General features: G+C 35.1%; 4 protein-coding genes, 1 long non-coding RNA gene and 2 pseudogenes across 6 annotated transcripts; 3 read left to right on the top strand and 4 right to left on the bottom strand.

The window, feature by feature from the left end:
* Positions 1-36,592: 36,592 nt before the first annotated feature.
* LOC140038556 (uncharacterized) lies at positions 36,593-41,338 on the bottom strand (annotated as a pseudogene).
* Positions 41,339-66,352: 25,014 nt separating this feature from the next.
* On the bottom strand, positions 66,353-74,337 carry LOC113737078 (actin-related protein 2-like). Of its 2 annotated transcripts, none has more exons than XM_027264328.2 (2): positions 74,254-74,337; positions 66,353-67,972 (listed from the first exon to the last, which is right to left on the bottom strand). In XM_027264328.2, exon 2 carries the CDS (start codon positions 67,823-67,825, stop codon positions 66,656-66,658), a length of 1,170 nt encoding a protein of 389 aa, XP_027120129.1. In that variant the 5' UTR covers positions 67,826-67,972; positions 74,254-74,337; the 3' UTR covers positions 66,353-66,655. The 2 variants fall into 2 exon arrangements, with proteins under 2 accessions (XP_027120129.1, XP_071939629.1); XM_072083528.1 differs by having other exon boundaries at positions 74,268-74,324.
* On the top strand, positions 71,462-72,988 carry LOC113737079 (xyloglucan endotransglucosylase/hydrolase protein 22-like). The gene is made up of 3 exons (XM_072083939.1): positions 71,462-71,695; positions 71,826-71,965; positions 72,700-72,988. Exons 1-3 carry the CDS (start codon positions 71,462-71,464, stop codon positions 72,986-72,988), a joined length of 663 nt encoding a protein of 220 aa, XP_071940040.1.
* Positions 74,338-77,118: 2,781 nt separating the features above from the next.
* LOC113737683 (17.6 kDa class I heat shock protein 3-like) lies at positions 77,119-81,291 on the top strand (annotated as a pseudogene).
* A 7,546-nt stretch (positions 81,292-88,837) lies between these two features.
* Positions 88,838-95,942, bottom strand: LOC113736887 (stearoyl-[acyl-carrier-protein] 9-desaturase, chloroplastic). Its single transcript, XM_027264083.2, has 3 exons — positions 95,630-95,942; positions 90,359-90,863; positions 88,838-89,711 (listed from the first exon to the last, which is right to left on the bottom strand). The coding sequence occupies exons 1-3, from the start codon at positions 95,752-95,754 to the stop codon at positions 89,151-89,153; spliced, it is 1,191 nt and encodes a 396-aa protein (XP_027119884.1). The 5' UTR covers positions 95,755-95,942; the 3' UTR covers positions 88,838-89,150.
* A 13,405-nt stretch (positions 95,943-109,347) lies between these two features.
* Positions 109,348-110,705, bottom strand: LOC140038742 (uncharacterized). The gene is made up of 2 exons (XR_011842316.1): positions 110,420-110,705; positions 109,348-109,582 (listed from the first exon to the last, which is right to left on the bottom strand). It is a non-coding gene; the product is annotated as an uncharacterized lncRNA (long non-coding RNA).
* A 26,295-nt stretch (positions 110,706-137,000) lies between these two features.
* Positions 137,001-137,997, top strand: LOC113737178 (hevamine-A-like). The gene has a single exon (XM_027264441.2). The coding sequence runs from the start codon at positions 137,012-137,014 to the stop codon at positions 137,909-137,911; it is 900 nt and encodes a 299-aa protein (XP_027120242.2). The 5' UTR covers positions 137,001-137,011; the 3' UTR covers positions 137,912-137,997.
* The last annotated feature ends 6,182 nt before the right edge of the window (positions 137,998-144,179 follow it).

The raw sequence follows: 144,179 nt of genomic DNA, 5'->3' as shown, positions 1-144,179 counted from the left end.
AAAGATTACTCTATCTATGAGGGTTACCAGGATCACATTGAAGATGAAGCATTGAAGCGAGCCACAAGATTTTATCCTCCATGAACAAGCATAGCATGTCTAGCCAAAAACATTAAAGAAAGGCGCTTTTTGGGAGGCAACCCGAATATTGATTTTATTGGTTTTAGTTGTTTATTTCTTTCGTTTTGTCGTTTCTCCATTGGGTAGTATCAAGGCTAATATCTCCTCCACTGTGACTAGGAAGTGAAATCTTGGCGTGCCCGCGCGGTGTTTGTGTTTTCTGAGACCAGAGGACGAAGACCAATCTTGGCGTGCCTGAGCGGTGTTTGACGACCCAAAAATGAATTCAAAAAAAAAAAATTTTTAAAATTTTATTATTACAAAAAAAAAAAAAATTAATTTCAGCAATTTCCAATTGGGACGATTTACATTAAGCGTAAGTTTTATTAAAAAAAAAAAAAAAAAACAATTTCCCTTTTCTCTTTTCTTTTTTCTTCTTTTTCCTCTTTTCTTTTTCTTTTTCTTTTCTTTCTTTCCTTTCTTTCCCTTTTCTTCTTCTTCTTCCCCGCTGCCTGGTTTTTTTTTCTTTTTCCTTCTTTTCTTCTTCAGCCGATGCTCCTCCATCGCGCGTCGCCGCCTCCCTCGCTCACCTCCAAATCGCCGCGCCTCTCTCTTCCCACCGCGACAGCCGCACGCCACCAGCTCCACCTCACTCACCCTCGCCCGCCTCCAGCGTCATCCGCAACCAGAGCCGCCGCTGGCCCCAAGCTCCACGACCACCACCACCTCGCGAGCTGCAGCCACGCAGCCGCCTGCCATCGCCTCCTCCTAAGCCGCGCCCATCCACCAGTCGCAACCCTTTGAGATCAGCCCACGACGCGCGCCCGCAGCACAGCAGCTCCACCTGGGCGACCTTCTCTCTCGCCCATCCTCAGCTCAGCCCACGCAGCCCGCGCGCCGCCGCTCCACCAGCAGCTCGCGGCCAAGGCGCGCCGCTCGTCAACCCCGCCTTCCAGACCAACAACCCCAGCGCACGCCCTCGCGCGATACCAGCTGCAAGACGCCGCCGGCCCACGCTGCCGCTCCGTCGCACGTGGCCTTCTCCCTGAAGATCTCTACTTCCTCCTGAGCTCGTGCGCTACCACCAACCCTGCAGCCCTCCATCCGACGCCACTAGCCGCCGCTAGCCCTCTCTGTTCCATTGCCGACTTCCACTGGCCGCCGCCCGTGAGCCCAGCCCAAGCTGCTCACGAGCTCGGCCCTCGCTGCGCGCGGTCCCTCTCTGCCAAGCTCCACTTCGACCAGCAGTCCGGCCAAGCCGCGCCTCTCTTCACTTTCACCCTGTGCGCCGCTGCTTGTCGCGAGCTCATCACCAGCCCTCCATCAGGTCGCACGCCACCAGGAACCTAACAGTCCCCACGCCGTCACCACCTGTCGGTTTCTGACAGGTGGAGGTATCGTGACTTCTTCCCCTAATTAGTCTCCATCTCTGAAATTTGTGGTTGGATTTCTTGTTAGATACAGGAGGGTGGAACTTGGGCATTTTCTAGGATAAATTTTGGACAGATTTGGGGGTAATGGCTGCCATATGTGGGAAAATTCTCTGATATTTATTGAATTGCTGGCCATTTGCTTTAATTTTTTTTTCCCTGTGACTCACCAGTGGTACTGGTTGAGCACTTTAGCCTATCATTGTTGCTGTTTTTGGAGACACTTGCTTATTTTCAAGTTTCAGTTCTGGTGGATTGAGTTGCTACCGTTGAATTTAATTCTTTCCTGTCTGTGCACCAGTGGTACTGGTGGGAGTGTTTTGATTACATTCGTTGATTTTTTTATGGTCGCCTGACTGTTTGCGAGCTACTAACCTTGTACTTCAGTTGTGGTCGCACTTTGACCTGTGGTTGCTGATATTGCCAATTGCTTGGCTAAATTGCAAATTTGGTTAATTGTATTGGGTAATTGACTGTCCAGTTGGAAGCAGTTGTTACTACTTTGGGGTCCAAGTGTGTCTCATTTGCTGAAATTTGTGTCCAATTGTGGGTGAATTGCTGCTATTGCTTATTGGGGGCGCCCGTGACGCTTCTTTTTGCTTATTGATATTGGTTGCATGTTCTAAGCGGTTCTCGTGACTGATTGCTTGTTTTTGGACGGCTACTGTGCTCCTCCTTTGTTTATTGCTTATTGGTTGTGTCTTATTGACTTGCTTGGGGTCTTTGGAGCAGTTGTTGCACTTTGGACGGCCTTAATTCTGAATTTGACTACATGGGGTCCATGAGTACTTATTGATTGCATTTGCTATAAGTGTTGGGGTCTGGTTTAATCTATAGGAGGTTGAATTGTGCATTTTGCTCATTGGGATGGCTTTAAAAATTGTTATTGCTTTGAATTTGACTACATGGTGAAGCCACGAATGGCACCAGCTCCAGATGCGAGTTGAGAGACTAGAGACTCGGATGACCCACATTGACGTCACCATGCAAGTCTTGATCCCCAATTTCCACCTGAACTGCCCCTGTTTTGATGACTTCAGGGAAGTACCGTTGCCCCTCTCCTTCCTTCTACTTTTACATTATCACATTGAGGGCAATGTGTGAATTAGGTGTGGGGGGGAATCATTGTGGTGCTAGAAATTTTGTTTTTAGTTTCTAGAGTTTTTTGTTTTTCTTTATTTTTTTTTGTTTGTTTTTGTCCATCTTTCGTTTATTTTCTTTTCTTTTCTTTTTTCTAGTGGTCAGTCTTCATATGAATACCAAGTTTTGATGTTGGATTGTTGTCTCTGATTCTGATGTTGTCAAGTTTATTAATAAAAGGTATCGAGTTGATGTGGTTGAGTTCAGGAACATCTTTTTGGTGAATATCAATAATTGCTTGACTTTTCTAATTTTTAGTTAACTTTTCTAGGCATAGGGAATGATTGTTGGCATTTTTCTCGTGAATTGGTCCAATTATTAATTTTAGTTCTCCATGTTTGGAAATTTGAGGCTGGCTGCTGTTATTTTTGTGTTATTTTTAGTTATTGTGCTATATGGTTATAAATAAGAGCTGACTGTACTCCGCTAGTGATTACTACTGAGTAACCGGGAATCTTCACCTAAAGTGTTGATTTTCGCGTCAAAAGGTAGTAGTTGCTATGAGTGCGCGGTCCCGTAGCAATTAGAGCTGAGTAACCGGGCTCTTCCATCTGTCAAATGTTGGAGTTCGCGTCAAAAAGCTCTAAGGGCTATAGACTAAGTCTTTTGTTATTGGTAAAAAATAAAAAAAAATAAAAAAATAAAAAAAGATTGTGTTAGTATGTGAACAAGTCAGCTTGCCGGTTTGTGATCTTAGTGTCGAGATTTTGGTTAATAGCTGGACCATTTACTGATAAATGTGAGCAACCATTCCTTTTTCTTAGATTAGTTTGCTTTAAATTAGAAAAGTTGGTGGTTGGGAAGCTAACTGGGGGGATGCTTCTTGGATTTTAATTACTAATGCCCGATATATGGTTCTCTCTTGAATATCTTGGCAATTTGGTAGATAGAGCAATGACCATTATCAAATTTTGGTGTCTGTATACTTTCCCCATGCTTGAGGGCAAGCATGATTCAGGTGTGGGGGGAATTGATAGAGTATAATTTGTTAGTAAATTTATTATTGATTTCCCCTTCTATCCCTGACAAATATTGTGTTAATTGCTGATATTTACTCATATTTGGTATTTGGAATCAATTTCAGGAGTGAAGCAGAAAATTACCAAAAAGGAGGGACTTGTATGGAAAAATGCAGACTTCTAAGGGCTTCAACCTTTAGGTCCTTGAATTGGTGGGGACCACAAGCTAGTGCAAGGCATTTAGTCATTTGGGCTTTTCAAAGAAAGCAACGTAGAGAGACTTGGAACAACAAGTACTTTGGAGGCTTTGTCCACATGTGCGGGGACCACGGATAAGAAGCATGAGTCATTTGGACTCTAGGAAAAGAAACGTACAAGACTTTGAATTTGGTGTGGGGACCACTAGAGATAGCATTAGACTTCCTTTTGGCTTTAAAAAGGGAGAAACGTACGGGAGATCAATGAATCAATAGTTTTAGTTTAGGCTTTTAGCATAGTTTTAGTTTTCTTTTCTTAGCTCTTTCGCATGGTTGTTCTCCATTAATGGAGGACTAACCTCTTAATTCTAGTCAAGGGGACAACTGAAGACTTGGTTCAACAATTACTGTGAGATCGAATTTATTTTAATTATTTCCTCCATTTATTGGTATTCATATGTTTCCTGCTTTTAACTGTTATAGCTCTTGTGTATGATTGATTAGTGTGCAATAATTAATTATTCATATAGACTATTTTGCTAAATAGGAGTAATTGAATCCGTAATTGTTCGTTATCTCTACCTCAGTAGCAACTGGCGTAATTGGGATTATGTCAGGGGAGCATATGATCTAGCTTAAACAAACCCTCGTAGCGTGTTTGTTGGTTAGGATTGGGCATTTCTAATTATTAATGCAATCTAGAAATTAAATTCCACGGTCGTACCTGGGGTTATTTTTGGGTTAGAGAAATAGCTAACGGTCGTACCTTAGCTATCGAGAAATTAAGGAAGGGTTGGTTGTTTATCGCGTGCATGACAACTATAACTAATCTATTACTAAATGTTGGAATTATCTGCGAATCAATGATCAGTGCCTGAACCATTTCTGAAGTATGCCCTTGGCTAGAGCTATCTTAATTATTTCTTTTACTTAATTATTTTCTGCAGTTAATTTATTTAGTTAGCATTTAATCCAAAACCCCCCATATCTTGAACTCTAGAAGAAACGAATTATCCCCAGTCCCTGTGGATTCGACCCTACTCACCGCTATATACAAAATCTGTATTTTTCTCGAGTAGGTTTTTATTATTGTACAGGTTCGGCACCTGTCAATTTTTGGCGCCGTTGCCGGGGACTGGTGTCAGATTAATTTGTTTCTTTTTGAGTTCATCTTGTTTTTTTTTTTCTTTTTATTTTTCTCATATTTTTTTTTATATAGTTTATGGCTTCTAACAATCCATATTTTGGTGATAGTCTGGATTTTGTTTCCGGGGAAGACGATGAGACTAGTTTTTTTGCTAAGTTTGCATATTCAGAGGCACTAAACTCTATTAGAGAAAGAATGGCTGCTGCAACCTGTAAAATTTGTTATGCCAGGGATCATTCAACCGGTATGTGCCCCGAATATCAAGATAATCTGAGTGTCCCCCTCAATAATTATGGAGATTTTTCACCCTGGTCTCAAACGTGGTATAACCCTAATCCAAACGGGTATGATCAAGAATGGTGGGATAACTCCGATTATAATTATACAACGGGGCCAATGAATTTTCAGCAGTATGAGTCTCAAGAATCGTCATCTATGTCAGGTATGTCTCTTGAAGAAATAGTTGAATCAATAGCTATTAATACATATCAATTCCAACAGGAGACACAAAGGAGAAATGAGATGATGAAGGAGGCAATGAGTAATCTGGAAGATCAAATGTGTCTATTGACATCCAGAATAAATCGACTGGCTTCTCAATTTGAAGAATTGCCCTCGAAAACCATTGTTGAAAATGAGAGTGCAATTTGCCTGACTAGTGATGAGGAACTGCAAGATTTTCAAGAAGAGAGATGTACAGATGCAGTTGAAAAAGAACCCGAAAAGGAAGAAATTGAACCCCAACTGCAACCCATTCAAGTGAAAGAATCCAGTGAAGAAAATCAGCAAATGTGGTGACACCACCTCCATTCCCTAACCTGCATTTTCTTAACTCTTACTCTATGATTTCTGTTAATGAGATTGATTTTGTTATACCGGAAGTTCTTGAGTCTCATGGCAGGAATGAATTAAGAGTAGCTATGGTCAAATATCTTGAACCGTTGAATGCTCTTGACGGAGGAGTGGATGAAGAATTGCGATCAATGCTTGATTATTTGGCGCCCTCAACTAGTCCATGGAAGACCGTAACTCGTGTGCTCAAAGATTACTCTATCTATGAGGGTTACCAGGATCACATTGAAGATGAAGCATTGAAGCGAGCCACAAGATTTTATCCTCCATGAACAAGCATAGCATGTCTAGCCAAAAACATTAAAGAAAGGCGCTTTTTGGGAGGCAACCCGAATATTGATTTTATTGGTTTTAGTTGTTTATTTCTTTCGTTTTGTCGTTTCTCCATTGGGTAGTATCAAGGCTAATATCTCCTCCACTGTGACTAGGAAGTGAAATCTTGGCGTGCCCGCGCGGTGTTTGTGTTTTCTGAGACCAGAGGACGAAGACCAATCTTGGCGTGCCTGAGCGGTGTTTGACGACCCAAAAATGAATTCAAAAAAAAAAAATTTTTAAAATTTTATTATTACAAAAAAAAAAAAAATTAATTTCAGCAATTTCCAATTGGGACGATTTACATTAAGCGTAAGTTTTATTAAAAAAAAAAAAAAAAAACAATTTCCCTTTTCTCTTTTCTTTTTTCTTCTTTTTCCTCTTTTCTTTTTCTTTTTCTTTTCTTTCTTTCCTTTCTTTCCCTTTTCTTCTTCTTCTTCCCCGCTGCCTGGTTTTTTTTTCTTTTTCCTTCTTTTCTTCTTCAGCCGATGCTCCTCCATCGCGCGTCGCCGCCTCCCTCGCTCACCTCCAAATCGCCGCGCCTCTCTCTTCCCACCGCGACAGCCGCACGCCACCAGCTCCACCTCACTCACCCTCGCCCGCCTCCAGCGTCATCCGCAACCAGAGCCGCCGCTGGCCCCAAGCTCCACGACCACCACCACCTCGCGAGCTGCAGCCACGCAGCCGCCTGCCATCGCCTCCTCCTAAGCCGCGCCCATCCACCAGTCGCAACCCTTTGAGATCAGCCCACGACGCGCGCCCGCAGCACAGCAGCTCCACCTGGGCGACCTTCTCTCTCGCCCATCCTCAGCTCAGCCCACGCAGCCCGCGCGCCGCCGCTCCACCAGCAGCTCGCGGCCAAGGCGCGCCGCTCGTCAACCCCGCCTTCCAGACCAACAACCCCAGCGCACGCCCTCGCGCGATACCAGCTGCAAGACGCCGCCGGCCCACGCTGCCGCTCCGTCGCACGTGGCCTTCTCCCTGAAGATCTCTACTTCCTCCTGAGCTCGTGCGCTACCACCAACCCTGCAGCCCTCCATCCGACGCCACTAGCCGCCGCTAGCCCTCTCTGTTCCATTGCCGACTTCCACTGGCCGCCGCCCGTGAGCCCAGCCCAAGCTGCTCACGAGCTCGGCCCTCGCTGCGCGCGGTCCCTCTCTGCCAAGCTCCACTTCGACCAGCAGTCCGGCCAAGCCGCGCCTCTCTTCACTTTCACCCTGTGCGCCGCTGCTTGTCGCGAGCTCATCACCAGCCCTCCATCAGGTCGCACGCCACCAGGAACCTAACAGTCCCCACGCCGTCACCACCTGTCGGTTTCTGACAGGTGGAGGTATCGTGACTTCTTCCCCTAATTAGTCTCCATCTCTGAAATTTGTGGTTGGATTTCTTGTTAGATACAGGAGGGTGGAACTTGGGCATTTTCTAGGATAAATTTTGGACAGATTTGGGGGTAATGGCTGCCATATGTGGGAAAATTCTCTGATATTTATTGAATTGCTGGCCATTTGCTTTAATTTTTTTTCCCTGTGACTCACCAGTGGTACTGGTTGAGCACTTTAGCCTATCATTGTTGCTGTTTTTGGAGACACTTGCTTATTTTCAAGTTTCAGTTCTGGTGGATTGAGTTGCTACCGTTGAATTTAATTCTTTCCTGTCTGTGCACCAGTGGTACTGGTGGGAGTGTTTTGATTACATTCGTTGATTTTTTTATGGTCGCCTGACTGTTTGCGAGCTACTAACCTTGTACTTCAGTTGTGGTCGCACTTTGACCTGTGGTTGCTGATATTGCCAATTGCTTGGCTAAATTGCAAATTTGGTTAATTGTATTGGGTAATTGACTGTCCAGTTGGAAGCAGTTGTTACTACTTTGGGGTCCAAGTGTGTCTCATTTGCTGAAATTTGTGTCCAATTGTGGGTGAATTGCTGCTATTGCTTATTGGGGGCGCCCGTGACGCTTCTTTTTGCTTATTGATATTGGTTGCATGTTCTAAGCGGTTCTCGTGACTGATTGCTTGTTTTTGGACGGCTACTGTGCTCCTCCTTTGTTTATTGCTTATTGGTTGTGTCTTATTGACTTGCTTGGGGTCTTTGGAGCAGTTGTTGCACTTTGGACGGCCTTAATTCTGAATTTGACTACATGGGGTCCATGAGTACTTATTGATTGCATTTGCTATAAGTGTTGGGGTCTGGTTTAATCTATAGGAGGTTGAATTGTGCATTTTGCTCATTGGGATGGCTTTAAAAATTGTTATTGCTTTGAATTTGACTACATGGTGAAGCCACGAATGGCACCAGCTCCAGATGCGAGTTGAGAGACTAGAGACTCGGATGACCCACATTGACGTCACCATGCAAGTCTTGATCCCCAATTTCCACCTGAACTGCCCCTGTTTTGATGACTTCAGGGAAGTACCGTTGCCCCTCTCCTTCCTTCTACTTTTACATTATCACATTGAGGGCAATGTGTGAATTAGGTGTGGGGGGGAATCATTGTGGTGCTAGAAATTTTGTTTTTAGTTTCTAGAGCTTTTTGTTTTTCTTTATTTTTTTTTGTTTGTTTTTGTCCATCTTTCGTTTATTTTCTTTTCTTTTCTTTTTTCTAGTGGTCAGTCTTCATATGAATACCAAGTTTTGATGTTGGATTGTTGTCTCTGATTCTGATGTTGTCAAGTTTATTAATAAAAGGTATCGAGTTGATGTGGTTGAGTTCAGGAACATCTTTTTGGTGAATATCAATAATTGCTTGACTTTTCTAATTTTTAGTTAACTTTTCTAGGCATAGGGAATGATTGTTGGCATTTTTCTCGTGAATTGGTCCAATTATTAATTTTAGTTCTCCATGTTTGGAAATTTGAGGCTGGCTGCTGTTATTTTTGTGTTATTTTTAGTTATTGTGCTATATGGTTATAAATAAGAGCTGACTGTACTCCGCTAGTGATTACTACTGAGTAACCGGGAATCTTCACCTAAAGTGTTGATTTTCGCGTCAAAAGGTAGTAGTTGCTATGAGTGCGCGGTCCCGTAGCAATTAGAGCTGAGTAACCGGGCTCTTCCATCTGTCAAATGTTGGAGTTCGCGTCAAAAAGCTCTAAGGGCTATAGACTAAGTCTTTTGTTATTGGTAAAAAATAAAAAAAAATAAAAAAATAAAAAAAGATTGTGTTAGTATGTGAACAAGTCAGCTTGCCGGTTTGTGATCTTAGTGTCGAGATTTTGGTTAATAGCTGGACCATTTACTGATAAATGTGAGCAACCATTCCTTTTTCTTAGATTAGTTTGCTTTAAATTAGAAAAGTTGGTGGTTGGGAAGCTAACTGGGGGGATGCTTCTTGGATTTTAATTACTAATGCCCGATATATGGTTCTCTCTTGAATATCTTGGCAATTTGGTAGATAGAGCAATGACCATTATCAAATTTTGGTGTCTGTATACTTTCCCCATGCTTGAGGGCAAGCATGATTCAGGTGTGGGGGGAATTGATAGAGTATAATTTGTTAGTAAATTTATTATTGATTTCCCCTTCTATCCCTGACAAATATTGTGTTAATTGCTGATATTTACTCATATTTGGTATTTGGAATCAATTTCAGGAGTGAAGCAGAAAATTACCAAAAAGGAGGGACTTGTATGGAAAAATGCAGACTTCTAAGGGCTTCAACCTTTAGGTCCTTGAATTGGTGGGGACCACAAGCTAGTGCAAGGCATTTAGTCATTTGGGCTTTTCAAAGAAAGCAACGTAGAGAGACTTGGAACAACAAGTACTTTGGAGGCTTTGTCCACATGTGCGGGGACCACGGATAAGAAGCATGAGTCATTTGGACTCTAGGAAAAGAAACGTACAAGACTTTGAATTTGGTGTGGGGACCACTAGAGATAGCATTAGACTTCCTTTTGGCTTTAAAAAGGGAGAAACGTACGGGAGATCAATGAATCAATAGTTTTAGTTTAGGCTTTTAGCATAGTTTTAGTTTTCTTTTCTTAGCTCTTTCGCATGGTTGTTCTCCATTAATGGAGGACTAACCTCTTAATTCTAGTCAAGGGGACAACTGAAGACTTGGTTCAACAATTACTGTGAGATCGAATTTATTTTAATTATTTCCTCCATTTATTGGTATTCATATGTTTCCTGCTTTTAACTGTTATAGCTCTTGTGTATGATTGATTAGTGTGCAATAATTAATTATTCATATAGACTATTTTGCTAAATAGGAGTAATTGAATCCGTAATTGTTCGTTATCTCTACCTCAGTAGCAACTGGCGTAATTGGGATTATGTCAGGGGAGCATATGATCTAGCTTAAACAAACCCTCGTAGCGTGTTTGTTGGTTAGGATTGGGCATTTCTAATTATTAATGCAATCTAGAAATTAAATTCCACGGTCGTACCTGGGGTTATTTTTGGGTTAGAGAAATAGCTAACGGTCGTACCTTAGCTATCGAGAAATTAAGGAATGGTTGGTTGTTTATCGCGTGCATGACAACTATAACTAATCTATTACTAAATGTTGGAATTATCTGCGAATCAATGATCAGTGCCTGAACCATTTCTGAAGTATGCCCTTGGCTAGAGCTATCTTAATTATTTCTTTTACTTAATTATTTTCTGCAGTTAATTTATTTAGTTAGCATTTAATCCAAAACCCCCCATATCTTGAACTCTAGAAGAAACGAATTATCCCCAGTCCCTGTGGATTCGACCCTACTCACCGCTATATACAAAATCTGTATTTTTCTCGAGTAGGTTTTTATTATTGTACAGGTTCGGCACCTGTCAGTAACCGGAAAATCCTATGGTCCTTTTAGATAACCATTCCCTTAATTTTTACTATTTCTTAGTGATAATAGTGGTTCGAATTCTAAACAATTTAAGTTAATCCAAAACACTTATTTCACTGCCTAACTGTGAATTTAATTTGAGGGTATGATACCATAATCTCCTGTAATAATATTAGTATAAGTTTACAACGTATGATAGATTTTTGAGATAACTAAATGTCTATAATGTACTACCACCACTTTATTCAGTACTAAAATAATTTAGAAAAGAATTGTCTACAACTTGTTTTTATTTGCAATAATTATCAAGTCATTTAATGGTATAAAATTACACAATAATTAAAACTATGCATAAAAATTGTATAAAAGTGCATAATAATTGAATTAATTATTGAGTACTAGATGTATATTTTCATATACACAATAGGCAGATAATGTTATACATAGTCAAGCTATCAAATAAATGTTTGGATTGCTTGTAATTCACATGGTTTGACATAGAAGAAAAGTGTAATGTTGAGTGAATAAAATTTGTTAAAAAGAAAATAAAAATAGCACCATATAATATATTTTATTTTAATGTTGCATTGTAGAAATGATGGTGATAACCGTAAAAAAAAATTTAAAACTTTTGGGAGACAATTGTAGAGTTAGAGGGAATATTATCAAATTTTAAGTGGACCAAAAGTAAGGCAACAATGGAAAAACTAAACTTTTCATAGGCTATTCTACAAATTTTAAAAAAAATTAAGGAGGTGCACGTATGGAGAAGGTATGATGTAATACTTACCGACCGGACAAGTTTGCAAATGCGCGTCTGGATATTAACACCTTTGAGCACCCCAAAATTTATGCCCAGACACTGAAGCATGCTCAACTTGTAATGCTTCATCAGCTGTTGCTGTTTGAGTAGTAAACTTTCACTACTTTCAATTGGGTAATTTTGGGCTGTGCCGAATGCATAAATAAACCAATTGTATTGGGATATAAAGCATTAGAAATTAAAATGGAGGAGCAAAAAGAAAGAATAGGAGAAGGGTTAAATATCTAAACCATGTGCAACCCTGATGAACAAAATTTTATTCAAATCCAACAATTATTATGCTAAAGGTAAAATCATTTGCAGTTTAAAATTATTTGCAATTGACATTGAACACCGGGATTCCACTCTTTTCTTTTTTCTGTATTTCACCTTTTTTTATGAGCTAGTTTCCTAGGTAATTTACAATGGTGAAAAGCTAAAAATATAAACCCTACAATATTGGAAATTTATATCATAATTCAATTAGAAATTATTTATGCTAGTCTTGTGGAATTTTCTTGACACACCGGCCACCTAGAAAAGGGAGATTCCTGCCTAGCAAATCTAGTAAATCCCTGGATTCCTCGGAAATCTCGGGTGCCAGCAAAAAAAAAGTCAAATCTCCTAAAACTGCATTTATCTTTTTCATTCTAGGCATAGTGATTCTACCTTGCTGTCTAGTTAGATTTTCAATTAAACATACTGATTCAAACTAATTCTTCTATGATTAACTTAAATAGGGTGCTACAAGAGTGATTCCTAAGACTCTTATATTGCTTAATGACCAAAAAAAAAAAAGGAAATAAAGGGTTGAAAGTATAGCTCTACTGGACAAGAAAGACCAAGAATATGAGCAATGAGCCTACTTTGCTAGTTGGGAGCTGCCTATTACAAAAGTAATCTTTAATGGGTTGGGCCAATTGGAAACAAAGAAAACAATAATAATAATCCTTCACCATTTTTTTTATATCGGATCATCAGTTTTAAGGGATTGTATCACACAAACAGCATCACCTTCAATAAGAATTTGAGAAAAGTTGCTACAGTAATGGGCTAATTGTAGCATAGCCATTTTTCTTGCAACAAATGGATCGGTAGATAAAAAACTTAGAATAATTTAGAAAAAAGCACCCGTACGTTTTCCATCAAGATTCCACATTAACTAGTTAATTTTTGGGGAAATGCAATTTACCTATGGTGTGCAGCTATTCTAGCTAAAGCAAAGTCTTAATCAACAAATAAGAATGCGTTTTCTCCTAAGCCCTAGTTAAATCATGTTTAGTTGAAAGATGTAATGGCTTTAGCTCGTAGCAATATAAGGCGCATGTTCTAGCTACATCTTGTATATTGAAATCCCCTAATTTGGGAAAACAATATATATGTTTTTTCAAATAATAGGGTATCCAAACACCCTCATCTCTTAAGTTTTACTCTCACATTATAAGAGTTCGATTGAAATCTTATCTGTTGGTTTATTCTTAATATGTTCTAGCCAAAGCTTTTAGGTCATTTACAGTTCTAGCAGGTTTGCGGCACATGATATTATAGTTTTTGTGCTTTAGCGGAAAATCTTATATTAAATGACATACGATTTAATCGATAGAAATGAATTAATGGATAATTCACCTCCTTGATTTTAGAAATTTTGATACTTATGTCTATCGTTTAGTAATATCGTGATTTGCAGCTACTTTTTTAGATGAATTCATTATAAATAGGAAATCAAACCAATCAATCTTCATGTTTGCTTATATTGGATTGAAAAAGTTGATGGACTGACTCTGTCTAGGGTCTCGAACAAGTCATTTCTTTGAATTTAAGGGCACTAATTACTAGTAGGGTTATAAACAAATCAAACGCAATCCAGCTATTCATGAGGTTGCACGCTTAAAATTTGAATTTGCATTTGTGTTGAACGAACTCAAGTATAGTGTTAGCAACTCAAATAAATTGACAAGTTCCAGCTCAAGCAAGTGTGTGTAAGATTCGAAACCTTAACACTTACCTACCTCATTTTTGCCATTTCACTTTTTTTTTGCTTTTCGAATTAATTTACCGACTATCAACAAGCCACCTGGAGCCATTTACTTTCTAAAACCGAGACATCTAATAACATCTTTTTCACATTCACTATTTTTGTCTTCTTCTTCTTTTTTTTTTTAATTAAAATCAATTGGAAGCTAGTGTTGAATTACATTAAATAAGTCTAGGCATCTAAAAAAACTTGTAAAGAGGAGTCTCTGTTATAGTTTTGGTGTTACTTGAAAAGTGTATTTTAAGATTGGAGCTTTAGAGCTTGAATATACTTACTTGCAAATTCGGCTAATTTCTCAGAATATACGAGAAAAAAAATAATCCGTGAAATGTAATTTTGATTGGGAGTGTTTCTCAAACTATACCTGCTGTGCTGATTCAATACGACAGCAACATAAATTTCAACTCCGGCATTTAATTGGCAAAAGACGACTGCAAAAATTTGAGTGCTCTGAAAAGTGTCAGCCGCTTCGTGCACAGTCAGCACCGCAGCGGCTGACTTTGCATCAGCGGCTGGCTTTTGGCAACTTCGTGCAATTGGCAACTTCTTTTGTTAGCAATTTCACGCTTTCATTGTCCCTTTTTTTTTTTTTTTTTTTTTTTTTCATTGTCCCTTCGACCTCTTCAGCAGCTTCCTCTGTTCTCCTCCACTATTGGTATGACAAAACCCCTTTCCCAAACCCGAGGTACTTGAAAAGTAGTTTCCTTTCTATTCTTTCGTTTATGTTTAAGCTGTTTGGCTTGTTTGCTTTGTACATATTCATTTGTATCTGTGGGTGTTTTTCTTTTCTTTTTTTTTTGGTTTATCAATCATGTTAGATTACTTATGAGACTTAATGTTACGTTCTAATGGGAATAAAATGCTAAGATATTCATGGGAATAAAATGTTACGTTTTAATAATTTAACTCTTAAAACATGCTTAGTAATGTAACTATATTTAACACTAAAGGTTTAATAATTAATATGCAATTAATTTCTCATTTCGCACCAATGATATTAACTTTAAATGTTTCATAAGCGTTAGGGTTGATTACCATTTCATCAAATATAAAACAAATGTGATAATCCAACAAATTAGGAGATTTTTTGAGTGGAAAAATCTTCAGAACCTATGGTGGGTTAAAAAAATCATTTTTTTAATGTAAGCAACTATAGTTTACGAACTACTATCAACTTGATCTTTTATAAAATTTCTTTTAACAAATTAATCCATAGCATGCTATAGACAAATATCATAATAACTGTGATATAGTTATATACGGGGGTTGTATCAGAACTATGCACAGTGGACCTTTTTTTTGTTATATTCTAAGAAACTAACCCCTAAGTCAGAGTCTTTTCAAAAATATATACATTGATTAGTTTAAATATACACAAAAGAAAAGAAAGGAAAAAAAAAGGAGTAATTTGATAATGGTTTACTAATTTACAGATAAAACTAGATCAAAATTAGTGTTGGCTTTCTTGTTAATTTGAAATACTAAATAATTAGTCATTTCTTGGTGTAAACTTGCAAAATGAATTTCGTATGCCTTGAAAGAAAGATACAAAATCATGCGGTCCAAAAGTCAGCCGCTGATGGAAAGAGTAAGCAATAGGCTACAAAGGTAATTTTTCCATGGAGCACTTTATGTTGTCAAAACAAACCTGAGCTGGACTAAGTCCACTCCAAGGCTGTTGCATAGTCACAAGCTCCCATAAGATGACTCCAAAACTGTAGACGTCAGGCTTCTCATTTGAGGGCTCTCCTCGAAGAAATTCAGGGGCATCCACTCAGGCTGAAAGGAAAAGCAAGAGAGTTACATGCTGATTGATGCAGGGCGAAATAACTGCTCAACCTGCAAGATGTTAATTTGCATAGCTGACTTTCTGTTGAGCAAGAAAAGGAGACCACTTGTCCAAATAGTCAGAAAGTCAGCCGCTGCCGTGCTGACTATGCACGGCAGCAGCGTGCTGACTCACGGAAAACTTTTGCAGGACATTAAAATTAATTTTTGCAGTCGTCTTTTGCCAGAGGGAAAATTTATTTTGCTGCCGTGCTGAATCAACACGGCAGGTATAGTGTGAGAAACACCTCCAGTTAGAGCTATATTTGACGGATTTTTTTTTCCACGTATATTCTGAGAAATTAGCCTGCAAATTCAGTATGCATAGATACTTTTTTTAAATAAAGAAATTAAAGCTAAAAACTTAAATAGTCTTCCCTAAGATTTATTGTCTTTCTTTTATTTTGTTCCAGAAAAAATCTCATTTCCAACTTAGTTATTATTGTAAGAGTAAATCTTATGTACACTGACAGTGTATACATTATCACCGTTGGATTCATAACATGTGTATAAAAATTGAATTTCAAATTTAAATTTTACATAATTGCCATTCATCTAATGCTGATAGTGTATATACTGTCAGTATAGAAAAGATTAATCATTGTAGTAAAGAGTAAATCTTATATACACTGACAGTGTATACATTATCACCGTTGGATTCATGACATGTGTGTAAAAATTAAATTTCTAATTTAAATATAATTGTACCACCAACAACATTTTAAATCGCCAATTAATCAAGCATGCCAACTCTGGCCACTAAAGGTGCAGCACTGCAGCAAGGACTACTATGATGCTTGCTGTTGAAACCTTTTTGATGTCGAACTTTTCATCAAGCAATTAAACCCTCGGGAATTGTTGCGTACAGTTTTTTACGATAAAAGTCTATTATGTGAGATGACCTCTGAGAACCTATGTTTTCAGAATCGGACCGGATATCGACTCGATCGAGCTCAGGGGTTAGGGGTCAATGGGTTCAACCGGATTCGATAGAGGTTGAACCGGATGACGTCATAAATAAAATTTATTTAAAAATTAAAATATTATATATAAAATACTTAATAACATGTTAATATTAATAAAGGTATATTCATATATATTTGATGTTTCAAATATATTTAATAAGAAAATACAAATAAATTAGAGCAATCAAGTAGCAATTTATATTATTTAATAAGCATTAATAAGTTTAGAATTAAAATTATGGACTTAATTGAAAAATAACACCAAACTTTAAGACAACATTTATAAAGTATGAAATATTTGAGGTATGTTAATAATTTTTAACAACTTAAGGATCAAAACATCATTTAAAAATATTCTGACCTTTCAAAAAAAGTATAAAAAAAAAAGAAAAAAAAGAGACCGGGTTCATTTTTTCGATCAAATCGGGTTTTGACCTGGTTTGACCGAGTTTTTGATTTTCCAGTTTTTAGGATTAACTCAGACCGGCCAACTGGCCGGTTTCTAGTTCGACTGGTCGAACCGGCCGGTCCGGTCCGAGTTTAAAAATAGAGCTGAGAACTACTTCATGAGTCATTAACAAATGAATTTATGTGCATTAATGACTTTTTCTTCTTTGGTCAAATCGAGAACATTACAGTGATTGAATAATAACGCTTTTAACTCAGCTGGATATGTGCGTTTTTAGTGATGGGTTTGATCCACGTTTCTAAGAATGTGGCTGGCATTTGATGCTGCATGTCACCGAGTCCACTATAAAAGAAAATGAGTAAATTGTACCATTAGTTTAAGTGCTACTTTCTCCCCATTGTACCTAATCTAATCAGCTAGATCTATTAATAGTGGCCCTGTCAAAAGAACTACTTTGCCAAGAGCATTACACTCCCGTTAACCAGAATACCTTGGAAGAAAACACCCCCTGAAATGTTGTATCAGGTACGAATATTACTCAAAATTTTGGGACGAAACATCTTTCCAATTGGTCTTCTGTGGTCTGCCGCCCCTCCTCCTCCTCCTCCTCCAAAAAGTCCTTTTCTTTTATTTTTTATGTTTGTAATAAAGTGTCTCCTAAGATTTTTTAGTAAGAGTTTCTTTTTTCCTAAAAACTCCTAGAAAGAATTTTTTCCTGTTCTAGGAATTTTTAGTAAGAGTCCCAGTATTTTTGTAGTTTTTCTATTTCTTGTATTATATCGGAATTTTTTTTAGATTTGGTTGTCTAATCTAAAACTTAGATCTTTCTCCTATGATCTCACCTTAATATTTGGACTTGGATCAGTTCATTAGCATATTTGAGAGGAAGCAAGAGGTATGGCAAAACAAGCATAGGTGATCTTGTGGCTATGAGTATTTATTTTTAATATTTTTAGAGACTCATAATGTAATATTCTATTGATTTTTCAAATCTACAGTATCTAGTATTTGTCCTTTAGGTCTGTTTATATCTATATATGGTTGACGTAATTTCTGCCATTAGTGTAGATTTAATTAAATGATGATGTTTTTATGAAAAAAAAATCAGATTTAGCATTAAGAAAACAACTAAATTGCATGTGAAAAAGTTAAAGCTAATAAATGAAAATGCAATGTTTTGTCAAAGGAAGAAGCTCATTTCATGTTGTATTCTGGGCTTATTCTTAATTGATTATATTAACTAATTAGATTTTCTAATTTTGGATAATTAGTTTTTTTGCGGTATTTTCAATTGTTTTTATATTCTGATTATAGATTTTTGATAGAACGGTTATTTGGCGTATTTTGCACTGTTATTTTGTCCTAATTTTGGCTATTCACGGTACTAAGAATTGGAATTTCACTCATATTCGATATTTGTGTGAATTGTAGGTGGTAGGCATGAAAAATGATCTCGCGGGGTAAATTTCCAGAAGACTTTTCGTCTCAGGGCGTGGCCACGTCTTAGAAGGTGGACGAAACCGAAAGCCGGACTGCGGTCCACGTGAACCGCGAGAAACATGGGATAAAAACTCCAAAAGGCTAGCTTTTGTTGGGAGGAATTGGGCTAGACGTCTGGAGAGCTCCTGCGGCGGCTATAAAGAAAGGAAAAAGCAAGATTCAAGAGACTACTTTTAGCATTAGTTTTACCTTTTTGCAAGATTGGTCAGACGCTTTTGTTTTTCTTTTGTTTTCTTCTGCGGCTTTGGGTCAGACATTGGAGACTTTCTCCTTTTCTGTAGCTTTTGCTTTTATGCGACTCTGACTCCCGAATTCGCTCTTTTCGCCTTTGACAATTCTCCGTTGGCTTTTGCTTTGTAATTGCGGCTCCAATACAAGACAGAGCCAGGTTTTTCATTGATTGTTTCTTCGATTAATTCATCCTCCCCAATTTCTGGGCAATTGATTCTTGAGAAATTAATTGAATGAATTCAATTAAATCACGCGGGATTGACACGATGAGGAGCGGCTAATTTTCTCCTCTACCCAAAGGTCGACGCGAGGGCGCGGTCCATAATATCTGTGAGATCTAACCGAATCTTCATTATTTCCTCCAATTAATTGCTATTCGTGCGTTTCCTGAATTAATTGTTCATGGGTATTTTATTAATTGAATATCAACGGCCGGGTATTTGATTTAATTTAATAGCCTACTGCCACGTTAATTAAATAGAATCCGTAATTGTTCATTTAGTTAACACCCCGTGGCAACCACCATAATTGGCTTTATGATGGGAAAACGCAAGATCTAGCTTAAATAAACCCTCTTAGCGTATTTATTGGTTAGGGTTGGGTTCTTCTAGCTCTAATGCAATTGGATAATTAAATTCCTACGGTCGTATCTAGGGTTGTTATCTGGTTAGGGGAGCAGTTAATGGTCGTACCTTGACTGTCGAAAAGGTAAGGAAGAATTGGTTATCAGAGCTTGTTGATAATTATAACCAACCTAGTGACAAATGGATGAAATATCTTTGCATCGATGATCAGTTGAATGGACCGTATCTGAAAAGTTGTACCTTTGGTTAGAGTCGTATTGGTTATTGATTACTTTCTATTTATTTCTATTAGTTGCTTTATTAGTTAGTTAATTAGTTATTTCATATTCTCCAGAAACCCCCCATACTTCGGACTCTAAAAGAAATAAGTTATCCCCAATCCCTGTGGATTCGACCCTACTCACCGCTATATACAAAATCTGTATTTTTCTCGAGTAGGTAATTATTATTGCACAGGTTCGGCACCTGTCAATTTTTGGCGCCGTTGCCGGGGACTGGTGCCTGATTAATTTGTTTCTTTTTGAGTTCATTTTTTTTTTATTTTTCTCTTTTTTTTTGTATATATTTTATGGCTGCTAACATTCCGTATTTTGGTGATAGACTGGATTTTAATTTTACAAGGGGTTATGAGACTCATACTTTTTCTAATGATCAATGGGCTGTTGCAAATTGTGGAGCTTATTTTGCTTCGAATTTTTCACCCGACATATGCCCTGCATTTCAAGATGGTCGAAGTACTCCAATCGATACTTTTGGGGATTTTCCACCTCAATATCAAACGTGGCATGACCCTTATTCAAACGGGTATGAGCAAGGATGGTGGGATGATTCCACTTTTAATTATGAACAAAGGCCAATAGATTTTCAACAGCTAGAGTCTCAAGGACCGTCATCCATGTCAGGTATGTCTCTTGAAGAAATAGTTGAATTAATAGCTACTAACACATATCAAATTCAACAGGAGACATATCAAATTCAATAGGAGACACATCAAATTCAACAGAAGACATATCAAATTCAACAGGAGACACGTCAATTTCAACAGGAGACACAAAGGTTGATTAAAGAGATGGAAGATGGAAGGCGTGAATTGGCATCTACAATGAGCAAATTGATTTCTCCATTTTGTGAAGAATTGCCCTCAGTGACTATTATCGACCATGAAGAAGATGAGGGTATAATTATCCTGACAAATGACATGAAACTGCAAGAGTCTCATGAAGAAGGATCTATAGATGCAGTTGAAAAGAAAGTTGAAGTGCAAGACATGAGACCCCAATATCAAATTGTTCAAATGAATGAATCTAGTGAACAATCTCCAAATGCGGTGACATCTCCTCCATTCCTTAATCAATATTTTTCTAACTCTTATTCTTCAATTCCTGTTGGTGAAATTGATTTTATTATACCAGAAGATTTTAAATTTCATGACAGGAATAAGTTAAGGGTTGCGATGGCAAAATATCTCGAACCAATAAGTGCTCGTGATGGAGGAGTGACTGAAGATTTAGTGTCATCACTTGTTTGTTTGCCGCCATCTACTAATCCATGGAAGACCGTAGCTCGTGGACTCAAGAATTACTCTATTTACGAGGGGTATCAGGATTACATAGAAGATGAACCACTGAAACGAGCTACACGATTTTATCCTCCGTGAATAAACATGACGATGTCTAGCCAAAGACATTAAAGAAAGGCGCTGCTTGGGAGGCAACCCAAGGATTCTTTTGCTTTAGTTTTCTTATATTTTTGGAATTTTTATTAAGTGTTAGTGTCATTTAGTGGATTGTTGTTTTGTGGCAGGAAACTGGCAGTTGGACATGCCCACACTAGGTGGTCACGCCTAAGCAGTGAAGTTTTGGAATTGACGGTCAGAAGACTATAGCTTCCAAGGCGTGCCCACGCCTTCCAGCCTTTGCGCCAACGAAAGTCAAAGATTGACCAGGACCCTCTCTAATCCCACTTTCTACTTTTCTCTTTTCTTGTCTTGTATGGTCTTGTCAATTTCCATTGTCTCAGCTTCTACTTTTCAATCTTCTTTGTTTTGTTTTAGTCCTAGGATTCCCCCTTGTCCACCGCCGCTAGAGACTCTCTCTCTCATCAGACAGTTTTCTTTGCTCACATTGGATTCCAGCCATCTCACCCTCCTTCGTTTTAGTGTCTCGCTGCACCTTCTCGGTGGTCAGGGAAGTTTCTCTCCTTTTCTCCTTATACTTCATTCATCTTTTCTACATTGAGGGCAATGTAGGTATTAGGTGTGGGGGGATGGCTTCCATTATTATCTCCTTTTGCTTTGCTTTAAAAAAAAAAAAAAAAAGAGAAACACAAAAAAAAAAAGAAGGAAAATGAAAAAAAAAAGAAAGAAAAAAGAAAAGAAAAAAAAGTGTAGTTAGTTGACTTCTCTAGTCCTACATTTGTTAACTGTTAGAGCATGTTGCTATAATGGATTGCACAATCAAGGTGCACGGGTATGTGGTTATATATACTAGCTATGCATTTTGTTTCTCCTTGACAATAGTGTTGAATGTTGAATATGCTGGACTTGACCCATTCTTGAAACTTTTGGGAGCTTTTGAGCCTTATTTGAGCATATTATTATTGTTTGCTCTATTTTTGTTTGATTGAGTGGGTATCGCACATGGTATTGACATTCTAGAACTTGCTATTTTATACATGTCAAGACCACATTTTGTTGAATTGGATGCATTTGAAATGATAAGGGCATTTAGGATTTGACCTTCTTTAACTTTCTACAAACCATGCCTTCATCTTATTTCCCAATAGTGAACCAACTTGAGCTTTTGTCCTTTACTTTTGCTTGTTAGCCGTGTTTGATAACCCATGACCTTTTTAGACTTTCTTGTTCAACCTTGTGTCATTAAGAGATGTCTGAAATTCATTACTTGTGCAAGGCAAATAAATCTATGGGCGCAAGTGTTGTCAAAAAGATGTTGTATGGTGCTGTTTCTGTACATCTGATATCGAAAGAAAAGCCAAGAAAAAAAAAAGAGGGGAGAAATCGGCAAAAAGCTAGTGGGCAGAAGACTCTGTCTTCCAGGGCGTGCCCACGCCTTGCTAGACGTCCTCTCCAAAAAAAAAAAAAAAAAAAAAAGAGGAACGATTTTCGACACTTGCACAATGAAAACAGCAAATGAAAACGCCATACTTGAGAAATTGCCCCGGTAAAGCATTGTGGTTATGTAGTGGATATTGGACATTCTCTTGACACATTACACCCTATTTTTACCTTCTTATCCCGTCTTTTACCTAAACCCCATTACAACCCAATTAAAGTCCCTTTGATTTGTGTATTTAGTTCACTTTTGAGTGGTGGAGATGTGATAAATGTGCAAGCCTATGGTAATGCCATTCTGTGATGTTGATTTGAGCGTTCCTAGTATTCATGTATTTTCTTTGAGTTACAACATGTCCGGTGTGTCTAATTTTGGTGATATTGTCAGGGATCTGAAATGCTTGTGTTAGTATAGACTACTACATGACCTCTGCTCTCTTGGTTGTACTTCTGAGCTCCGAAATGCTTGAGGGCAAGCATTGTCTAGGTGTGGGGGGATTTGATAGAACGGTTATTTGGCGTATTTTGCACTGTTATTTTGTCCTAATTTTGGCTATTCACGGTACTAAGAATTGGAATTTCACTCAAATTCGATATTTGTGTGAATTGTAGGTGGTAGGCATGAAAAATGATCTCGCGGGGTAAATTTCCAGAAGACTTTTCGTCTCAGGGCGTGGCCACGTCTTAGAAGGTGGACGAAACCGAAAGCCGGACTGCGGTCCACGTGAACCGCGAGAAACATGGGATAAAACTCCAAAAGGCTAGCTTTTGTTGGGAGGAATTGGGCCAGACGTCTGGAGAGCTCCTGCGGCGGCTATAAAGAAAGGAAAAAGCAAGATTCAAGAGACTACTTTTAGCCTTAGTTTTACCTTTTTGCAAGATTGGTCAGACGCTTTTGTTTTTCTTTTGTTTTCTTCTGCGGCTTTGGGTCAGACATTGGAGACTTTCTCCTTTTCTGTAGCTTTTGCTTTTATGCGACTCTGACTCCCGAATTCGCTCTTTTCGCCTTTGACAATTCTCCGTTGGCTTTTGCTTTGTAATTGCGGCTCCAATACAAGACAGAGCCAGGTTTTTCATTGATTGTTTCTTCGATTAATTCATCCTCCCCAATTTCTGGGCAATTGATTCTTGGGAAATTAATTGAATGAATTCAATTAAATCATGCGGGATTGACACGATGAGGAGCGGCTAATTTTCTCCTCTACCCAAAGGTCGACGCGAGGGCGCGGTCCATAATATCTGTGAGATCTAACCGAATCTTCATTATTTCCTCCAATTAATTGCTATTCGTGCGTTTCCTGAATTAATTGTTCATGGGTATTTTATTAATTGAATATCAACGGCCGGGTATTTGATTTAATTTAATAGCCTACTGCCACGTTAATTAAATAGAATCCGTAATTGTTCATTTAGTTAACACCCCGTGGCAACCACCATAATTGGCTTTATGATGGGGAAACGCAAGATCTAGCTTAAATAAACCCTCTTAGCGTATTTATTGGTTAGGGTTGGGTTCTTCTAGCTCTAATGCAATTGGATAATTAAATTCCTACGGTCGTACCTAGGGTTGTTATCTGGTTAGGGGAGCAGTTAATGGTCGTACCTTGACTGTCGAAAAGGTAAGGAAGAATTGGTTATCAGAGCTTGTTGATAATTATAACCAACCTAGTGACAAATGGATGAAATATCTTTGCATCGATGATCAGTTGAATGGACCGTATCTGAAAAGTTGTACCTTTGGTTAGAGTCGTATTGGTTATTGATTACTTTCTATTTATTTCTATTAGTTGCTTTATTAGTTAGTTAATTAGTTATTTCATATTCTCCAGAAACCCCCCATACTTCGGACTCTAAAAGAAATAAGTTATCCCCAGTCCCTGTGGATTCGACCCTACTCACCGCTATATACAAAATCTGTATTTTTCTCGAGTAGGTAATTATTATTGCACAGGTTCGACACCTGTCAATTTTTTAATAACAAAAAAACTAAAATCTATAATCATTTAAAAAGTAGTTTTGTTGATCCTAATTATTCTCTATAATCCATTTCTATAATCAAATTTTGTAAAATCTAAAACAATTGAGAATAAGGCCTATATCTCACTTCCTATAGCACTCTCTCTCCCACTTTTTATTATATTATATTTGTCTGTAGAAAAAGTTCTATTTTAATTCTTTTTTTTGGTTCCTTCAAGTTCCAATAGCTAAAAACAATATACAACAACACTAAATAATAGAAACCAAAAAATACAATAGAAAATTCATGAAAATTAGTTCCATTTTTCTATGATATTCTGTACTTTTAGTTTGTTGTAATTTGCTTCTTACCACGTTATTAGTTATGAAACTTAAGGAAAAAAAGAATTAACATAGGATGTTTGTATAGGACAAACAGCAAAACTATAAAGGATAAGATAGAGAGTGGCATAAGGAGCGAAAAAAAAATCGTTAGGCTTAAATATCCCCAAAAGAAGAGGGGGAAAAGAAAGTGAATAGAGATAAGAAAACTTGCGAGGACCACTTTATAGGTGTATTCAGGTGGAGTGATGGGACAAAAATGCCCCTGCAACAAATAAATTATTTTGACACGTGGCCTACTTTCAACTGACCAAACATAGTGCGAAATGGACTTCGGGTTTCTACAATTGTTAGTGGAAACTACACCATGTAATGTAGACAGTAGTATGACAAATGTAAATACTAAATCAATAAATATAGATACTAACATAATTATATCTAAAAGCACAATAAATTGTTGGACAATAATATTAAGGAGAGAGAAAATTTGTTGTATTTTTTAATGATGTTGTTTTAGTGTCTACATTTATTGATTTAGTGTTTACACTTATTATACTACTGGCTACACTGTATGATATTATTTCCATTGATAATTTTAGAAGCCCTTGATCCCTATAGAGTATACAATATGGAGAAAGAAATAACTAGTTTGACTAGTTTGAGACAAAAAAATGGTTTAGTGAAAACAATGAGACACACGTGAAAGTTCGATAAATAATGGTGCACTTTGCTCGAAAAAAAATTCGGCCTAGAGGTTGTTTTGTGAAACATGGTGTTTGAACACAATATCAGCATTTAACTCCCATCATGAAATAACGATATTTAGCGAGTGAATAAACTAATTAGAAAGCATTTGGATCCCAAATTAAATCAAATACATCAAGTTTTCTTTTTCTATGTTTTAATGTACTCATCTTAATCTTTCAAGTTTGTATGCATCTGATCAATATCTTGGTCACTTTTGTCCAATTTGCTGAATCTCATATTTTTGTGAATTATATCTTGTCTACCGTAAAATGTGGGCTGAATGTGACCCTAGAAGGCTAAGGCAACATTATGAAGCCTAGCGTAAAATGTGGGCTGAATTTGTTCAAATAAATAGAAAAACTAGTCAAGTCCAAGCAACTAAAAACTCGAAACATGATAGCTTTCAAAAAACTGTTTTAAAACTTTAATTTTTTTTTTGGGATTAATAATGAGTGATATGTAATGACTATTTGAAAAACAACCATGGGAAAAACTGACGCAAGTCCCATTTCATCCCATAAATACTGCCTCAAGTGGGCAAATATTTCACCACAGAGACTAAAAACATAGCCAAGCTTGCCTTCACAAGTGTTCTCCTGCTAATCGTAACTCCATAAATACTGCCTCAAGTGGGCAAATATTTCACCACAGAGACTAAAAACATAGCCAAGCTTGCCTTCACAAGTGTTCTCCTGCTAATCACAACTACTTTGCACATAAAACGATCTCTTCTCTTTTTTTTTCTGCATATAACTTTTTGTTTGTTATCATACATGTATGACGCATCAAATTGCTGTATTTTCGGATTTGATATATGTCATGAAGAACTTTTGATTCTTTGAAAACTGACTAATTAATATGAATTTTTATTGCAGTTGAACTCATGGCACTAGCTAGTAGATACTGGAAGCTGAGGCAGCCACCCCACCAAGAAAGCTGCTGGAATACGACCACCAAGAAATGGAGATGGCCATAAATTTGCCCACAATTGAAGCAATGAGCTCCAAGATTGGAGTTCCATATGGAGGAATATGTTCAATTGCTGCATTTTGCAACTCTGGTTGTTTTTGTTATATGGTAGGCATTGTCGTTGGCATTTGTAAGGGTAACTGCAAGTGAAATTACGGAGTATTGTGCTAAGAAAACAAACCTTCAGGTACTGAATGGTTTGCCTTGTATTGTGTTTCTGTTTGTTGTGGTTTTCTGGTCGATGGCATGGGGCTACTATATATATATTCCCTATTTGGGAAGAAAATTCTGGGCATCGATCATATGATTAAATAGTATATCTCTTGCTGAAAGCAGTCTATGCCTATTAGTATGCTTGTGTAATAATAAGTGTAATACTATCATCTATTTATGAAAGCCTTTCGTTCTTAATTGTATTACTATGAAAACAAATACATGGCAAGTGGTACAAAAAAAAACACATGGCAAGTGATGACTAAATTTCTGCCAAGACGTTTATATACCGGATTCGGGGCAAGGACGGTCATCAGGTTGACCATCCCTGAGCAGTCCTCTCACAAAAGGAAATGAGAGGACTGCAACAAGCCACGTATAATGGAGGCAGCAACAAAGAAAAATGACATCGTTTCATTAAGTGGGCAGAATAAAAAAGTAAAAAATGTATTGCAATCCTAACGGTGTTCGTTTGGGACAAACGGACTGATTCAAAATTCAAATATCAAATGCAAAATTTTGAATCAACCGCATAAAATGAGAAGAAAAAGTCGAGAAAGCATGGATTTATTCTTTTGTACACCAAAATAAGTCTTGCTATCTCTACAGATATTTGTCAAAAATAATTGAGAGATAAAAATGCAAACATTGAAGTGGGAGGAGAAATTTAGGGCATGTTTATGTGAAGAAAAAAGGAGGCCAAATCTATTAAGAGGAAGCCAAGCTCGTGAGGCACTTTGAGTGAAGATGGAAGGACCAATTTATTTTTGTAGACATCTCTGGGAGGAAATGCAACAATTGAATGAGGTTAAAAATTGTTAGGACAATTTCTCTGCATCCTTTCCAGCACAGGCAGCAAAGTAGAAGGGAATAGAGGAAATACATTTACAACAATCTCCAGTTTTGTCGAACAACTAAGTAACAGCAACTGTGCCATCCGACGTTGGTGAAACATAATCCCCCAATTCGACAAAGGTAATGTCACTAAACCATGTCCTAAACTACATCTAATGATTTGTCACCTAAGGTAAGAGCCAACTTGGGGGAGGTATGCACAAGGAACTTATGCGTGCCAAGTGTTTGTAAATTTGACTTAGTAGACGAATTAAATGACTTGGGAAGTTTATCAGCATATAAAATAATAAGAAGAGCTTGAAGGTAATCATTACTTGCTTTTTTCATTCTTGTTGTAGGATAGTAGTGATACCATACAGTTTAGAATGTATTATTGACTGTGAATGGGCGTTCACATCATAGTAAACTGACACATACAAAGATAAAACATAAGTAAAGTGAGCCATTGTAAATTACACGAATGAAATAAGGAGTACAACAAAATTCTACCAGGATTACAAGGTATCTAAGTGATTGTGGCTAGTTATACTTTTTAATAGCATTTTGTTTAGATAAATTACTAATAGTTGAGAAATACTTTCATGTATCTCTGAAGAAGGACTCTTCCAAAATTATGAGATATTTGAGCGATTATGGCTAACTATACTTCTTGATATCAAATATATTTTAAGATAAACTGCTGATAGTTGAGGATGCAGGGTCTGGACGGTTGCCAGTAACAACTGTTCGGAATGATGTAATATTTTTTGAACAATGTGTAACTTTATATGAACTAATTGTAAAATTTAACAACAGAGATGAATTATTATATATGAGATCCACATGAACAATAACACAATATCACACCTCTATTGTAAGAATGTGCAAGAAATTTACATAGAACTACAAAATATTCAAAAGAAGTTACATTGTTTAAGAACAATTAAACTGACAACCGTCCTTGTCCCGTATCCAATAGTTAATAAATACTCCCATGTATCTCTAATTAAGTGGGTTCTAATATGGTTTGACATCTATATACATAGAGAATCACATTTGAGTGGAAAATAATTAAAAAAAAAAGAATAGTGGGTACAAGGGGGAGGGAACTGCACACTTTATTAATTAAACATTGCTGGTTGCTACTTCATGTTAGAAATTTGGTACCTATTCGTGCAATAGTAGTGAATTAATTAAAGAGAATTTTCTTTAAACTTGGTTAGTATAAGTGCAGATTGTACGATATATGTGTTACACTATGCACATATTATTTTGCTAAACTTACCTAGTAAAAGAAATTGGTTGCGATTCAGTGTGTCTTGACATCATGTTAGAGAAGTATTATTTTATGTGAATAAATAGTAACAATAGATTCAGATTGTGATAGTGTTGTAAAATGGTTTCAGATAAGAGGTTTTTGGAAGAAGTGTTGCAGAAATATAGTGTCATCAGTCAATGTACTGAGGGAACACAAGAAATAACTGCTGCGGGACAAGAATTTTTCATAAAGGCTACAAAATGGTGAAAGTTGGTGAGATCTGAAGCAGAAATACACTCAATCAAATTGGACTAAATCACATAGGTAAGAATATTGCAAACTTGTGAGAACCCTGAAAATACATATATAAATATTAGTGCATATTTCATTTGCATTTATAATTCTTTAATAAATTTTAGCATTAAATCTATTTGTTTTTAAATAAGTGCGTAGAAATAAATTTTATGTGCATTTTAGATTTTTAATAAACTTTATTATTAATTGATCTTAAATAAGTGTGCAAAAAATAATTTATTATAGATTACAAATAATTCAATTGTGCAAAACATTAGATTATTTGAATTCCTGCCAAGCTAAATTAATAATTCTTGACGTTGAGTGTGCCATTGTTTTATTTAATTCCTTGAGTTTCAATAAGTTAATTTTAAGTATTAATAACGATAGGTGTTAAGGGAAAACTAGAATTAAGATGAATCGTTTAAGTTAAAGCTCTTTATAATAATAATTATTTTTTTTTTTGCGACGTTGTATTTCGATAACTTAATTTTTGCAAGATTAGTATACTAGTAAGTAGTCAAATTTCATTTGGGGTAAATTGTGGAATTAGATCAAGAATGATGACTTAAGGGGAAATTCGGATAAAATGTGAAATGACTAAATTAGCCCTTCACCATCTCGGATTTACCATGCAATCATCCGAGCTCAATTGGCCACTCTACAAATCAGAACATTTCCACTCTCTGCCGGACTGCATTCCCTTTTATCCTCTCAAACACTCTACCTCCCTCATCCGCCACTCATTTCCATTCCACTACCTCAGCTCACAACAACATTTCCCTGCCTTGGTATCATCGACGAGAGGAACCAGAGAGAGAGCCATGCGAGTTGTGAGCTGCAACTTCCCTGTTCTGTCCGAGAGTGCGTGAGAGAGGAGATAACCGTGCAAGCTTCATCATTTACTTCATCACTCGAAAGCTGCGGTGTCATTCTTCACCTTCAACCATCTGTGATCAATATAACCACAATCACCACAGCTGCAACTACTGCACTCAGACCAACCATCTTCGCATGCGTGAGCCAAGCCGAAAGGAGAGAAAATTTTCAATCTTCTGGTTGCGTGAGTAAGCTTCATTTGAGGTAATTTCCGGACTTAGTCTAGATGTTTATAAGTTGAGGAAGTTGTTTAAGGGTATGCATGTGGGATTGCGTGGTTGGATGACAAAATTTAGTTGCAAGAGATCTGATTGGTGAAGAGAATGGGTTGGCCGAGGGGTTTAATTGGATAATGCAGCTGAAATCTGTTCGATTGTGATAATCTGGGCTTAGAAATGTAATTAGTTAACTGAAAACAAGATGATTAAGCTGTGCATGAAGTTAATTAGTCTGGACTACGCTAGAAAATAAAAATGAAGCAGAATCTGCTGCACGCAAGCTCATCCGAGTATAGCTGCACAAAATTCTGGAATTTGTGAATGATAGTAGTGTTGTCCGAACTTGATTTAAACCAGAGCTGATAGTAATTCCACTACTTAGTCATGCATGTTGGTTTTGAGTACCTAATACAAGGTTTTAGCTGAAGAAAATCCAGATTTGTGTCTAACTTAGCTGCTGGAAATTTTCTGGAATAGCCGAGAGACTTCATGTTTGTTTGCATTTGTAATTGCTGTCAAATGGAAAATTTTGTTATGAATTGCATATAGATTGTTAGCTTTAAGTATTAAGTGAAGCTTAATGGAAGAAAATCTGAGGAAAAGTTGAATTGTGGATTGAAACCGAGGGAAATTTCTGCTGCAAAATATTCCAGCTTGGTCGAGAGAAGGAAGTGAGCATTTAATTAGTTTTGTTTTCGAATTTCAATTCAGATTTTCGTATTGGATGTTTAAGATTTGCTTGAGGCTTGCTAATTACCTTTTTCATGTTGAGCTGAGGTAAGAATTGAAGAAAACTAGGAACAAAAGCTATATAAATAAACTATCAATTGCTGGAAAATTTTATCTTAGCTAATGACAGATTTATGGGGACTTTTGGTGGAATAATTTATTGGAATTAAGCGTTATTTGCTTTGGTATATGCTGGTATGAATGTCATACTTAAATATATGATGGTTTGAATAAGAGTCTTATGGTTTTAAAAGAGAAAAAGGAGTTTTTCACAAGTGAAAAGTGAGTTTCCAGATTTTCGGATTTCTCTGACCAGTCTCTGTAAAATGCTTATATCTTGGTGTAGGAAAATCCGATTGAGGTTCCGTCAGTGGCATTTGAAACTAGAGTCATGGGCCTTTGTTTTGTAGAAATTTCATATTTTTCCTCCATGTGTACTGCTGTCCGTGATTCCTCAAAGTAGGCTGTCCTGTTTGAATGTCCTGTTTCCTCAGGAAACTGAATTCTTGACTTGGATCGAATATTTGGCCTATTTGTGATTTGAATCTCTGAAAAGTGTCTTCTGGGATGCGATAGTATTAAAAATCTATTCTACAACAGTATAATTTTCATAATTGTTTGATTTGTGGGACATGAACTAAAGCAATTTTTGAAGGAAAATATTTTCCAGCATGACCAAACTGGTTGGGACTTTTGGTGAGTTTATTTGCTGGATTTGTGTATTATTTACTTTAGCTTGGTTTGGACAGATTATAATCTATATGTATAGTGATTCTAGCAAGTAAAAGTGGAAAGTTTAATGGATATTTTAGATTCTTGGAATCATTTGGATCTCAAGTTGGTTGTAGTTTTTGTTCTTGCTTTGAATGAATTGGTATTTGAAAGTGTGTATTGGTTGTCAAGAGCTAATGATTGATGAAGCTCTTGACCATTGGAGTAGTTTTGTAATAATTTAATTTTTGGTGAAGTTGTTCAAGAGGTTGGTTGAAATGCATTTGGAAGGTCCACGATTTGTAATTTGGAATTGTTTTAATACTTTGGACTTCCTTTGGTTGATTTCGATTAGAATTGAATCTGTTGAGACCTAGGGCTAATGATTGATAAAGCCCTAGTGAAATTGATGTTCGAATTGTGTTTTTTGCTATATTGGCGACTTAGAATATAATGTGCAAATGAATTGGAATCGTGAAGTCCGTTCTAGTCTTTTGAATTCAAGTCTCTTTAAATCAAATCTTGTGGGAATACTTTGCCTTAATATCAAGTTATATACATTGAGTATAGTACGTTAATATTAAAATCTAGATATCGGGACTTTTAAAACCTTGCTGATTTGTTAATTCTTTTCTTTATTTAAACTAGTGTTTCACCTTTAATAAATAATTGCATTAACTTTCAAACTTTAAGTTTTTCACAAAATTATCCTTGACCAATTGTTTTAAAGGAAAATTGTTAAAAACATTAGATTTGAATAATTTCAAATAAAAGACAAAAGGAACTTGTTCGACAAGAAAACTTGTTTGAATTAATTTGATTCTAGTTTGCCCTCTAGAAGGGAAATACCTTTAAAGAAACCCTACAAGATATTTTATTTCTTTACTAGCCTTAATTCCAAGGGAATGATTGATTTGTTTCGAGAAATTAAATTAGTTTTATACAAGATAACCTTTTATATACAAAACAAGAGTTTGTTTAGTAAAATTTATAGTTTTAAAACTTGGATTTCTAGGGTGTAGCGAGGACGTGGACTTCGATTCCCAGCTTGACTTTTGAGCTTCACTTTTGGTGAGTGTCCCTGCCTGTTCTATGCTTACCTGCTTAAAGCACCTTCTTGACTTGATATGTGATAAGTTGAAAAGTTGGTTTCTGATCCATTGAAGTGAGCTGTGTGTACTTTATCGCACTAGCCGTTCGAGTGGTGACTTGTGAAAAACAATTTTTTTTAGTGAATTCAAGTGCTGGACGTAAAGTCGTTGGGTGGATCCCTCGACCAGTCTATAATAATGAATCAAGTGCTGGACGTAAAGTTGTTGGGTGAATCCCTCGACCAGTCTATAATAATAAATCAAGTGCTGGACGTAAAGTCGTTGGGTGGATCCCTCGACCAGTCTATAATAATGAATCAAGTGCTGGACGTAAAGTCGTTGGGTGGATCCCTCGACCAGTCTATAATAATGAATCAAGTGCTGGACGTAAAGTTGTTGGGTGAATCCCTCGACCAGTCTATAATAATGAATCAAGTGCTGGACGTAAAGTCGTTGGGTGAATCCCTCGATCAGTCTATAACAATCAAGTGCTGGACGTAAAGTCGTTGGGTGAATCCCTCGATCAGTCTACCTCGATCAGTCTATAACAATCAAGTGCTGGACGTAAAGTCGGTGGGTGAATCCCTCGATCAGTCTATAACAATCAAGTGCTGGACGTAAAGTCGTTGGGTGAATCCCTCGACCAGTCTATAAATATAAGTGTTGGACGTAATGTCGTTGGGTGAATCCCTCGACCAGTCTAAGGTATACTTGAATATTATTGCTTCCCTATTTATTTACTTTAGTCGAATCAATACGTGTTAATTGTTTCGAGTGATTGCATGATTTTGGGGCACCACTGAGCTTTAGCTCACCCCACGTTTATTTGTTTTCCTTGACAGGTCTTGAGGTTTGAGAAATCTGAGCTGCTTATATCTTCTTAAGAATGTATCTACTTCGTTTTGTGACTTGTAATGTATTTGAATTAAACGATATAGTTTTGTTTTGGGATTGAAGCTGGAGATGTGTAAACCCTGATTATAATATTTGGCTTGTATGTGTATATATACTCGGGCTGTATGAAATTTCATGTTTTGGAAACTGTAAGACCTTACTTCTTGAATGTAACGCGTGAGGTGTTTAGGAGCCGCCGATTGGCTAACTTCGGTTGCTGTTATCTTTGAAGTTAATGTGTTTTAGTATTCAAGCCGCTTAAAAGTTGGCATGATCGGATGGCGGATTGTGTTTTGGTTTAAGTTATACGTGGATATTTGGTCGGTTTGCTCGAGTGAGTCCTGGCGAGAGCTAGGCAGGCGACCCGCCAACCCTCTGGTTCGCCTTAGGGGGAAGTGGGGTCGTCACAAAACTCATCACAATATTTGGCTTGTTTTGTGACTGAAGAAGAATAAACTTACTTGCATGGTTTTGTTTGTACAACTTGTTTAAGATGGTGTGACATGAATAATGAAATTGAAATTCTGACGAAACTCCTAAATGAGGAAACTGTGGATAACACAAGTTAGATACACTAAGAGCCAACTTGAGGGAGGTATGCACAGGAAACTTATGCACGTCAAGTGTTTGTAAATTTAACTCAGCAGACGAATTAAATGACTTAAGATATTTATAAACATATAAAATAATAGGGAGAATATGAAGGTAATTGTTGCTTTTTTTTTTTATTCTTGTTGCAAGATAGTAGTGACACCGTACAATTTAGACTGCATTACCAACTGTGTATGGGTACTCACATCACAGTAGACTGACACATACAAAGATAAAGATAGCCAAATTGAGTCATTGTAAATTACATAAATGAAATAGGGAGTACAATAAAGAGGGATTCTTTCAAGATTACAAGGTATCTGAGTGATTGTGGCTAGCTGTACTTCTTGATCATAGTAGATTAACACATACAAAGATAAAGATAGCCAAATTGAGTCATTGTAAATTACACGAATGAAATAGGGAATACAACAAAGAGGGATTCCTTCAAGATTACAAGATATCTGAGTGATTGTTGCTAGCTGTACTTCTTGATCACAAATATTTTTTGAGATAAACTACTTATGATTGGAAATACACTCATGGAACTCTAAAGAGGGATTCTTCTAGGATTATGAGATATCTGAGTAATTGTGGCTAACTATACTTCTTGATAGTAAATATTTTTTGAGATAAACTACTAGTAGTTAAGAAATACTCTTATGTATCTCTAATTAAGTGGGTTCTAACATAATTTGGCATCTATAAACGTAAACAATTACATTGGAACTAGAAATGAAAAAAGAAATAATGAACACAAAAGGGGAGGAAACTGCACACTTTATTAATTAAACATTGTCAGTTGCTACCTTATGTTAGAAATTTGGTACCTATTCATGCAATAGCAATGAATTAATTAAAGAGGATTTCTTTTAACTTTGATATGAGTGCAGATTGTAGATAAATGTGTTACGCTATGTACATATTGTTTAGCTGGACTTACCTAATGAAAGAAATTGGTTACAATTCAATGTTCCTTAACATCATGTTGGAGAAATATTATTATATCTGAATCAATAGTGACCATGAAGTAAAACTGGTATGGTATTGTAAATTAGTATTTCACTAATGTAATGATATTAAATTAGTTCATCAACTGACTTAGTTTCGGTTAGTATAAAATGGGCATGGTTTTAACTTTTATTTGGATGTTTCTAACAACACAATTAATTATGATGATGTTACATTGTGTGATGATTTTGTTAAGGCTGACATCCCTCCTGATATACCTTTTTTGTCTATCTTATACAATTATTTGGCCCAGACAAAACTCGTAGATGCATTCAATGAGCCAGTCAGTAAATGGCTCTCCAAACGCTGTTGCTCTCGAAATCAAGGAAAGTCCAATGGTATGCATACATTTAGTAGATAAAATAAAGTCATTTTTTCGTATCGTAGAGCTACTTTTTCTTTAATTGTAATGGTGTGCACCCGAATGTTGTCGAAGCATGCATATTTTGTAGTTAACATTTAATGCTTTAATGGCATATTATTTTGTATTATCCGAAAGTCCACCGATTGGCTAATCAGGGACCTCATTGAAGTGTCCCTACAGAATAGATGCACCTCAAATTTTTTATATTTTTTAAGTATAACTCCGTCAGAGATATCTTAATGATCTGAAATATCATTTTTGTTATAACGTCCAGTCCAATTTAGCTTTGTAACTGAGCAGTATAGGCATTGCTAATGTGTTGTTGATAGTTGAATAGTTATATTATACAATGTAGGCAGAGCGTGCGGCAATTTCAACACACTGTGATAAGGATGCATGTCATGTATTTTCACCATCATCCTAGGTGATAAATTTTTATCATTACATCACATATTTATAGTATCTTGTTAATTGGATACTTCGACAGCATATATCATTAACCGTATGTTCCATTAACTGTATTGACTGATTTGCCATCGTTACGCGTTTCAGGAAAGAAATAACACCTAGGGATTGCGACTAACTGTTGACGTCAACTCCCCTCAGTTGCAGGTTGATGAATGATATGTACCTACAATTTTTATGAATACAAAACAATTGGTTGTTCCAAATATCCGTTTCCCAAGTTCACCTCATTTACTGATGTTTGTACTTGTCCAGAGAAGATATTACTCAGTTTCGATCGGTTCCGTATTGTAAGCTTGTTTTAATATACAATGATGTGAGACGCGGAAGCAAAGATTGGACCTTAGAGTACACGTTGCGAATTGATGGAGTTGAACCCAACTTGGACCACTCAAGAACGAATTCAACGGTGGAGGACGCCACAATCAAGTGTGATCGCTTGATTGATAAGTCAATAAACAACCTAGGAGCCACGCTAGGATGTTCAACTTAGCTTTCACAAGCTAAAGGAATTTGCCTTAATGCAAGACGAAATTCTGAAATTTATTAATAATATCGCAAAAACTGCATGTAAAACATGACTTAAGGCTATTTATAGCCTTGACTAAACCCTAATAAAGCTTGGAAAATACAAAAGAAATTCGGCCAGCGCACATCCTTCACTTGGCCGAATATTAGCCCAACAACCTATGGCCCGTAACTGCGGCCGTACAGCTCAGCGTAGCCACTTAACTGCGGCCCAATCCGCCGTTCGAACCTTGACCACTTGCATTTTCAACCGTAAGCAATACTTTAGTAGTCTCGCCAGGATCTTCTAACTCAATCCCTTCAATGGGCGGTTTCTCTTGGGCTTGGACGACATAAACCAAGGCTTGAAGCGACTCCTTGAATCTCTTGGATCGTGCTCGTGTCACTGGGTCTTGGGGCACCTTTACAGAGTCTACTTGAATACCATGGGTCTCGTCCGCATCATTCCCCTCCTCTTGAAAAGGATTTGCCCTCAAATCGTGGTCGTCCCCTGCAAGAAACGGACTTAAATCAGCGACATTGAATGTAGCACTAACATTATACTCACCAGGCAAATCTAAGCAGTAGGCATTGTCATTGATGCGCTCAAGGACTTGAAAAGGCCCATCTCCTCTTGGTGATAGCTTGCTTTGTCGTTGCTTTGGGAATCTCTCCTTGCGCAAGTGTAACCAGACCCAATCGCCAGGTTCAAAGATAAGCTGGCGCCTGTGCTTGTTTGCTTGTTGTACATATTGGGCCGTCCTCCTCTCGATGTTGGCACGAACCTTGTCGTGCAATGACCTAACGAACTCGGCCTTCTTCTTGCCATCTAGGTTTACATGCTCAGAAGAAGGTAATGGCAACAAATCCAAGGGGGTTAAGGGGTTAAAACCATACACAATCTCAAAAGGTGAGAATTGTGTAGCACTATGCACAGCCCTATTGTATGCAAATTCTACATGAGGTAGACACTCCTCCCATGACTTGAGATTTTTCTTTATAATTGCACGTAGGAGCGTGGATAATGTCCTATTCACTACCTCAGTTTGTCCATCCGTTTGAGGATGACTAGAAGAAGAGAACAACAGTTTGGTTCCCAACCTACCCCATAGAGACTTCCAGAAATAGCTCAAAAACTTGACATCTCTATCAGACACGATAGTCCTAGGTATGCCATGCAAACGAACAACTTGTTTAAAGAATAAGTCAGCAATGTGCAAAGCATCATCCGTTTTATGACATGCAATAAAGTGAGCCATTTTGGAAAACCTGTCTACCACAACAAATATGGAATCATGACCACGTTTAGATCGAGGTAGACCAAGTACGAAATCCATGAAAATGTCAATCCAAGGTTGGTGAGGTATAGGTAAAAGAGTATACAAACCGTTTGGGTTGACCCGAGACTTAGCTTTGTGGCACACACCACACCTTTCAACAATCCTCTCCACATCCCGGCGCAAGCGTGGCCAGTAGAAGTGATCCTGCAACATAGCTAAAGTCTTGGTGACACCAAAGTGTCCCATTAGTCCACCACTGTGTGACTCATGGACAAGTAAGTCACGAATAGAATCTTGGGGAATGCATAACTTAGTAAGATAGAATAAGAAACCATCATGCACATAGAATTTTTCAAAGTTAGCCCTCCCACAATTCCCATAGGCATTTGAAAAGTCAGGGTCACTTGTATACAAGTCTTTCATAAGCTCAAACCCTAGGAGTTTTGCATCTAAAGCAGTGAGCAAGATGTGTCTACGAGATAAAGCGTCAGCCACTACATTAGACTTACCTGTCTTGTACTTGATGATGTATGGGAATGACTCGATGAAGGCTACCCATCGGGCATGCCTTTTGCTTAATTTTTGTTGTCCCTTGAGGTACTTGAGGGACTCATGGTCAGTTTGGATGACAAATTTCCTGGCGCGGAGGTAGTGTTGCCAGGTTTCTAAGGCACGTACAAGGGCGAGCAACTCCTTGTCATAGGTAGAGTAGTTGAGAGCCGCACCACTTAGCTTCTCACTGAAATAGGCGATTGGCTTGCCACCTTGCATTAGTACGGCTCCTAGTCCAACACCTGATGCATCACATTCCACTTCAAAAGTAAGATCAAAGTTAGGTAGTGCAAGAAGTGGTGCATGTGTGAGTTTGTGTTTTAATAATTGGAAGGCCTTATCTTGTGCTTCCCCCCAAAAGAACTTCTCATATTTTTTCATGACCGTGGTAAGAGGTGCAGTAATGGTGCTAAAATCCTTCACGAAGCAGCGATAGAAGCTTGCTAGGCCATGGAAGCTGCGCACTTCACTTACAGAGGTAGGCGTTGGCCACTCTTGGATGGCCTTGACCTTTTCTGCATCCACATGAATGCCATGCGCACTTACCACATATCCAAGAAACACAACACGATCAGTGCAAAATGTGCACTTCTTAAGGTTGGCATATAGCCTTTCCTTTCGAAGTACATCAAAAACAGCTTTGAGGTGCTCAAGGTGCTCCTCTAAGCTCCTGCTATAGATCAAGATATCGTCAAAGTAAACCACTACAAATTTCCAAAGAAAAGGTCTCAAAACATGGTTCATCAGACGCATGAAAGTACTAGGGGCATTAGTTAAGCCAAAAGGCATCACTAGCCACTCTTATAGACCATGTTTAGTTTTGAAAGCAGTTTTTCACTCATCACCTTCTTCCATTCTTATTTGGTGGTAACCACTTTTCAAATCAATTTTAGTAAAGATAATGGCACCATGCAGTTCATCTAACATATCATCTAACCTAGGAATAGGGTGACGATACTTTACCGTGATCGCGTTGACTGCTCTACAGTCGGTGCACATTCTCCAAGTTCCATCCTTCTTAGGCACGAGAATCACAGGTACAGCACACGGACTTAGATTTTCTCGAGCCCAACCTTTCCTTAGTAACTCCTCCACTTGCCTTTGCAATTCCTTAGTTTCCTCAGGGCCCATGCGATAGGCCGGTTTGTTAGGTAATGGAGCTCCAGGAATGAGGTCAATCTGGTGCTCGATTTCCCTTAAGGGTGGTAGTCCATCGGGCACATCCTCAGGAAAAATGTCCTCAAATTCCTGTAAAAGAGACAAGATACAAGGAGGTAAAGAGTCAGTAGGTATGGATGAGATGACTAACTCTTCTTTGCACACAAGTACAAGTAAGAGTTGGTTAGAAGACAAAGCTCGCTTTACATCTTTGACTTTTGCTAGCAAGCTTGGTTTCCCCTTACTTTCTCCTCTCATGGCCGACTCACTTGTAGCCTTTTTCCTCCCTAAGGGTTCGGCCATACTCTCAATTTTTTTGTCCTCACTTTTTTCTTGCTTTTTTTTCTCAAGTTCTAGCTTATACTCCCTTTGGAGTTTCATTTGATCTTCATACACTTGTTTTGGTGTGAGGGGTACAAGAGTCACTTTTCGATTACAATGAGTAAAGACGTATTTGTTGGTTTTCCCTTTGAACTTCACATCTCGGTCGTATTGCCAGGGTCGCCCAAGAATGAGATGGCTTGCTTGCATTGGCACTACGTCGCAAGTGACTTCATCTTCATACTTGCCAATTCGAAATGGCACTTTCACTTGTCGAAATACACGGACCTCCCCTTCATTGTTCAACCATTGAAGGCGATAAGGTCTAGGATGTCTGATGACTGGGAGCCCTAGCTTCTCTACCATGAGTAGACTAGCTACATTGGCACAACTGCCACTATCAATAACAACACTACAAATCTTATCCTTGATATGACATCTCGTGTAGAAAAGGTTATCCCGTTGTATCTCTATTTCCTCTTCCTTGGCGCGGGTGATGAGGACCTTTCGAACCACCAAGCATCCAATCTCCTCATGTGTGGGTATCTCCTCACTTGAATCATCCCCTTCACCCTCTAGAGGTGTCATCCCTTCGTATTCCTCCTCTTTATCGGACACAATCTCGCCATTTGGCAATAGTAGCATAGCCCTTTGGTTGGCACATTGAGATGCAATATGACCATAGCCTTGACACTTAAAGCACTTAGTGTCTCAGCCACGCGGCTTAGAAGCTCCATTATTAGTCTTAAATTCAAGTTTGGCCGTTGCCTTGGGTGGAAAGGCATTCGGCCTTGGTGGTTGAGACGGAGCCGTGGCCTTCTCCTCCCTCTTTGGTTGAGGGGTATGCCAATTTCCAGCTTGGTACGTGGTGCTAGACCGTGTACTTCCCCTCCTCTTGAGGCGTCATTCAACTGTAACCGCCTTCTCCAACATTTCATTCATGTCGAGGTAGTGTTGGAGTTCCACTACTTCGGCAATCTCGGGCCTCAAACCATGCAAAAATCGAGCCATAGTGGCTTCTCCATCCTCACGCAAGTCTGCCTTCATAATGGCCATCTCCATCTCTTTATAATAATCCTCGACTGACAAGGAACCTTGGGTGAGAGATTGTAACCGTCAGTGTAAGTCACGGCTATAGTAGCTCGGCACGAACCTTTTCCTCATGAGACTCCTCATCTCATCCCAAGTCTCCACGGCCCTTTCACGATTTCTTCTTCGGCTTAGTCGTAATTGGTCCCACCAAATGGAGGCATAGTCAGTGAACTCCACGGCTGCAAGTTTTACTTTTTGTTCCTCCGAGTAGGTGTGGCACTCATAGACCAATTCGATTTTCCGTTCCCATTCCAAGTAGGCTTTGGGATCGGACTTGCCTTGGAAGGAAAGAATTTTGAGTTTGACCCCCTTAATGGTGTTGTCTCCTCGCCTTTGTGCACGGTGATCAGCTTGGTACCTCCCCTCAAATGGATCCTCTTCATCATTGGAGTACACCGATTCCTTGCCTTTACTCGAGCTATGTAGATTCCTCGAGTTTTCCATCTGATCAATCCGGTCATGCAATGGTTCAATGGAGGTTTTAAGCAATTGCTTGAACTCCCCCATCATGGCATTTAGGCATAGTTGAAGGTCCATTGCTTGGTCACCAACTCCACTAGACATGCTTAGGTACACCTGTAAAAGAAAACAAAACAAAACGACTTCTTCTCTTCTTTTTTTTTTTTTTTTTTTACAATGTAGAGGTCACTCACACTCGTGTGTCACTCAAGTGTATCACTCTCTAAGAATCTCACCAACAATTCCTTGACTTGCTAGTTGCTCGGGTTGAACAAACTAGGCGTCACCGCAAGGTACGTTCTTGACTAATCAACAAGTGACACAAGAGGGTAGCTATGAATGGAGGTGAATGAGGATCTAGACGCAATCTAAAACTCAGAATAGGACGAACAATAACTAAGACTCGGAAGAGAAAGCAAAACAAATGAACTCAAAGCTGAAATATTGAAAATCCTAGAAAACTCTTCTCGTGACCCAAATTTCTGGAATTTTGTGAGCTGCTGGTTCGTGGTCCGTTGGTCAGTGTTTGGAGGTAGTTTGGTGCTGGTTTGAGGTAGAGGTCACCCCTCAAATTGCAACCCAATCGGCTCACCAAGTGGTGCTCAACCGGATCAAAATTGTGGGCTGATGAGGGCTTGGCAAAGGTGTAGCGGTTGGTTTTTTTTTTTTTTTGGAAACAAGGCTTGAGGAAAGTGGTTGGGCTGATGTGGACAGATCAAGGAGTTTTAGGAAGGTTTGGATTTGGTTTGTTGATTTTCTTGGCTGCTATCAATCCCAACGAAATTAGGATGAGTTGGAGTCAAGGTGGGACTTGGTGTACAATTAGGAAACTAGAGCCAATATCTTTCTTTCCTTTTTTTTTTTGGCTCAAAGATTCTTTCAATCACGAAGTTCCAGTCCCAAAAGTCGGATCTCCAATCAAGGCTTGCCAAGGCAATATGGCCGAATGTCTCAAGGGCAAGAAATCGTAAAATCTGAAACAAGGCTTCAAGAATTTCCAAGAGCAGCCTTTGGATGTCCAAGAACTTCAAGAAATTTGTTCAAGAAGCTCAAGAGCTACCCCAAGTATGTTTTGGTATCCAAGATTTGCAAGGAACAACACAAGATCGCAAGGAACCAAGGCAAATAGATTCGACAACCACCCAAGAAGACAAATTCCAGAAATATGTTTCAAGAACAAGATATGCGACACCTTTTTTTTTTTTATTTCTGCTGGGTTGTTTACACGACCCACAGACGCAAGACTCCAAACAGAATTAGACCAAGAACTAGACAAAAACTAGCAACAGGTAATGACGGACAAATCTGGACAGATTACTATGACGACAAACCCAACTCAAGATGCGACAAGGATGGAAACCCTAGCCGCCGCTCTTGTTGTCTTCTTTTGTTTTATGGACAAGACACAGATGATAATTCTGGGCAGAAACAAGACAGGCACGCAACAACGAAGACAAACAAAACAGTTTTGGATTTGACAAGAAGGACAACAACGATTCACAAAACCCTAATACGTAGCTACGACTATGGAAGATAAAAGACAGATTCAAAGGCAATAAAAGGGATATACGTGATACCTCTATCCTTGCTCTGATACCAGATGATGTGAGACGCGGAAGCAAAGATTGGACCTTAGAGTACACGTTGCGAATTGATGGAGTTGAACCCAACTTGGACCACTCAAGAACGAATTCAATGGTGGAGGATGCCACAATCAAGTGTGATCGCTTGATTGATAAGTCAATAAACAACCTAGGAGCCACGCTAGGATGTTTAACTTAGCTTTCACAAGCTAAAGGAATTTGCCTTAATGCAAGACGAAATTCTGAAATTTATTAATAATATCGCAAAAACTGTATGTAAAACATGACTTAAGGCTATTTATAGCCTTGACTAAACCCTAATAAAGCTTGAAAAATACAAAAGAAATTCGGCCAGCGCACATCCTTCACTTGGCCGAATATTAGCCCAACAACCTATGCCCCGTAACTACGGTCGTACAGCTCAGCGTAGCCACTTAACTGCGGCCCAATCCGCCGTTCGAACCTTGACCACTTGCATTTTCAACCGTAAGCAATACTTTAGTAGTCTCGCCAGGATCTTCTAACTCAATCCCTTCAATGGGCGGTTTCTCTTGGGCTTGGACGACATAAACCAAGGCTTAAAGCGACTCCTTGAATCTCTTGGATCGTGCTCGTGTCACTGGGTCTTGGGGCACCTTTACAGGGTCTACTTGAACACCATGGGTCTCGTCCGCATCATACAATCTCTCAATGAATTAGTGCTTGTTGACAGTAACTCTAAAATTACTTCAGACATTAAGTGTCTAGCACCAGATTTGCGGTGTCTAGTACCAGATTTTTTAGACATTAGATGTCTAGCATCAGATTTTTCAGACATGAAGATGTCTAATACCAGATTTACGGTGTTTGTGGATGAACATTTACTAAATGCAGTCATGTTGTCCCTACCAGGGAATGCCGCATATATATGATACAAGAAGTTCATAAGTTGTTACAACTTATTAATGTGCTTGTACAGACACCTTGTCATGTTCGTTTATGTTAAAACTTAGCTATGTGATTTACAATTGTATTAACGATGAGTATTACAGATAGAATTATAAGAACTTCAATAGGTATCACTCCTTTAGTACGAAAAGAAAGTTACAATTGGCATCTGGGATTGGTTCCACACGACCACATGCCAAGTAACAGTTTCACAGAAGAACATGATACTTCGTTGGGACAACTAATTTGAAAGTGGGATAACTAATATTTAAAATGCAACAAATAGTCATAACGAGATGTACAGATTGAGTTACAACCAGTTAGGTGTATGTTACAATTCATTACAACTAATTAATTTGCAATCGGCAGCTTTTCATCTTCTCTAATTAAAACTAGTGATATTATAACTAGTGATTTTACAACTAGTGATATTCCTCGATGTTACAACTAGTGATACTACAACTAGTTAACATCCGATGAACCTTTCCTTTTCTCTTACTTGTGCAATTGCCCTTGGCACAAACAATAATTCCTCCCTTCGACACATTAAATTTCTTAGGCACTTTATGAAGTGTCTAATGAGAATACAGAGATGATCGTTTCGAACTCCAAAATATTTGATGTAGCGAGACCTTCTTAAGTATCTCATTAAAATAGCGAGATCTTCCCAAACATCAAGCAAACCTGGATGCTTTTAATTGGCTCACAAGAGCTTGATTTAAAACTGAACACTGTATTGATGAGACTGTAATCCCTGTTATAGGGAGGTTGAAGATAAAAAAAATGAATCGAGTACACGGGTCCATTGCCGCTTTAATATAAAGAGAAATTGGAAGTGTGAAGTTGAATAACAATGCAGGCGAAAATGAAAGGGAGAAGAACAAACTGGAGTCTGTGTAAGGGATATACGCCTACAAGGGAGGCCTTTTATAGTCCGTAATACCCTTTAATATGGTAAAATATCAGACCCCAATGCATATAAGGCCAATTAGTACATCACGGAAGTGGAAGCTATAGAGTCACATGCAGCGCCTGAATCATGTCGGATTAGAATACTTATGTACAAAGCGTGAAATTTGTAGTGCCAAGAGTCTTGTTTCGTGTTACATCGTGTTGCAAATCAGTTACAAACTTTAGCACAATTTTTGGGGAGACATGTATGAACCCATACTGTGATGTGTTCGTCGTCCAAATTTAACAACAGGTACACTTATGTACATATGAAAACTGTTAATTTAAACGTTCCATTAACATACAACAAGGTTAACGTAGTCCTTCTCATCGGACCTGATTCTAGACTACACCAATTCAAAAGTTACAAGGTACACATAACAATGTACAAATGGGAGAAGATTCAATTTTGTCAAACTACAGTCACATCTTACTTAATGAAATTCAAGCATTACCAACATCCTACCATACCCGTCTTGCTTCTTTCAAGTTTGAAAAGCTGTCCAAAAGCTTAGAGTTCTTTGCTGAGGTACACAATCAAGTTGGGTACAACACTCAATACTTGCCAACATTTTCCTATCCAATTTAAACATAATAGTAATTTTTCATGTCCATGGTAACAACTATTTTCCACAATTCCAGATGTAAATTAGGAAAAAAATATAAGCAAATTATAATACCTCTGTAAGCCAAACAGCTAATCTTCTGCTCCAATACTCTAGGAATGTCATGATGAAAATACCACTATCACAACTGTTCATGTTGACCTTACATTAGAGAGGTTGGAGTTTATATGTTGTAATAAAATATTTGCAGCTGTAACAATTAAACATGTGAGAAATAAAACTATTTACACTTTATTTGGTGAGTGATGAGAGACATCGACAAGTGCAAACGAGAAACTGGAGAAGTCAATAGCGAGGCCAAACTTTGTCGCCACGATCAACCCCAAGGCACGTTTCTATAGCACCAAAGATTATGTCAAGCAGATTAGAAACACTACAATATAGTCCTCTTCTCTTGTAATGCATTTAGGTGACAGTACAACATATCAGTCGATTAAGTACACTTATGTCTTTACTCTTTGCTTGATCGCTATTAGGATCTAGCAGGTACATTTGTCTCTGTGAGACATCAAAACTGTAAACAAATCAATACCCCTCTGTGCATACCGGAACAAGTATCTGAAACGAATGAGGTATAAAAAAAATAACACAGAAAAGGAATGTAACCTGATTCTACATTTTTGGATATTCAACATCTAATAAAAAAGTCTTGAGTTAAAGGTGCTAATTGCATACCCACTCACAATTCGCGGGATCAACCCCTGTATTGTTATTGCGAATCTTGAATAGCTTTTTCAGCTTAGCAGATAAGCTGGTATCAGACTGCTTGTCGAATTTTTTCATTTTTAAAATTTTTTCCTACAACCAATAACATAGGCGAGTAGAAGACATCAGTAATAGTGTACTGGCTCGTCATACCAATTTAGATATGATGCTGAAAAAATTTAACACATTACAAGATGCAGTCCAAATTTCATACTCACAACTGGGGTTCAACGATGTAGCGTTCAAGTAACTAACACCTAACATATATACATAGTCAAGTAACGATGGGTTCAACGATCTAATCTCTCTTTTACATATCAAGTAACTAACACCTAATATGATGTACATTTTTGTAAACTGATTGTACCTCATAAATCATCCTGTGTAAGATACTCACAGACAAACAAAGACTGCTCATACAAGTAAAATTACACATCTACTATAGGGAGATGCATAAATTGATCAAAGGGCTAAATAACTGTTCCAAATTTATGTGTACAATTATACTACCTTTTATAGATATACGCAATTAAGTAACTAATATCTAACATAATGTATATTTTTATAAACTAATTGTACCTCATACATCACTCCGTGTAAGATGCTTATAGATAAATTAGTATTATTCATATAGATAAAATTATAAACCCACTGCAGCCTACAAGGAGATGCACAAGTGGGCCAAAACATCAATAATCATTCCAAATGTATGCATGCCATTGCACCATGCATATTGCAAACTATGCATATTGCTGTGATGACTAATTGCAATATGCATGTGAGTAAATAACCGCATGTTTAACAATTTCTATGCATCGTATTGATGAATAACATATTGTTCATTCTGATAATATATGGTGTACATCACACACCTTATCTAGGTCAATAATCATTTCAAAGTTATACATACCATTGCAGTACCTTTTACAGATATACACAGTCAAGTAACTAATACCTAACATGATGTATATTTTTATAAACTGATTGTACCTCATAGATCACCCCGTATAAGGTGCTTTTAGGCAAATTAGTATTACTCGTACAAGTAATATTACACATCTACTGCAGCTTGTAAGGAGATGCCCAAGTTGGTCAAGGCACCAATAACCTTTTCAAAGGTATGCATACCATTACACTATCTTTTATAGATATGCACATTCAAGTAACTAATACCTAAAATGACGTACATTTTAGTAAACTAATTGTATTTATACATCACACTGTATAAGGTATTTACAGACAAGTCAGTACTACTCATACAAGTAAAAAACATTTACTAAAAATCAGTACAAGTTGTGACTATAATAGCTAATTGCAATATGCATGTGGACAACTAACTGCATATTCAATAATTTGTACACATTGTATTTGGTCGGTTACACGGTGTACATTATTTCAATCAGATTATACATTCACTAAGTATGTATGTACTTGTCATTCATTGAAATAAACTATCTATCTAATTTAATGCACTCTCGTTAGAACTAATGGTCAATTTCATAGACGATTGTAACAAATAACCATCTAGTAAAAGCATCTGATATAAATGTTATTAATGACTAACATGCTATACATTCCAATAAATACGGTGTACATCACATACCTTGTCTAGACAAAATCTTACAAGTTATTCAAAGTTACGACATACTTTAAAAGCAATTACAAGTAGTAAAATTTATATCTTGCAACAAGTTACACCATACTTTAAAAGCAATTACGAGTAGGTAAATATCATTATAATCATGTTATGGAATACCTTTCAATAAGTGTACCTTCTTGATGTTGTCAAGCCATCCTAATCCTTGTTTAGGTAGACTTTTCGGATGCTAAAACCTATGACAAAATCATATATGTGAGTAATGGTCGTATAGTGTCACAGTTGTGCACAATAGGTTTCCGATAATATACATGTTGTTAGATGACAGTTACGGTTTATAGTCATAAATGTACGCATTGTGAGTCAGACATTACAGTGTTGTACTCTATATTTCATTCGTGGAATTTACAATAACTCACTTTGCTTATCTTTTATCTTTGTATGTGTCAATCTACTGTGATGTAAGTGCCCATACATAGTCGGTAATACAGTTTAAACTATATGGTGTCACTGCTATCCTGCAACAAGGAAAAAAAAAAGCAAGGAACAATTACCTTCACACTCTCCCTGTTATTTTATATATCTATAAACATCCTAAGTCATTTAATTCGTCTATTGAGTCAAATTTACAAACACTTGGCATGCATAAGTTCCCTGTGCATACGTTTTTTAAGTTGGCTTTCAATGTATCTAATTTGTGCTACCCATATGATTTTCTTGCTTAGGAGTTTTCACCGGAGTTCCAATTTCATTACTCATGTCACACTGTCTTAAACAAGTTGTATGAACAAAATCATGCAAGTAAATTCATCCCCCTTCTGTCGCAAAACAAGCCAAATAGTGCAATGAGTTTGCAATATTCTTACCTTTGGGGTTTAGTCCAATTCGATTGAGTCTATTTCTGTTTCAGATCTCACCAACTTCTGTCTTTTTGCAGCCTTTATGAAAAATTTTTGTCCCGCAATAGTTACTTCTTGTGTTCCCTCAGTATACTGATTGATGATACTATATTTCTGCAACACTTTCTCCAAAAATCTCTCATTTGAAATTTTTCAATTTGGGGTAGGGATATTATTTTGCTGATACTCTGGAATTGTGAATGAATGTTTACAAGATATGTTTTTGGAGGGAGACCAAAATTTTATTTCATTTGAAGATTTCAGATGAAGAGTCGTGCCTCATTAATTTGAGCGGGAATTTTTGGAACGGACAGTTGAGGTATATTAACGGAGTCCGTTAGCCTCTCAAATGTTTTTTTTTTATTTTTTCTCTACTCACTTACTAAAACAGCGTCGTTTCCTTTGTTGCTGCCTCCATTATACGTGGCTTGTTGCAGTCCTCTCATTTCCTTTTGTGAGAGGACTGCTCAGGGACGGTCGACCTGATGACCGTCCCTGCCCCAAATCCTTATATACCCAAAGCTTTCTTGGGTATTTGGCAAAGAATTTTGTTCTCTACCGATGTAGTGCCTTTCTTTTAAAGTTGCTGCTCGTTATTTTGAACAAATGTGTGAAATTTATCAAAATGAGCCAACAAAAAGTGTAATTTTTCTTCATCTGTGTAATTTTTCTTCATCTGTTATTTGCTTGTGCTCTTTTCTCTAGTGATTTTGTTCAAGAGATTTAGAGGTGGCAATTTGTCCCAAATCCCAATGGGTTACCCATACCCATAGGGACTTTGGGCGGGATGAGTATTAAAATTTGATATTGGGTTTAAAATGGGACAAATCCCAATTGTACCCATTAATTGATGGGAAATTTTGAAAAATACTTGAGTACCCATTGGGCTCAAATAGCAAGGGCTCCGTCTGGATTAATTATTTTTGGGGGGTGTTTTTGAAATATTTTATTGTAGTAGTGTATGAAAAATTTTTACTATAAATTTTTTTTGAAATATTTGATATACTAATATGGATGGGATGTTTTTTTGAGTTATTGTATATTACTGTAACATTCTATTTGAAAATTTTATTTTTTGAAAAAATAGTCAATCCAAACGGAGTCTTAGATTCAAAAATTATCTTTAACAATTTTTATAGTCACACCAGCAAATATAATCTAGTAGTATTCCTAGTCATTATCCACAAGAATTTCCAGCATTTCAGTCAGTTTAGACCTGCCATTCTTGGAAAATGATGAGGATAAATATTCAACACCCTAAGTATCTTGGCCATCTTGATATATGTTGGAATATGGCTGTATATCTATTTTTTTCTTTATTTGTTAATCCAATTTTTGGCGGGAATCCTGAGTATAAAGCACTTGCATGTTTATTTAATAAAACTAAAAGAAATTTAATAAGTCAAAAATATTAAAATTATATAAAAAATAAAAAATGAATTAAAGGAAAAAAATATGTAGAAAATAGATTTGGGTATTGGGCGGGATCAATCTAAACCCATCCCAAAGTGATCCCGCCCAAATTAGTCCCAAAACACATATGGGTAAGGTTGGGCCCAAACCCATATGACTCGGTTCCATTTCAAACCCAAGCAAATCCCGCCCATCCCACCCATTTTGCCACCTCTAAAGAGATTGCACCGGTCGATGTCGGATGAATTTTTTGTTTGTCCGGCCTGCACTTGCTATTTCAGCGCAAGATTTCATGGTTACTAGCGTTACTACCCTCGGAGAAATGGAAACAAGCCTCCTTTTGTATCAATTTCATACAAACGGTGCCAATTTATGAAGGTCGATAATTCAAAGTCTAGCTGTGACACAAAACTTGCATAGAATAAGGAAACAAAGGAGGAAATTGGGTCGAACACGAGCCACTCCAATGCTTAATCAGTGCGCTGTCTCTTAGAGAGAGAGTTTGGAAGGAGTGAGTTACATTTTTGTACGTTGGTAAGGGGTATTTATAGATGCACGAACGCGACATGTGCCTTATTTATTATTAGTGGCAGGGGGGAGGGGGTAACAACCTTTTGAAATATTACAATTTTATCTATAATATTTCATAGAAATTTGGATAAATTATGCATAGCCCCTCTATGATTTTGCATAATGACCTTCCTAAGGTTTCAAAATAGTCACACAAGCCTCTTGTGATTTTACGTAAAGTGAAAATGGACGGAATGTAAAATTAGTTATGGCGATTAGACCACACACGCTCTAAAAGTACATGTAGACAATGGAATTTTAATTAAATTCTAAAAATTACCATTGGTCTATAAAATATTTTTTATCCAATCGGATATTGTCATATGGCACGTACACTTGGAAAAATTGGTTATTAAATGATCAATTATATTTTGCCACGTGTCAAGGAGAGTTGTTCCAGATCAATTCAAATTGCAGGGATATCTCCACCAACCAAATCATATCATATCACATGTTTATTGGATAAATATCTAAATATTTATTTCTTATTAAAGGGATAATATTTAGAGTTGTTTAAATCCAAATATATTTCTTATGTACTGCAATAGCCTGGCCAGTCAAACGGCGCCACGTCACGTGTCCCCACGAGTTTGGCCAATCGAGAAATTATTTATCTCTTTATTAATAAATATAAAATGAAGAGATAATATTTGACTAGCACAGTCCTAATATGACTGCATGTCTTGCAAGACAAGTAAAGTGGTACACAGGTCTTCAACCTCTACCTCTTACCACAGTTATAAATAGGGGTCTCTCAACCAAATCAAAGACACACAGACACACAGAGATACCAAGAGGCATCTCATACGTTCAAAGCATTGAAACTCCAAGCTACAAAGGTCCGGCTCTTCAAGCTCTCCAAGTCTCCTATATATCAAGACTTGAGTCTTCAAATATCTTCTAAAGTTTTTCAAATCTTCTATATCAAGATTTGAAGGAATCGGTGGTGGATCCAAGAACAAACTGCGAAGCCCTTGGATTAGCATTCGAGGAGGAGAATCGAGGGAAACTCTCTACAAGTTCGAGAAAACCTCAGAGATTGTACTCACATATTTTCTTAAATTTATATTACACATTTGTCGTGTATATTTCTTATTTTGTTTGCAGACTTGAAATTTTACCTCGTACAAATTTTTGGCACGCCCAGTGGGACCATCTCTGTCTTCCATCTATTCTCTTCGAATATTCAACTACATACATCATCAATGGCACCAAAGAGCAACAAAATCATGATTGCACGTTCCAAGGCTACTGATGCTAAGCCTGTTCAGGAAGTTGCACATGTTACCACCAATACCCGCGCTATTGGTCCTGTGACAAGGAGTATGACGAGAGCCTCCACCCAAAGTAGCATGGAAGCTCCATCGGCGCCAACTCCCGTCTTCGGTTCAACATCACCAATGAGTTATTCTTCCACGATGGGGATCCAAGACGTTCCTGCCTCGATTGAGAGGGCACTTGCTATGCTCGAATTTGGATCCGAATCCAAGTTTTCTAAGCATGACGATGATTCATCAAGCACTGGATCAGCCTCTTCACATGAAACGCTTCATTCAAGATTTTCTATTGAAGATTCTGCTGCTTCTTCTGCTGCAATGCCTGCCATGATGACAAATGCTTTAAATCTCGAAGAACAAGTTTCGAACATGTCCAAGATGATGGAAATCATGATGAAACACATCAAGGACCAAGATGCTTTCATTGCTCAATTGCTCACCCAAAAAGATCACGCTCTTGAAGGAAGCCATGCAAACCAAGAGCGTGAAATTCCCTCATCTAAAGGCAAAGACAAGGTAAAGGAAGTATATGTGACCGCTGATGGAACTATCACTGTGGAACAACTGAAGGAACTTGTTGAAGGCGTGATCAAAGATAAAAAGGGGGGTGGTTCAAAGTCAAGCTTTACCTACTGCAAGCCTTACAGTGCTAGAATCGACAACCTCGCAATGCCTGCTGGATATCAACCGCCTAAATTTCAACAGTTCTATGGGAAGGGTAGTCCAAAATAACATGTGGTCCATTTTGTCGAAACCTGTAATAACGCTGGAACCTATGGTGACCTGCTAGTCAAACAGTTCGTCCGATCCTTGAAGGGCAACGCGTTTGATTGGTACACTGATCTCACTCCGGGGTCCATCGACAGTTGGGAACAGTTGGAACAAGAGTTCTTGAATCGCTTCTACAGCATTAGAAAAATCGTCAGTATGCTGGAGTTGACTAACACTCATCAATGGAAGGATGAACATGTGGTCAACTACATTGATAGGTGGAGAAGTCTGAGTCTCAACTGCAAGGACAGACTGTCTGAACCCTCTGCCATAGAAATGTGCATTCGAGAAATGCATTGGAGCCTAAACTACATTCTACAGGGTATACGTCCAAACACATTTGAATAATTAGCTACTCGTGATCATGATATGGAGTTAAGCATCACGGCCAATGCAACTGATGGGTTTCCTATTCAAGCTCTGCGAGTGCAGCCGTCTCGTCAAAACAATGAAAGACAAGAAAATAAAAAATGGGGCAAACCATCTTCAAGACTCAGTAATAAGGAGTCCATGGCAATAAATACAGCTCCCATGAAAATTGCTACCAAAGTGAGCCGAAAGATCACTGAGAAGTTGGATCCATCCCAAAATAGGTCAGTAAGAAGACCCACGTTAAAAGAGATGCAAGAAAAAGAATACCCATTTCTTGAATCTGATTTACAAGGGATGTTTGATGATCTTTTCAAGGAGAAACTTCTTGAACTTCCCGAAATGAAGCGCCCAGAGGAAGCTGGTAAAGTCAATGATCCAAACTATTGCTGTTATCATCGCTTGATTGGCCACTCTCTCACCAAATGCTTTGTCTTTAAAGACAAAATTATGGAATTGGCTCGTCAAGAAAAAATCCTTCTCGAGGAAGATAAAGTATCGGCAAACCAAACGACAATAATGTTTGGGTCTATGTGTTGTCCGATAGAAATTTTATCTCAATCGAGTAGTACTTTGTCTAAGGAGTTTGAAAAATCCTCAATTGAAGATGTTACTGAAGATGATAACGAAGGATGGACTTTAGTCACTCGAAAGAGGACTTGCAAGCCAAAAATAAAGAAGTTCATCTTTTCGAAAAGCGTTCGTTCGACAAAACCTAAAGTGACAATGAAACGATGAAATGCAACAAAGAAACAAAAGGGAGTGGCCGGAAAACCAATTCCTTCAGATTTTCAGCTCCTTCAAGAGGTTCGACAGCCCGTGACACTGAGAGAATTTATACCCAAGGGGTATTTAAGTGACGATGCTGATGATGCCACTTCTTGTAATGTCGTCAAATCTGAAAATCCTCAAATCACACTAATTGGCACTAAATTTGAGAAAAAATTTAAAATCGATGATAAACCACCAGTGGATTGTGCAACGACTATTATTTTTGATGATGACGATTTAACTGTTGAGTTCAAAACCCACAATCAACCTTTGTTAGTGCGTATGTCCGAGAACAGAAGATGAATCGGATACTCATTGATGGAGGATCTGCTGTCAATATTATGTCCGTACGTGCTATGAAAGAACTAGAAATCTCAAGCGATGAACTCTCCTAAATCCGCCTCATGATCCAAGGATTTAACCAAGGGGGCAAAGAGCAATTGGTCTCATAAGGCTTGAATTGCTCATTGGTGAGTTATCTTCAAGTGCGTTATTTCATATCATTGAAGCCAAAACCTCTTATAATATGCTCTTGGGATGACCCTGGATTCACGATAATGAAATTATACCGTCAACTCTGCATCAATGTTTCAAATATTGTCGAGACGGTATAGTTAAGAAGGTTGTTGTCGATGATAAACCTTTCACTGAGACCGAGGCTCACTTTGCCGATGCCAAATTTTACCTTCAAAAAGAAGCATAAAGAAAAGAATCAGTGAAGGAAAAAAGTCAAGATTTCAAAGTACCCATTTTGCGGTATATTCCAATATCAAAGAAAGAAGAAGGTCAGTCTTCTTTTATCAGGAATGATACATTAAATGTTTCGCTCACCAAAATGGAGCCTGTTAAAAGTGAGAAAGCGAGCTTGCAAGGATTTGTTCGTCCCAAAGAAGAACCGGCAGTAGAACATTACTCACTACCAACTAATCGGACTCAAGAAGGTTTTGATCCAAACGCATACAGACTTCTTGTTAAAGCCGGTTATAACCCAAATGAGAAGCATGCATTGGGAAAACTCCCTCCTGAGGTGACTGGCGAGAAGACTCATGGATCAACACCTATGCAGAAAATGTTGAAAGAAAAAGACTATAATGTTGAAAGTTTATCGATGGGTCTCGGTTATCAACCACCTTCTCCAGTGCGTATAATGATCAAAAGGGCAAGTTGTAATTACGTAAACGAGGAAATGGAGGTCACAAGCCAAAGGAGATCTGTGTTCGACAGGTTGAAAAAAAAGTCAAAGCGTACTTTTGTGTTTGACAGACTTGACCCGAAGCCGAAATATTTGAAACCGCCCGTCTATGAAAGATTAGGCAATAAAAAGCAAGAGTACCAAGTTGCCAAGAAAGAAAATCTTACTCTAATAAAGAAAGCGAGTCTCCAATTTCTTCATGCACTATGGAGACTTATTCAATGTAAGAATTGAAACTATTTTTGAAGAACAGGGTCAAGAAAGTACGGCTTCCTGTCATTATATTACGATCAGTGATCCTGAAGAAGAAGAAAAAGATGCAGATGACGCTCCCGCTGAATTTGAGCAGGGAGTAAAATATATAGTCGATGCCCTAAAAGAAATTAATCTTGGCACAAGTGACGGCCCTCGTCCAATTTATATAAGTTCTTGTATGACTCCTGAAGAAGAGAAAGAGTATGTTGATTTGCTGCTCGAGTTCAAAGATGTCTTTGCCTGGAATTACTCAGAAATGCCCGGTTTGGATCCTAGAGTCGCTGTTCATAATTTATCTGTCAAGCGAGGAACAAAACCTGTCAAGCAAACTCAAAGGCGCTTTCGGCCTGAATTGATTCCTCTGATAGAAAATGAGATAAATAGACTAATTGAATCGGGGTTCATACGAGAAGTGAAATATCCAACATGGATTTCAAGCATTGTCCCTGTGAGAAAGAAGAATGGGCAAATTTGAATTTGTGTTGATTTTCGAGATTTAAATGAGTCTTGTCCCAAAGATGATTTTCCGCTCTCCATCACAGAATTGACGGTAGATGCTACGACCGGGCATGAAACACTATCTTTTCTGACCGGATCGTTTGGTTACAATCAAATACGTATGGCGCCTGAGGATGAGGAGCTCACTGCCTTCCGCACCCCCAAGGAAATTTATTGCTATAAAGTAATGTCATTTGGCTTGAAAAATGGTGGAGCGACATATCAAAGGGCAATGCAAAGAATATTTGATGATATGCTCCATAGAAATGTGGAGTGCTATTTTGATGACCTTGTGGTGAAATCAAAGAAGCGAGAGGATCATATCCAAGACCTTCGAAGAGTTTTCCAACGTCTTCGAAGATACCAACTGAAGATGAATCCTATGAAGTGCACATTCGGAATCACTTCTGGCAAGTTTCTTGGTTTCATCGTTCATCAACGGGGAATAGAGGTCGATCGATCTAAAATTGATGCCATTGTGAACATGCTTGAACCGCGAAATATTCATGAATTGAAGAGCCTTCAAGGGAAGTTGGCATATATCCGGAGGTTTATCTCTAATTTGTCCGGACGATGCCAACCCTTTAGTAGACTGATGAAGAAAGGGGTACCCTTCGAGTGGGATGAATCGTGCAGGAATGCTTTTACAAGCATCAAAGCGTACCTCATGAATCCCCCAGTGCTGGTTGCGTCCATTCCAGAAAAACCACTGATTCTCTATATTTTCGCTCAAGAACGGTCGGTTGGGGCCTTACTTGCTCAAGAAAACGATGAAGGTAAGGAGAATGCGCTGTATTACTTGAGCCAGATGATGACATCTAATGAGTTGAACTACTCACCCATCGAGAAGTTGTGTTTGGCACTTATATTTGTCATTCAGAAGTTGAAACATTATTTTCATACACATACTATTCGACTCATATCTAAGTCTAATCCCATTAAATATATCATGACAAAACCTGTACTATCTGATCGGCTCGCGAGATGGTACCTTCAGTTTCAACAATTCGAAATCATTTATGTACCTGCGAAGGCTGTCAAAGGACAAATATTGACAGATTTTTAGCCGATCATCCCGTACCTGCCCAGTGGGAGTTGACTGATGAACTTTCCGATGAAGAAGTGTTTATGATCGAATCGCCGTGGTCAATGTATTTTGATGGAGCTGCTCACCATGATGGAGCTGGTGCGGGAGTTGTCTTTTATACTCCTGAAACAGATATATTGCCATACTCTTTCACTTTAACACGCCGGTGTTCAAACAATGTGGCCGAATATCAGACGTTGATTCTCGGTCTTGAAACGGCTGTAGACATGAAACAATTGGTGGTAAATCAACTTCTTGGTGTTTATGATGTCAAGAAACCTGAATTGATCCCATATTACAAGTATGCAAGGCAACTCATGGGATATTTAGATAATGTCACTATAGAACATATCCCTAGAAATTTCAACCAACAAGCTGACTCTTTGGCAAGGGTGGCGTCCATGATCACTCTACCTTCTCATCGAAATCAAATTTCAATATGTCAAAATTGGGTCATACCTCCGATGTTTGATGAAGATGATGATGGTGAGGAATAAAATATTTATCATATTTTTGTCCATGAGATCGAAAATGAGGATTGGCGTCATCTCATCGTGGATTACCTTAATCATGGGAAGTTACCAGAAGATCCCAAGAAAAGGGTCGATATACGTCGTCGAGCGTCACGTTTCATTTACTACAAAGGGACGCTTGACGCTTTACCGAAAATCATTCGATGGGGTGTTTCTACGATGTCTTGGAGAAGATGAAGTCATGCAAGCAATGGAGGAGGCTCACTCTGGGATATGCGGTGCTTACCAATCTAGCCCAAAATTACACTTTCGCATTAAGAGAATGGGATACTACTGGCCAACGATGGTAAAGGACTGTATCGATTTTGCTAGAAGATGTCAAGCTTGTCAATTTCATGGCAATTTCATCCGCCAACCTCCTGAACCATTGCATCCAACTATGGCTTCTTGGCCGTTCGATACTTGGGGTTTGGATATAGTTGGACCGCTCCCAAAATCTTCTGGAGGACACATTTTCATTTTGGCAGCGACGGATTATTTCACAAAGTGGGCTGAAGCGGTTCCTCTAAGAGAGGTCAAAAAGGAGAATGTAGTAGATTTCATTCACTCGCACATCATTTATCGGTATGGAGTCCCACGTTATATCATCACCAATAATGGCAAACCTTTTTGCAATGTAGCAATGAACAAACTTTGCGAAAAGTTTCATTTCAAACAATACAATTCGTCCATGTACTACACTGCCGCAAATGGACTCGCTGAAGCATTCAACAAGATCTTATGTAATCTGTTGAAGAAAATCGTGGATAAATCGAAAAGGGATTGGCATCTTCGAATTGGAGAAACGCTTTGGGCATACAGAACTACTTTTCGAACTCCCACACAAGCAACCCCATACGCGCTTGTTTACGGTGTTGAAGCTGTTCTTCCACTTGAGTGTCAAATACCTTCGCTAAGAATTGCAATTCAAGAGGGGCTCAGCGAAGAAGATAATGTTCGTCTTCGCCTTGAGGAGTTAGAAGCGCTTGACGAAAAGAGATTGGAAACTCAGCAACGGATTGAGTGCTATCAGGCTCGCCTTTCAAAGGCATTCAATAAGCACGTTCGACCCCGCTCTTTCCAAATTGGAGAGTTAGTGCTCGCCGTTCGGAGACCAATCATTCTCACTCATGGCGGACAAAGAAAGTTTACTCCTAAATGGGATGGTTCATATGTCGTTCGAGAAGTATATACAAATGGCTCATACAAGTTGGTTGCTGAAAATGGATTAAGCGTTGGCCCCATCAATGGCAAGTACCTAAAAAGGTACTATGCGTAATCGGAACCGCGCGATGCTCCTGGCCCGCATGAGCTAAAACTGTGGATGGCAACCACTAATAGTGTAGTATGTGGTTAAACTGCTGAAACACTCCACCAAATCTAAGGTGGTAAACAAATAGATACTCCTGACCTGCATGAGATTAAAATGTGAACGGCAGGAACTACGTGTGACTTGATTCCCTTGTTGGGATACGTAGGCAACTTGGAGGGCAACTTCTAAGTTCAGTTACACCACTCCAAATCAAATCCTTGTTCCTTGCAAAAAAAAAAAAAGAATTTTATCTTTTCAAAAAAAAGATTTAAATAAAATGCTCCATTCGAGTTCTTGTATCTTTAAGGAAAAAAGAAGAGAGATAAGGAACAGAAAGCATTTTATTCAAAAAAAAAATTTCATTACATGAGAAAAAAAATTGAACAAATTCAGGAAAAGGACATAGTAAAAAGTCTAAATGTCAAATTTATAATCCACTACAGCTATTTTGCATGATTCAAGTGCAGACTTCATGTCTTCAAGTTCCTTCACTGCGTCATCAGTCAAGATGCTGGTATTTTCAATAGAAGAGAGCTCATCATGTGCTTGTCTTATCTCGGTCTGGATCTCGTTGAAGGTCTCATGCTTTTGATCGATGGTTGAGCTGATTTCCATTCTTTGTTTTTCCAAATCAATAAGTTCCTGTTGCAAAACTTTCTTTCTATCTTCAATGGACTGCAACTTTTCTTCAAGACTTTGCAAATGGCACGTTAGTTCTTCTTCCTTTGCATTAACTCTCCCGAGTTGGATGGTCGCTTTGGAAAGGAGTTCTGCATGTGTTTCTTTGCTCATCATTTCCCACGATGAAGATGCCAAAATATCATATGCCTCCGCCTTGACAAACAATTCTATCAAGTGATTTTTTAAAGGGAGACCATTGGTAGGATCCGTTCTTGTGATTTCCGCAATGATTTCCTCTGCACACTCTTTTAAAGAAGAGATCTACTCAATTGGAGTGTCAAGAATCTGTACGCGAAAATTCATCCACAAACTTTGCAAGTACTTTCTTCGATGCGCCTGGATCATTTTTTGACCATGAAATTTTGAAACCAATGCTACCTTAGGTTTTTTCCGGATTTCATGCAAACTAGTCAACTCCTTCTTTGACAAGGCACCTCCACTGGGGACAAGTTGTTTTGGGATGCTGATAACGATTTCGTCACCTTTCTTGTTTGAAATTATAGCATCAGTCTCAAGCTCAATTGGTGAGTTGGTACCAACATCTTCTTGATGGAGTTCAAGAAGTGGAGGCTGAAAAAAAAATGTTATGAGGGTTTAAAAAAAAAGGAATGAAAAAAAATGAAGATATGATTACCTTAAGTGGCGACATTCCAACCGACGGTGGTGAAAAGGAAACTTCCTCCAAATCAGAAAATGTCCCCTTCTTCGATCGGTTCTAATGACGGTCTTGGCTACTACTGCCACTCGCCAACGAATGGGCTCCTCTTTGAGTAGATTCGATGCCCTGAGCTTGAGTCCCTTCTTGTTCTATAGTCTCGAGAGAATTATGATCGTCCATCGCTTCAATTTCGACATCTTCTTCTGTGTGAGTCACTGATAAAGATTTTGAAACCTTGGGCGGCATCTACTTTGCTGGAATCACTGGTTGCGCCTCTTTGATGGCCTGTCGAGAATCCTTGGAAGACTTATTTCTTGTAACAATGTTTTCCAAGGGACTGCTAATAGTTTTGTTCTTCCGCAAGGTGGATGAGGTAAGACCCGTTACAATCTCTATAACTCCATTAGGATGCACTGACTCGTTGGCGGAGGTAATCTTACCCTTCTTCGCTGATTGCTGAGGGACCTTAACGGTGAATTTTAAGGGAGTTGAAGAGACATTATTTGACCGAGTCGACCACCAGGCATCATAGTTTTTTGTGATCAATGGATGCTTCCTGTGTGTGGGTATAGTCATCCGAGATCGCATCTGCGTGCGAACTGAAGAATCCCATAGTTGAATAGCCTCACCCAAAGTATAAGTGTGAGTGATCTCTTTCAAGTTGTTGGGGATGTCCAGACAGAAACCGATTTGTCTGCTGAACCTGCAAGGATTATATTTTTCAATAATGAAAGTATTGTCCTTACGTAGAGTTAAATGGCAAGAGCGTTGACTAATGAAGTAGCTCGTGAGTCTTGATGATAAGGATCCGTCATCAATCAACGCCTTTTCTTCATTCTCAGTCCAACACAATTTAGGAAGCATCAAAAGATTCGTTTCCTTGAAGACTTCCTCAACTTCCAATTGGCCATAAAATATTGTCATTTTCTCACCACTAAATCTTGTCATGCGCGCGTGGTGGCTACTCACTTGATTGTTCTCATAATATACGTCAAAGTATTGGTCAATCCAAGCATAGAAGTAATGGATTGGGAAAGTTACCCCACATTCTCCAAGGTTAGGGGCGTGGACGATCTGCCTCAACCCATGATATATGCTCGCAAGGACGGGAATTGCAAGACAAAATCTTTTCCCTGTAACCATTAAGCATGCAACCTTGAAGACACTTGGGCGAATACGATCGACCTTTTTGCTTGGCAAAAGGAACTTGCAAATCCAACACGCTATGAATGCCGCAATATAGGTTTCCTTTTTTGGAGACCCTGGGATACCCAGTGTGTCAAAAGGGACATTGAAGTCATTCGTATCGGCAAGGTCGTAAGGCTCCACGCTTCCAGAAGGGTTGTAAGTCATTTTTGGTTTAGATGTGGTCTTCCTTCTATTCGCTCTAGTAGGAGGAACCCTATACCTAGCCTCTCCTTTGAACAAGAAGCGAATCCAGTCCTTCATCCATACCCCTTGGTCATTCGTCCAAAGGTAGTAGTAGGCGGAAAAGAGGTGCCTGCAACTCTCGGGGAGAAGTGGCTTCCCTTCTTTGTCACGAGTGAGGAGCTCCCGCGTCGAAGGAACAACTTCATCGAAAAATGTGCCATCGATCGAAAGGCCACCAAGTCAATAAAAGTCCCAAAGTGTGATAGATAACTCCCCAACGGGCGTATGGAGTGTGTTCGTCGAGGGACGCCAATATTTGAAGAAGGCTCGCAAGATATTTTCACAGCGGTCGTCGGAGTATCTCGACACGTAGACGGCTTCAAATATGCCAGCGCGTGTGAGTATGTCTTTATACCTTCCAAGCATGTCCTCAACTCACTCCCAATAATGGGAGGTGAAGCACGTCTCACCGAAGAAGGACGAAGGGGTTTTCCATGTTGCTTTGTCAACATTGAAGACCACGAACGGAAGCGTGAATTTGGCTATTTCTGAATCTCCATTGTGAAGTGACGAGTTTAATACGACAACTTCTTCTTCCCTCGACGTAGTAGAGAAAGTCGACGGGACCACCACTTCTTTAGTCCACTTGCTAGTCCAATTTTCAAGATGAAAGCATCCTTCAAGAGGTATGAAGGATTCAGCGAGCGGGCCGATTGCTGGTTTGTAAACATGTAGTGACAAGCTCTTTGATTGAGTTCCTCCCTGTTCATCCGTCAGTGAAATATGCGGCAGTGACACGGCGTAGTCCTTAATTTGCATGATTGCTGGGATTTTGAAAAAGAAAGTATTAAACAATGAAGGGAATTTCTTACAAAATTTTGGTAATTAAATTACCTAATCGGTGGCTCTCTTCAAATCCCCGAAATTGTTTCAAGCTCATTTTCAAGCACGAGATGGGCTATTTACAGGAGAACAAGTTAGTAAAGTTGAAATATTGACATGGATTGGGGCAAAAAAAAAAAACAATTAAGGTCGGAGTTCTAGAAAAAGAAGGGAAAAGAGTTTTCTCAAATATCATATTTGGTATTATCCTAATAGACGAGCAAAAAAAAAAAAGAGAGAAAAGGGCTCAAATATCATATTTGGTATTATCCTAGTATATGAAAAAAAAAAAAAGGCTCAGATATCATATCTGGTATTATCCTAATAGATGGATCAAACAGCCAGGCTATCTTGCGATGTGAGCCGATGCAATTATACAAGTCTAAAATACGCGGCTCAGTGGACATGCAAGTTTCGAATAATAATTAAATTCATGGCACCCACGGAACCACCTGGACCGAAGTCTCTTCTAACAATAAGATATTATTGTAAGTAAAAGGAAAGTTTTGAGTACCTGGTAGTCTTTTATCAAGCTCCTCCGAGGTTAGCCTTCCCCTTGGAGATCTGTCGTTGGAAGCTGGAAACTAACACGACAAAAAGGGCTATTAGCGAGCCACTTGACGAAGGTACGGGTATTCGAAAAATAATCATGGATGAAGAATCATGCATGCAAATATAAAAGCATCAGCCATGGTGATATTGGCCAAAAGTATTATCACAATAGACGCATAACATCAAGGATGCATCAAAGTAAATACGCGAAGTCTATTGCCGAAAGTTTCTTCTAATAATTAAGGGCTAGAAAAGGGTCTTTGGGCACCTAAAAGAGATGACTGGCGGCCATGATATAATTGATTCTTGCGGTGGAAAGTTTTAAAGTGCCTCCGAGGTTACCTCCGATTCAACTAGTTTATAAGTGCCTCGACAAAGGTGTCCATGAAGAAGGCTACACGAAGGAACAAGTTTACAATATTGAAACCAGACTCTTGAATGCGCAACGGGGAAACAAGCAAATCAGATATAATGCTAAATATTGGATTTGAAATAAATTGAAGTCATGCCGCAAGATGACTAGAAGGCTATGTTATCCTACGGGTTCACAACACAACATGCGTAAGATGCAAGTTCCGAGTATCAATCATGTGCAAGACACCAAGGGTGAATCAAAGTAAAACATGCAAAAGCTGTTGCCGAGGTTTCTCTCAACAATTAAGTGCCGAAGGTAGAATTTCGGGTACCTGATAAATGGGAACCGTTTTCGTCAGAACGCAAACAGTGGGTAGATACCAATTGAGTAGCAGCAATAGTGGTTGATGTTGACCAATGGTAGCAGCGTTTGACAAACAAGCGAGCGGCGGTGGTAATAGCAATAGCCACACTAACAATGATTTGATGAAGCAAAGAATAAACTCGTTCAAGTTCTTTATTATTAAGGAGTTAGTAGCCTGGACTTAGCTATTTATAATGGGGGATTGATCCTAAATCCTAGGAAAAATGAGCAGGCCCGTCGCTTTAGTCCGGATAGGATTCGGTCTCTGTTGGAAGTCTTTTGGTCGAAGGAAAAAGATTTTCTCGTGAAGTTTTTGTAATTTTTAGGGAGATTGGCTTCGCGCTGATGATGGTCTCTCTTGCAATTGGGTTTTCAGACTTCTAAATTGCTTGAACTTTGAAGCTAACAAGGAAGGGAAGCCGTTAACCCGAGAGTCCTAGTAGAGGAATTCTTGGTGATTTGCTGCATAAGTTCCCAAGGCCGACAAGAAGAAATGGTCTCGAATTTCGGAGCGGTGGAGTTCCGTGTGGAATTGATCAACAAGAGGCATATGAGACCAATTGGATTCATATGATTTCATTTTTAAAGTGCCTTACACGTGAATGATCAAGCATGCAATATGCAATGTCCTACATATCAATATATTGGGCTTTCTTGAGGACAAATGGTTATAATTAAAATTGGTGGCCACTTTATGACCAATTCAGAAGTCACGGCATTGCAAAGCTCTGAACAAAGCTCATGAATTGATATTTGAGTTGCCAAGCTTTGAGTAAAGCTACGACATTGAACAGACTATTACTTGAAATGATAGTCCGACAAAGCTTTAGCATGATCCTGGGATTGATATCACCGAATTTTGCATGGATTGGGTGGCACCCACATGGCCATCTCAAGACCAATTCAAAAGCTATGATATTGCAAAAATTTAAGTCCATCCACGGGCTCTATTATAAGATCTCAATATGAAGTAATCCGGCCTTGGGAAATTGAAAGCACTAGTGTTCTTGGAAATTGAGCTCAATAGGGGATGCATTGGTGGTATTCCACGTAACTATCATATGTGATACAAGTAATTGATATGAAGTTTGCAAAGCTTGAAGTTTAGCCCATTTATGGGTTTCACTTGAAAACTAATATGTCAATGGTGTTCAAATTGAAGCAAAAAAATATATATGTCAAAACTTGTCCGTTCAAAATTTGCTCCGATATCCAGCATTCACGCATAAGTTTCGAGGGGGCATTTGTAGACAATGAAATTTTAATTAAATTCTAAAAATTACCATTGGTTTATAAAATATTTTTTATCCAATAGGATATTGCCATATGGCATGTACACTTGGAAAAATTGGTTATTAAATGGTCAATTATATTTTGGGACGTGTCAAGAAGAGCTGTTCCAGATCAATTCAAATTGCAGGGATATCTCCACCAACCAAATCATATCATATCACATGTTTATTGGATAAATATCTAAATATTTATTTCTTATTAAAGGGATAATATTTAGAGTTGTTTAAATCAAAGTATATTTCTTATGTACTGCAATAGCCTGGCCAGTCAAACGGCGCCACGTCACGTGTCCCCACGAGTTTGGCCAATCAAGAAATTACTTATCTCTTTATTAATAAATATAAAATGAAGAGATAATATTTGACTAGCACAGTCCTAATATGACTGCATGTCTTGCAAGACAAGTAAAGTGGTACACAAGTCTTCAACCTCTACCTCTTACCACAACTATAAATAGGAGTCTCTCAACCAAATCAAAGACACAGACACACAGAGATACCAAGAGGCATCTCATACGTTCAAAGCATTGAAGCTCCAAGCTACAAAGGTCCGGCTCTTCAAACTTTCCAAGTCTCCCATATATCAAGACTTGAGTCTTCAAATATCTTCTAAAGTTTTCAAATCTTCTATATCAAGATTTGAAGGAATTGGTGGTGGATCCAAGAACAAGCTGCGAAGCCCTTGGATTAGCATTCGAGGAGGAGAATCGAGGGAAACTCTCTACAAGTTCGAGAAAACCTCAGAGATTGTACTCACATATTTTCTTAAATTTATATTACACATTTGTCGTGTATATTTCTTGTTTTGTTTGCAGACTTGAAATTTTACCGCGTACAGTACATATGATGAAATTATAACATCCACTTAACCCCCCCTATGGTTTGCATAAATACTCACTTTTGCCTCCTGTGATTTTTGTATTTATCCACACATAGTTAGCATTAAAGTAAGCCACTGTTGATATTTCAACTAATTACGTTATATAGACTATTTTCTCTTAAATTTCTAGTTTATATGAAATCATAGAGAGGTGAAGTGGATATTTTGAAACATTTTGTATGTGGTAACAAATGAAACCATATGGAAGTTATTAGTAATTTACCCTAGAAATTTATTCATACTCCTTAATTTGCTACCTTCGTTGAACTCTCTACCCCCTCCCTCTATGCCTGACTTTTTCCTTGAAAATGTTATTATCATTCCCCTCTTTACATTTACCTTTGATTAATTTTCATAGTTCTTCTTGTTATTAACATGTCAATAGAAGATTGAAGATTGAAGTCTTCAAATAATAGCTTGCATTAATAAAATCATTAACATTCACAAGTTTGAGACAACAGTTAAATAAAAAAAAGAAGGAAAAATTATTCAAAACGTCCCTCACATTTTGCAAAATAATATTTTTCGTCCCTCACTTTTAAAAGTATAATTTTACATTTCTTACAAATTTATATTGGTCAAATTTGATTTTCGACTAGTGTTTGGTCAAAATCCACTACATGCCTTGCACGTGATCATTTTTTAAGGACAAAATTGTCAAATCGTATTTCACATAATCCTATCCATAATCCCTCACATTTCATAAAATAAATTTTTCATCCCTCACATTTCATTAAATGAATTTTTTCATCCCTCATTGATCATGTGTATAAATAATTTTTTTCTTATTTTTGAAAACCTATGTATATGTCTATTTCATTTCACCTGAATAGTATTTTTTTTTCTTCACAAAACTTACACTACACATCTATAAGCGTAGGAACTATATGGTACAGGCAACAAATTCAATGTTAGTACAAGACCACTGTTTTGTAGGCAAGCAAAGTAATGAAGTCCTTAAGGAAACAAAATGAAGCTCGTCTGCGCCACCCAAGTGATACATCCACCCTTTTCAATTCCAACTGCAACCCTGTTCTAGATCTTCTGCCTTTTACAACTTCTGCCAGATGAACTCATGCCTGGCCACACTTGCTTAAACACGCAACTCCTCCTTCTAAAAAATCTTGCCTGCTAATCCAAAACTCAGGTGCATCCTTCATAATTCCTGCAAGTACTGCTCCTCCGAGGTATACCATATGCTTTCTTCGTGGTGGATCCTCTATCCGCAACCGCAGTTTCTTTAATCCATCTTTGTTTCCCTTCAGAACAACATCAACATAGCGATCTAAAATTTCTTTCTCCAAGCGACTCGGTAACCCAGGATACATTGTACTTCCTCCACTCAAAACAATATGCTGGTATAGCATCATGCGGTTGTCAATATCCATTTCCTGAATGCAGCGAAACACCATGTCAGCCATTCCATCACCTTCAACGTCAATCAGTTCCGGAGTGAAAAGAGCCTCAGATGCCTGGAATCTCTCAGTCCCAACTTTAATCACCCTTCCATCAGGTAGTGTATAATTCTTAACAAGGATGGTTGTCTCAAGTCCCAATTGATATTCCCTTTTATAATCATAACTTATGTAGCATAATTTCTCTTTAATATTCCTAACTGTCTCAAAGTCAGCACTTCTATTCATTGCATACCCTCTTCGTTGAAGCAAATCTACGAGATATGATGTAATATGGCGTCCAGCCACATTCATTCTTTTTGTGAGATGAGGGAATGAGTATCCATCCACAACTGGAACCACATGCGTAACACCGTCACCAGAGTCAATAACTAATCCTGTAAGCAAACCTTGAGCATACAATGTTAAAACAGCTTGAACTTGTATGAAGACACCAGCGAAGTTGTACTTCTCAAACATGGTCTCAACCATCTTTTCACGATTCTTGGATGGGTTCAAAGGAGGATCAGTGAGCAAGATCTTACACTCTGTTGGGTCTACCTTCAGTTCATTAAAAAAGGCATGATCCCATACATGGCCCATATCATCCCAATTTTGCACTATCCCATTGTTGACAGGATAGGAAATATCCAGCTGATGCCTCAGTTTCAAACAAGCATCCCCAACAACAATGTCCTTGACTTCTTGTTCCATGAGGGATTCTTCATATCTTAGCATTGGCCTTCCAAGAACGCAGGGAAATACTGATGTGGGAAAATTCTCACCTGCAAAGCCACACTTGACATAACCAGTGCCATTGTCGCAAATGACGACGTTGCGGCTGTCCATTTCTCCGTGATGACTCTCAAGTCCAAGGGGTGAAGAAGCTGAAGTGATCCAGATGCTAGATTTCTTTCATCCGAATGAGGCCCTCTATTCTTGGATTAAGTACTGCTGTACTGATGCAAATCAACTTTTGCTTGTAAAAATGGCCACCTGAATGGTATAAATAACATATAATATATCTATATTTAATTCCACTTAAATAAGCTAATTGTAGTTGTAGGTGAAATCGAATAGAAATATATTACATGCTATTTGTACTGATCAGGTGAAATTAAGTAGACATATACATATGTTCAAAAAAAAAACTATTCTTAAACATGATCAATAATGGATGAAAAAATTCATTTTATAAAATATGATGAACTGAAAAATTTATTTTGTAAGATGTGATGGATTATGGATTAGATTATGTGAAATGTGATTTGGCAATTTTACCACTCAAAATGATCACGTGCAAGGCACATGGTGGATTCTAACGAAAACTAGTCGAAAATTTAGATAGAGACCAAATTTGACTAACGTGAATTTATAAGAAACGTAAAATTACACTTTTAAAAATGATGGATAAAAAAAATCATCTTGCAAAATGTGAGGAACATTTTGAACGATTTTTTTCAAAAAAGAAAGAAAGTAGGTCTTAGGTGATAGAATGGTTTGGAGATTGTATTGAAGATAAATTACACCATGGATAAAAATGGTACAGCGTAATCGTAGACCCAAATTTTGGGGTTCTAATAATAAACAATATGTGCAGAGTTATAAATTTGAAGAGATAAAACAAACACTCAAAATATATGTGGGAAAGAAGATAATAATCAACTCAAAATATCAATGAAATCTCAAATAATGAAAAAAGTCAAACCACAATAGAAAATTTGACAAACTCTTCTAGACTTTTTCAAGAAAACATCCTAAATAATATTCTATTTATAATCTACCAGACTTGTTAGGAAAAAAACCACTTGCATAATAAATTACCAAATAAAACACAAATTCCTAAATCACACAATTACTAAAAACCTAATTCCAATACAACTAACAAATAAATAAATACTTCTTTACTTGGTTTGGTTTGGCAACATTACCTCCCTTAACCAAACTCTCCATTGAGACACATCAAACACCATCTCGAACAACAATCTCTATGCAAACATGCAACTCCATCTTGTTACCAGTTATTAGTTTCATCTTTACACGTGGTAGTGGACGCGCATTGTATTTTGCAAATAATTTCTCAGCAATTTCTTTTTGATCAAAGTACTTACTCATATAAACCCATTCATCACTAGAATCACCATATTTACCACTAATGTAAGTGCCCAAAAATACAAAATCATAGATTGCTTTCTTGTCAAAACTATACTCGCCAAATAATTCAAACTAACCACTACCACAATCATCCAAAATTTTCATACTGTCAATCAACTCTTTTGGAGCAAAATATTTTTGAACCCCAATGAAATCTGTATCCATCAAATCAAATATCTTTCCATCATCTTGAAGAGAGTCCAAACCAATAAAATTTTTAACAATTATTTTTTCTTTATACACCAAATCAGACTTTTCTTGTTTTCTTTATCAAATTACCACATTGTTTTTCTTTAACAAATTCATCACTCCCAATTTCTCCAAATAAGATATGCAAATCAAAACTATCAACTGATTCAAAAATTTCAATATCATTCATATTATCAACAAATCTATCATTCTCAAAATCGACAAACCAATACCAACAACCAGACTTCGGTTTGAAAGCATAATTTTTCTCAATTATTTGCAAAACATAGTAAATATCCTTCCAAAATCTCCAAAGTATTTTAGTACAGCAAACAAAAGTTTTGAAAATACTTTCTACCATTGTTTTACATATCACTTGAAAGAATAATTGTGCCTTCTTCTTGAAAACATGTTTTGACAACTCACTTGCATCAACCCAATAAAGAATATCATCTAAATTACACTGTTTGAGATATTTTTTCACTGTTAAAACCCAACCAAAATATGTTTGTCTATTTGTGCTTATAGGAGTCAATATGAAAAATTTTTCACTATCAATCAAATCTCTATTATATTTTGCCATTATTTAACAATTTATATACCTGAATAAATTTTCCTCTCCCCTCTGTCAAGTTTTCCTAGCCTCCTAGTTGATTAACCAATCAAATCCTTCGATCTAACAACCTGTAGCAATCAACAAATCTGACAGGATTCCTCTCCGATCTCTGTCTTCACACTCATAACAATCTAACAATTTTTAGACCAATTTTATGGTCGAATTCTTCACCAACTACACACTTCAGGATCAATTTTGTGGTCTAACTCGATTAATTGAATACTTTTTGGCAATTTTGCATTCTAATTCTCTGACAGTGAAAATGTCCAGGACTAATCTCATAGTCTAGCTTTGATATTAATTGTAGAATCCAAATTTTAGGGTTCTAATAATAATAATCAATGCATGCAGGGTTACAGAATTGAAGGGATAAAGCAAATACTCAAAATATATGCGGGAGAGAAGAAAATAATCAACTCATAATATTATTGAAGTCTCAAACAATGAAGAAATTTACACCACAATAGAAAACTCAGCAAATTTTTCTAGACTCTCTCAAGAAAACATCATAAATAATATTCTATTTATAATTTACCAGATTTGTTAGAAAAGAAACCACTTGCATAAAAAATTACTAAATAAAACACAAATTCCTAAATCACACAACTACTAAAAATCTAACTCCAATAAAACTAATAAATAAATAAATAAATACTTCTAGACTTGATTTAGTTTGCCAATAGTAAGGGTATTTTAGAAAATTGTAACATAATTATCATTAACCTTTATATCCATTTCCTCCGATTCCTTCCACTTTTAAATCTGCCAAGAAAAAAAAAATAGAACAAGTCCCACATTCGTCCGTCTTTTTCTTTCTCCTTTCAAAAATCAATCCATATAAAAACCTTATCCCTCCATGGATTTCCTTTCCTTTCCCTCATATTATTATCTTGTTATGAGTGAGATGTTGTTGACAGTGATATTTATATATTACCCACAGAGTTAGAAAAGGCAACCGTTGAAGCTCCTAATAACTAACTTGAGGGGACTCTGTCCGCAAAAAGTGTAGACAACCAAGTGTACAATGGATAAATATTACTCAAAGTAACATGTTCTGTATTAAAAAATGCCCTTCTTGGATTGGGGAACTTCCAGCCTTCAGATTTCACAAAACTTGCTCGTGTACTTCTGAGTTCTGAAAGAGCAATAAAGAACTCAAAAATTCCAGGTATTCCATAGCTGTGTCCAGTTTGCACATAGCTAGCTACTTCGAAATGTAAAGTACCCAAACAGATTTTGAGCCTTTCTGAATACCGATCACCTGCACACTCTGTCATTACCTATTCTTACTAAACTATTATTGCCAACTCATAAAATTGTCTCCCCTCCCTCTTGGATACTTCCTAAATGTGAAAGTCAGCGATCCATTCTTCTAAACCACACCTATATAAATGCATTCCTACCAAAACCCCCAAGCATCAGTATTTCATCACATTGCATAATATTTACTAATCCATTTCATCTTTAGTCCTCAAAATTAAGCTCTAGAAACGCCATCTTCAAGAGCGCTTAAGCTTTGCATACTAATGGCTTGCCTGATCTTGGAAACCTCAGCAGCCGGTAACTTTTACCGGGATGTCAAGATCAATTTTGGAGACGGAAGAGCTAAGATAGATAAGTCAGGCCAGCTTCTCACACTCTCTCTAGACAAATTATCTGGTTCTGGCTTTGAATCCACAAATGACTATCTCTTTGGTAGATTTGACATGCAAATCAAATTTGTACCTGGCAATTCAGCTGGCACAGTTACCACATTCTTTGTGAGTTTCAAAAGAGCTCTCCCTTTTGTATTCCAATTTCATAGGCACAAAATCTGAGTTTTTGCTACCTCTTTAGCCTTCACGGACAAAATTATTATTATTTTTTCATCAATGCAGTTATCTTCTCAAGGCGAAAGGCACGATGAGATTGATTTCGAGTCCTAGGAAATGCATCTGGCCAGCCATATACACTTCATACCAATGTTTATGCACAAGGAAAAGGAAACAGGGAACAACAATTCCGTCTGTGGTTCGTGTTGGGGAAACCAGGTAATTTCCCACTCAAAAATTCAACTAGTGATTTAAACCAATTCAGTAATTCCCAAGAAAGATCGTTAAAACAATCTCCTAAGACAGAATTACCATTCAAAATAAATTCAGGCTGGAGGGGTCACAAGCGATCCCACTTAAAACCCAGTCTCCTATGCAGAATTTACGCGCACGGTGTATTATCACAATCAGACTCGTGTATACATAAACAATACGCACACACAAATAAGCAACATACACCCAAAGGAACCGTATAAAACACTACAAATAAACCCGACAAATATATTGAATACTATACTACAATTGAAAAGAAACTACTAAATAAATGCAGAATAAATAAAAGAGATAAGGAAAGAACGCACCCAAAAATTGATAACGGAGTTCGGCCAATTTTGCCTAATCTCCGGACACCGCCTAAACGACCCACTCTTAATAATTTGGAAGAAGAAAGAATACAAAATTTTGGTGTGTTTGAATTGGGAAGGGAGAGAGTTAATTTATAACTCTCAAGCCCCTCCCTAAAAGCTAATCCCACCGATGTGGGATAAGAAATTTGGCCAAAAGTCAACAGTTCGATCCAACTGCAGCCTTCCACACTTATTCCATAGTTTGGAACCCTCAGAGGATTATGTAAGTTACAATCTCCTTAAATGATTTCTATTTCTAACAAGCAAAAAATGGAAAATCATTGCCTCAATTTCTAACATATTTGCATATCTATGGTGCGTTTACAGTTTCTTGGTAGATGGTAGCCCCATCAGAGCATTCAACAACAATGAAGGATCTGGCATTTCATTTCCAAAGAATCAACCAATGAAGGTTTACTGCAGCTTGTGGAATGCAGATGACTGGGCAACACAAGGTGGACAGATCAAGACAGATTGGACACTAGCGCCTTTTTTAGCCTCTTATAGGAACTTCAATGCTGATGCTTGTGTATGGTCAGCATCAGCTGGTTCATCTTGTGCTTCCAAAACCCCTCATTCTATCAATACACAAGCGTGGGAAAACCCAAGGGCTTGATGCAAAGGGACGAAACAGAATGAGATGGGTGCAATCTAAGTTCATGATCTATGACTACTGCAAGGACTCCAAAAGGGTTAACGGATGCTTTCCTGCAGAATGTAGGCGTTCAAGGTTTCTGTAGGACCCCAACTGGGAGATTTTCCTGATTTGTTAAGTTGCTTGTACAAAACGTACATGATTCATTATTCTTTTGATCAGCTCTAATTAAAAAAAAAAAGGGAAAATTGCTTCCTATAAGTCAAAGATTTCGATTTCAGAATGAATTCCAAACATATACTACCACGGCATGGGTCATGTGCGGTTCTGATGTTTTACAAGGGTTTGGGGTAGGTATAGTTGAAGTATCGATACGGTTGTACTGTTGTTTTATATTCTATATGATTTAGTGGATACTAATATTACTTTGTGGTACACGTAAATTTTGTTCATGCGCAGAATTGAATATATGCATACAAATAATTTGAACAAGTACCTAATATTCATTGCACCAAAGAATAGAAAAAAAATTCAGATCTCATTAAGTGCAAAATGACAGCAAAAAAATACTAATTGTTTGCTTCAAAGCCATATGACTGAAGTCAAGTTGCAAGCCAGTCTTGTACAACAAAAATAAAGCTAGACGTTACACTTTCGTAGCAAGTTGCAAGCCAGTATTATACAACAAAAATAGTTATAAGGTAGAAGTTAAGCTTTTACGCCAACCATTGTTATTCAGTCACAAACACTATAACTTTGCACCTAAAATATCAAACTATAGAACCAAAAAAGCAGGATACATAAAATCTTTAACTTGGTTCAGAAATGAAAACTAAAAAGAAGAAACCATCAACAATGTAACTACATCGTCAGAGGTAACAGAAGCAATATAACTAGAGCAACAACCTACTTGTGAGTAACAAAAATTGGGAATTTCTCAAAAACCGATTTTTGTTACAGAAAACATGAAAACGCAATGGACACCATGGATAGTATAACACATAATTTAAAGAAAGAGAGGAACTGAATGCAACAACTCTTAAATCACAAGACCTACAACTCCTAGTCGTCACAGCAGCTAGCCACATGCAAATGAAATGCGATAATCCCAATAATTCAAGTTAATTAGCCAGCCCAAAAGCTTTGATTTAACAAATATTGATTGGAAACTCAAAAACCTAGAACCAGAAACAGAGACAGACCTGTTCCCTCCTAATTATCAAACAATTTAAGCGCAAACGGAAAACAAAGACGAAGATATCAGCAAGAAAAGGATGAAGATTTACCGCCGATCACTTGCCTGCAAAATTCATCCTCCCTCGATCTGGGATCCTGGGTTGGGTAAAATTTTAGGAGGATTCAGACAGAGGATGGGTTTAGTTAAGTAGTGATTAGAACCTATGTTTTCAGAATCGGACCGGGTATCGACTCGGTCAAGCTCAGGGGTCAGAGGTCAATGGGTTCAACCGGGTTCGATAGGGGTTGAACCGGATGATGTCATAAATAAAAATTATTTAAAAATTAAAATATTATATGTAAAATACCTAATAACATATTAATATTAATAAAGCTATATTCATATATATTTGATGTTTTAAATATATTTAACAAGAAAATACAAAGAAATTAGAACAATCAAGTAACAATTTATATTATTTAATGAGCATTAACAGGTTTAGAATTAAAATTATGGACTTAATTGAAAAATAATACCAAACTTTAAGAAAATATTGATAAAGTATGGAATATTTGAGGTATATTAATAATTTTTAACAATCTAGGGATCAAAACATAATATTGAAAAAGTTTGAGTTTTTTTTTAAAAAACAGTTTGAACTGGAAAATCCGATTTTTCCCGGTCAAACCTGGTCAAACTCGGTTTTTGACCGGATTTTTACTTACCCGATTTTTAAGCATGACTTGGACCGGACACTTGGCCGGTTCCCGGTTCGATCGGTCGAACCGGCCGATCCGGTTCAAGTTTTAAAACACAAATTAGAACTGAGGGGAATGGGAGGCGACGGCGGTGGCTGAGAAGGAGGGAACGAAACCGGTGAAAACGAGGCAGCACCTAAACATTAACTTATCTCCAACCCTCCCTCTCCAAAATCATTTTCCTTTGATCGAAATCCCAAGTACTGTGGAGTCTAGAAGAAGAAACAAAGGAATGATTAATTAGTTTAGCAGTAAACCCCAACATTCAATTTCAGGGTTGGTTACTATTCACGGGGACGGCTTTTTCACACCCCAACATTCAATTTTAGGATAGCTCCTTTTTTAGTCATTTCCTGTCCATTTCTTTTATTTGATTTTTAAGTAAATGGATATATGTGATTTTTGTGGATAATTCATATAAATTCATTTAATTTAATGATTTTACTTTGATCAACCATTTAAAACCAATACTATAAATGGATAATCCAAATCCATTTAATTATGGATTATATGGATGGATAAATAGATCTCGATCCAAATCGCCACCTCTACATACAATTACGTCTATTAACGCACACAACTCATGAAAAAAAAGGGAAAATTACATTTTACCCACTATAGTTTAGTGTTTTTGTACATAATCCCTCTATAGTTTCAAGAGCTATACATAACCCTTTCATGGTTTGGATTAAAGTGTCAAAATGACGAAAATTATCATTGTAACAAAACCTTTTAAAATGTCAAAATTACCTTTGTTAAAAAATGAAAATGGCTGAAGTGATCAAAATATTTAAACATAATATACATGACGCACTAACCCCGTATGGTTTTATATTTTACCATATAATTCCCTTATGATTTAATGTTTTACCATATAACCCCTTTTTGGTTTTTAAAATATACACATAAGCCTTCGTAGTTAATAAATAATTTTTAATTTTACATAGGGGTATTTTTTTATATTTTAGTTGACTCCATTATGGATTGCAAGTTCCATTACTTTGATACTTTAATCCAAATTATGAAGAAGTTATGTATAGTTTTTGAAACCATATGGGAGTTATGTACAAAAATATTAAACTACAAGGGGTAAAATATAATTTGCCCAAAAAATACGACCGCATTATTGTACAAAGTCAAAATTCTTGCCCCAATTCCATTTTAAAATGCTTCTTACCTAAACGAAAGTATGATAATCCTTACATTCTAGCAAAATAACTAGATAAAGCCATACAAACGGGGCAACAACAAAGAATATTGTTAAGCTTAAAACCTACTTCATGAGCTGAAGAAGTATGTCCATTTTTACTATTAGTTCCAATATTTTAGTTTTTTTTTTTTGGGTGACTGTACCACTAGTTCAGTCCACATCAATTATGCAATTAACTAAAGGTTGGAAGCTGTGTAGTGGCAAACTGCAATATAATTTTAAAAATATAAGGAACCCCTAGCTCAATAATCATGTTCAATACTACTGCAAATCTCATAATGCTAGAAATGTAGGCAGCTGAAGAAGTGACAAATGACATATAGTAATATCAGCTAGGAATATGGTAGAAGATTACAGATATGGAAGCAATCTCCTGTGGATCTTATGGGATTCTCGAGGGAGAAGCATGGTGCTCAAGTAGATCAGCCTCCATGAAAGTACCAGAACCATCTTGATCATGGTTAGCCATCTCAGCCAAGTTATAACCGGAACGGAGGGATCGGTACGATACCAATCTCGAATCGTCAATAATTTCATATCCCCATGACTTCCACTCATTCTGATTCGACCAATATTGGCGGATTCGAATCTGTGATGTATGGAATCGATCAAAATATTCGAGTTGACTCAGATATTTTTTCAAATTGTGCCTTTTATGGCATTTTTTATTTTTAGTAAATTTTCAGATTTTTTGAAAATTTTTATATGTTATAATATGCATATCACCCGATATCCAACCGATATGCCGCGAAGGATATGGAACAACCAAGACCGCTAACCATCATCTTAGTCTTATTTATTTTAATTCCATTTTCCAATATTCTATTAGTAATAGTCACACTAGTCAAGTCCAGACTCTAGACTACATTCCCGTGGACTGTAAATATCATGCTTTAAATCTCCCTTTCTTCATCCATCAGACATATAAATTAATATCCAATTCCTTCTTCATAGCTATTTTTCTTGCATTGAAACTAATTCTGCTTATCACATATTAACTAGAAAGATGTCTCCGATTCCAAGCGTCTTTGGAGGCAGAAAAACCAATGTGTTTGATACGTTCTCCCTCGTTATGTGGGATCCATTCGGTGGATTCTTCACCTCTTCTATTCTTATTAATCTTCCTACGTTAGCTGGTGAAACCACAGCATTTGCCAATGCAAGAATTGATTGGATAGAGACCCAGAAGTCCATGTGTTCAAGGCTGATGTTCCAGGGCTGAAAATGTGACGCCCCCACTTCTCTCGAGGGCGAACCCAACGGTATCGGCGAGACGCCTGCCTAACTTTTACCAGGGTTCAATACAATCAAATTTAAACTTAAACGTAACCAACCAATAGTAAACATCAATATAAAGAAAAGTCGCTTCCTTAATAAAATATTCAAATCTTACATCATAAGTTACCAAAAGTACATCAACTTTCCCCAAAAATACAACCACTAGAAGTCGACTAATCAATTACATCCAAAATTCTAACCAAAAGTAATCAGGTCGGCTTCTCCAAAATCTTTCCATTTCGAACTTCTGTTAAGGAAAACAAACTAATGGGGTGAGCGAACGCTCAGTGACGCCAAGAAAAAAAACATGCAAACACATAGTTCAAGTAACAATAACATTTGTACAAGAATTAAAGCTAGAAAGTTCAAGTAATTCACAATTAATAATAAAACACGATTAGTAAGGATACGGGAGCTCTCAGGAGCTAAATTCCACTTGTTTCGCCAAAACTCGATCCAATACCTCCACATGATGATATTCTGTCAACCGGGTAGGTATTAAGTCTGTAGAAACTCCACTTACTTCCCCCATCCATCATTTCGCCCTTTCAAATCCGTAACCAAACACGCACGAAAAGGGCAATACTACACGAGTATGCCGAACAATATCTCAAAAGATCAAGTTTTGTTTTTATAATATTCTCATGGTTCATCAAACTTCTCGACCAATCCCATGCCAGCTCGAGTCGCAAGATTAGCCAATGAGATTTGGACGTCCCTCACGAGTACACGTATAATAGTCGACGAGATTCACTCCAATCGACATCCAAGTTCAAATTTAATACAAACCAAGTTCAAGTAAGTTAAGTAATAAGTCAAATAAAGGAGAGCGAATGCGATAAAGTACACACTAGCCTCATCAAGTTATGTTCACGTATACAAGTAAGATTAATCAAGTAAACACAACAATTCATGCACTTGACACTCACTAATTCAAAACAAGTGAGTAATAAAGTCTTTAGTGGTCCGCTCTGAGATTCCCTTCAAAATCCTCTTGAGCGCCTGAAGAAATAGTGATCAACCATCACGCACATATACTCACAACCACTTATTATTCAAGGAAGAAAGTACACTCGCTTAAAATTTAAGACAATGTCTTCGAAGAACTTCAATCCATCGAAAATCGAGATTTAAAAGTGAGGGTTTAAAGTCACAAGAGAAACCTGTATCTTCCATGAAATCGGGTTTAAAACAGATTATCAATATCGAAAGAAAGTGAAAAGTTCTTAAAAGCTCATTTCCTACGAAATCGAAATTTTCAGCTTTGCGCGACAAAACTTGGAAAATTAGATCTTGAGTTCGGTGCATTCGAAATGGAAAAATTTATACCGTTGGAAACTAGATTCTAAGTACTAAAACTTCCCTAAAGACACTTTTCCAAGATTCCAACCAGAAAGCATTCAAATTTCAGTTCAAAGTTGCAGTTTCAAGAAGACAGGACAGAACCAGTCTTGGTTTTTCAGCAATGTTTGGAAATTCGACAAAATTCACAGAAAGTGAATCAGCCTCTGCAACTTATAGCACAATAAGAGTTCCAAACCAAGTTTCAAACACAACAAGCGGAACTAAATTCGGAGTTTTGAGCAACAAGATACAACAGTTTGAAGTCGGCTGATTTTTTCAATCTGATCAGTGGATTTCCAGATTTGAAGAGCAATCTTTGGGGCATTATTTGGGCCTCGAAATGATATTGAAATTATGCCAAATTTGGTAAACTTGAACTTCCATATGTGGACTACCTCTCTATCAAAATTTAGGCAAAAACTCACACGGGAAGGCAGTTAACGAAACGACCAAAGTTTGTGAAATTCTTCAAAGCTAATCTGCCAACCCTATCTTTCTTTTTTTTCGAAAGTTTTGTCCAACGAAATCAGCTCAAATTAGCTCCATGTTTGAAACCAAGGTTCCAGAACATTTAATGAGCAATTTATGGGTAAATGACACTAAAATTTTTGAAATAAAACACCCCAAAACAGAATTGACCATTCGGTCAGCAGGGAAGGGAAAATTTTTCAGTTATCAGCTTTGATATAGTTTTGAAATCAGACCATATCTAACTCTACACAAGCCCAAATTGAGAATGGTTTATGGAGTTAGAAACAAAGTTCAAAATTCTACATTTTATCAGAAGACATCATTTTTAAAATCTTTTCACAAGTGAGACAAAATCGAGCCACAAGATGTAGCGTCACAGTTTCTCTCGGACAGATAGACAGAACAGAACAGTCTACTTTGCCAATTCGCTACGGTTTACTCAAAATGAACTAGTAGGGGATTCTTATACCGTTTGAAAGTTCTGAATGTCTAGTTTTGAATGCCGTAAACGGTACTCAATTTTGACTTTTGTACAAAAAGTTATGTTCAGACAAAGAACCACTGGTTGGCTACCCTGCTAGCAAATTTCCAGATTCCGAACTTTTCCAAAACTCAAGTTTTAGGTAACCATTTGAAATGATTTTCGAAAGGCACATTCTACACACATAATACAACATATATCAATCAATTTAGTAGCCATATAATCATCAAAATTTCAAATTTAAAGCAGGACATCAAAACAGAATTTCGGTCAGCTCTCTTCCTCATGGTTTCTTCCACTTTCTCTCCACTATCAAACCAAAATCAAGCTATAATTCACATAAACAACAACAATCAAGCAATATCCTCAAGTCAGCTACCTCATAGGCCACCTCAAGACTGCTAGCTTAGGATTTAAAGCAAGATAAAAGTTTCCTCAAGTCCACTAGCCTAGAATCTTGCTTAGGGTTTCAAACCCATGCAAACTAACCATCAATCTTTGTATGAATTGAAAGGTTAAAGAGATGAAGTGCTTACCCTTTAACCACTAGATGAAGACCAAATTTTTTCACCAAAATTTCTCCAAGAAACTCCACAAGAAGGCGCCTTTCTTCAAGCTAGAGTGAAATTCCAAGTGGTTTGTGAGTTGGATGATGAAAAGCAAGCAAACTTGGAGCTAGAAGATGAAGTTTTCTTCTTCCCTTTGGAGCTTCTAGGGCTGGCCGAAAATAAGAGAGAGAGAGAGTGTTTGTGGTTTGATTCTTGGGGAGAAAGAATGAAGAAAAGGTGTTGGACAAGCTAACTTAAAGTTGTACCAAAAGTCAACTCTTAATGGTAACTCATAGGGTTTCATACTACCACTTTCTCTCTTGTTTGATACACTTATACACTAATTCTCCAAGGTAATTCCTCTAACACTTTAATTACTCATACTTACGAGTCTAGTATTAAATTCTCAAATCTCCAATTAGCCGTACCGGCGTGACTTTCGAGAAATTATCGATGCGCGCGGTAAAAAACTTAAATTTTAACTCTCTCACATCTAATCCCTCAGTTAACTTTTCTTAGTCTACTATTGATCATTCTTAATTCTCCAAAACTAATATACTCTCGGATCGAACATGGCTCAAAAAACGTGCATTCACTATTTCTCGCTAAACGAGTCGCAGAAAAATTAAATTTGCTAACGAAACGTTGTATAAATATAAGTGAGACATCGTTCCATAAAAAAAATGATTTTAAAATGATTGAAATAAACTATTCAAAAAAAATAGGTGAATAATTAATTAAATAAACCAGTAAAATAAAATAAAAATAAGAAAAATTCGGATCCTCACAGAAAAAGGGAGAAGTCAAGGTTGAGATACTTGAGGAGGGAAGGATTCTACAAATTCATGGAGAGAGGAGCAAGGAACAGGAGAAGAAGAATGACAAGTGGCACCATCGGGAGTGAAGCAATAGGAAGTTCCTCCGAAGATTCCGGTTGCCAGGGAATGCCTGGGTGGCTGAGGTGAAAGCCGGCTTGGAAAATGGAGTTCTAAATGTGACTCTGCCTAAAGTGAAAGAGAAGCAGCCCGAGGTCAAGTCCATTGAGATCTCTGTTTAAATGTTACTTTCTACTGCATACTCCTTAATTCCTCATACGCAACTGCTTTTAATAAACAAATTACAAATTAAAAAAAAGTATGTATATATATGTGTGTGTGTGTGTGTGTGTGTAATTGTTGATTGTAAGACTTTTTTTGTAAGTTATAATTGGTGAGAAATTTTAGGTGCTGTTTGGTAAAAGGGGATCGGAATCAGGAATTGAAATAATTCAAATTCTTGTTGTTTGGGTTACATGTATTGGATTCAAAATGTTTGAGTGAATCATTAAAATTTGGGAGTTCTTAATCTCCAACAAATTGGGGGGTTTTGGTAGATTTCCAAATTTGACTCAATTTGACTCGAAAACTTCAAAAAGAAAAGAAAATATATCGTTTTCATCACTCTATCAAGTCAGCCCAACTTTCACGGCAGTATCTTACCATCAGATTTCCTTTTTCATCTTTTTTCTCTCATCCCATCTTCTACGGCAGGCTTTCATCATCACTTTCCCTTTTCTCTCTTTTTTCTCTATTCACTCTCTCTTCCAATCCTCCATGGTAGTAGCCCACCTCATCTGGTTCTCTCTCTTTTCTTATCAATCTCTCTCACTTTCTCTTCTCTTCTCTCTTCACTCTCTTCCTCTCTCCTCTAATACTCCACAGCAGCCGCTCCTCTCCATTTGGTTCTCTCTCCTCTCTTTTTTTTTTCTTTTTGTGTAAGCCTTTTTCTCATCTCTTGTCAGTCACTTTTCCATATTCCATAGATTGTAAGGTTGATTGGTGATGATCAAGTGTTGGTTCAAGAGAATATGGTGAAGCATAAGTACTTAAAGACTGGGAAGAAGGAAGCAAGAAAAGGGAAAGCAGAAAAAATAAAGAAAAGAAAATGAAAAATAATTTGATTCCAAAACCTTATAAATATATACTAGTCATTGTACTTTTGATCAAAACCCATACTGAATTTTTGGACGCAATTCCAATTACAATTCCAATTCCTAAACTTGAACCAAGCGCCCCTTATAGTGTCATTTTATTGAATTAACTGTAGTATGGTATAGTTTGCTAAATGAAATGTAAAAGTATGAGACCTGTAAAAGTTGGTTTGGACTAGTAAACTAAACACTTGTCACGGGTGTCAAAAATTAATTATTAGAAACTCAAACTTGTAGTAGTGGGTGTCCAGGTTGAACCCATAGAGAACAGTTGAAACTCTTGATCTCCTTTGTTAAAATAATGAAAAGTAAATTGAAATAACTAAAAATATAGAATTAAGACAATAATAATGAAAATAGATGATAAAAATAATAAATAACAAGCCAAACGAAGGACATGAAGATCTTTATTCTGATTGATCATCAACTCCTAAAAATTCAACCTTTAATCAACTATTTGGCCTAAATTACTCCAAACGCCAGTGATAACTTACAAATTCTCTAAATTCAACACAAAATGACGCACTCAAATTATATTCTTATTATTAGACAACCTAGATATTGACGCAATCCCGAATTACTCTAATAATAGCATTAAGAACCAAAAATCAGTCAAAAATGACAATAACCCATGACACATGAAGTTATTTAATCAACACTATGATTCCCCCTAAGGATTCACAAAAGGGGACAACCAATTATTAACTTTATTTTCCATATAGAAATACTAATACAAGACAATTTTGGATCAAAATTAGTATTTTGGCATGAAGAATACACGTAGAGAGAATAATTGTCCACTTACTCTACCGTACATGTATCAACATAGAATAAAATCAAGGAATGACAGATTGCAAATCAAAAATTGAAAAGATCAAATGTGGTTTCACAATCGTTGGGATAAATACTTCAATCTTTGGATTGAATAGAGAATTAGCTAGATGTTGCTCTCAATAGAGAAATAAAGATGTTCATAGCCAAACTCTAGTTCTACTTATTCTAATCTACTCCTAAAAATGTAGAATATGAGAAAGTAGTGGTCTCCGGCCGTTCTCCCCCTTCAACTCCCCCAAAAATGGACCAAAACGCTCTATTTATAATGCTAGGAGGTAGGATTTTTGAGTTGTAACTGGATACGTGCATTAAAACTGAGAAAATGCATGTCTAAACAATATCGGATCTTAAGTCAGATTGTAAAATGGGCGTCTATCATTGCTTAACTTGTCAATTTAACCAAAATCAGTTTGGATCTGAAGTCAGATTGTAAAATGGGCGCCTTTCATTGCTTAACTTGTCAATTTAACCAAAATCAGTTTGAACCTCGAATGGGCCTCGTCTTTGACCCCCCATTATAGCACCCATTAGCTATTGCCTCCGTGAATTTTGCATTTTCCTTCTAAATTGACCTCCTTTTGCATCATTTTCACTCCAAATGCTTTTTAATCTGTCCAAATGTAAAACATACCTTAAGTAGTTCTTTTAAAGATAAATATGCATAAAATCATAGTGTTAAAGGACACGAAAACATGATAATTAGGACACATCATAAACACAGAATCCATCCATGGATTATTGAACGAATTCTATGTGCGGATTCTAGTCAGAGACGCCACCTGCTCTCTCGTCAAAATCTGCAGGAGGAATCCACGGATGGATCAGTCTGTGGATTCCATAGTAGTATGATTACCAAACTAGGTCCGTTGGTGAATTTGCTTGGATCCGTCCACGGATTTTGCGTAACGGCCAAATTTCCTTAAGCATTTTCTTGACACCTTTTCGACGTTGTGGATGTATTAATCACTGCTTCGAATCTTTTGTCCCCAATTTAGTCTCTATCCCTTCTTTGTACAGTTGTCACGTCGCCTCTAACTTTTTGATTATCCAAACTCAAACAAACCGATAATAATCGGTTGACAAGTTTATTTAAAACTAATTCATCCGATAACTCAAATTTTTTTTTCTTTGGATAAATCAAGCGGTGGTTCCCTAAACATGAAGAAGAAGGCTACAAGTCTGCATTACTTCTTGTATTAGGAAATAGTGAATAGTTAATTGTATTAGGAAAACCTCAATCACTTTAGGATTCAATTTTATGAATGTCCATAAGTTATGATAAATCACTTCTTGAATATCGTCATGGCAAATCTGGACTAGTTAAATCAAGAAAGGGAAAAATAATTAAATGGTAAATCAGTCCATTACTATTAAGTAATTAATTTTAAAGCATGCATTTACATAATTACGAGATGTAAAAATAAATTAGAAAGAGCTAAATAAGTTGATATAAACACACACATGCTTGATAAGAATGTTAGATATTGGAATTTGATTCTCAAAAAATTATCTGATGGATAACAATAAGAGAATAGCAATAAAATTTCAACCACTCATACTTAATAGACCTAAAAACCCTGCTAATACTTGAATAACCATGGTCTATCATGTTGGTTCGTAATATCAAACCCTTGCCTATTCATAATTCAAAACTTCTAAATATTGTCGGATTTTCCATCAATTGTGCATCTACAAACAAAACCACTAGGACATGGCATGGGACATCCGCAAATTTCATTACAGGCAACTAAACTTGCACTTGGTTGACTAGAAATGACATTAAGGTCTATAAAGTCATTGACACTTGATCCACTGAACTTGTGTACTACTTCAACCCATAAATGAAGAAAAAATAATCATAAGTACGTACTAAAATATCGAGATGAAATTCTCATAACATATAATACCATCAATGGACAATTAGTAAGTTACGTGAAGTAAGTCAGTCAATCTCATAGAATCTTGCGACTCTTCAAGAAAATAAAAATGTGCAGCTTGGTTCATTTGATTTGGAGCTAAAACTAGAGTCTATGTTAAAAAAAGCAATAAAGAGAATATTATTTATGGTACAAACATAATTAAGTGCCTGAAAAGCCTTATGTAATAAGTTTTGATTTACTTTACCTGGATAAAAATGAAATTAATTATTGCTTGTTGATCTTTTGAGTGTTTTTGTTGCAAGATTAAAGATATAATGAATGAATCAAAATACTTGTCAGGGTTTAAGAAAAAGATGATTCGGGGTAAAAAATAAAGAAGAGTTTTAGTTGATTTCTACGTTTACAACCAACAAGACTCTTTTTTGTTAAAAAAAGAAAATAAAAAAAAATGTTTTGAGTTATCTGTTTGTTTTGAATAAATTTGTCAACCGATTATTATTGGTTTGTTTGAGTTGGGTTATCAAAAAGTTAGAGGCAATTGTACAAAAAAGGGGACAGAAGGGATAGAGACTAATTTGAAGATAAAAGATTCGAAACGATTAATCACACCTTGTGGTATCTAAGACGAGTAGTGATGTGTGTGAACATTTGTGTGGTGTTGGAAAACATCACTGAACATAAAGTAGGGTAAAATAGACTTTACCTTCCCATAATTTAGCGATTTTTCACATAACCTTCATGTAGTTTCAAAAATATACATAACTCTCTCACGACTTGGACTAAAATATCAAAGTTACAAAAATGACTCTCTGTAACGGAACCCACAAAAATATCAAGAATACCCATATTTAAAAACTAAAATGGCCAAAAGCGACCAAAATATATAAACATAATATTCATGATATTTTAACTCCTTATGATTTTGTGTTTTACCACATAACCTCTTTATGGTTTAGTGCTTTAACACATAACTTCCTTATGGTTTTCAGAGTATATACATAACCCTCTTACGGTTAATAAATAACTTTCAACTTATATAAGGATACTTTTAACATTTTAAATGACTCCGTCAAGGAATGCAAATTTCCTCAATTTGACACTTTAGTTTAAACTATGAGGGGATTATTTATAATTTTGAAAATCATAGGAAAGTTATGTGAAAAAGCGGTAAACCATACGAGGGTAAAGTGTATTAGCATGTCTCTTAACAAATAAAAAGTAACTAGAAGCTAACTTTCACTATCGATCATTCTTGTGAAGAAAAAAACTTGACATTTGTTACCAAGTTTTTCTCTAAATCTTTTTGTATTTTAGAGGTGATTTGTTGTAATCCTATAACAAATACTTTGTGTATTAGGGGCAAATAACATGTTAAGGATAGTGTTAAACACACCTTAAAATCATCATTTTCATCTCTCACTTTTCTAGTGAAAATTATGTACTGTAAATTTCTACACTATATATAGACACACACACACATATACTCCTTTCGTTCCATTAAAATTGTCATATTTTTCTTTTTGATTTATCCCAAAATGTATATCATGTGCCTAAAATAACAAATGAATATTTCTTCTTATTCTAATTTTACCCTTCAAGCACTGCCTTTTAAATACGTGGGCTCAATACAAGTTTTCTCAAAGATGAGATATAGAGAGTTGTCACACACAATCTTTGAAGTCCGTGACTGGCACTGGTAATTGTTTGCTAGCGCATGCAGTACATAATAAGCAAACAGTTGGTGTGGCTTTAATTAAATGGTGGGCCTTGATACATGACTTGTTTGCAGAGGCAACTTAACCACACAACTTTAGGTAAAATTTAGGCAACTCAGTAGGAACAATTTAGGAAGTACAAACGGCCATCTCTTCTTTCTGTCTACCATTCAAAGAAACTTCAGTTCTCCAAAAGTGACAAACTTTTCGGGACCGAGCTCTAGTGTATATTTGTCTGTAATGGTTGATAGTGAAACTTTCTTTGTAAGTTATAATTGGTACAAAATTTTATAGTTTCGTTATGGTATGGTTATATTGAATTAACTGCAAGTTACCTTAATGGTGTGTAGAATTTTTCGTAATTGTAATCTTCTTCTACTCGATGTTGTAATTTTCAAGAAAATAAGAAAGTGGTCGTGTATTAAGTGTGTTGTATTATAAGTTCTCTTGTAATTTTGAAATGAATGTGTGAGTTGAAATCTTGACTGTACTAATTGCATCTTCTACTGTACCTTAAAGTTCACGTGTGTTCAAGCTTTTGGATGATTAAGATCATTAACTATTATCATCAGATTAGCACAATGTAAGGTTGAAAACAGATTGTATGAAAACTTCTTAATGCCATTAACCCGTTAACTTTGCTTCAATACGTAATGATTTGAAATTAGGGTAAAGAAATTCAGGAAGCCACTAGGCTGTTTTTTTATAAAGTTTTGGACGTTTTGGTCAATTGACTATTAAAAGCTTCATTTTTTTTTTTTTTTTGTAAGTGAGAGAGCTCAAATTCAGGATGTCTCGCTTACATTTCCTCCCCCTCTCCCGAACCACCCAACCTATCTCTTCCTCCAAAAGTTTCAAATAACTCACTAAAATTCTAACTGTGGAAAATAATGGCCAATCAGTAATGTTTCTTAATTCCATAAAGTTTATGTGCATTTGTATCCATACCTACGAGTATTTTATAGAAGAAAAAATTTTAAAACACCAAATAACTTTATTATGTTTTTTATTTTATGTTTCCTAATCAACACCTACTTTTACTCTATACACACCTGATGGCGAAATTTTTTTCAAAAAAAGTCTGAATATTTAGAATGCAAATCAAGGGATTTGATTCCTTGGCCTACATCCAAATAGAGTTTTAAAACTCTTTTAATGACCAACTACCTTAATTCACTGTTATATATGGTGATTTAGGGGTGGCAAACGGGTCGGGTTCGGGTTGGCGGGTTGGGTTGAGGCCTAAGTATAACAAAGAACCTGCTGACCCGAACCCGACCCGCCAACCCGAAACAGGTCAGGGTATCTGACACGAACCCGAAAATTTCGGGTTGGCGGGTCGACCCGAAATGACCCGAAACTTAATTTTAATTTATTAATTTATCACTGTAATTTCTAATAAAATCAATTTTTCACAAAATTAATTACATCATCAAGTAATAAAAATTTAAATAAATAATTTCAAACCAAATCTAAAATAAATTAAACACCATAAAAGTGTTTTATTCCAAACCAAATATAAAATAAATTAAAACAACATAAAAGTAAAAAATAACATAATATATTATTTGTCCAAATATAATAATTTTAACTTCACACAAGTTAAATAAATTCATTTAGGATTAAGTAATTAATGCCTTTGGAAAAAAAATGATTTAGTTTAGTTAGATAAAATAATTTTTATGTTTATTAAATTAGTTTTAATTCGTAAACGGGTCACATCGGGTCATATCAGGTCACCACGGGTTGACCCGAAATTGACCTGTTTTCTTTTCGGGTTCATCGGATTCGACCCGATTCTGACCCGAACTCCCAAAACCTCAACCCAAACCCATTAATTTCGTGTTAGGTTCGTGTCGTGTTTTCGGGTCGTGTCAAGAATTGCCACCCCTATGGTGATTGGTGGATTTATTTCCTTTGATATGTTTATTGATCATATGGGCAATAGTGTCCCCATACTCAACCCAATAAAAAAACTGACTGAGTAGAAAAATATTTATCGGTCAGATTGTATAGAATGGCTGATTTAGACAAAATAAGTAGTTGAGTGAATCATTCGAAAGTCCAATGGATTGAGTGGCCAAAAGTTTACCATCGTAATAGTTTGGTGACCAGCACACCTGAAGAGCAGGAGCAAACACCAAGCAGCCCTACATAGGGCAACTGAACAAGCATCAAAAGCAGTAAATTGGCAATACCTATTAGTAGACCATAATCAAAATTGCCTAATATTGATTATATGTTTACAGTCACATAACACTAGACTAGAAGTCCAAAACATACAATAACCCATTCAAAGCAGAATATGAAACTATAGTAACTCCACAAGGAGTTCTACTGATACCGGACAAATAAAACAGTATCTACAAAAAGTCATTCCTGACAAAATCTCTCCCCAACAACATAACGCTTGAAATTGTAAGCAAGCTACAGCTCACATCCAACCTACATGTACGTGTTTTGGGAAGAAAGAAAAGACTAGGCAGAGAGTTCCAACTTAACTTCTTTTGTCATACAATCAGAGCTGCACTTCTCTGTCATATATCCAGCTAAAGGGAATGCGGGGTCCTTGTTTGGCTCTCGCTTGAGCTCTCTCCTCTAGCTTTCTGATTCTAGCAGGCAACCCACAGACATAATCTTGAGCTTTGCGACCCTCAGCAGATAGTCCAGTCAGATCTCCCACTTTCCATCTGCCAACCAAAAACTCCAGTATATCTGCATAGTCCTTGGCTGTGTAAACACCAAGGCGTTGTGCAACAGCTGAGAAGTGCTCAAAAAGGTCATCATCGCGTCCATCATACATCAAATGAGCTGGCATAGAAATTTTTTTCCTCATCATGTCAGCAAATGCTAGCACAGTCCCATTAGGGTCAATCTCATATAGCTTCTCAACAATCTTGGTGTAGGCAGTTTCATGACGCTTTTCATCCGCTGCAATTGTACCACAGATCTGAGCCAACTTGATGTCCCCATGTTCCTTGGCTAGTCGGGCTGTGTTCCCATGGGAAATAAAAGTTGCCCTTTCTTGGAAGGATGTATAGATAAATCCAAGGTAAGGACTGTTTTCAGTCCGAGGATCCTGCAAAAGGTGATAGAAACATAAGATTTGAAGTTGAGGACCATATTAAATGCAAACGAGGAAAAGGAAATAAGAATTATTAATACCTCATAGAAATGTACTGATAAAACTCTTAAACAGTTCAATAAGTCAATAGGTCAAGCAATGTTCTCAGTTCCAACAGATGCAATGAATTGAGGACCATGTTTAAACAAAGTAACATCAAGTATAAGTCCAATTTCTACAACCCAATTAGAATGCTTTAAACATTTGACGATTTGAAAGATTATGTGGGTAATAGAAAAGGTACATTTTACTACCAAAAAATCAAGTATACAATTGCACAATCATAAAAGTACTTTTCTTGACAACATAAGGATCTAGAGATGGAAATTATATAACTAGGATTGCAAAAAGGAGAGTATTTGCTTCTTTTTTGTACATTTCTCCTTCTGTTAAATGTATAAAAGATGCTTCAGAACTGAAAATATATGTTCCAAGGAGAAATGAAGCTTGCAAAAGCTTTTCTATTTCAAAATTCATACACATTTCTTCTCGTAATTGGGAAAAAAGGTGGCAGGGAATGCTTGCAGGATTGAGAAACAAAGCAAGTACTGACACAGTTAATAAGATAGTATACCAAAAAATTAAACGGGGAGGTGCCTCACCATTCCTGACCCAATCAGATACTGAATTGTTTTCTCAATCTGTTTCATGTCTACTCGTCCAGACAAGTAGAGATACTTGTTAAGGAGGTCACCATGCCTGTTTTCTTCTGCAGTCCAAGCCCTGGTCCAAATTGCCCAAGAGGTTAGACTTGCACCTGTTTCATCACGAACGCCATCCAATGTATTAAGCATGGTCTGGTAAGTTGGAAGGGCTTCTTCTGTGATCATATCTCCAACTAAAACAACAAAGTAATCATCTGGAATTTCCTTTGCACGTTCCCTCAGTTCCTTGACTTGATCATGAAATCCGTCAGAAGCAGGATCTGGCAGGAAATCCTGTGGTTGCCAACATTTTTCCACAGGCTTCAAGTGAACCAATATATTTTCCTCAGCCCAGTTCTCCATAGCCTTAAAGATCTCAATTTTTTGAGGCGGCATAGAGTGCGTTACTTGTACATGAACTTCATGGGGAGGAGTGAAAGGCTTTTTGATGTTTTCAACCTCCCTACATATAGAACAAGAGATACAGATTACCAAAAATATTTTGTAAAAGAGAATTAGCGTGGAGATGCAATCATAACAAGGGAGATCTTTAAGCATTTATCATCCAGGATAGACTCACCCTAGATTCCTTAATTAGATGATAATCCAAATACATATCATTCAATCCTTAAACAGGGATGGTTAAATTAATATTGCTCTGCATGCAGTTGTTTCTAGATTGTCTTAGTGCTAATTGTAACCACACAGTCAAACAAATATGGCAAAAACACCAGTGTCAATGCTTGTAAGCACGCTAAAACTTAGTTTGTAATTACCAATTTCAAAAAAAAAAAAAGGGGATTAAGAAGCAATCCATTACTAGATGATTTCAGAGTAGGAAAACAATGTTGCCTCCAGAGGCTATAATGAAATGAAACCCAGCTTTCAAGAATCGAGTCCATCAGAATTCATCTTACTCCTTCCTCTGAGGACAACATAATTCAAACATATATTTTACCTCAACCAATCAATTATAATTCTGCTAAGACAATGACATTTTGAGCCTCTCATGGTATAGCTACATTTCCAGTGTTTCAATCTGTGTTGTTAAATGCAAACCTAGCAAGGAATTTGTAATAGATGTCAAAAAACTATATCAGATAGATGAGACAGTTTTTCATACAGAAGCCTTAGTAACCAGGATATCTTGCAGCATTAACCCAGCTTTTATACAGAAGAACAGAATAAGTAGACAAATTAGACATTATTGTTCTATTACCACTTTCGTCCACCATGAACCCAGACAGTAGCCCCAACCCTAAAAGGAAAAAGATACATGCAAGCTGCTTAATTACAAGGGACAGTTTTACCCTAGAGATGTGAAAAATGATAAAACCATCCCAGGAAGTGGCATATTAGTTGGTATAAAAAATGCAAAAAAAAAGCGGTCCAAAACATCAACTTAACATAATGATTTTGGAGGTCAATGGTTTATCGTAACAATTAAACTATGAATACTCTTAACAATATTTTACTATCTGATTTTCTATACAATTTTCAAAACAACAAAATTTGTCATACCTCAAAAATATGTTTTAGTGCCATCTCAACAATGTTATTATCATTTACTATTTTACAACAGTGACATCTAAAGATGGCTAACCCATAGCTCACAAAAGTCATGCAAGATAGTGACCACTGTTCCCAATCTTCCAAGTAAAATAACCGCATGCAACAAATACTTGTGGCCATATTGAAAATTCACTTCAGGTCTTGACTACCTTCAAACTGTGAGGTCCATAACTCGACCAAAGGATTGCCTTCTAGAACAGGGGATGTAGAACAACTACACAAACCTATACTTTTCCATGAAGATGAACATGAAAAGAAAAATGGTTATAGCGAATTAGCGATGCCATATTCTGTGAACTATCCATCTCTTCTCCTAGATGCTGATATTACTGACTCTGGAATATACTAACCAAAATTACTTGGATCTGCTATCTATATATTTGTACACTATCGCAAGTTGATCTATGCATCTTTTAACTGGAAGTCTACATCTATGATAGATAAATACAACATAAATATATAAATAAACATGTAACTTATGAACAGTATTCAGCACATTTGCACATGGAGATGATGACAAGCACATAAATTTGCTTCAAAATTCTTATGCATGTCACATTTCTATACTGCATTTTGCTATTTGTTATGGACGTGTGCTAACTAAGATTCAATTATAAAACATGAGACGTTATTTTGATTTATTAGGCATATTCAACTGTATCAAAGCAAAAGGAAAAAAACAATAGAATCACATTCTTATCGACTTTCTCTAATAGATGAAGTAAATTCAGAGAGATTTGACATGCAAGAACTCACAGCAGATTGCACACATATAAAAAGTGAATCCATGCGGGTAGCAAAGGTCAGGTGCAGGGGTATACAACATACTTGACTACAAAGAGGACAAGTAACAAGAAATTTCAAGGGTATTGCTTTTAGGACATAAAAACAGCATAATGAGTAGAAGAAACTGAAAACTTATATATCCTGGGGGCACCAGAATTACAAGACAGTGGTTCCACAAAACAATGTACGACAGGTCAACAAATGGCTAGCTGACTAAAAACGACCAAATACAAGAATATTTAGAAATTAAGAGAAAGAATGTAAATAAATACTTTTCTATATCACAACCTAGAAACAATTCAAGTCCAAGAGAAAGAACCTGTGACAAAAAATACAAGTGAAACGTGGTTCACCAACTAGAATCTATAAATTCCATATCAAGAATAACAATCCTATATCCTTAGATTAAAAACAGCTACATGCACTTTTATGAAATAACCATGATGATTGCAATAAAATCCCATCGAGAGTAGTTCCCTTAGCCATATTAAACCATTAACACATGCAGAAAACTACAAAAAATACTAACAATTAAATAAGCATGCAACAGAAACCCCATAAATGACAATGCAACTGGACTAAGTAGCGAAACAGAAAATGGTTTGGCTGATCTAGTTTATCTTGATGCATAAAGAACATGCACGGAAAGCTCATAGAACCATTCACAGAATATAGGTGGGAACAGAAAATGACACAGGACAAGTTTGCGGTCAACAACAGTGTCTGAGATAATAAGGAAAAAGGAGATTGATAATATTCAAATAGGAAGAATAAATTGGAAGAAAGCACATAGGAATGGAGGAGATGAATCAATTGTGAGTTGAGATTTTTCAAAGTCACATGTGTTTGATTGAATTTTACAGAAGAAAGAAAGATAAATTAAACCAGGCAATTCAGCCATATTGCCACACCGACAAAACAAGATAATTTTAGAGCTAAATCCCAACAATTTATAACAAACCACAAATGATCAATGTTCTAACAACCGCTTAACACCAGATGCATTGTACTATACTCAACATTTAAATTTTTGCATAAATGAGAAGGCTACTGAAGTCCCACATTGAAAGATCAGATAACTTTAAAGCTAAGTCCCAACAATTTTAAACAAACAATGGATGCTTACCACTCTAACGACCACTTACTTCCAGATGCATTGTACTACGTCAATATTTTAATTGACTCAGATAATAATGACTACAGAAGAATGCTACTGAATTCCCATATATGACAATGTGACTGAACTAATTAGCAACGTGATAAAGAGTTTGTCTGCTATCCCTCATCTGGACACGTAAAGAACATGCACAAAAGGGTAATCCAGCTGTTCGCAGATTTGAGATGGTGACAAAAAATGAGAAATGATACATAAAACAAGTTTGCACGGAACAAGAGATGTGTGAGATTATAAGGCAAAAAGGAGATTTAAATATTCAGAAAGGAAAATCAATTATAAACTGGGATTTTTTAAAATAGCGTATGTTTGATCTACTTTTACAGAAGAATGAAAGATATACTAAACCAGGCCATTTAACCATATAGCCAACCCAATAAACCATGACAGTTGTCAGAGCTGACTCACAGCAAATTAAAACAGACAAAAGATATCTAATGCCTAACAACCACTCAATACCAAATGGATTGTTTCATGGTCAGTATGTTAATCTTCCTAGATAACAATGACAAGAGAAGAATGCGACCGATATCCCATAAATGACAATGTAACAGATGTAATTGGCAAAGTGACAAAGAGTTGCCCAATCTCGCTGATCTTGACACGTAAAGAGCATGCACAAAAAGGTAATCCAGCTGTTCACAGATTATAAATGCAACAAAACCGACAGATGGCATGTGGCAATGTAAATGAGTGCTATCACACAAGACAAGTTCGCACTAAACAAGAGGTGTGTGGCATGATAACTTAAATGAGGAAAATTAACATTATTCAGATAGAAAGATTAATTGGAAGGAAGGAGATAGGAATTGAGTAGATGAATTACCGTGAACCAGAAGATTTTATAACATGTTTGACCTTCTTTTACAGAAGAAAAGAAGATATGAACTGAACCAGGCCATTTAACCATATTGCCAAACCAACGAAACCAGACAACTTTCAGGGCTAAGTCCAAATAAATTAAAACAATCAGAGAAGTCTAATGCTCTTACAACCACTTAATACTAAATGCATTGTATTAAACCAATATTTTAGTTGTCCACACCATAAGATAGTGGACAATGACAAGAAGCAATAAGCACACAGAAATCACAAAACCATTTGACCATTTCAAAGTGTTAAAAACAGAAGCATTAGTACATTAGTTGCCATTGTTAAAAAAAAATAAAGAGAAAATTTGCACAACTTATGAGATGAAAATTGAGTAAGTAAAAGTGACAAGACACCATAACCAGTTTGATCAATGGAATTTTCAAGGACAAAATGACCTACATGTCCTGAATTAAACCATAAACTGATGGATTTCGGTTACAAATACATTGAAAAGACTTAGAAAGCAGAAAATTAGATTTACAGAAACTAGTAAAATGATGAACTAATAAAAATAACACCTTCCAAGATATATATTCACAGAAACATTTCGGTTTTTGCCAAAAAAAAATTTTTAATTACTTGAACAGACCCAAAAAATAAATAAATCTCGGCATCACAAGATCATAAAAACCTACAAGAAGTTAAAACAATCGGACACAAAATTAGAGCAAAGCAGCAAAAACCCAACAACAACATAAAATTTTGCAAAGATCCAAACTTTCATTAGAAAAATGCATAAAGAATAAAAGGGTCACCCTAATATTCATTTTTAATACAAAAAACACATTCCATTAAAGGAAAACAAAAAAGGGAAAAACTTTTACTTTGTTCCAGAACGAAGAGTTGAAGCCATGATGAATTTGGGAGATCTGAGGCTGGCCATTGGCGGAAGACCAAAAGAGGGGAACTTCTGGGATTGAAAGTTGATAGCATTCAACTGCAAAGCCATTTTCTTTTTCTTTTTCTTCTTTTAGGCTGCTTATTTGAGTATTCTTTCTTCTTCCTTTGGTGTTTTAGCTCTGTTTTCTTTCACCTCCACAGAACTTGAAAGACGAGAGGCGGAGAGAAAACGTAAAAGCATATAATATAAAAGAGAGAGGAGAGAAGTGGAAAGTTGTGGGACACGGAAGCCAGTTGGAACCTGGGAGGTTTGCTGTTTACCAGCGTTGTACGAAATTATGCAAAATTGTCTTTTACGAAATTTCATTATTGTCCTTGTAGATTTCTATATTTATACAAATCAAATCAATAATTTTATGGGAAACTTACAAGAACCTCACCTGAGGTTTATGACAATTGCATTGATTTGTCATGTAACTTTGATAATTACATTTGCATCTAAACGAGTTTTCTTTTCTTTTTTCTTTTTTGCATCTAATTGAGTTGAAAAGGTGTGAGGCAATTAAATAGAAGAACAATGGAGAAGCAATTGGAGACTGGCGGTTTTAGCAACGCAAGTGCGCTATGATGTTTGTACAAAATTGTCTGTTGAATGAAATTAAAGAAATTGCCCTTCTAGAGATTTATACAATACTAGGTATTTACGCAAAACTTGCATTTTTATGAAATTTTATTATCGCCTTTCTGTAGATTTGTGCACAAATCTAACAAGTTCAGAAACCTTTCTCGAGATTACATACAATTGCCAAAGTCATTTTTAATAGTTACACATGGAGCCCTTAATTGTGTCAAAAAAAGTGGTTAGGATTAGGGCAACCAAATGTCTAGAGCAAACAAGAGAAAGGAACAGGAATTGACTGCTTGGTTGGGTGAAAGGGCTAGATGGTGGGAAAGAAGGGATTTTGTAGAGTACAGTCCAGGGAAGCTTAATTAGTTATTTATTTCTTCTTTTTAAGGCACCATTTTTCTGTAGTTATTACATGAAGATTATTATCATCGTTTTACTTTAATAAGGGATGTGAGTGAATTATTGAAACTTTTGAGGACTAAGTGTAATTGTCAAGAACTGTGGAAGAGATTTCTATAATTATTCCCTTTTTAGTGTTCAAAGTGGGCAACTGCTTACTTCTAAATGGTATCTGGATTAATTATTATTGTTGTTGTTTAACAACTAAGTAATCAACGCAGTTGCTATCCTGCCCCAAACTGCTTATAGGAAATTCAATTTGACCGTCCAAGAAGGTTAAATATGAAAGAGTCAAACCTCTTGTTTTTAGTGCAAACACCATAGTAGCACAATTACATATTCTTGGAATTTCTAGATAAGTCAGCTGGATTACTAAATTACTATTAAAGTAGTGGGAATCTAATGAAGAAAATTTTTTTAGGAATTAGTAGTGAATTATAATGGTTTAATATTATTGATCCTATACCTGAATAAATTTGCAATCTTTTCATTTTGCTTTATGAACTTCCTTGCCATGGATTGGCTATTGAGTTCTTCCTGGATCTTGGGCTAAATGTTTTAATCCCTTTTTTCATTGGAAAATAATGTCTAAATAATTAATGAGTACTCCGGGGTGGAAACATCTTATGATTATTAGGGTAGGCAATTGCTCCCTCCCTCAACTTTAAGAATTTGGTTAGTTAAATTATCAATTTTGGTAATTTGCCTCACATTTATATCCTACGAGTTTTCTAAAACTCTTTTTAACTTTTATGTTGCCCCCCTTAAATTATCTCGAAATCCCTTCATTCTTTACATTTCAACATAGAAAAATAAAATTTTTACCCCTATCAAATTGAAAATTTAACATCACCATGGGAATAGACAATGAATTTGAAAACATTTTAAGTTAATTTTAGTGACAACTAAAAAAACCAAATAAACTATAATTAAAACTACAAGTCATTTTGTTTGGATCTGTTATTGACTGTATATGGCAAAGTATTTGAAGGGAAAAAAAAACCAAGTTTATTTTATTAATATGTTTAATTTATTAAATTAAAGCTTTTAGTCGGTTGTCCACTTCTCAGTTTCCTTAAGTTTTAATTACCCAATCAAGTCCTTGCCGTATTTGGTTCTTTAGTCAGTTTCCTTTTGTCATGCTTAAGTCGTTTAGGCAATGTCAAGTCCAAGTCCATATTAGTTTCAGTGTGTGAGACGGTTCAAAAGTTAAGAAGTCCAAATTGGTTTCATTTCCTAAGTCTTGTGATTAGTCTATATAATACCGTTTCCGGAAAAAAAAAAAAAGAAAAAGATTGGCCCATATAAACTACTGGTACAGCTACTACATTGTTTCTTGAAAAGAGAGTTGAATAAGTTGAGTCTTAAGGATTAGTTTGAGAGAAACCTCATAGTTGAGTTGTGAGTTGTCGTGAGCTAAAAGTTAGACTTAATATTGTTATTGTTGAGTTTTGGATTAATAAATAATTGAGTTTTTGTTATGTGTCAATTCTCCTCCTCTTCCCACATATTTTAATATATGTTAAAATTGCTTCTGCTATGCGCGTATTTTTTGCTGACAGTATTTGCTCTTGACCTTTTGGTCATGGTTTTTTGCAATGTATGTAATGCTTTTAATCCCTTCTTGGATTAGTGTAGATAATAACCACAACGTTTAAGAATAAATAATCCACCAGTGCAATATTAGAGAAACACATACTCCCTCCGTCCCACTTTGATAGTCCTGTATTCCTTTTTCATCTGTCCCAAATTGTAGCCTACTTTCCAATTGAAGAATGCAGTTGTATTTTAATTTTTCTAAAATACCCTTATTCAATGTAAGCAGTTGTTACTATAAACCTACCCCATTTTATGAGAATTGATTCTTTTTTTACCATCAATTCAAGTTCTCATAAAGCTGTACACCATATTTAATGTGAGGGTATTTTAGAAAAAAAGCAATCTAAATTTACTTTTCCAACAAAGTTAACTACTTTTTCTTAAACTGTGTAAAAAAAGAAACAGGACTATCAAAGTGGGACGGATGGAGTACTTTATAGTAGTGTTTCAACTTTCAAGCTTTGCTATATACAGCCACAAAATTCTGACTGACCATGGTCAGATATAGCTGGGTACCTTACAACACTCAGCCACAAACTAATTACACCTTCTTATTATGATTAGCAATACCTGCGAGTAAATTGCTCGAAAGAAGTATTGAGGAATTCAAGTAAATTTTCCCTAAAAGATTGTCTTCTATTTCTTTTATTTTTTTTTAAAAAAAACTCCCCCTTCTTGAGAAAATGTTTTTAGATTAGAGTTATGCACAATTAAGTACTTGTCGGTAATGCCTCTTTTTAAGTTCCTCATGGTTAGGATCAGAGAAGCTCTAATTGAGAAAATATGAAACTAGTTGAATAATGGATTTGTTTGCAGTTATCTTTCTTTCTCTTCTTTCCTTAATAATTCGAGGGCTTTGTTTGCACCCTGATGCAACAAATTTGGTACGAAATCACATAAATAATTTGCATACAATTTCTGAAGTTAACAGTCAAGCAATCAATACTTTTCTCTCAACTGAAAGTGTAGCCAGCAATAACTGATATCTATTAACTGCATTACCCCATTCCACCTCAACAGTCAACACCTCATAAGTACAATTTTGTTTCCAAAATATACTTGAATTTGAATGGAATTTCGGGTTCAGTTTGTTGAAATCCTGGTACAACGACTGATGGGAAAAAGCTATTTGTTCTTTTTCTCATTAAATTCCTAGTGCCACTGTGCCACTGCCAAATCAGCCACAGGTAGGCTGCTCCACTATGGGGATTTTGTCCAACGTCATTTTTTCCAATGACCTAATTTTATTTTATAATAAATATCGTTTTCTTTAATCCATGTACTTCTGTAGTTTCCTACAAAAAGTATCACATTTATGTAATATTACTTGGGTTTACCACTTTTTTAGGTATTTATGTCTTCTCTCCTTACCTTAAAATATTAAAAATTTTGAAAAGTACTGATGTATTTTATACTATTTGCCCTCACAAAAATTTTTAAAAAATTTTATGTCGATTCAAAAGTTTATATGTACATGTATTTCGCCCCCTCCAATTAAAATTTCTGATTCCATCTCGGCTAATTCCTTAAAGTATTATCCAAAAAATAAAAAATTGCACAAATGCTACTTTGACAAGATTATGTTGTAAATATATGCTTGTCATGCTGACTGAGCATGACAGATAATTTTTTTAAAAAAAAACTTAAAACACTGTCGTGCTTATTATGCATGACAACAATTAAAATATGTAGTGTTACCATGCTGACTCAGCGCGACTACAAATGCTCTCTCTTGTATGTAGTATTTCTTTGTCATGGGACCATGTTAGCTAGGCTGAAAGGCGACTATTTGATAAGGGGGTGGGGTAGGAATAATCCAACCTAAATGGGTTGTTGGACATGGACATTTCCATGGAATGTACTCTGTATTGGCAATTTGGCATGAATTGACTTTGGATGGGAACAAGGGAAAGGTCTATTTATAAATGGTGCTTAGGAGGATATACATTTGAATTTGCCTTGTCTTCCTTCCCTTCATGTATCCTTGTTGACAAATGAAACAGAAATTCACAAGGAAGTAAGGAGAAAACAATTGTTAAAAAAAATTATTGGACATTATAATTGGACAGTTATAATTAGACATTAATTATTAAAGTCTTATAAATAATATCCATAAATATTGAAAATAAATACGATTGATTAATCCACATCTATAGCATGATCCTATTTGTCTTTATAGATATTGAGTTGATATTAAGTCCCCACTAACAAGTGACCTAACATATCACCCAACAAAGCAGCACTTCATATTTAAAAAAAAAAAAAAAACCAAATAGTTATCGTGCACAATTAGAACGGTAGCACTTTAATTTTTTTTTTTTAAAAAAAAATTGTTTGCCTGCTGTGCACAATCAACACGAAGCATATATTTAGAGCATGGCCTTGGCCTTGTCATAGCAACATTTGTGCAATTTTTTATTTTTTGGACAATATTTTAAAGAATTAGCCATCCATCCCTATCAAAGATATTATACTCCCTCCCTTTTTTTATAACTGACGTTTAAGAAATTTGCTCTTAAGTACTTTTATCTGTCGTTTTACTATCCTCATGCAGCATTAATTATTTTTTCACAATTTTACCCTTTTATCTCTCTTTTCCAATACAGGGTTCTTAATTACTACTCCTAGTTAGTTTGCATTGCTTTTGGCCTAGTAAAACAGCACCATTTAGTACTCTAGTGAGAGAAAACATGGGTGAATTGGACAATTAATGAGGGTACAAAAGGAAAGTAGTGTATAGATTTAAACAATGAAAAACTTTTCTTAATTGGTGTGCAAAACCTTAAACGTCAGTTATAAAAAAAGGGAGGGAGTAGTAAACAACAGGAGATGCAGGCAAAGACGGTCGTTCTTCAGTCACCAAGAAAAATGCCAACGGAAGGTGCCCAAGCCGTAGGGGAGAGAGCGGCATCATTCCCCGCAGGCAGAAAACACCGACTGGTTAGGACTTTCTTGACGGATATTCCACATCGCTCCATTGATTCCTTGCGCGGATTCCATTCTTAATTTCAGTGACAAGTCAGACAACGACCTTGTATAAGTCCCATTCTTCAAGAAAAATTGAAGAGTAATCATGGTCTAAAAATCCATGACTTCAACGTGTCACACAGAATTTCTTGCATCACCACTATGTGGAGGGGACCAATTCAATTTTTCAAAAATTAAAGAAAAGCTTTGAAACTATTAAAAATATTTATGTTTTTTTATCATAATCGTACCCTCTCAATTTTGAAAAGGACAAGTTTCCCTTTACATTACCCCCTTATATTATGAGAAATTCTCATTTCCTTCACATTATCTTCCTAAACAACCAATTTTTGAAACGTCTCTCCTATAATAGAAATGTTTTAAAGCTATTAAAACACCAAATTGTTTACTACTTGAATAAGAAATAAGTTCAATAATTTCACGGCACAAAAAAAAATTCATAACAAAAATAATATCTTTAATTAAATTTCTCTTTACATAATAATGACATCATTTTCAACGTATAACATTACCTGTACTGTCCATACTTCTTATCTCCGCCACTGATTACCATGTATAACTCAGCGTTACTTGTTTTTGTCAGCTCATTGCAGGAAGCAGAGTACAACATAAACGATTTACAATTGGACTCATAAATTAAGTCTATGTAAGCATTTTTCCTTGTTCAAAACCTCGTCAAAGTTTTGGCCAAAAAAAAAAAAAAAAGCCTATAACACAAACAAATGCTAAATTTGAAAGGGTGCTCATAAACGATGACAGTGCATTGTACTGAGAGTCTGAGACTGAACAACTTCTATACAATTTCTTGTGCCGTGTTGTACTGAGAGTAAGATTTGCTGTCCCATTATAAGTATGGTAGCTTCTACGGTGGAAAGTGGGATGATGATTCCACCGCAGGCAGGAAGACTATTAGAAGTACCACTCAACATGAGCATCTTTGTAGTCCGGTAGTGATTTGTTCTATCCTATCGACCTTCCATAAGTCCAGTTAGGTCTTTTCTTAGATAGAGTAGGAATAGAAGTAGGATTGACGATTGAAAAAAAAAAAAAAACATGAGCATCTTTGTCTTTGTGTTTGGGTCCAATTGAGAGAAGGTAACTGGTAAAGGCAATCATTGTCGGAAGGATTGAACAGCAAATACCGATGTAAATTGAACTAACTCCAATGACAAAACCGGGTAGAAGATAGATATGGCAAAATGCAAAGTTTATGCTAGTAGTATGGTTAGCTTGACATACCATGTTTTCATGGTGAAGGGAATGTGGAAATACCGACGCAATTAATGACTTTTTTGCTTCATGAAATACTCCTCATTTCATTTTTTGTTTTTCTGAGACTATGTGATCTGTATACAAATGTCATGCCACAATAGGATAAAATCCCATAATATATATATGTGTGTGTAGATTCCAAGAAGGACATCACCAATTCAATTGAGTATGCCCTTGATTAATATTAAATGGCACTCCTTGATTCAATAATTCTTAGTTTAGATTTAATTGAATGTTGTCCATTATTATTTGTTAAGACTTCATTCTCATGTGACGAGAATATGAGTGATGGAAGTCCTTGATACAAATAATATTAAATAGTTCCTTGTGACAGGATTATTAACTGGGCAAGATTAATCTGGAAGATTAGTCTCATATGCATTTTCTATGATTAATATGAGATATGAATGATAATAGAATGGCGAGTCTAATGCCACTAAGTATGTGATACTAGAATAAATATGAGAGGCACTTGTGTGACAAGTTGGGTTGAACACTGATTTAGTTAAATAATGAATCATTAGGTTAATAATGTCAATGATTTATCATTGATTGCGAGACTGCATGTGATCCTTAAACCTGAGATGATACGGTTGGCTCATTCATAGGTGGTTAGAGTCTATCAATGCAAAAAGCACTTGTTCTAATCACAGATGAGTGTTGGCAATTAGTGTCTCTAATTAGTTGTGTATGGAGTCAAGTATTCATGCAAAATGGGATCTGTTATTTCATAATAATTGGATGGATATCTTATAAAATCTATCAATCTTGACTAAAGAAGTTCTTGGCTCAGACGAGTTGATTCATGTAGATGATCAATTCTACAGTCAAGTGATTTGATGGATTAAGTAATATGATCGAGTATTTGGGTTTGACATTATTCCTAAACTAGACTCAATTGGGATATAGTTAAAGAAGGATTATGATGCAGAGTAATTACAATCATGGTTCATGTAAAAGGATTCCAAACTTTCATCAATAGTTGGGGGTAATGATATGCTGCTAGGCAGCACTCATGATCTATGGAGACTTGAGATATATTTGGGGAGTGTTCTCAAGTGTTAGAAATGTTCTAATTAATGTTAAATAGGTTTAACATTAATTTCATTGCCAATTGGGTAATGAACCTAGATAGTCACACACAAAAGGGTTTGAACTAGTAGATAAATTAATTAGTATGGGTTTCTTCTATACTTAAAACTCCAATATTCTATCATCTATTAGTTTGAATCTGCGTGGACAAACTACAGGCCTAACGTGTGGGAGGCTAATTGTTGTGATTTAAACGTCTACATCAAGCATTGAATATCCGTCTAAACAAGTAAGTAGTTTTTTGTTTTTGAAATATCAAGGCCTAAATCAATTGTAATTTTGAGCAAGATCAATACCTTTAAATGTTTGATTATTCTGCTGCATTCTTATATTTTCTAATAGTATCCACATAATTTGATTTTGCTCAATTTTTCCACCATTTACTTTCTTAAATCTCATTTCCTACACAATAATTTACTCTTTTTATTTGTTTTCCAGCAGTGAAAGGACAACGAAAAAATTTTAACTATGTATTACCATGTGAAATTAAATCAAGAACTTAACATTTATAAAGGACTACAAAACAATTACAATATTTTTTTTATTTTAGTTTATACTCTGTCATTTATGTGAATACTCATCTACTTATCATCGGTTATAACGTCAAATTCAGTTTTAGTTCGCGCTAATAATCATTAGTTATCATCCATTTTAATCTCAACTTAGATTGCATGACAACTAATTGTTGCTTACTAATCATCGATTTTAATCACAATTTCAATTTTATTGACATTTATTAAATCATGAACTTAGCATTTGTAATCGACTATCGACTATGAAACAATTACAATATTATTTGATTTTAATTTATACTCATCACCTATAACCTCAAATTTTGTTTTAATTGACACGGTTAATCATTAGTTATCATCCGGTTTAATCCCAACCTACCTTGCATGAGCATGACAAATAATTCTAGATTAATTATTATCGATTTTAACTCAATTTCAATTTTTTTGGCGTTTTCCTTTTAGTCACTCGTTGGCAGTCTCCATTGTGCTTTTAAAGTCACTATGTCAATTACTATTGCAATCACACATCTACAATCTTGATTCCGGTTCAAAAGTTATTATGTCAATTATGTTTTCGATCACTCATTTACATGAAACAACAGCTCTAATTGAGTTTACTGCAGATTTTAGTTTACTTTATCCTATTTACATTATGATTGCAATCACTCATCCACATTATACCTCAACAATATTGTACGTACTTGGTTTCTAACTTGAACTTCGGTTCACTCAGACCTTTGATCTTGATTAGAAAATTACATTTCGTCTAATCTCTATTCTTGCTTCCGACAATAATGTTAGTCCTAACTCTCTCACTTGATTACAGATCAATCATTTACCAATTTAGTTGCCAACTAGAAATTGTGATTTCAATTATAATTTGTGTCTGATCCACTGTAATCAATGCATCTATCGTTCTATAAAAATTGTTGGTCATCGACCGATTCATTCAAATTTCGGTTTGATTTATTCTTTTCGGCATATCCGCGAACCACCAAATTTTAAAACTTAATTTAATTACCTTTCATTTATTTGTCCTCCCGCTATCAATTTTGCTTAGTTGCGCCAATTTGAAGACTTAGTTACCGCCAATTTGGACCTTGGGGGCAATTTTCCAATTACTTTCACTTTTTGGGTGCATAGCAAACGACTAACAAAAGTACAGCACCATTTAAGTTTATTTGCAATACCACGCCTGCTGATATATGGTGGGTCCATTTGGGAAGGTCAGATCAGGGCCTGTATTCGGTTGCATCATTCTTTGCCGTCCATCGCGTTGCCAATGCAGCTGAATTGTCTCTTTCCCATCACTCCTTCCCACCTGCACAGACGGCTCAATTTTGCACCATAAATATGTACTTCCTACCGTGCACGGATGACTCAGTTATGCACCATAAATATGTACTTCGTAATCTTGTCAGCCATATGGCCACCAAAAAAAGGGTATCTTAGGCTAAGTTTGGGAGTTTTAGGATAGAAAAGAGAAGAAGGGAAAACTTAAGTTATGAGAGAAGAGAAGGGATTGTTTTGTTGTTTGGGAGTTTTGATAATTAGTAAAATGATTTTGGATATAAAAGTCATTAAATATTTGTTCAAGACATTTTTAAGGATAAAATAAGTATTTTAAAAAACTTTTATAAGCTTCCTCCAACTTTCTCTCCATTTCTCTCCAATTTGGAAGGAAAAATTTTACTTACTATTTATCTTCTTGAATCCTGCCATATCTCTTCTTTTCTTTCCTAATAAAAACTAACAAACAAGGAAATGTTCACTTTCTCCTCTTTCCCTTTCTTTTCTCTCCAAATCCTTCACTCCCAAATGAAGCCTTAGTCCCTCTTTGAGCTATAAATCGATTTGAATATTATGTGCAGTGAAAAAAATTTAAAAGAGGTGTCGGAATACCTTTTTAATTTAATCAAATTCTTATACCTACTAAGCTCTTACACAGTTTCTTTAGGTTTCCATTCCTGTAAATTAGGATAGATTATGTTTTAAAAATATTATCGTTATTTTTTTTTAAAAAAAGTAATCTTGTCAGCCATGAAATTTGTCGTCATATATTATTTTTTAATTAGACCAAAATAACAGCGTAATTTCTTTTAGAGATTACAAGTTCTAGATTCAAGTCTCCTTATCATGTCCCTGTTTCATAAAAAAAAAAAAAAAATTTAGAAAAGAAAAAAGAAATCTCGGTGCCAAGCCAGGCAGCCTCCTTGCATAAGCTCTTGTTTCTTCAAGGAAAACAAAGTCAAGCCTAGTTTAGAAACGCACTTATTGACTATGTACTATGTTTGATAGTTATACAAAATTTCTTGTTTTGTCCTACATTACGTACCATCATTGTTACTATTATGCCAAAACTATCATAACCATATCTCTGCATATATTTCACAATCATCGTTATTATAGATGCTAAAATTATTCTAAGTAATGACGGACTCAGCATTTTATTGATGGGGAGAATAGTTGAATATATACTACGAAAATTTTTTATAGCAAATAAAACATGATAAAAATTCAAGGGCATTAGCTGGAAATCGGATGTTTCTTTGTTATAGAAGACAAATTATGAAGCAAAATACAAAATTAGGTTTTGCACCGTTGTACTTTCCTATTAAAAGAATTCACTTGTAAGATATGATAGCAGGAGAAATTCTAAAGCAAAAATGAAAAGAATGGAGTTTGGGAAGGGTCCATACTTCAAAGCACAAAAAATGCAGTTTAGTGGAGTTTAAGGAGGAGTCAATGCTTGAAAAGACAAATAAAATGTCGTGACTTTCCTTTTTTTTTTTTTTAATATACTCCTACTTTTCTCATTTCAAGCCAATCTAGTATGAATACAATTGTAATAATGGTGAAATTTCCGTTTGTCATTTTTTTAATATTGCATGTTTTAGTCAATGCTTTAACGAGAGTAAATTTTTAACGTACTGTTAGTGTAGAGGATTTTTTATAAAACAGGTGTAATTGTATACTACCTATACAAAAATAATTTTTAGAATTAAAATTAAATTGCGTGGCATGTATTTACATCTACTCATATGTACATTGACAATACATAAAATATTTACTCACTATTTATTCCCATCAAAACATTGGCTAAAAGAAACAATTATTGTTTTAGTTTACATACACTCATATAAATTATTATCCCACTTCCATTTAGATAATTCTCCAAAAAAAAACTTCAATTTGAGGGAAAAAAAAAGCACTTTGGATCCCATCCCACATAACCAATAACATCAGGGCACTCATCAAACAAATTGCCATGGTAAAAAGAAATCGCCTACTGGCATTATGCCCCACACAAGTGTAGTCTCAATCGCATTGGATGTTTACTGTCAAAATAGGTAAACTGTCAAAATAGCAGTCACAAGCTGCAAGGGCTGCACAAAACAAAACTAAAACAGACTAATCAAAACAAAATTATCTATGAGAATATAACAAATCAACACAAAGACACCTATAACTATACACTAGAAAACCTCAAGAAGCTTCAAAACATTGGTTGGAAGTAATTGGATTCCATGCTGCACTGTAAAAAAACATTCAAGTGACTGAACAATTCTTGATGTACAATTGCATCTCTAGAATCTACGACAAGGAAATTTTATATATAGAAGATCTTACCATCTGCACTGTAGGTAAGTTGAAAATTTATTTGTTGCATAGTGATCCATTTACATTAAAAAAAAAAAAAAAAATCTCCCCATGGTAGTAATATTGCCACACAAGATTTTTACCATTTGGACTCTATTCACTTCTTAATTTGCACAAATGGTCAATCATCACCCTTCTATCTACATATGCCAAAATTGCTTAAACATACCACAAAAAGTAAAACAAAATTTTAAAGAGTGAAATTTAGCAAATTTCAAAAATTAGTCCCTTATTTGCCAATAGAAACATGGGCCTTCTTCCTCTTCAAAAGAAGGGGGCATTTACGAGACTAACCTCCTTCCTTCTTAATGGCCCAATAAAGTCACAACCACCCTTAGTCAAGCCACCTCCTCTTTTTTTTTTTTTTTTTTTTTTTTTTTTGTATTTAAGAGCATTAAAACTTTTATCAAACAGAGTCAACTTTTGTAATTTGTTGTGGTAGTTTACAAACTCTAATAGTTTCAACCTACCTATAATAGTTGTGTTGGATGATAAGGTGGAAATGTTTGGTAATAGGAGTTTTTAAATTCAAAAAGTTCTACCTGAACGGAGTTGCAATATGGGTTGATGATAAGATGGAAATAATTGAAAATAGAAGTTTTTAAATTCAAGAACTCCTAGTCCTTTTTTTTTTGTTGACACAGGAGTGTCTAGGCTTTCGACCCGACTAATTCCCTATGATTTGAGAGAGGATACCCTAACCCACTCCGAGCACATTAACAGCGAGACTCAAATTCTAGTGAGCATGCCTAAAGAGAAACAATTACACCGATTGAGCTACCCGCTGGAGGCAATTCAAGAACTCCTAGTCGAGTAGAGCTATTGCAGCCCAATCCGGATCGTCCTTTGCATAACGCGCTCAATGTTGCCAAACCCCACACCAAAACCTTTCTGTCACATAGGATGCTTGAGGGCCCATATAGTTGTGATAATTTAAAATGTAGGGATAATTTCAGAAACCTTTATTGAGGTTTTTGACAATTGCAAAAAACTCCCTTCAAGTTCTAAAAATTACACTTACCTCCCCTACTTTTATCATTTAAGTAACATTGTAGACCCACAAGGCTAGACATTTTTCTTGAAATTCCTAGAATGTCCTTAGATTATAATTCATAACATAAATAAAAAAGAAAAAAAGGCTCACTATTTTTATTTTATTCATCCTTACTTGCTATTAATATTGCCTATCTATTAGCATTCAAATCACCACTAAATAAATACTCACCTTTACTCTAAAGTCCCTCTTTTACGTAAAGACTTCCAGTGCAAGTCATTGAATCAACTAAAAATACTTCATCATATATCCAAAAACTTACCTACAATCTCATATCAATTTCAAATTTTGCTTAATACCCTTTCCATCAATATGCCTAAACTCTAATTCCATGGCTGCCACCAGTGGCGGAGCTAGGAATTAACTTTGGGGGGGGGGGGGGGGGCGAGTCTATAGCAATGAAAGTAAAATATATTTACAAAAAAAATAATGTGAACATATATACCACAAGATTAGAAACAACCTTATATAGAATGAAAATTACTTATGCACTTCACATATACAAAAATATCATTATATTTACAAATCTATTTAACTGTGTGGGACATATGAAATTGTGCACGACGACTTTTAATTTTATCAAAGTCATCAATGATTGAATTTATATCAAAAGTTCTAGCAATTTCTTTCTCAATATACATTATCATAGAGTTGGCAAGAAAGTCTTCCTCCATCCTAGAACGCAAACAAGTCTTGATGATTTTCATAGTAGAAAATGCATGCTCTGTTGTAGCTGTTGAAACAGGAAGAGTCAAAACAAGACAAATCAATCTATCAATAAGAGTATAGCAGATTGACTTTCTTGTCTTTGCTAACACTTGGCACAACTCCTGAAGTGATGACAAATTTTGAAGCTGAGAATTACAAGAAAACTCAATCTGGAAAAGCTCTAATTGAGTTCTTAAGTGTAACTTCTCTTGATCTGTGAAGTCAGCTGAATAAAACTTGTTTGCAAGTTGACAAATTTGTTCAATATTGAAAGTCTGAAATTATCTTTGGGGTGCAATGCTGAACTAAGAATAAGCAACTCTATTTCATATGTCCCACACAGTCAGCCTGACTGAAAAGCCCGGTCATTCAGCCTGACTGAAAAGCCCGGTCATCACCCAATGAATCCCACAGGATCCTCAAAATAAAATTAGTATGAAAATTGGAAAAGGAAACCAGTCTCACTAAAATTATTTTGATGAAACCAGTCGAGAGGGACTTGTATTGTTTGATGAATCAACTAAAATAAATGCTTATCACCCGAATTCAGAAGGCCAAGTGCGAAAAACAATACAAGTCCCTCTCGAGCAATTCATCAAACAACTAGCAGGCGAACTTTCTACACCCACATTTCACTAAATAAATGCAATGCCAAACTAACCTGGTAAATGGTAATAGCTACAATAGTCTGAAATTGTATTGATGATCAGTGTTAGTTTATCTGGCATTGCAACTTACAGGTCAATTTTAGCAACCAATGTCTAATTCATTAACCTGCTCTGATGATACAATAATATGAAACAATCCCTTTACTTCCTGAAAAAAAAAAGACACGTTCAGCAAATGCTAAAAGAAAAATTACCTAGACCATACAAAATGCAATGGTACAATCCTTAGCCATGTGCGGGAGAAGGTCTTCACAGGAGAAAGTTCTTCAAGCCTTTAATGGTCCTACTCGATGAGAAGCCATGACTTTGTGAGCTCACAAGGATCAATTCCAGTAATTAATGATGTATCGTTTGAGCAGATTTGATACATCTCTACGGAACAAGGTGAGGAGATTTTGACGTTTCTACTTTCTAGGAAGAAGAACTGTAGCAGAGTCAATTGCCAGGTTAATTGGCTATCTTTTCTTTGCACTTGTATGAAGTCCGTTAAGAAAAGCGGCAATTCTCTGTAATTTGGCCCAAGTCCAAATAACTTTCAAACATTATTGTTTGGACCCTTGGGGGGGCAAAGTGAATTTTTTGATCAATTTTGGGGGGGTGGGGCAGAACATAATAATAAAAAATTTTTTACTTAGAAATTTCTTTTTTTAACAATTGGAGGGGGGCGGTTGCCCCCCCTTCCCTCCGCCCCTAGCTGCCACAATTATAATAGAAAACAATTTAAGTCATCACCATTAATATTGACACCTAATATGCTCCATTAGCAAAGTAAACATTAATATATTCCATCAACACAGAGTTCAAAATCAATCAAATTTTCTCTGTAGGAATACCATCTAATAATTACAAATAAAAAATAGCAACCCAATGTAGTTATATAAATATACCATGAACATTATAATCTCTATTTAGTCGCTCTTCCACTTCCCATCCTCAATTTTTATTTTTATTTTATCACTACCACTATCTTTATCTCCATTTAGTTTGATAATAAAATCATTACTCAACTTGTCATTTGATAATTTCAATTTATTAATACCTATAAAAAATAAAAAATAAAAAAGGGGGGCAAAGAAGTTGTTTAAATTGGGATAGACATTAAGATGGGTAAGCACTGATAGTTGGTATGCATGATAGTTTTGTTGGTGGTGGCAATATACGTTTGGCCGATAGGAATAAATAAATGAGTTTAAAAGAAAAAAGATGCAGGAGGAAGAGGATGGGAAGTTGAACGGAGAAGGCTGTAATTTGAGTCATTGGTTGATAATAGATGAGAAAGATTTAATTTTTGATAGAGTTTTTAAATGAATTATCAAATGGTGAAGGGTATCGTTGTAAGAGCAAATCTTATATACATCAACACACATGTAAATTTGAGTTTCAAATTCAAATTCGGATTATGTGTGATGCATCTAATGGTGAAAGTATATAAACTGTTAGTATATAAAAGATTAATTCAAAATTTAAATGAAATTTAGCAAATCTTAAAAGTTCATGTTAATAACAATGACGAACTATACTTATTTTTGTCCTTTTCTTTTGTATTTAAGAGCATTTCATAGTCAAATCTTCTATCGAGCATAGTCAACTTTTGCAATTTATTGTGGTAGTTACAAACTTTAATTGTTTTAAGCAACCTACAATGCAAATGTATAAATGTTTGTATCTAAACTGTCCTTTTTGTAGATGCTACACCTGCAATTGTACATCTAGATTTGTTCAGCAAGGTTAATGTTCATAATGGTGCACCTTTTACTTCCAACATAAAGAAAGAAAAATAGCTCATCTTCATAGACCATGATGTGAAATGGAAGCCATTCCTGACCTTTATGGTGTTCAAATGTTTCTTTCATTCATTCCTTGAACTAGAAGTACATATTCTCGCATAAAATGTGGCTTATTGGTGCACAAATTGTAGGCCGTGCGGCCACTTACGTAGGACGGCTGCAACCAATAGCCGAAGATAGTCGCTAGTGCCGTGTCACAAAAGATTTCGCCTAAGAATTTCCGTGTAAAAGCCGCCTAAGTACTTTTCAAAACCAACCCAAGATTTCTTGTTATCTCTTTTATGGCAGCCATCACAAACGATATTTTGACCAAAGCATGAGTAGCAAAGTTTGTTCTCCTATTTTAATAGTTTGGTCTGTATGATTTTTATCCTCATTTTCGTTTGAGAATGTAGAATCAGCCGTCCATGTATTTGGATATCAAGAATTTCAAGTGTGTTTGGATATCAAGAAATTTAAAAAAAAACATTTTAAATTTTATTTTGCTTATATCATACATATAATTTTTAATTAATATTTTATCTCACATACATTTTATTATAAAAAATGTTACAGTAATTATTTCAAATAACATTCTACCCAAACAAACAATTGAAATGGATGGTTTGAAGTCAGAATTGAGTATAAGTTGGAAGGTACAAAATGGAAGTCCTCTAGGAGGGCAATTAATGCCTGGTGTGGTTGTTGAGGAACAAAGAGAAGAAAATTTAACTTATAGAGAATACAAGGAGGGGAAAGAAAAGGGTGAAAACTCAATTAATGCCTGCTGTGGTAGTTGAGGAACGAAGAGAAGAAAAGAAAATTTAACTTAGAGAGCATACAAGAAGGGGAAAGAAGGGTGAAAACTTTGGTTTATGTCGTTGGGGAGTGTGTTCATTCATTTTCCAAACTTTTAGCTACTAATTTTTTTTTGAGTTCCTCATTGTTTCATAGCAGGATAGATTTTGAATGATAGGATCACAAGAGTTATAATTGATATATACACAAACAAAAATATGATAGTAATTGAACATTGAATTATTTTCTAGTAAAATTTCTTTTTCTCTATATCCCTTAATAATTTGAGAGCTTAATTTCTTCGAACTCTGGGTGATACAAAACATCAATAAATTTTGAAGTTAATCATTCTCATTAATGAAATGCTTGCTGTATGATAATATATAGCCCAAGAATTTATATGATTTCATTTGTTTTTTAGATCTAATTTTTTGAATTGCATTCAGTTGAAATCCTTTCTTAAGTCCAACTTCATCAATCCAAACATACCAAAATCAATTCTGAAGTTAATCATTCATCTACTCTTTCAAGCTCCCCTGCCTCCTCCCCAATTCCTAAATACCGCCCTTCCCTTGCTAAAAAAAATTAAAAAAAAAAAATCTATTCTTATTTTGCATTTAATATCTGGACTTTTCCCCCTTTTTTTGAATCTGCAGTCATTTAGAGATCTCAATTTCGCATTACCAAAAATCCTACAGCCTCACCAAGTGACTAATTGTATATGATTCTTATGCGTTGTACGTAAAGAGAATCACTTTCGTACCATTTTATATGCATACATTTGTTCCTTGTAATCTTGTCAAACATGAAAAGCTGTTGCCATATAGTCATGACTTAGTAAAATAGCAATTATATGCATGGAAGTGCCCACTGAACAGGGTGAAACCAACTGGAAAAATGACTAATTTGGTCTCTTAATTTTAAATTTTTAGTCAATCTAGTCCTTTATTTGCAAGGTCTTAACTACTGGAGTCCCTTAAATTTCATACTAAACCAATTTAGTCCCTTAACAATTTCTGGAATATTCAACCAAGTTATTTTAGTTGTTAAGGAAGCATTTTCTGTTGGGTAGTTTGAGTTGCAGTAGTTTGTTAGATGATCAGCAGCTAGATTGTTCTAATATTTTGTTAGTTCTATAGGCTACATGGTGCAATTTGGAGTCTATTAAAGGTTAGGCGGTCCGAGGTTACTTTGTGCTTGGGTTTCCTAAGTCGGCTTACACAGACTTATTGATATTTATAAATGGATTAATCTTTTCTACATTACACTGACAGTGTATATATTGTTAATATTGGATGAATGAAAATTATGTAAAATTTGAATTTAAAATTTAATTTTTACACGCATTTCATAAATTTAACGGTGATAATGTACACACTATTAGTGTATATAAGATTTACTCTAAATAAATACTTACGTATTGCGTATCATTTGTGAGCATGTAACAGGTGTGAGCAATCAAAGAAATACCATTTTACATCCCAGTTCTTTCTTTTCACCACTTATTTCCCTACATTATTTTTGTACCTCAAATTTATTTTGCTTATTTAAAAATGTGTGAGTTAAAAACTTTCAACAACGGGTGTCGAATTATACATGCTTCTGCTATGCATTTTTGTTTAGGGCCAACAAGTGATGTCAGAGTTCTAGGATTCGAGAAATTGATTCTATGGTATTTGTGGTACCTGTGAAAGTCTGTGAAAAATTGTAGGGATTTGAAAAATTGATTCTGGGATGTTTGTGGTGCCTGTGACAGAGTTTGTGAAAATTTGTAGTGATGAGGGCTCCTGTCGAAAGATTGTTGTGTTGTGTAAGGCAGTGATAAAAAAGAAATCCCGTCAAGTTTTGTACATTTGAAGAATTTGGGCAAGGTACAAGCAAGGGAGGCCAACAAATTCAAGAAGGGAGACATGGAGGCAACAAATTCAACAACGGGACGGATGTTGGATGAATATTTCCGTCAAACAGGTATGTGAAAATATGATCCAGTTGATTTAATGTTTAGAGATATGGTTAATGGTGAAAAGTTTGATGTGTTAAGAACGTACATTAAAAGCCAATCTGGTTATATGAGTTGGAGAAAGCCGATTGAACAGTATCTTTTTTCAAAGTGCAATATAAAACAAATTTGTTTTGCATGGTATGCTAATCAAATGACAACAGAAGAGCGGAAAAAGAAGACGAGATTATTCTTCCAAATTACGCAAAAGTCGATGTTTGAAGTTCTTTAAAAGAAACTTGTTCCTCATTCTAAAATGCCTCATCTATTTTGGGAAGATATTTTTGATTTTATGATGGATATAGTTTACCATTTTGGTTGGTTACGTTCCAAAATTTGGCATGAATTGGGAGGTAGATTTTATGGTGAAAGTAATAGTCAACAAGAAAAATATGATTTCTTGATGATTTTTGCAACAGTGAATGGATGAACATGAATGAGTTTTATGATCAAGAAAAATTTAGTAGCGAAATTGTATGCAAAGTACAAGATTAGCGCTTTATCACCGGTGAAGATGAAGATGGAAAGAAATTTGTTCATGCTCATATAAGTATAAGTAGGGGTGTGCATCGAATCCGAAATCGATAATTCGAAAGTTTGAATTCAAAATTTTTCAAAATTTTGGTATCTGATAATTCGACTGAATTTGATTTCGAATTCACCAATTCCGAATTCAAATTCGTACTGAATTCAATTCGAAATTTGGTAAATTACGATTTCACCGAATTTAAAAAAATGTATATATTATTATATAGTATAAAATTTATAATATAATATTATATTTTATAAATTTTATAAATTTTGTATAATATTATATAGTATAAATTTTATATTACATGTATAAAAAATAGATTTATATATTAAAAACGAATTTGAATCGAAATCGGAATTCGAATTCCGATTTGAAAAACTCCATTACCGAATTCGAACCAAATTCGAAATATATGAATTCGGAAAACCCGAATTCGATTCCGATTTCCGATTTATCGATTTTGAAAATCGGAATTTTTCGATTTTGCACACCCCTACATATAAGTATTGGAAATAACAACGTTGAAGAACTTACTTTAAGATAGGCAATGCAGGATTTTAAACCAAATTAATTTAAGGAAAATGTTATTTGCGCTCTATATTCTGTTATTTACACTCTCACCATTTATTATATCATGTAGTCTAATAAATGAAAACTATACAATAAAAATGATAGTAAGAGTGCAAATAATAAAAAAAGATGTGTAAATAACATTTTCATAATTTAATTGTTAAGGAGGTTTTCCTATAGGGTGGTTTGAGTTGCAGTATTCTGTTAGATGAGCAATGGTATTGGTTAATTTGGGCTGCCAGATGATTTGCAGCTAGATTGATCTAATATTTTAATAGTTGTATGGGCTCAACATTGATTCAAGTTGGACTCTTGTCCGAGGTTACTTTGGGCTTGGGTTTCCTAATTCGGCTTAGACAGACTTATCGATAGTTATAAAAACTTATGTGTCGTGTCTCATTTGTGGGTGGGTGAGAGGTGCCAACAGCAAAAGACGAGTAAATTTTATATATATTATCAGCGTATATACTATTATAATTGAATGGATAATATATGAGTAAATTTTAAATTCATATTCTGTACATATATAATATATTTAATGGTGATAGTGCATACATTGATAGTATATATAAGATTAATCCATAACAGAAATACCATTTTGCCTTCAAATTCTTCCTTTTCACTAGGGGTGGGCAAAAAATCCGAGCCGATTCGAAACCCAACCAACCCGATCCGATCCGAAAAATAAGATATTCGATCCGATTTTTCTTGGCGGGGCAGATGCGGGTCGGGTACCCGTAAAAACGGATACGGATATGGATCAGCAAAATAAAAACCCGCGGGTACCCGACCCGCAGGGTATATTATATAAATATTAAAAAAATAAGGGTTCATTATATAATTTTATAATTTTTAATCCTAAGTGTTAGTAAAGTGGTTCACAACCTCATATTTTAATCTCATATGATTCGCCTCTCCTCATCTTGTCTAAAAAAAATGAATATTCTTGGTGAAACCTGAACCAAATGAATAAAACAAAGAAAAATTTGTGAAACTCTATCATAACAATTGTTCATCCCTTTCATCCTTTTTTATTTTTATTCTATTTCCATCGATCTTTTCTGTAAAATTTTGATCAATTCAATCAAAAATTTGTGTTTGGAGCTCCAATTTTCTGTTAGCTAGACAATTAAAACATTTGTGTCTTTCATTTATTTATTTATTTTATTGCAACTGTGTCTCTTAAATTTGTTTCCTTTATTTTATTGCAAGAAATTTATTTTTCTTTTTCATCACCTTTAATGCAACAAGGTCTATTCCAAAGATGTAAGAAAGTTGGGGAAAATTTTTCAAGATTACTTTGGTTATACTTTCTTCAAAAATTATTAGCTCTGTTCAATTCTTTTCTGGACTTGATTCCACAATCGACTCATTTTGGATGCAATCTTATACATAATATCCTTAAGGAAGTTGGAAAAGTTGCCATATACTTATTATTCTTGTGTTTGTTATGTTGTAAAAGGATGAAATGCGTGAGAATGGTGAAATACTCAAAATTATCATAAAACTTCGTTTTATCCTTGTGTTTGTTATACTTGGAAAAGTTGGAAAAGTTGTCATATACTTATTATCCTTGTGTTTGTTATGTTATAGAAGGATGAAATGCGTGAGAACAGTGATGTACTCAAAATTATTATAAAATTACGTTTTATCTATTAGATATTATAATTCTAATATGTACTAAATTTATGAAATCAGTTTGATTATTGGATGAAATATCTGAGAATGGTGATGCATGGATTTTGATTATAATATATCTACCAATGTTAATTAGAAAGCATACTTTTTTTTATTGGAAAACATGTTGATATTAAGTGAAAAATATTTTTTTATTGAAAAATAATTTTTTTTTAGGGGTGGGTACCCTATGACCCGCCCCTTTTTTTCGGGTACCCGAATAGCGGGTACCCGAAAACATTATGAGCGGATTAGGGTGGCAAAATGGCTGATCCGATATTTTAGGGTCGGGTCAGCCATATCATGTTAGGAGCGGGTACCCGACCCGTGCCCACCCCTACTTTTCACCACTTATTTCCCTACATTATTTTTGGAGTAAATTTTATACACTATTACGGTTGGATGAATAGCACATGAGCAAATTTTGAATTTCAAAATTTACACATGTGTCGTATATCTAATGATGATAGTATATACACTGACAATATATATAAAATTAATCCTTATTTTTGTATCTTGAATTTATTGTGAGTTAAATATTTCTCAATAACCGGTGTCAAATTATATACTATATGCTTTCACTGCGCATTTTTTGAGCCAACACAATTAAAGACTTAGTTAATGTGGCCTTTGACATTGGCGTGGTGAAGGTTGAATTTGGCCTCAGGATTGATAACAGAACTGGGAGATCCTTTGAAGATTTTTGTAACGTCAATCTGGACAACAGGATAAGAATTAGTCAAAAAACTAGTACTGTTAGTACATATACATACACACATATATATACACACACACAATTACATACATATACATATACATACATATATATACACGCACACACAGATACATGCATACATACATACATACATATATATATATATATATATAATTGTGCCTTCAACTTTCCGTACATACACACACAGATATGTAATTGCGCCTTCAACTTTCCATTCTTGTCTTTCAACTTTTCATTTTTTATTCACATTAAACACCTTTGAAAACAATCATTACAAAATTTATTGAAACAAACGTAATTTAAAGAGTATTGTTTCTAAATTTTCTGAATACTGCCAATAACATTAAGCTAGACGGGCTAGTTGATTGGTTCTAAAAAGTAATAATGTTTTGAAATGAAAAAGAGATTACTTGACTTGATTCAGCTGCTCAAAAAAAAAAAAAAAAAAAAAAACTCTGGTCATTTCCATATTTCAAAAACTTCCTGTCATGGATCTAAAACAGATTAGGGGTGCAGTTGGTTCAAAATTGGAATTGTGAATTCAAAGCAAATCTGAATCAAATTAAATTTGGAGGGTACAAAGTAAAATTATTCCTTTTAAAATAATAATTAGAGAGAATGCAGAATAAATGTAAATGAAATTTGACAGGATACAGTTTAGGGAAAGTTTGGAAAGGGTAGCTTCAATTAAAAGAGCATATGCAAATGAAAATTACAGAAGTGTTTGAGTAGCTTCAGCCATCAGGTATGAAATAGGATATGTATTTTTTTTTTTTTTGCAAGAATAACATTTTTATAATCTAATCTATCATATTCTATAGGGAGAGAGAGTCTAAAGAGGCTGTATAAGGGACTATTAGATATACAGATCTGACTAGACCAAAGATATGCTTTGGCACCTTTTTTGGATTTTTTTCACTGCAAATAAGGTTCGAACCCCTCGACCTCCAATTTCTTTTCGATAGCCACTGAGACAAAACTTGGTGGTTAAAATCGTATCCGTTTTCCTGTTCTTTACTGTAAGCCACATAAATTGAAGTCCAGCCGCCAACTAGGTCCACTAGGTCATCCTCTAAACTCAACTGGAAATCTGCAAAAGCTCATGTAAATTTGCAATAATAACAAATGTTTGAAAGTACAATTAACATATGATAATGACAAATGTATTTCCTTGGATACATATTGTTGGTTGTTTTTCGAGAATCTAACTTTTCAATGATAATGTGGTGGTAGAGTTTACCCATGAGCTATGATGCATGGGTTAAATTGCAAATGAACATTCGATTGTGTTGAAAATGAAGGCAAATTTGGAAGTTTAGATATCATTCAACAGTCAGACTTGATTACAACTCAGAGTAGAGCCGGAAAAACTGTTTCAAAAATAACATTAGTAGGTCTGGTACAAATCCGCCTTGAGATATCCCTTAGTTCCATCTCATGGTCTTCATCTTCCTAACTCCTGTACCTTAGGCGATTGTGACCATGCTAGGACTAAGGCTCTAGAGTGAAGGTGAACCCCTATCTAAGTCACAGCAATCCAAGGACCCTAAACTATCCAAGAATTAATGCAGGTAGCCCGTTTTACAGCAGATCCCCTTATATTCATAACCTAGTATAGACTCTGCTCCCAGTCCAAACCAAAATCAAGGTTGAGTTGCAACTTTTTCCAGTGTCAGATTGGGCCAATTGCCCTAAATAATGGCGCCTAATTATTCTGCACACAGATGGGGTAGCAATAAAAATCTAATTAAATAACCAATTCAGGGAGTTGGCGGCCACATTAATTGTGGAATGGGAGGTCGAGGGTTCAAACCTTACCTCCCATTAATGTGTCTCAATATAAGGTTTATTCTAAATTCATACGGGTGTGTGGTGCACTCGTCTAGTCTGATGGTGGTTCAATTCCCGTCAGGTTCTCCCGGTTCAATTGGGCCTACGACAAAAAAAAATCTAATTAAATGAAACAACTAACCATCCATAGACATTTTGCAGCATTTATATAAAGTTGTAACATCAATAAAAGTTTGAATTTCATGACCATAAATTATATCGTTTACCATAACATCTATAAAACTTATCAACTAGAGAATGAAAAAGAATAACTTGTTGTAAAAGAGCCACATAAAACACTATACGTTAAAATGCCTACTATTTTTATAGTGGGTGCATATGTATGTATATATAGTATATATGCATCATTCGGGTAGAATATGAAGTGGGTTGAGCTCAGTACTACTGAAGTTCAGCCTACATTTAAATCAAACAAAATATTTTAGTACAAGTTTAGTTCAACACACATTGTATAAGGTTCAACCCAATAATTTTAGAGCCCAAGGGCTGAACTCGAGCTAGTTCAACCCTATTGACAAATCTAAATGTTTTTTGGTAGGACAAAATTCAATTTTCATCCCTAGCTTGTTATGCATTTCCACTTCGTACCCCCAGACTAATTTATGACAATTATAATTAGTTGCAATATCGTTCTTAATATTTACAGCTGCACCCCTTTTTGTGCTGGATAAGTGGTTACGACTTACGAGCGAGGGAAGAGGAAGCTTTGAACAGGTAGGAGAAAGGTTTTAGGAAAAAAAGAACATAAACATAAACGTCAATGGGGTAGAGGATTTTATTTATTTTTTGGCACTTGTAATTGTCTTTTATTTTTAAAACTGAACGTATAGCCAATTGGATTACTCTTCTTTTTTCATTTTTTTTTTCATTTTTTGTCTTTAATTCGGCAAGGTATGAAAAGCTCTGCTCTGAACTACTTCTAGGAAGCTTATTATCATCTAAAACTTGAACGACTCAAATCTTGTCTCTATTGCAAAGTAGTACATTATCATAATCTTTAGATTAGGACATATTTCTGAATCATTATTAATCTTAATGCAAAGTAGTAAAATTTCCTACATGGCTTCTATTCAGCAGGGGGAATCTTATGAAGAGAAAAAAAAAAGGACATAGTTGTGAACTTTAATCTTTAATTGGTTCGAAACTTTGACTAAACTTGTAAAATCTTTTGTTTATCTTCTGTGTCTTGCACATATGGTTAAATTTTTATTCTGCTGCAAGTGGAGAATGGAGATAGAATTTTCCTATAGTTTCATAGTCCTGCTTCAGCTCCCTGCATGGATTAATTCCCTCTTAATTAGACTTTAATCCGGAAAATTGCAAAGGAATCTGTCAATATTGCCGAAAGCATATTATTATGCAGTGAATTTGCAGTCTAAAAATCAACAAGCCTAAGACACTATCCAGCCATCAACGCTCCCATATTTTTCCCAGCAGACTCTGGAGAAAGAAAAAGGAAACGATAAAAAGTAGTAGACTTTCCAGCTACACTAAAGAGATCATGTGCTATGTTGCCATTAGAGGCTGAAATCTTAATAAAATTAGCGGACAGAAAATCAGAATTATCGACCTACTGTAGCTGCAAGAGGAGAGAAAAAAAAGACTGAATAATGCAGCCTACATAACCACATCTTAGTTAGGCCAACTGCCAACTTTTTTAATTTTCCAACATTTTAGTCAAGCGTCATTTTTTGCAGGCAAAGTGCCAACTTTTTCGGTTTTCCTAATTCCTATCAAGCTTTTGCCCAATGCTACAAAATCTGCAAGACAATTATCATCAGATTTTATTAGTTCAACTTCAATCATGAAGTCATATAATGTCATTTGCCATCTAATTAATCGTTTATTTTGAGATAGAGGTTGAATATTATTTTTAATAAATGCTCTTACTTGAGAATTATTCGTTCGTAACTTAAATTTCTTAGGTAATAAAAAGTAGTAAAATTTATGACATACTCTTATTACTACAAGTAATTCTTTTTCATTTATGTGATATCTTTTTTCTGTATTTGAGAACATTCCAGATGCATATCTACATAATAGATTATTTTTTATTTTTAAAATTACACTCCATACTTCCTCAAAAAGCATCAGTTTTTAATATAGGATTATCTTCATTAGATGGTAAAGTTAAAAATGGTAAATTTTTATATTGCTCTTTTATTTTCTTTACCAAAGCTATATGATTTTTAGAGAATCCATATTTATTATTTTTCTTTACCAATTTTTGTAGTTCTTCTCTTTTTCCGCTAGGTTGTATATGAAAATTGATGCATAATTTAATGTTTCCAAAAATCTTTGCAATTGTTTTTTATCTTCTAGTTTATCAGGAAATGCTTGTATTTTTTCTAAAATATGTGGTTGCATTTTTATTCCTTCACCATTTATTTCTAGACCTAAAATTTTAATTTCTTTTAATCCTATTTTTGCTTTCTTTTCTAATAATCCAATTCTATGTTTTAGACATAGATCATAAAATATATTTAAATGTTCTAAATGTTCTTCTATTAAATTTGATGCTATTAAGATATCATTAACATATACATATAAGAAAGGATAATTTTTGAAGATTTTATCCATTTTTCTTTGATATATTTGAGGGGTATTTTTTAATTCAAACAGCATAACTAACCATTCATATTGTCCTTGAGGAGTACTAAATGCTGTGTATTTAATACTGTCAAGATGAATTTTTATTTGCCAAAAATCACTTTTACAATCATATTTAGAATATATTTTCTTTTTTTCACTCATATTTATGAGAGTTTCTTTATGTGGTAAAAAGTATCCATGAAATATGGTTTCATTATTTGATTGTTATAATTAGCAACCATTCTAGGTTTATTTATTACTATTTCAGCGTGGTTTCTTACCATAAATGTAGGTGAAAAATGAGGAGAATTACTTTCTCTTATTAAAGGTATTTCTAATAATTCTTTAATTTATTTTTTGAATTCATCTTGATCAATAGGATTATACCTCATGGGTTTAACTCTAATTATTTTATTTTCATCTTTGAGTTTTATTTCAGCATAATCTTGATTTTTATTCCAAAACTTTAGAGGATTTTTTGTATAACTTAATCGTAACTTTTCTTTTATGTCTTCTAGGGTAGTAGATATGAGTTTTAATTGTAGTTGTTTTAAATATAATTGTCTTTCAAATTTTAACATAGGACTTCCTTTCGGTATATTTGATTTTTTGGAATATTCAATATTACCACGCTTCCACTGCGTTAAAATTTTGGAAATTGTGGAATATTTACTTTCAAATATTGAATTCATAGATCTCCCTAAATTGTTTTCTGAAGTAGGAAAAATATATCCTCCAGAAATTATTAATATAGAATTAGACAAGGAATTTAATTTAGATATAAGTCAAAAATCCCTATTAGATAAGCCAAATACATTGTTACCCAGATTATCCTATATAGGAAATATTGTTAGAAGTAGTTCTCATCATTTTCGAAATATGAATACTAATAAAAAAAATAACGACAAATTGTAGTATAGAAGCTAGATATTGGAATGAAAAAATATGACAAATTGCAATATTTTAATAGATATAGGAGTTAATGAAAATTATATATCTCACAGATTGGTTGAGTACTTACCCATTTTTCAATTACAAGATCCTTATCAATACACAAATTTTAATGGAGAAACTCATGAAATAAAGGAGACCGTGGAAACAGAAATTGAATTAACTGCTAATCGGATTCCTATTCGACTTCTAGTTGAAAATAAATGATTTAATGATACGCTTGAAATAATGTTGGGAATAAGTTTTTTAGATTCAGTATCCTCCTATAATATAACTTCTAGTGGAATAGTTATTACCCATAACAATAAAAATATATATATATATATATATATTGAAAGAAAATGATGAGTCAATATAGTATTTATATACCTATAGGAATAACCTATAATGACTATAAAGTTGAATACTTTGCAGCATATATTGATAGTAGATCAGGAACATGTTTGTGTAAACTTACATGTTTCCCACCACAATATCATAAAACCTTACCTAATCGAATAGGTATTGATATTTCTAATAACTCTATTATTTTAAATTCTAGAATAGCTAAATCTCAAATATTTCTTGATTCATTCCTTGTTAAATGCCCTCCATTTCACTTCTTCGATATAGGATATGATATACTCTTAGAAAATAATTTTTTTCAATTATTTCATAAAGTTTTATTTGATACTTTACAATCTCAACTATATTTTAAAACTCCTTGTGGCCACTAGATTGTAGTTTCCCGCCTTAAACATGCTTATGCCCGTAAAATTCCTATAACCTTTCATTCTCGCGTAGGTCAGCGTGGTGATATTGGATGTTCCGAAAAATTAAAAATACCAAAAGGAAGTCTTATGTTAAAACTTGAAAGATAATTACATTTAAAATAACTACAATTAAAAACCATATCTACTACCCTAGAAGACATAAAAGAAAAGTTACGATTAAATTATACAAAAAATCCTCTAAAGTTTTGGGATAAAAAGCAAGATTATGCTGAAATAAAATTCAAAGATGAAAATAACATAATTGGAACTAAACTCATCAGGTATAATCCTATTGATCAAGATGAATTCAAAAAACAAATTCAAGAATTATTAGAAGTACCTTTAATAAGAGAAAGTAATTCTCCCCATTCTTCACCTGCATTTATGGTAAGAAACCATGCTGAAATAGTAAAAAATAAATTTAGAATGGTTGTTAATTATAAACAATTAACTAATGAAGCCATATTTCATGGATACTTTTTACCACATAAAGAAACTCTCATAAATATGAGTAAAAGAAAGAAAATATATTTGAAGTTTGATTGTAAAAGTGATATTTGACAAATAAAAATGCATCCTGACAGTATTAAATATATAGAATTTAGAACTTCTCAAGGACAATATGAATGGTTAGTTATGCCGTTTGGATTAAAAAATGTCCCTCAAATATATCAAAGAAAAATGGATAAAATCTTCAATGATTATCCTTTCTTATATGTATATGTTAATGATATCTTTAATAGCATCAGATTCAATAGAAGAACATTTAGAATATTTAAATATATTTTCTAATCGATGTCTAAAATATGGAATTGAATTATCAGAAAAGAAAGCAAAAATAGGATTAAAAGAAATTGAATTTTTAGGTCTAGAAATAAATGGTGAAAGAATAAAAATGCAACCACATATTTTAGAAAAAATACAAGCATTTTCTGATAAATTAGAAGATAAAAAACAATTGTAAAGATTTTTGAAAATATTAAATTATGCATCAAATTTTATCTGCAATCTAACAGAAAAAAGAAAAGAACTACAAAAATTGTTAAAGAAAAATAATAAATATGAATTCTCCAAAAATCTTATAGTTCTAGTAAATAAAATAAAAGAGCAGTGTAAAAATTTACCATTTTTAACTGTACCATTTGATGAAGATAATCTTATATTAGAAATTGATGCTTCCGAGGAAGTATAGAGTGCAGTTTTAAAAACATAAAATAATTTATTATGTAGATATGCATCTGGAATGTTCTCAGATGCAGAAAAAAGATATCACATAAATAAAAAATAATTACTTGCAGTAATAAGAGGATGTCATAAATTTCACTACTTTTTAGTATTTAAGAAATTTAAATTACGAACGAATAATTCTTAAGTAAGAGCATTTTTAATAAATAATATTAAACCTTTGCCTCAAAATAAAAGATTAATTAGATGGTAAATGACATTATCTGAGTTCATGATTGAAATTGAACTAATAAAATCTAATAAGAATTATCTTGCAGATTTTCTCACTAGAGGTGGAAGGCCAAATGAATAAATAAACTATCATCTTAGACAAAGTCTCGGAATTATTTGAGCAAATTTCTCAATAGTAGACGTCATTCAATGACATAATGGATATTGTGAATTATCAAGATATAAATAAAGAAGTTTCTAAACTTCTTATTAAGCTTGCCGAAAAAGGTCAGAATACAATCAACCTTAACGATAAGGTTGAAGAATTATTATATGACCTATTGAAAAAAGATGAAATAGAAAATCTTCCCTTTTCATTAGGACAACAAGATTGTCAACAGACTGAGAGATTTGGAATAAATTCTCTCAATGATGGGATATTCTTGAAATCGAATTTTAGTTAGAAACAGACATTTCAAAGGGTACCCATGGTGGATAATTAATTAATGAGTGTTCGTTTGTCTCTGAATACAATTCTCTTATGAGATAATTATATGACGCACAAAATATGGAAACATATTCTATGAATTTCACAAGAATCTATCCTCGAATGAATTGCGTACAGGGATGTGATAGCAATTTTATTCAAAAATGGTATAATTTTGAAGTAATCAATAGTATCTATATGACAACTCCTACTTTTCCTGAAATTTCCTAACTCCCTCAGCAGATTCAAGAAGGAGTTAGGCATATTTATCAAAATAATCCTACATATGGTTCCAAAGACATTTTAATGCTCAAGATTTTTTCAGTTGGACCGGATTTTGAAGATTCAAATGAATATAATGCCTTTCATCAAATAAAAGTTTTGAAATTTGATGAGTTGGAGATAAAGCTCTACCCTCAAAGGAAGAAATGGGAATATTTTTCTGAAAATAAAATACATTATCGAAAAGATCTTGGGATAAGGATTGTTTTGCAAAATTTTGAAAATACCCTCAAACAAGAATTTCGTACATATGAAGGAAATGAAGCATTTTCTTCAATGATGACAACATATGCAGGAAATATCACTAAAGTAGCAATGAATTATTTGAATTGGAAAATAACACAAAGAAGATAAGGATAGCTGGCACAAGTTGGACACGTGTTATTTTTGTGCTTTCTTATCCTGTACAAAGTTTTGATAGTTTTATTGCTGGATTTTACTCGACTGCTTTCCAGTAGATGTATTTTTCAATTCAAATAATTCATTGCTGATTCAGGAGTCTTTCCTGCATATATAGCCATAATTGAAGAAAATGCTCCATTTTCTCCACATATATGAAATCCTTACTTGGGGTATTTTCAAAATTTTGCAAAACAATCCTTATCTCAAAAACTCTTCGAAAATGTATTTTATTTTTAGAAAAATATTCATATTCCTTCCTTTGAGGGTAGACTTTATCTCCAATTCATCAAATTTCATAACTTTGATATGATGAAAGGCATCATATCTATTTGAATCTTCAAAATTTGGTCCAGCTGAAATAATCTTGAGCATTAAAATATTTTTGGGACTATATGTAGGATTATTTTAATAAATATGCTTAATTCCTTCTTGAATCCACTGAGGGAGTTTGGAAATTTTCGGAAAAGTAAGAGTTGTCATATAGATAGCATTGATTACTCTAGAATTGAACCATTTTTTTAATGAAATTGCCATCATGTCCTTGCACGCAATTCATTCGACGATAGATTCTTATGAAATCCATATAATATGTTTCTGTATTTTGTAAGCCATATAATTTTCTTATAAGAGAATTGTATTTAGAGACGAGTGGATATTCATTAATTATATTATCCATCATTGGTATTCTTTGAAATGTTTGTTCCTAGTTAAAATTCGGTTTTAAGGATATTCTATCATTGAGAGAATTTATTTCAAATCTCTCAGTCTGTTGACAATCTTCTTGTCCTGGTGAACGGGGAAGATTTTCTATTTCATCCTTTTTGAATAGGTCATATAATAATTCTTCAACCTTATTGTAAAGGCTAACTGTATTCTGAACTTTTTTGGCATGCTTGATAAGAAGTTTAGAAACTTTTTTATTTATATCTTAATAATTTACAATATCCATTACGTCATTGAATAACGTTAGCAATTGAGAAATTTACTCAGATAATTCCAAGACTTTATCTACGAGGATAGTTTGCTTATTCATTTGACTTTTCATCTCTAGTGAAAAAATCTGCAAGACAATCCTCATCAGGTTTTATTAGTTTAATTTTAATCATGAATTCAGATAATGCCATTTGCCATCTAATTAATTTTTTATTTTGAGACATAAGTTTAAAATTATTTTTGATAAATGCTCTTACTTGAAAATTATCCATTCGTAACTTAAATTTCTTAAGTAATAAAAAGTAGTAAAATTCATGACATCCTTTTATTACTGCAAGTAATTCTTTTTCATTTATGTGATATCTTTGTTCTGTATTTGAGAACATTCTAGAAACATATCTACATAATAAATTATTTTCTATTTTTAAAACTGCACTCCATACTTTTTCGGAAGCATCAGTTTCTAATATAAAATTATATTAATCAGATGGTAAAGTTAAAAATGGTAAAATTTTACATTATTCTTTTATTTTCTTTACTAGAACTATATGAGTTTTAGAGAATTCATATTTATTATATTTCTTTAGCAATTTTTCTAGTTTTTTTTCTTTTTCCCGTTAGGTTGTAGATAAAATCTAATGCATAATTTAATGTTTCCAAAAATTTTTGCAACTGTTTTTTATCTTCTAGTTTAACAAGAAATGCTTGCATTTTTTCTAAAATATGTGGTTGCTTTTTTATTCCTTTACCATTTATTTCAAGATTTAAAAATTCAATTTCATTTAATACTATTTTTGCTTTCTTTCCTGATAATCCAATTCCATGTTTTAAATATAGATCAGAAAATATATTTAAATGTTCTAAATATTTTTCGATTGAATCTGATGCTATAAAGATATCATCAACATATACAAATAAGAAAGGATAATTTTTGAAAATTTTATCCATTTTTCTTTGATATATTTTAGGGGCATTTTTAATCCAAACAATATAACTAATGCATTTTTATTTGCCAAAAATCACTTTTACAATCAAATTTAGAATATATTTTCTTTCTTTTACTCATATTTATGAGAGTTTCTTTATGTGGTAAAAAGTATCCATCAAATATAGTTTTGTTATTTAATTGTTTATAATTAACAACAATTCTAGGTTTATTTCTTACTATTTCAGTATGATTTCTTACCATAAATGCAGGTGAAGAATGGGAAGAATTACTTTCTCTTATTAAAAGTATTTCAAATAATTCTTTAATTTATTTTTTGAATTCATCTTGATCAATAGGATTATACCTCATGGGTTTAACTCTAATTATTTTATTTTCATCTTTGAGTTTTATTTCAGCATAATCTTGATTTTTATCCTAAAACTTTTGAGGATTTTCTATATAATTTAATAGTAATTTTTCTTTTATGTCTTCTAGGGTACTAAATATGATTTGTAATTGTAGTTGTTTTGAATGTAATTGTCTTTTAAATTTTAACATAGAACTTTCTTTTGGTATTTTTGATTTTTGAAATATCCAATATCACCACCCTGACTTGTTCGAGGATGAAAGGTTTTAGAAATTTTACGGGTATAAGCATGTTTAACGCGGGAAACTACGATCCAGTGGCCACAAGGAGTTTAAAATCTATTTGAAATTGTAAAGTATCAAATAAAACTTTATGAAATAATTAAGAAAATGATTTTCTAAGGGTATATCTAATCCTGTATCAAAAAAGTAAAATGGAGGACATTTAACAAGAAATGAACAGAGTAATATTTGAGGTTTAGCTATTCCAGAATTTAAAGTAATAGGATTATTAGAAATATCAATACCTGTTCAATCAAATAAGGTTTCATGATATTGTGATAGGAAACATGTAGGTTTACATATACATGTTCCTGATTCACTATCAATATATGCTGCAAAATATTCAGCTTTATAGTCTTTATAGGTTATTCCTATAAGTATATAAATACTATATTGACTCGTCATTTTCTTTCAACATATATATATTTTTATTGTTATGGGTAATAACTATTCTTTTTTTTTTTTCCGGAAACGTTAGAAGGGTTAATAACTATTCCACTAGTAGTTATATTATACGGGGATAATGAATCTAAAAAGTTTGTTTCCAACATTATTTCAGGAGTATCATTAAATCTTTGATTTTCAACTAGAAGTCGATTAGGAATTGATTACCAGTTAATTCAATTTTTGTTTCTACATTCTCCTTTATTTCATGAGTTTCTCCATTAAAATTTGTGTATTGATAAGGATCTTGTAATTAAAAAATGGGTAAGTGCTCAACCAATCTGTGAGATATATAATTTTCATTAACTCCTATATTTATTAAAATATTACAGTTTGTCATATTTTTTCCATTCCAATATCTAGTTTCTATACTATAATTTGTCATTATTTTTTGATTAGTATTCATATTTGGAAAATGGTGAGAATTACTTCTAACCATATTTCCCGTATAGGATAATATGGATAACAATGTATTTGACTTATCTGATTGAGGTTTTTGATTTATATCTAAATTGAACTCCTCGTCTAATTCTATATTAGTAATTTTTGGAGGATATATTTTTCCTACCTTGAAAAATAATTTAGGGAGATCTATGAATTAAGTATTTGAAAAGTGTTCAGTATGATAAGTATTTGATAGAGCATAAGAAATCGTATATGTAATAGAATATGATCTATTTCTACTAAAAAATAAATCAGTTCGTTTGAAATCTTGTATTAAGAAAAGTGTTTTATCAAATCTTTATCTTGTATATTATAAGAAATATTTGGATATATATTAAAAATTAGTATTTGATATTTAAGATTTCTTCTAACAATACCAAGGATTACTTCTTCTCTATTTTTTATTTGGTTATTAGTTACAGCAAGATCTATAGGAGTATTTAGTCGCTCTCTATATGTAGATCTAATAATCATATGGATAAAACCTATATGAATCCATCCTATAGATTCTCTTATTTTTTCTAGTATTTTCCCTATTTTGTTGTAAATACCCTTTTTAGATATTAATGTGATCATTATTTTATTAGTAGTAAGACTATATTCTAGTGCTTTTTCTTTGAGATTTATCCCATAGAACATATGGTGTTTCCTTAGATAAAATTTTATCTTTTCTAATGTTGGTACATTAAATTCACTATAAGAGTTTATTGAAAATTTGCTTTTTTGATTTTTTGCTAATTTTTTTTATCTATAAGTGTTTCTTGGATATATTCACCTAATTTTTCTGAAAGAATATCTATTATTTCTGAAGAATTATTTTTTCTTCTTCTATTTCACTCATTTTCGCTGCTTATTTCGTATTTTGTATATGTAAAGATAAATATACTTTTATCAGAAGAAATTTCCTCTATTTCTACAAATTTATTTATTTGTATTAATTCATTATTATTAATCAAGTTTTCAATATCATCACCCACTTCAAACCTCTTTTTATTAAATTTTTTAGGACATTGATTTGCTAAGTGTCCTTTTTCTTTGCAAAAATATCATTCACAATCTATTATAGTTCTTTTTCTTTTATTTCTCCATACCTTTTTCTGTTTTGGAAAATTTTCTCTACATTTGTAGTATTTAGCCTTTCTTCTTTTCATATACTTTCTTTTAAAATACTTTCAATTTTTTATATCTATTTTTATCTTATGATAATAATATGGAGTGTCACATCCTTTTTGGGTAGGCATATTAATATTATTACAATATAGTCTTAATTGGTATTTTAAATCACGTGTCTTTCTAAAAAGTATGGATTCTTCACAACATTTACTTAATTTATCTAGTGTATAGAATATTCTTTTTCCTAAAGTATCTTTATTTTCAAGATTATATTCTTCTCTTAATTTATCCCATGGGTCAGGAATTTTTGAGGAAAATATTTCTAAATATATTTCTCTTTTTTTTGAATCTATTCTATAATAATAATCTTGAAAAACACAGATATATTTATCTATTTCATACATATTACAAAGTGTTAATTTAAGTAATGCATCGGTATATTTTTGAACTGAATTAGCATCTTTAAAATAATTTCCTTCACTAATAAATTCAAGATGAATTAATTCAAGTGCTCTAGTGCTCTAGTTATTATACCATTTGTATCTTGTTCTTCAACATATATTATTGCTTTAGTCACTTCTGGTAATGTCTTCCAATATCGAGAGATGCTATTTACTAGAGATTTTTCAAAAAATCCTTTTGACTCTTCATATGATAATTTATTTATAAAACAGCTAATCTTAATTCAATTTCCCATTTATCTATTGAGTTTTCTGTATTTTTTTACACAATCTAAATCTAAAAATGTTCCAAAAGGAAATATTGCTTTAGGTGTGATCTTATCTAAAAGTGTATTATGCTTCATTATCTAAATAACCTTTTTGCTTTGCCATGTTCATTAGTGATGAAATAAAAGAATTTTTTGAACTGGATTTACGCCTAGCATATGAGGAGGCAGGTCTACTGGATGAAAGCATATCATTTATATTTGGGTTTATTTCTAGTTTCATATCCGATTTTATATTTATCATCAGATTATTAAGTTTGTTACTTATTTTTTCTATTTCAGAATCTGAGAGACAAGTACAGTTATTTTTAGACTCATTCATTTTATTTTAGCAATATGTTCTGTTAGGTATTCCATAGTGGTTTTATTTCTTTTTTCGGTAATTTTTTCTTCTGAATTTTTTTCTAGGTTTTCTTTAATTATTTGAATTTCTTTCTTTAGATCTTTTATATATGTATAACATTGTTTTTTGTAATTCAAATAGGTCTTTCTATATTTTTAAATTTCCAAGTTCTATTATTTTGTAATTGTCCAAATTCATGTATGAGTTCTTACTAAATGTAAATTTCTTTCTCGTACAACTTTTTCCAAATTTTTATTTTCTATTTCTAATAATATATTTAATGCTTCTAACACTATTTCTTTAGAGGAATATTTAACAATAATTTGTCTTACCTTATTTATTTTAGCTTTGGCTACTAGGTCTTTACTAATACATTTTTGATATTCTTGGCAATATGTTATTCTTTCTGAGTTGTTCATGGTTTATCTAAGTGTTCTTTTCTTTAACGGACTGTAAATTTTTGATTTAGTTGTGCACATGTATTAGTTATTAAATATTTTTCATGTTTAGCTTCTCTTAAGAACTTGTATCTATCATGGCAGGTAACTGGATTACAATTATACAAAGTAAAATAAACTCACCTTTCTTGATAATATGTAATTCTTTCATTTAATTGTAGTAACTGATACGCATATTCTTTAATAAGAAATAACATTGAATCACATATTTGACATTCTTCCATATTAAGGAGAAGGATAGTGCCAATCAGAATCGTCAAATTCTATTCCATTATCAAAATATCTAATTGGTACTGGGTTTGCATCAAATTCTTTATCAGAAATATAATCATTGTTATTATTTAAGGGAATATGTAGATCATTTTTGAAAACTGTGGGATTATTTATGGGCTCTGATATCATTTCGGTGCCCAAATTTAAGTCAAAATTTAAGTTTGGGTTAGCTAGCAAGATATTTATATTTATCATTCTTGATGTAAAAAATATTTTTATTTTTAAAGTGTATTCAAAATGTGTAATATTTATTGATAAGGTACTAAGCAGGTTTGAAATATCTTCCATAAAAATTTTGAAGAGAATAGAGTGCAAATCATATCAAGACTAACAATTTCTTATTAAAGAAAGAAAGGGGCCCAACACGCTTCCACACTTTAGATCTGATTTTTGATCAAAAAAACTGTGGCTACCTCCTCGAGAACTTCTTACTTGGGCATTATAGCCTCCAACCACCAGGGTGACTTCCTTTAAGGGCCGTTTCAGAATCTTGCAGTACAACTTAGTTTTGTTTCCTACCTTTGAGTGTACTCAGATGTAAATATGAGAAGTTGTGAAGAAAATTGATCCTTCTATTAATGAAGAAAGTTTAGTACAAGATATAGGCTTAGCACACTACTCTCTCTCTCTCTCTCTATTTACTAAACATGAGAGAAACTTTTCAAAACAATCGGTAAGGTTGAGTTGCCAAAGTTGAACTCTTGATTCCTCAATTGCCTTCTTCATATGCCGTCTACCCTATTTATATAGGTGTTTGGCGAATTTCAATGCTGGATTTGAATTGATATTTTCACAGTCTTTCAATCCCGTAGACGGACTTCAACTAGTTTCAATCCCGCGGACTTGAGCAAAATATTTTGGATTTCGAGGATGACATAAGTGCTTATGTCTTATCCCATACTTTGACTACTTGATGCTGTATCCTTATCTTCTTTTTTGGTACAAATTGGACATGTGTTAATTTTGTACTTTCTTATTCTGCACAAAGTTTTGATAGTTTTGTTATTGGATTTTATTCGACTGCTTTCCAGTAGACGTATTTTCCAATTCAAATAATTCATTGCTGCTTCAGGGGTCTTTCCTCCATATGTAGTCATAATTGAAAAAAATGCTCCATTTCTTCCATATATACGAAATCCTTCCTTGGAGATATTTTCAAGATTTTACAAAATAATCCTTATCCCAAGAGCTCTTCGATAATGTATGTTATCTTCAAAAAAATATGTATATTCCTTTTTTTGAGAGTAGACCTTTATCTCCAACTCATCAAATTTCATAACTTTGATATGATGAAAGGCATCATATCTATTTAAATCTTCAAAATCTGGTCCAACTGAAATAATCTTGAGCATTAAAATGTCTTTGGGACCATATGTAGGATTATTTTGATAAATATGCCTAACTCTTGAATCCACCGAGGGAGTTTGAAAATTTTAGGAAAAGTTGGAGTTGCCATATAGATAACATTGATTACTCCAAAATTGTACTACATTTGAATGAAATTGCTATCACATCCCTGCACGCAATTCATTCGAGGATAGATTCCTGTGAAATCTATATAAATGTTTCCATATTTTGTAATTTATGAGAGAATTGTATTCAGAGATGAACGGATGCTCATTAATTATATTATCCATCATGGGTATCCTTTGAAATGTCTGTTTGTGATTAAAATTCGATTTTAAGAATATCCCATCATTGAGAGAATTTATTCCAAATCTTTCAGTCTATTGACAATTTTCTTGTCCCGGTAAAGAGGGAAGATTTTCTATTTCATCCTTTTTGAATAGACTGTATTCTGACCTTTTTCGGCATGTTTGATAAGAAATTCAGAAATTTCTTTATTTATATCTTGATAATTCACAGATATTTAGTTTCCTAGTTAGTTAATGCGGCCGACACACAAAGCTAACTGTTTCAACCAAAGATAAGCCTCAAACACATCCGATCCTCAGCCCCTTAAGAAGTCCTCTTATCGGGTCTCATTCTAAAAATTTGACACATGTAATAACTCATGTGATTTTATTAACCCAATCCTACCCCGAAACATATTTGGCTATTCCCTTCTCTTGAATATTATGAAATCCAGTCAGTGCATCAATGATCCAATCAACGAGAAATCACATTAAACAAAAATCTATAAACCCTAAATCTACAATTAAAATTATTCTCATCCCTCTCAGCATCCGATGTTTTCCGTCACTCTTTACAATTTTTTTTTTTACTTGAATATCTATGATTGACTTAAGATGTCAATCATAGATGTCAAATTTTTAGAATGAGACCAAGTAAGAAGGCCCCTTAAAGGGGGGCTAAGGATCGGTTGCGCCCTTTCGACTTTTGGCATTGGCCAAACTCCTAAAATCTACTTATCTTGTCAATCTGAGCCATCATTTGGTGGAAATAAAAGATTCAGTTTTCTTTTATTTCTGTTATCTTTCTTAAGCACATTGCTAAAAAAGTCCCATGTTAATCCGTTTTCTTATTTTTCCTACATAAAATTTAGGAAGGTTTGAATTTAGCTGAAGAATTTTGCCCCAATCTTCTATGACAAAAGCCCCAGGTCCAGAATATGAAGAAAAGATGTACATTCAAAAAGAAAGTTCTATCTTGTTCGTCGATGAGGTTTTGATTTAATAATTAAAATTGAAATCCTAAAACATAGAGGTCTTGGGTTTAAATTCCTCTTCTCTCCCTTCTCAAACCTCTCAAGTCCCCCCCTATCTTGATAACGAAAAACAGTAATAAAAAAGGTCCTAGCTAGTTCGAAAGGCTTGTGGCATCTCAAATCCTGAGTTGGAGATACTGAAAGTCCAAGACCAATATAAGATATACACATAAGGAACGAAGAAAAACAAGAATGAGATATGACAAACTAAATAAGAAAATAACAAAAAAAAAATTTATTAGGGTTTTGATTTATATATATATATATATATATAATCAAAACTAATCAAATCAATATATATATATAATCAAAACTAATCAAATTAACAATAGATAATATGGGTATTTATACGGACTAGTCCAGGCTTATTCCATATTTGTCCTGCTCAAATTAGTGCAACACTGAATATGGATCCATACTTGACACATCGCAAGCGCTTGCACTAGGATCGAGGTCCTCAGGAACTGCAGTGGAGTTTTTAACGGTTGAGATCGGTCGAGCCGACCTTGCGCTGATCTTGCACCAATGCGTGAGAGATAGATCATGAACCTCAACAATTATTCATCATAATTGAATGGGACAATATATACATCAATGCAATATATATAAATACTAAATTAATAGATTAATACTAATCAAATCATTCAAAAGTTTTTTTTTTTTTCAAAATCAGTACATTCATCCAATTTCATATTACAAATCAATCGCCATTGTTAATTTCACTCTACAATCACAAACTTTGATCAAGAATTGTCAGTCGAAAAGCCGCCAACGTAGCTTGCCGCCTCTAATACACTTTTGGTGTTACACTCCCTATTACCTATGTGTTAGGATGCACTTGCTCTAATATTTCACAAACCTATAATACATAGTGTAATAAAGAGTGTAAAGTTGAAAATTTAACGAAGAGCCAAATTCGTCAAACCACCCCAAGAGTTCTTTCATATCCCCTTCTATAAGAAGCGCAAACCTTATTCCCTTGGTTCATTGTAGCCTTCACAAACCATACTCCAACAAATGATGAGTCTCAAAGTTTGTCCAATTGCTTTAATACTCTCTATAATCTTTTCCCTTTTCTTGATTTCAGAATGTGGAATCATTGCGGTCTATTGGGGCCAAAATGCAAGGGAAGGCACCTTGAGTGATACATGTTCTTCTGGATTATATAAGATTGTTAACATAGCCTTCCTCCCAACTTTTGGCAACGGGCGAACTCCTAAGCTGAACTTAGCTGGTCATTGTGACCCTTCATCTGGGGGCTGTAAAAAATTAAGTGACAGCATTCGCCAGTGTCAAAGGCGAGGAATTAAGGTCATGCTCTCGATTGGCGGTCGTATTGGAAGCTATTCTTTATCATCAGCCAATGATGCCAGGCAAGTGGCTGATTATTTGTGGAACAACTTTTTAGGGGGCAAATCAAAATCAAGACCACTAGGTGATGCTGTTTTGGATGGTATCGACTTCGATATTGAACATGACCAAGGCCAATCTTATTATGCTACTTTGGCAAGAGCATTGTCTGATTACAGCAAGAAAGGTAAAAAAGTGTACTTAACTGCTGCACCACAATGTCCATTTCCTGATCGGAACCTCAATACCGCACTTAGTACTGGACTCTTCGATTACGTGTGGATCCAGTTTTACAATAATCCTTCTTGTGAGTACACTTCTAGCAGTCCCAACAACTTCAAAAACTCTTGGAACAAGTGGACATCCTCCATAAAAGCAAATAAGTTTTTTGTTGGACTGCCAGCTTCAACGGCGGCTGCTCGAAATGGTTATGTTCCACCACAAGTTCTAAAATCAAAGGTCCTGCCACTTGTGAAAAGGTCATCAAAATATGGTGGGATCATGCTTTACGATCGATACTATGACAAACAGAGCGGCTATAGTTCTGCTGTGAAGAGCAGTGTTTAAGTTTAATATCTAAACCACCATGTTATTACTAAATAAAAAACAGAAGAATAATGTGGCCTAATAATGAAGCCACCATGTTATTACTACTACTGCTTGAGTATGTTATTTGTGTAAGCACTAAACCCCTTCTTATCAATGATACACCAATAATTGTCCTTCTACTTATATAATCTAGCATTTTAGTTTAAGCAGTCAATAAAGAGCTAGAGCTTATTAACATCTGGATAGGGGCGAGCAGCAATAAAGTTAATAGAATCTCCTGTTGAATTAAATTGAATTTGGTCAATCAATCTCGATACATTTGATTCAATTCAATTTTGTTTAAAATCCAATTCCAAATTTTTGGTATCAAATATTTGATTTTGGTTTTTGTTTTTAAACAAAATTTGAATCTTATTTACTTTTTTTTGCATACATAATATTGGTGTTGTTTATTCTTATGCCTAATAATTTATATGCCTATGTTACAACTTATTACTAATACACGCAAATATACATAAACGAATTGATTATTGATTATTCACTATGTCATCAATTGTGAATATTTACATTAATAACTTTCTCATACAAAAAAACTACATAATTGCAAGCAATATAGATAAAGTAGTAATAACATCTAATATTTTATTACTTATTATGAAATATGTTTGTGTGCTTAGTTAATGCCATATACAATTTATATAGATACATGTCATAATACTCATGTAATAGCATGCCTTTAAAGTTTATAAGTAATTACTTTGTGTTGGTATGAATTAACTTAATAAATCACATGATATAAGTGTTAAATATTAATTTAATTAGTCAAGATGGAGAAAATCGATTACCAAAACTGATTTTGTTTTTTGAGTCTTGGTGGGTGGGAGATTAAGGGTTCAAACCTTACCTCCCATCATTTCCCATAATATGTGGTTTCCTTAAATCCATACGGGTGCGAGTGCACCCGTCTGGTTCGATGGTGGTTTAATTTCCATTGACTCCCCTAAATTAGGTTAGAGTAAGAGTAGAGTAGATAAATGACGAATGACACAAAAAACTAATTTTGTTTTTCGAGTTAACTACAAATTTATTTTTAAGATTTTATGCCATGTATGAAAATAAACAAAATAATGAACCACGCGATTTATCTAAATTGATTTCCAATTTCAATTTAATTTCAACTTTACACTGATGGGAGAAAACCAACGTTGGCGGATTGATTCAATGGCAAGTTCGTTATGATTTTAAGTCCGATCCATTTATATGGGTTATAAATGGACAAGGAACATGATGAGCCAGCCTATTTTATAGTTTAATTTCATGCGGGTTTCCTTAAATCAAAAGGCAACAGCAAGTGCCATCTAATGTAATTAATATGATACAAACCTAACTAGATCTGATTTGAGTTGAACTGCTTCAAGTTATACAAACCTAACTTCTAGCGTCTCTCTCTTGCCTATCCCGCACCCGTTGACCTATTTAAAGTTAATTTCTCGAATTAATCTTTCTTACACTTTCTTAAACACTCAAAATTTATTTTATTAATATACTATTGAGACAAAATACATGCCAATACAAGAGAGAGAGAGAGAGAGAGAGAGAGAGAGAGAGAGAGAGAGAGAGAGAATTCAAATTTGAATAGTGGTGATGTGTTTTGCATCTACTACAAGTGTAGAAAAATATTTTATATTAATAGTGCAAGAACGAGTAATGCATTTCTTTATAGTTATCCAATTAGTACAGTAAGCTTTGTTCTAATCTTTACAAGAACAAATATTTTAGAGAAAATTGTTCAAAATGTTGTTCACATTTTGTTAAATGAATTTTTTCATTCTTCATTTTTAAAAATATTTGCTCTGGCTAAAAGATTATTGCATTGACAATAACATCAACCCATTCAAATACATGAACTGGTTATCCCTTTGTCGGTCTCTATGTCAATGGTTTTAAATTTGGACCGAAGAGTGATCCGAAAAACCTTCCTATTTTGCGGTTTGACCGGTTCAACTGGTTCAACCTTGATTCAAAGGTTTAATAAATTTTTTAAATTTATTTTGACATTAAAAATTTTGAATGAAACTAACATATTTATTTTAGAAAATGAAATTCTAATAAAAACTGTTTGAACCTCCCGATTTTACCAGTTCAACCAATTCTTAACTGGATTTGAACGGTTCAATTGATTCTTTGACTTATTCATTGAATCGGATTAGAGGCATGACCTGTTCACAGTTTGATTAGTCGAATTGCCCAGTCTGATCCGATTTTCAAAACACTCCTTTACGTGGTTAGTAGTTGCTCTTTCATTCAATCATCTATGTAGTTATGTTTATAAATCACAACTTGTGACTAGGAATGACATGAATTGCTCGCCGATTAATTTACGCTGAAGCCCTCTAGAAATTGATTTAAAATTTAAGCCTTTACTGCACTTTATAGACATTGTTTATTGTTCCCTTGTTTGAGTTTTAACAATGTTGTTTTGTGTATAACAAATTGTAATTTTTATCACACAACAAATGTAATGATATTGTGGATATACAATTAACTTGATAAAATATGGTACTTTCAGTATTTGTATGTCGGAGTTCAAGCTGTAGGTTATCCTCACAACCTACAGAGGTGTTAAAATCTTTAGATCTTTGACTTTAAATAATCTATTATAAAAAATTAAAGAAGATGAAAAATATGCAAATATTGTAACACGATGTTGACAATCAACATTTGACAAAAGAATTAATTTTGGGATAATATGACCATGTGCACCTGAAGTATTACTAGTTTGCTTCAAATAAGCCAAAATGGCGCATCCATGGAAATAGCTCAAGTGTGTTTCAGGTGAGAATTGAAAGGAGATTATTCTGTAAGACTGCAGAAATATTCTCCCTATACATGTAATTTTAAAAGGCTAATTTACCGCCTAAAATTTTATCTCTTCCACATATCTTTGAATCTTTTCTTATTCATTTCCAGTTTTTTACAAGTGGAGATAGTTTGTGGTTAAACTTGCTTTTGCCATCTTTGCTATGAGCATCTCAACCTAGTCCACACAACTTGCATTCTTGAAATGGTTTAGGGCATAAAGCCATGTTTCAGTATAAGCAACTATCCTCTCAACTAGCATTCTGTACAGTTTTACATAGTGCTTTGCTTATGCATCTTCCAGACTAATTGAAGTTGCAAAGTCCTGCTCCAGCTTCCTAAATTCAATCCTACATGTATTAATATATCTAAATTGTATTTCATTCATGAAGATTGCCAAGAAGTCTGTTAATGTTGCCTGGAAGGCCCTATCTATCATTCCCCTTTAAAGACCTAACACTTCACTGAAAAATATGTTCACCCTGATATCATTCCCCTATCATTCGAATCTGATTCCATTTTCAGAGTGTGAATGGCACCTCCTAAGTTCTTGTAAGTTTTGTCAATCATTTTTTGACTAGTTTCCCTTGGTGGATATGCACTTCATGCTTAGATGTGTCTCGGTTACAGAAAAAGGAAATGGACAAAGTAAGCAGTCTTTCTAGCTACTAAGTAGATAATGCAAGATCTCACTCTAGATTGCTGAAATCTAAATAATAATAATAATAATAGTAATCAGTGGACAAATAAGCTAAAAATTCTCGGCATAATGCAGCTGCAAGGAAAGAAAAAAGGCACATTACCTTAGCCCATCGTGTAAAACCATGTAGTTAAATCAGTCACGTCAAGTGCCAATTTTTTTTTGGTTTTTCCAGATTTCTAGTTCAGCTACTTTGCAAGTCAATTGCCAACTTTTTGGGTTTTCCAACTTTCTAGTCAAGCATCTCTCTATAATCACTGGCGCAACCATACCTGTGGAGAGGGGAAACCGCTATCACCCCCTCCTCCGCCCCCCAAAAATAATCCAAAAGACACCACAAAAGAATTTATAATATTTCCTATGTAATAAGAATTTTGGCTTGAGAATTTTGAATGGTTCTAGTTTTTGCCTCCCAAAATTCTGTTCTTGATAGAGTGTAATGTTAAAAATTTAACGGAGGATCCAAATTCGTCCAACCATCCCAAGAGTTCTTCAAATCCCTTTCTATAAGAAGAGCAAACCTTATTCCCATGGTTCATTCTAGCCTTCACAAGCCATATTCCACCAAATGATGAATCTCAAAGTTTGTTCAATTGATTTAATAGCCTCTAAAATCTTTTCCCTCGTCTTGACTTCAGAATGTGGAATCATTGTGGTCTACTCGGGCCAAGATGAAAGGGAAGTCTCCTTGAGCGATACATGTTGCTCTGGATTCTATAAGCTTGTTAACATCCTAAGCTGAACTTAGCTTGGTCATTGTGGGCCTTCATCTGTGGGCTGTCAAAAATTAGGCAACAACATTCGCCAGTGTCAAAGCCAAGGAATTGAGGTTATGCTCTCGATTGGCTGGGGCGCCGGGAGCTATTCTTTATCAATTGGCTAAGCAAGTGGCTGGTTATTTGCGGAACAACTTTTTAGGGGGCAAATCAAATTCAATCTTTATTATGGTACTTTGGCTCAAGCATATTACAGCAAACAAGGCAAAAAAGTGTACTTAACTGCAGCACTACGGTGCCCTGTGAATTCCCGCAAGCGTAGCGATTTTGCTGCGAAACTTGTTAGTGCAAAACCCAAGATAAGAAAGGAGAGATATTATGATAGGTTTACACTTGCCGACCCTCTTCACATTCTAAAATTGAGCTGCACACTTCATAGATTTCGTACCATTTAGTGTATGTAAATTTCCCATAACTAGTGATTTGCACCAAAAAATTAAATGTAAAATTAAATAATGTGTAATGGGTAGTTAATTTTAAAGTTGCAAAAAGAAAAAAAAAATTGTTGGTGGAAAAATGAAAGCAAGAAATGGACAAAGGAGGTTAGTGTAATTTACCCTAATTATGATTGCATATAAGTTGAATAACTGTGTAAATCAAATTGTGGTGAATAATTTCAAAATTTTAAAATAAACAGATTGACCCGTTATGGGCATTCATTGCACTGTGTGCTTACTACTGTTAGTTGTACCAAAACCCTCCCTCAACTAGGATGATGAGGGGCTTTACAATTGTTGATGATGGGGAGTATATATATATGCCAAATCAGCAATTGCATATAAAAGTCCTGGACTCAAATTTTTCTATTCCTTCCGGCTTTTTAAGTTTCACCTCTTTTTTGCTTCAAAAAAAAAATTTGATAATGAAAGTGAAAAGGGTGTGGGGAGAGATGTGTGTGCCTCTCTCTATATATATATATATATATGCGCGCACCCACACATGGTACAATCTAGGTGAAAGGACTTAAGTTAGAAGACAGCATAACATCTCAAAGGTCCTTGTACCTTTCAAGGCTTTATGTTCTGTGATTTTATTCACCAATATAAAAAATTACCTTTTCAAATTCTTACTTTTCATCAGACTTTTATTGGAGAAAAAAAAAGGAAAAAAAAAAATTTGGACATCCTAAGGGATAATTATACTTATGTTCAATAAGAAACGTGATATTCAAAATCAGATTGTAAGAAATAAGAATCAAATGGGCTTGCTAGTTGTTACACCATTAAATTCTAGAAAAGATGAGGGATGGTTTCACCTTCACATCATGTACTATGCCTATGAGCCATTTTCTTGTGTTTGGAATTAGAAGTAATTGGATTCCATGCTGCACCACAAAAAACATTCAGGTGAGGGAACAATTCTTGATGTACAATTGCATCTCTAGAATCTGCGAAAAGGAAAATTTAGATATAGAACATCTTACTATCTGCACTATAGGTAACTTGAAAATTTTATTTGTTGTATAGTGATCCATTTACATAGAAAACTTTTGGACTCTATTCACTTCTTAATTTGCATGAATGGTCAATAATGACCCTTTTATCTATATATGACAAAATTGCTTAAACATACCAAAGAGTTTAAATAAAATTAAAGAGTGAAATATAGCAAATTCTAAAAATCAGTTCCCCATTTGCCAATAGAAATGTGAGCCTACTTCCTCTTCAAAAGAAGGGGGCATTTTCAATACTAACCTTGGTTTAGGGGTTAGGAAGGGAAAGGGATAGAAGGAGGAGAGGAAGAAAGGAAGGGGTGGTGGTGACGGTGGTAGTGACGATGGAGAAGGGAGGAGGGGAGTGTTAAGTGGTGGTGGGTGGAAGAAAAAAAGGTAGTAGGATTTTTTTAAAAGTTTTTGTTGTGTTTTTTATAAGTTGTATTTGAAATTGTATGAATAAGTGTTTTTCATGGTGTTTTTGGAGTATGTTACTGTTACATTGTCTATGAAAAACAA

Source organism: Coffea arabica, chromosome 3e (assembly GCF_036785885.1).
Source record: "Coffea arabica cultivar ET-39 chromosome 3e, Coffea Arabica ET-39 HiFi, whole genome shotgun sequence".
In the NCBI taxonomy this organism is placed as follows: Eukaryota; Viridiplantae; Streptophyta; class Magnoliopsida; order Gentianales; family Rubiaceae; genus Coffea; species Coffea arabica.
Note: the sequence above shows the minus strand (reverse complement) of the source record. Positions and strands in the feature narration are given on the sequence as shown.

Excerpts from the sequence above, each read along its gene's own strand:
- LOC113736887 (XM_027264083.2), bottom strand. The coding sequence starts at position 95,754 with ATGGCTTTGCAGTTGAATGCTATCAACTTTCAATCCCAGAAGTTCCCC. Across the intron at positions 90,864-95,629 it reads ACTCTTCGTTCTGGAACAAA|GGAGGTTGAAAACATCAAAA; the intron begins GTAAAAGTTTTT and ends TTCTATATGTAG. Across the intron at positions 89,712-90,358 it reads ATCTGATTGGGTCAGGAATG|GATCCTCGGACTGAAAACAG; the intron begins GTGAGGCACCTC and ends CACCTTTTGCAG.
- LOC113737078 (XM_027264328.2), bottom strand. The coding sequence starts at position 67,825 with ATGGACAGCCGCAACGTCGTCATTTGCGACAATGGCACTGGTTATGTC.
- LOC113737079 (XM_072083939.1), top strand. The coding sequence starts at position 71,462 with ATGGCTTGCCTGATCTTGGAAACCTCAGCAGCCGGTAACTTTTACCGG. Across the intron at positions 71,696-71,825 it reads GCACAGTTACCACATTCTTT|GCGAAAGGCACGATGAGATT; the intron begins GTGAGTTTCAAA and ends TATCTTCTCAAG. Across the intron at positions 71,966-72,699 it reads GTTCGTGTTGGGGAAACCAG|TTTCTTGGTAGATGGTAGCC; the intron begins GTAATTTCCCAC and ends GTGCGTTTACAG.
- LOC113737178 (XM_027264441.2), top strand. The coding sequence starts at position 137,012 with ATGATGAGTCTCAAAGTTTGTCCAATTGCTTTAATACTCTCTATAATC.